The sequence below is a fragment of the Phocoena sinus genome, chromosome 6, assembly GCF_008692025.1.
Source record: "Phocoena sinus isolate mPhoSin1 chromosome 6, mPhoSin1.pri, whole genome shotgun sequence".
NCBI lineage: Eukaryota > Metazoa > Chordata > Mammalia > Artiodactyla > Phocoenidae > Phocoena > Phocoena sinus.
In genome coordinates, this window is record NC_045768.1 from 82,941,125 (window position 1) to 83,073,454 (window position 132,330).

Here is a 132,330-nt window from a genome sequence, read left to right on the forward strand (position 1 = left end):
GGCACAGGCAGAAGCTTTAGAGCCGTGTCTCTGGGCCTGCCACAAGGTGGGCGCTTGTCAGAGGCTGCCTCTGGCCATCTGAGTCCTGAATGCAGACACCGCAGAACGAACTGCAGCTGGCCTGCCGCCAACATGCTGTGTAAATGAGGAATAACCCTTTATTGTTGTAGGCCACTGAGGTTTTTGTGGTAATTTGTTAATGCAACATAATTAACCTCTCCTGACTGATATAACATGGGATGCTGTGGACAATATATAAAATAGAGATTAAAATATATAAACACTGAACAATGGGATATAAGCATATTGGGAAATTAGTAAATGGCATAAAATGGCTAAAACGGAATAACTAAGCCATGGCAATAGAAATGTGCTCTTTAGGGCTTCCCTGGTGGCACAATAGTTGAGAATCTGCCTGCTAATGCAGGGGACACGGGTTCGAGCCCTGGTCTGGGAAGATCCCACATGCCGCGGAGCAACTAGGCCCGTGAGCCACAATTACTGAGCCTGGGCGTCTGGAGCCTGTGCTCCGCAACAAGAGAGACTGCGATAGTGAAGAGGCCCATGCACCGCAATGAAGAGTGGCCCCCATTTGCCACAACTAGAGAAAGCCCTCACACAGAAACAAAGACCCAATACAGCCAAAAATAAATATAAATAAATAAATAAAAGATTATTATTAATTAAAAAAAGAAAAAAGAAATGTGCTCTTTAGAAACGTGGAGTTAAATAGTAGAACAGCAGTTTTCCTTTGAGAAGCAGGCATCAGAGTGACGACCAATGGAGCAGGGCCTTCTGTTTGTTACGAGCTTTGTAATTATTTGACTCAAACCATATATGCTGTCACTTTGAAAAAAATGACAAGAAAAAATTAATGCCAAGTGAGAAGAGGGAAATGTTGTAGTATTATTGTTTTCTTGTTTTTTGTGTGTTTTTTATAAATTTTATTTATTTATTTATTTATTTGGCTGCATTGGGTCTTCGTTTCTGTGTGAGGGCTTTCTCTAGTTGCAGCGAGCGGGGGCCACTCTTCATCGCGGTGCGTGGGCCTCTTACTGTTGCAGCCTCTCCTGTTGCGGAGCACAGGCTCCACACGCGCAGGCTCAGTAGTTGTGGCTCTCGGGCCCCAGTTGCTCCGCAGCATGTGGGATCTTCTCAGACCAGGGCTCAAACCCGTGTCCCCTGCATTGGCAGGCAGATTCTTAACCACTGCGCCACCAGGGAAGCCCAGTATTATTGTTTTTAATTCAGTCAATTTAATAGACTGATCATTAATCATCCCACAGTAATATTAAGATTGTAAGTAAAACTATTCCTGATTAATAATTAATTTTAAAATATCTTTTTCAAGAGAATTGGATGAATCAAATAAGCTAAACTTTTTCATTCTACCTTCACACTGCCCACTACAAAATAGAAATGTCAATATGGCTTTGCTAGTATTTTGACTCAGCTACCTCCTTCCCTTGCCCTTACTATGGTGTTATTTACAGTGTACTATTTATATGAAGTCAAACGTCACTAACTTGGATTTGAAAAATGACCTACATGAATATGGAATTGTTTTATGAAAGGCTATTTTGTACTTTCAAAAATAATTAATTTTTAAAATACCCTCTCACACTAGACCCAAAAAAAAAAAAAAAAAAAAAAAGGATTTTCCTCAGGAGCCTTGGAGTGATTAAAATCGATGTTATGCATAGATATAGACACAGATATCACCTATAAATTATTTGTAAATAATTAGTTCTACTTAATGGGTTTTAAATTCTCTTCTGGTATTTTGTACATCATCTGTACTATGTCTAAAGAGAAAGGATTTCGGGCAGCAAAAGTAAACCAGTCCAATTGCTGTGTAAATTGTACAGAATAAATGCAGCAGGCTTTCCATAGCCTTTCGATTCTTTAGTGTGGTCCTTTTGTGATCTAAGCTACCTTCCTATCCTCAACTGCAGCCATCCCTTACACCCAGCACTAATTCAGTCACTCAGCAGATTGTTATTTGGAGTCCCCAATGTACTAGGACCATTACTAAACTGCTTGCTGTTCCCTGAGTATATGGTGTTGTCTCCCCTTTCTTAGCCTTTGCAATGGGGTTTCCTGATCTAAAATGCTATTCCTCTTATTCTTATACCTTCTAAAACCCAACTTATCCATTAAGACACAAGGGGCACCTTCTTAGGGAAGCCTTCCCTTACCCTTGAACGTTAAAAGCCCTTCCTCCATACTCCCATAGTGCCCTCTATATTTTTACCAGAGCCATTATATTCTCCTTTATATTGTGAGTCCCATTAAAACAGAAACCTGGCCTTTTACTCACTTGTATGTCACTAGAGTGCCAGGCTCCTTGTATGCGTTCAAATGGTCAAAATGTTACTGCCTGTCTTTATTCAACAGACTGTGTGCTTCTTGGTGGATGGGTCTGTGATTTATTAAACTATGTTTTTTTTTTAGCATAACACCTAGCACATAGAAATTGGTTGAATAAATTAGCTTTCTCTGCATCACCATTAATCTTTAAAATATATAGCATTGAGGAATATGCAGAAAGTATCCTCGTGATACAGAGAGACAGGGTGCTGAGGATTGTTCCATTTGTGTTTTACTTAAATAGGAAAAATACATGTGAAAGACCTGAGACTATAGACTACAAAAGCCAAATTACCTAGTGGTGCTCTATGCTCTTACCATCCTTCACCTAGCAACAAGAAAAACAAATAATTTTGAAGGAATAATCTTAAAATAATCAGCTAAAAAGTTATGATCATCATCAACAAAAAAAAGTTGGATTTCTGGGAATTCTTTAGCAGTCCAGTGGTTAGAACTCCGAGCTCCCACTGCAGGGGGGCACAGGTTCAATCTCTGGTTAGGGAACTAAGATCCTGCAAGCCATGCAGCGTGGCCAATTAAAAAAAAAAAAAAAAAAAAGGTGGATTTCTGCTCATTCAGTCAGTTTGTATGGGTAAACATTACCTAAGTTCCTTGATTCATGGTGTGGTGTGTTTCTAACCCAAATTTACTATCCATCACAAATTGTGATCAATATACAAAAATTAGTTGTATTTCTATACACTAGCAATGAACAATCTGAAAATGAAATTAATAGAACAAGTCCATTTACAATAGCATCAAAAGAAAAGAAATATTCAGGAATAAATTTAGCCAAAGAAGCATAAGACTTGTATACTGAAAACTACAAAAGATGGTTAAAAGAAATTAAAGATATAAATAAATAAAAGCCCATGTTTATGGACTGGAAAACTTAATATTATTAAGATGGCAATACTCCCCAAATATAGATACATATTCAATGTAATTCCTATCAAAATTCCAACAGACTTTTTTGCAGAAATGGATAAGCTGTTCCTAACATTCATAATCAAACTCAAGGGACCCCAAATAGCCAAAACAATATTGAAAAAAGATAAAGCTGGTAAACTGACACTTCCCAACTTGAAAATTTACTACATAGCTACAGTAATCAACTGTGGCACTAGCATAAGATATAAGCCAATGGAATAGAATCAAGAGTCCATAAACAAACTCAAACATCTATGGTCAATTAGCTTTCAACAAGGGTGCCAAGACAACTCAGTAAGGAAAAGATAGTTTTTTTCAGTAAATGGTGCTGAGACAACTTGATATACACATGCAAAAGAATGAAGTTGAACCTCTACCTCACACCGCATACAAAAATTAATTCAAAATGGACCCTAGACATAAATGAAAGAACTAAAATAATAAAACTCTTTTTATTTATTTATTTATTTTTGGCTGCTTGGGTCTTTGTTGCTACGTGCAGGCTTTCTCTAGTTGCGGCAAGCAGGGGCTACTCTTCGTTGGGGTGCACGGGCTTCTCATTATGGTGGCTTCTCTTGTTGTGGAGCATGGGCTCTAGGCACATGGGCTGCAGTAGTTGCAGCATGCAGGCCCAGTAGTGTGGCTCACAGGCTCTAGAGTGCAGGCTCAGTAGTTCTAGCGCATGGGCTTAGTTGCTCCGCTGAATGTAGGATCTTCCCGGACCAGGACTCGAACCCATGTTGCCTGCATTGGCAGGTGGATTCTTAACCACTGTGCCACCAGGGAAGTCCCAACAATAAAACTCTTAGAAGGAAAGACAGGTGTAAATCTGTATGATATTGGAGTAGGCAATGGTTTCTTAGATATGACAACTAAAGCAAAAACAACCAAAAGAAAAAGAGATAAACTGGATTTCATCAAAAGCAAAAACTTCTGCAATGCAAAGGACACCATCAAAAAAGTAAAAAGACAACACAGAATGGGAGAAAATATTTGCAAATCATATCTGATAAGGGACTTGTATCTAGCAAATATAAAGAACTCTTACAATTCAACATTGAAAACACAAATAGCTCAATTTTAAAGGGACAAAGGATTTGAACAGACATTTCTCCAGAGAAGATAAACAAATGGCCAATAAACACATGAAAAAAATATTCAGTATCATTAGTCATTAGGAAAATGTAACTCAAATCACAGTGAGATACCACTTCACATCGACTAGGATGGGTATAATAAAAAAGACAGACAATAATAAGTGTTGGCAAGGATGTAAAGTAATTGGACCCCTCATACACTGCTGGTGGGAATGTCAAATGGTGCAGCTGCTATGGAAAACAGTTCAGCAATCTCTCCAAAAGTTAAACGTAGATTTACCATATGAATCAGAAATTCCACTCTTAGGCGTATACCCAAGAGAACTGAAAACATATTCACACAAAAGCTTGTACACAGATGTTTATAGCATTCTATAGCATGGTTATTCATAAGAGCCAAATTATAGAAATAATCCAAATGTCCATCAACTCATGAAAGGATAAACAAAATGTGGTATATCCACATAATGGATTATTATTCAGTCATACAAAGGAATGAAATACTCTTACAGGCTACATGAATGAATCTTGGAAACATTATCCTAAGGAAAAAAGCCATACACTAAAGGATGTATGAAATGTCAAAAAGAGGCAATTCCACAGAGACAGAGAGATTAGTGGTTGCCAGGGGATGGGAGAAAATGAAAATTGGGACTGATTACTAATTAAAACAGAGGTTTTTTTGGCATGATGAAAATGTTCTGGAATTAGTAAGATTGCACAACACAGTGAATATACTAAAAACTACTGAACTGTGCACTTTAAGATGGTAAATTTTTTGTTATGTGAATTATATCTCAAAAAATTTTTAAGTGGAATGTGATCCTAAACTTAAAATAAGTTCTAAGCAACTGTATAGATCAAAACAGTAGATCTAGAGCAGCTTCCAATGGCTCAGCAAAATTAGTCAGTGCTCTTCCCCTCCCATAAAAACTTGCTGGATGGGATTTCTGTGTTCAGATGCAATTTATGATAATTGCCCCTTTTGAGCATGCATGCACTGGGTCAATTGAAAAGCAATTTTTAAGTTGGTGAGCTTACATCTGTTTTTTACAGCTTTGTGTGTTTGTCTAACTCAGAAACCATTTCTAACTAAAAAAAAAGCATCCTTGATTCTCTATTCCCTTACCCTGCTTTATTTTCTCCATAGTACTCATCACTGCAATCAATGTAAGTTCCTTGAGTGATAGGGCTTTTAGTTCTCAGCTCTAGCCTCAATGATAAAAGGTTAATAGAAAACATAAAGCAGAAAAATGCCTACAAATTAAAATCTAAAGAAAATTTCCATCAGTTGTCTATAGATGCCATTTTTGTGATTTCTTCAGAATACAGGTAACTTTAATTATCAGCTCACCCTTTGAAAGAGGTACAGATTTTTCCCCGTACAAGAACTAAACTCTGGGGTACTGGACTGGTTCTGAAGGGTGTTTTGGTTTGCTGTAGCCTGGCCAATTAAACTCACATAATCAGGTCCTTACATCTAGTTTCCCTTCTCAGTGATTAGTGAGATAGTGAACTTTGTAATAAACCTTATAAGAGGACCAATGAAAGTAACTCTCCCAGGAAAAGTGTATGTTAGTATTCTTCCTATTTGTTCATAATCCACTAGAATACTTCTGATTATAGGTTCCATTACACTTAAAGTCTTGGCCTTCTCTTTGATTACTTGGCTGCACAGGTCATGGGTGCTTTGATCTAAATAGAGACAAAATATTCCTTAACGTTGGCAGATACTTGTGAACTAAGGGAAATGAGCTTCCCTCAGAATACTTACAAAGGAGACTGCCATGGGAATGTTAGATTTAATTCTAATATACTTCTTGTATATAGTAGCTAAGAGTATGAAAGGCCAAAGACTGACTTTGCTGTTAATTTGATCACATACCTATACATGTACCAAAAAAATTAACTTTTACAGTTTCCCTAAGGGAAAAATTGAGCTTAAAATATTTACCAAATAGAAACTAGACTTTTCAGTTTTAAGGAAAGTTATTTTCTTTCTTTTTTTTTCTTTTTAATTTTTGGCTGCGTTGGGTCTTTGTTGCTGCGCTCAGGCTTTCTCTAGTTGTGGCAAGCGGGGGCCACTCTTCATTGCGGTGCGCAGGCTTCTCATTGCGGTGGCTTCTCGTGTTGCGGAGCACGGGCTCTAGGCGTGCCAGCTTCAGTAGTTGCGGTGCGTGGGCTCAGCAGTTGTGCCGCACGAGATCGGTAGTTGTGGCGCACGGGCTCAGTCGCTCTGTGGCATGTGGGATTTTTCCGGACCAGGGCTTGAACCCGTGTCCCCTGCATTGGCAGGCAGATTCTTAACCACTCCATCACCAGGGAAGTCCCAGAAAAGTTATTTTCTAGCCAGAATTCATCAATAACAAAAAAATGTAATTGTTACTAAAGAAATAAGTAATAAATGGCCAAAAACTGGTGGTTAAAAACCCAGTGAAAACATATTTTTTTGTTTGTAAATCAAAGAAATAGTCATGAAGCACTTCTGAGGCCTATAAAAATAGACTCAGCCAAGTCTTTAAAATATTTTCTTGTGAGAATTGAATTCACATGAAACTTCCCAGAGACTAGTTATTTCTACTGTTGCTAACATATATAATTAAAACTCTGAGAATTTGTTTTAAAATGTTTTTTGATATATATAAAATAAGCAACCACATTTGTGCTAAAAAGTTATCACATTTTGACAACCAACTCCATGGAAAACCTACTTGTAATTCTATCATAAACATGTATGATCCTTTAGTTTTCAAAGTGCTTTTATATATTTATTTGATAAAGCAACAAACTATTTACATGTAGTAAAAACAGTAGTTTCACTACCAAATAATTTATTAAATAATTAGAGTTGCATTTGAAAAATAAGGTTTTGATTTTAAATGCAAGGGAGTGATTCATACATTGCTTTCTTTTAAAAGAAATGGCTGTTTGGTGTTTTAGAAAATATAATTATTTAAGGTACTTCATTAATAAGATTATAACCTGGGTCATTCGGATCATGTTCTGGTTGTCTTAGAGCCAGTGACACCTAGGGAAAATGTCCAGTGAAACAGACAGGCTTACTTCCAGGCTTTGAATGGAACAATTTAAATGCTGCCCAACCCCCAGGTGATGGGTATGAATTTCAAAAGACTGGCACCTCAGTATACAAATACCTTGCCCTTTTCCCGATCTAGAAAAAAATAATCACGCTAGAAAGTGACAACAAAACTTTGATAATACTTATAAATTATCAAAATTATAAATTCAGATTCACTCCTTACTCCTTTTCATGGTGGACAATGAAATACCATTGAAGGCCACAAACAAAAATGAATAACATCAGTTCAGCCTCTCAAGGCAGTCTAAGAGCTGCTGGTTTGTAATTATGAATGGAAGTCTTTTAGCCAAAGATCTTTCAGGAGAAAAATTCAGGGATATTTTAGCAGAGAGAAAAATTAAGCAAAATGAAAAAAAAAAATTAAGCAAAATGGTTAAGTATTGTTTTATAAAGATAAATCCTGTCAATTCTGCCTACAGTGTTTGTTTTTGCATATTCTTCATGGTTCTTCAACGGTAAAATCACTTAAGTCCTTCACTTAAATTCTTCAGTTTGTTACAACTGATGAAATTTATCTAAAACTAATGTTTCTTGTAATTCTCTACTGAATGGCTCCACAATTTCCATTCAAATTCTGTCTAGGGTGGCTTTTTTTCATACAATTCTGAATTAATAGTAATCATAGGAAGAGAGATCAGTATTAAAAACTGGGATGTATATTTTCAAATGGCAAATTCAATACTAACTAGGAGTATTCTTTAGGGTATAGAGATAGCCAAAGAGTGAAGTTAAATTTATGTTGCTTCAAGAGAAATAAAATATATTCTCTTAAAACATTTTTGAAAATTCCTTGCTGGCCTATGGAATGCTTTAAAATAAACCACTTTTTCTTCTCTTTTTATCAGAGCTATTTGAATCCTGGAACACTGTGGGGAGTGAGGGGTAAGTAAGCTATAATCTGCCTATAATTTGTTGTTACTTGGGGCAGGGTTCAAGAAGTGGTTCTTTTAAGAGACCCCTCAGATCAAATAAATTCTAACAATATTTACCACTTTGGACTTGAAAAATCATACCTTGCTTTGTATATACTGTAATAAGCTTGAAAACACAATAATACAGTATGCAAATATTGTCTCAAGATGCATTTCTTTTGTTCTACTTTAATTACAGAAGTATTTACTAATAAATGGAGTTTTAAATTTCCAAAAATCCTAAGTATACAAGTTTTTAGATGTTTAGTTTTCTACTCTTCTGTTGTGAATGGTTCTGTTCCCTGGGCATATAAGGATCTTGCTCATTATAACAAAGTCTGTGAGATTGTTCTATTTTTCTCTTTGAGTACTGTAGAGATCACTCAGTGGAGTTTTGTGTAATAATTTACCAATAGAACCTAATACCTAAATCTAAGTCAATATATTTGGGTTCAGTTAAATTACAATAGTGACAATTCTGTTGATTCATTGTGGACATTCCTAGGAAAGAAGATATAAAAAGGGACAAAAAGAACTATGCAAAATATCAAAAGCCAACATTATAACATCAAGTTTTTCTGAGCTTTCTTTTTATAATTTCTCTTGTTCTAACTACCACCACATTGAGGTATTGTTGGTGTCAACATGAAGGCCATCATAAAAATCAAACACCACTCTAGTATTCGCTGCCACATATGCACTGCATTCCAAAAGCAAGGAATGGAAGCAGTCACCCCTGATGCAGGCATTAAGGGGTGCATTGCTTGTAGAGAATTTTAAAACAATGAAACTTATGAAAAGTCAGTCTACTTATTATTATTAGCATCAAGGTAAACAATGACAGTGATAAAATACTCCTCGCCATAAGAAAGATGCTCCTATATCCACCCTTTGAGTATTACTGCCCAGATGAGCTCAAAATACTACATACCCAATGCATGAGATATTTATTGTGGCAAGATCTCACTCTCAACTTTATTTTCAATTTTTGAAAATATAAACATAGAAGATATATGTGTTATCAATCTAATCAAGGCAGCCTGCAGCCTGTTATATCTTTAAATGTAAAATATACATAATGAATATTTTAAAAAATTCCAGTGAAGTTGAGAGAGGAATTGTACACATGAGTGGACACTGAGCTTTCATTATTCATACTCCAGGTGCTTTATAAAATCACAAGTATGTCCCTAAGGAAATAAATGAAAGAGCAAAACATGTCACACTTGCTTTTAATGCATGAGAATTTGTGTTGACTATAGAACCAAACTCCCACTAAGGAATTGACTTCTTAGCAATTCATTCTAAGACTTAGTATGACACTTCATTTTAAAATATAAGACGCCCATTCTTAAATAAGCATTTATCACTTTATTGACCTGGACTATTACAAACAAGCCAATGGCAATAAAGTCCAAATTACTGAAGATCATATGTATATTTTTGCTGACTCCTTGGACACTGAGTTCATGAAGATATGAAGAACTAAGGGGAGGAAAAATATTAGCGAAGGAAAACAAACATTAAAGCACAAAAGCACCTTCACTGATGTCCTTGCCACCCATAGTTCTCAGACTCATAGAATTCTCCAACTCTGTTATCTACAACACTCTGGAGTTAGGGAAAGAACTAGTACTTTATGGAGGCAAATATGTTTCTTTCCAAATGCTCTGTTATAGGTGGAAAAAAAATAATGAACAAAAAACCCCCCACAAACATATTTCATATACATGCAAAAAGACAAAATGTTTAGACTAAGGAGAGCATGTGAAACAGAGGGTAAATTTATTACTAGTTAATGTAAAAAGAATTGTACTTGCCTTGGGGGAGATGACAATTTTTCTTTCCTTTGTGACTGCACTGACTAAACTAGAAAGACAAGAAGTTCACTCCCAGAATATATTATCCAGGACATGATTTATATGTTTGTTTGAGTATTTATATGAAATCTATCATAGCATATAAAGGATGTATGTTTAACCAAAAGGAAGAAAAAAAATTGTACCTTTGTTATTTAGATGTCAGTTCACATTTGCATTATCAAATCTACTCATTGTTGGTTTAATATAAATTTTCTTGCTTTGTTAGTGAGCTGGCTTTTAGAAAATGTGTTTATATTTCCACAGGTAAAGCAAATATGTGTCAATTTCTTGGGCAAGCAGAATTCCAATGTCAAAATACATTCTTATATGAATTATTTCTAAATTATTACTTAATTTTATAAGGAACTTAAAATTAGGGGCTTCATTAATAAATATGTACATATTAATAAATATATGATTGCTGTGCTTTGCTAAGGCACTGGCCTTTTACCATTGTCTGTCTGTCTATCTATCTATCTAAAACACACATTATATACAATATATATATTAAATACATATCATACAAACCAAAGGCAAAAAGAGAAAACTAGCTGAAAACAGGAATCTGACTTCAAATAGTCCCTGTTAAAAAAATAAAATCTCTAAGTTGGTTTGTAAATTTGTTGGTTGAAACAGTTTCTCATTGGGCCGAAGTTATAACTTGTGGTTCCGTTTCCAGGTTAAGTCCACAGAAGTCTATTTAACCCATAATTCAAATGAGTTTTAATACCATACTTAAGAGATCTAGAAACTATTCACCAATTTAGAAGTTTGTTTTGGCTTGGTTTTCTTCTCCTATAGGAACTGTTTTTTACCAGTAAGACCAAGGAACCCTACTTCGTAGGGGCTAGAAACTAGAAAAGGAAAACAGTCTTTGAGCACAGGGCAACAGTCTGGGTCTTAGGTGAGATGGTCAGGGTCAATAGCAACAAAAGAAAGAACAAAAAAAACTTAGTATCATGTAGGAAAAGTTGGAGTCAGTAATAAAGTGGGTTACTCTCATGGAGTAAGCTTCCATAAATCAGGTTGATTTTGCTACTGCCCCCCAAACATTAATTGGTTTAAGAAAAAACTTTATTTTACAAGCAAAAGTTTGGAAAAGTAACAAAAATAACAATATAAGTAACAAAATCATACCTCTGGTCATTATAATGAAATGTTTTCTGTGATTGAAAACTACAATGAAAAATTTGTTGGGCAAAGCCATGTTTAGTTCTTAATTCCAAACTGAGGTTTACATTATATAATAAGATTTAGACCAAAAATATCTTGAAGAAAAAATTTCATTTACATATTTACAACCCCCGTGCAATCTGGGCGGCCTGTGTACAGGCCTGACTAACCAGGCTGTAAAGGAAAAAAATCTCAGATTAAGCCCATCAACTTATTAGCTAAAGATCCTCTGGCTAGATGTCAAGCTTTATAGGTGTACTCCATATGACCAGATACCTTTTCCTTGATATGTTAGAATACTTTAGTTATTCTGTCCTTGTTTCCCTATTCCATGGAACTGTATTCATTTCTCCCAATTTTAGTAGCATAATGAGAGATATGCTGAATAGATAGGGCAAGAGAGAGATGATAAACCTATATTCCAAAATATTAGCAAACCAATAATATAATACTCTAAAAGCAATTCCGGAAAAAAGAGCAGAGACCGTGTTTAAAAAGTCAAGAATGATCACTCAGCCTCTGAGGAGCATAAATTAACCTTAATCCCTAAACCTAGCCAGTTGCCTTAGCCCATAGAGTGCATTCTGGCACAAATTTTCAGCTGTTTCAGCCAAAACATACGCAGCAGGTGACTCTCTCTCTGATATAAGCAATATTTAATTGTTTCTTTTTTTTTTAAATAAGATGTTGGGGGTAGGAGTTTTAGTAATTTATTTATTTATTTTTGCTGTGTTGGGTCTTCATTTCTGTGTGAGGGCTTTCTCTAGTTGTGGCAAGTGGGGGCCACTCTTCATCATGGTGCACGGGCCTCTCACTATAGCAGCCTCTCTTGTTGTGGAGCACAGGCTCCAGACGCGCAGGCCCAGTAGTTGTGGCTCACGGGCCTAGTTGCTCCGCGGCATGTGGGATCCTCCCAGACCAGGGCTCGAACCTGTGTCCCCTGCATTAGCAGACAGATTCCCAACCACTGCTCCACCAGGGAAGTGCCCTAACTGTTTTTTAAAAAAATAACAAAATATACTTGTATTTGAGAATAACAATATAAATTTATATTATAATTATTGTATTATAACATACTTTTATAATATAACAATATACTTAATAATATACTTTTATATTATATAATAATATACATTTAATGGATATTTTAGTTTATTATTCTACTCTAAGTTTTGTTCTTCAAATATGCCCGGAAAAAATTTTAAGCAAATTTAGAAGTGGAAACATTTAAATGTTCCATTACTTGATAAAGCATGTGTTTGGTTATTATGGAAATACAAATTAAAACTCCTCAAATATACTATAGAAGATATACATATCCATGGTATACAAAAGGATTAGGGATTACTTCCTCCCCTTCTTCTTTTATCCTGAGGGAACAGCTAGTGAGCTTAAGCTTTAATTTTTAACAGATTAGAAAAAGGAATCTTACCCACCTACTAAATTAAAATTTTTCTTATTAAATGCCTAAGTTTTTAAGTCACTCATTTTCCTAGCTACTTCAATGGAATCAGCAGTCATAGATCCAACCCCAACTCCAAGATTGGAACTTCGTAACAACAGTTCCAAGGCAGAAATCTGACGTAACTCTCTGCGACACAACTTTACACGTGTGACACTATGCAACTGTGCCACATTTCCTACTGGCTGAATTTGGGGTGTTGGTCGACTGTGAGATTTTGTAAACTGATTGCTATCCCTTTCTGTTTTGGCCTCATTGCTTAACAAATGCCCACTAGTGGGTGCTAAAGAGCTACAAATTGGTGGTAATTCTGTGCCTTCTTCCCAGAGCTTCTGAGGATTTGGTTGTGTTCTTGAACTGCTTGTGGAACTGTCCAATTGTCTTTCCCTTCCACTTAATTTTATACTTTCAGTTCTGGATGCCCATTTTAATTCTTCTGAAACCATGCCTGCTTCTTCTGGGTTCTGTATTCCATTTCCAGCATCATGATCTAAAAATAATCCAAAAAGCAGAAAAAAAAATTAAGAGGTTTCCTCCAAAACAGGTATTTTAATCATGATATCTTAACATAACTACATTATTATCATGCAATATAAATTGTCTTCCAGCTTTTTTTGTTAAGTGACTTCTTTGAGAGGAACAGAAGTGTGAACATTAATTATTCTTATTTCACTTAGAGGCATCTTGCATGTGAATAACTGAGAACTTTCAATTAATAGAACAAAACTGAGTAGTAGTCTTCTAGAGATTTTGGTACCCCTGGAAACACAGAGGTGCTTTACGCCTCTCTGGTGCCCTTCCACACCTGCCTCTGCTGGGCTTGCCACTGGTAAATCACATTTCAAATCCTGGTCATATCTCCAGGGAATGTTCTGGGACTTGGCATTATATGTGTGAAAATCTAGTCTTTTTTTTTAAATTTTTTTTTTTTTGCGGTACATGGGCCTCTCACTGTTGTGGCCTCTCCTGCCGCGGAGCACAGGCTCCGGACGCGCAGGCTAAGCGGCCATGGCTCATGGGCCCAGCCGCTCCACGGCATGTGGGATCCTCCTGGACTGGGAAACGAACCCGTGTCCCCTGCATCGGCAGGCGTACTCTCAACCACTGCGCCACCAGGGAAGCACAAAAATCTAGTCTTGATTGAACTCCAAGCATGAGAGCAGGGTTCTTCCGTCTGAATGTACTCTGGGGTACATGCCACTGCTTTCACCATCAAAATGGGAATGACAGCATACCCCTCAGTGGGGACCACCTTGCTGGAATGAGTGATAGGAGTGAGTGAAATTATCAAAGCTTGAGGCCCTCAAATCATAGAATAATCTAATATCAAAGACAAAACTTACTTAAGGGAAGTCCATATAGGTACTAGACCTAATGCAAAGAAACAATGCCAACTTTAACATATGTTGATGATGCAATTAGGACACTTCTGGTCCTGCGAGAACCAAGTTTAAAAACAGAAGTTGCACACTGGCAGCTCCCAAGCCAAATCTGCCCACAGACATGTTTTACTTAGCCTATAAAATAATATGTGATACAAAATTTTAAAAGTGGAAAGTTTCATATAAAAATATAGATTTCCGGATTTTAAAGAAAATGAGAAAAACTGACAATTTCTGCCTGGCAACAGCAGCTGGAGCAGAGCTGCCCCTGCCAATTTAGACAACTGCTGCAGTCCCACCGCTCACTTTGGCTTCCTGGCTCCTGCAGGCATTTTAGTTTGTGACCCTGGTTTAAAACATAATTCATTTTCTATATAACCTTTAAAAATTGTGAATAACTCTTTTGTACACCTGAAATTTATATAACATCATACATCAACTCTACTCAATAAAAATTAAAAAAAGGATTGATTTTCTAGTTTTTAAAATTCTTCTCACAAACAAAAAACTTGAACTAGCAAATGACATAGACCCTCATGTGGAATTAGCAGGTACAAAGTTGATCATAGTGCTCACAGTGGCTCCCCAACTTTGCTGCACATTAGTGTCACCTGGAAGCTTTTAAAAATCCTTTGGCCTAATAACCTATACTGGAAAAGAACCCGAAAAAGAGCGTGTGTGTATATATATATCTGAATCACTTTGCTGTACACCTGAAACTAACAGAATATTGTAAATCAACTATATTTCAATGAAAAAAAAAATCCTGATGCCCAGGTCACAGTGTCTCGGGGAGGGAGCCAGGCATCTTAATTTTTTTTTTTTTTTTTGCGGTACGCCGGCCTCTCACCGCTGTGGCCTCTCCCGCCGCGGAGCACAGGCTCCGGACGCGCAGGCCCAGCGGCCACGGCTCATGGGCCCAGCTGCTCCGCAGCATGTGGGATCCTCCCAGACCGGGGCACGAACCTGTGTCCCCTGCATCGGCAGGCGGACTCCCAACCACTGCGCCACCAGGGAAGCCCCTTAATTTTTAAAGATCATATGAGAAAGAGCAGAGATGGGCTCATTGGAAAGGCTCACTTCCAAGCCCACTTAGATTCCTCACAATATAAAGTTTCCCTCTTCCAGAATTTCAACACCGAAGGAACAAACTAAAGAAAGATTTATTCACCCATAGTCACACAGCCAGTAAAAGAAATTAGGATCCCAACCAGATCTTCTGACTCTAGTATCCTGATATGTAGAGTTTTATAGTGGTTTAAATTGATACAAGAATAGAGTTTTGGCGGAGACCTTCAAGATGGCGGAGGAGTAAGACATGGAGATCACCTTCCTCAGCACAAATACATCTGAAATACATCTACATGTGGAACAACTCCTACAGAAAACCTACTGAACACTGGCAGAAGACCTCAGACCTCCCAAAAGGCAAGAAACTCCCCACATACCTGGGTAGGGCAAAAGAAAAAAGAAAAAACAGAGACAAAAGAATAGGGACGGGACCTGCACCTCGGGGAGGGAGCTGTGAAAGAGGAAAAGTTTCCACACACTAGGAAGCCCCTTCACTGGCATAGACAGGGGTTGGGCGGGGGGGAAGCTTCAGAGCCACGGAGGAGACTGCAGCAATAGGGGTGCAGAGGGCAAAGCGGAGAGATTCCCGCACAGAGGATCGGTGCCGACCAGCACTCACCAGCCCGGGAGGCTTGTCTGCTCATCCGCTGGGGCGGGCGGGGGCTGGGAGCTGAGGCTCGGGCTTTGAAAGTCGGATCCCAGGGAGAGGACTGGGGTTGGCGGCGTGAACACAGCCTGAAGGGGCTAGTGCGCGAGGAGAGGGGATTCAGAGCACCGCCTAAACGAACTCCTGAGACGGGCAAGAGCCGCGGCTATCAGCACGGACCCCAGAGACAGGCTTGAAACGCTAAGGCTGCTGCTGCAGCCACCAAGAAGCCTGTGTGCAAGCACAGGGCACTGTCCACACCTCCCCTCCAAGGAGCCTGTGCAGCCCACCACTGCCAGGGTCCTGTGATCCAGGGACAACTAGCCCGGGAGAACACACGGCGCGCCTCAGGCTGGTGCAACGTCATGCTGGCCTCTGCCGCTGCAGGCTCACCCCACATCGCCCCACATTCCGTACACCTCCCTCCCGCCCCCGGCCTGCGAGAGCCAGAGCCCCTAATCAGCTGCTACTTTAACCCCGTCCTGTCTGGGCAAAGAACAGACGCCCTCAGGCGACCTACATGCAGAGGCAGGGCCAAATCCAAAGCTGAACCCTGGGAGCTGTGCGAACAAAGAAGAGAAAGGGAAATCTCTCCCAGCAGCCTCAGGCGCAGCAGATTAAATCTCCACAATCAACTTCATGTACCCTGCATCTCTGGAATACCTGAATAGACAACGAATCATCCCAAATTGAGGAGGTGGACTTTGGGAGCAACTGTTGACTTGGGGTTGCTTTCTGCATCTAATTTGTTCCTGGCTTTATGTTTATCTTAGTTTAGTATTTAGAGTTTATTATCATTGGTAGATTTGTTTATTGATTTAGTTGCTCTCTTCCTTTTTTTTTATATATATATATAGATATGTATATATTTTTCCTCTTTCTCTTTCTGTGAGTGTGTATGTGTATGCTTCTTTGTGTGATTTTGTCTGTATAGCTTTGCTTTTACCATTTGTCCTAGGGTTCTGTCAGTCTGGCTTTTTTTTTTTTTTAACTATAGTTTTTAGTACTTGTTATCATTGGTGAATTTGTTTTTTGGTTTGGTTGCTCTCTTTGTTTCTTTCTTTTTTCTATTACTTTAAAATTTTTTTATTTTTAATAATTTTTTTTTAAATAACTTTATTTTTCTTTCTTTCTTTCTTTCTCTTCTTCTCCCTTTTCTTCTGAGCCTTGTGACTAACAGGGTCTTGGTGCTCCGGCCAGGTGTGAGGCCAGTGCCTCTGAGGTGGGAGAGCTGAGTTCAGGATATTAGTCCACCAGAAACCTCCCAGCTCCATGTAATATCAAACAGTGAAAGCTCTCCCAGAGATCTCCATCTCAACGCTAAGACCCAGCTTCATTCAACGACCAGCAAGCTACAGTGCTGGACACCCTATGCCAAACAACTAGCAAGACAGGAACACAACCCCACCCATTAGCAGAGAGGCTGCCTAAAATCATAATAAGGCCACAGACACTCCAAAACACACCACCAGATGCAGTCCTGCCCACCAGAAAGACAAGATCCAGCCTCATCCAGCAGAACACAGGCACTAGTCCCCTCCACCAGGAAGCCTACACAACCCACTGTACCAACCTTAGACACTGGGGGAAGACACCAAAAACAACAAGAACTACAAACCTGCAGCCTGCGAAAAGGAGACCCCAAACACAGTAAGTTAAGCAAAATGAGAAGACAGAGATACACAGCAGGCGAAGGAGCAAGGTAAAAACTCACCAGACCAAAAAAATGAAGAGGAAGTAGGCAGTCTACCTGAAAGAGAATTCAGAGCAATGATAGTAAAGATGATCCAAAATCTTGGAAACAGAATGGAGAAAATACAAGAAACGTTTAACAAGGACCTAGAAGAATTAAAGAGCAAACAAACAATGAAGAACAACACAATAAATGAAATTTAAAATTCTCTAGAAGGAATCAATAGCAGAATAACTGAGGCAGAAGAACGGATAAGTGACCAGGAGGATAAAATAGTGGAAGTAACTACTGCACAACAGAATAAAGAAAAAAGAATGAAAGAATTGAGGACAGTCTTGGAGACCTCTGGGGCAACATCAAATGCACAAACATTTGAATTATAGGGGTCCCAGAAGAAGAAGAGAAAAAGAAAGGGACTGAGAAAATATTTGAAGAGATTATAGTTGAAAACTTCATAATATGGGAAAGGAAATAGTCAATCAAGTCCAGGAAGTGCAGAGAGTCCCATACAGGATAAAACCAAGATGAAACACGCCAAGACACACATTAAGCAAACTATCAAAAATTAAATACAAAGAAAAAACATTAAAAGCAGCAAGGGAAAAACAACAAGTTACATACAAGGGAATCCCCATAAGGTTAACAGCTGATCTTTCAGCAGAAAGTGCAAGCCAGAGGGAGTGGCAGGACATATTGAAAGTGATGAAAGGGAAAAACCTACAACTAAGATTACTCTACCCAGCAAGGATCTTATTCAGATTTGAAAGAGAAATTAAAACCTTTACAGACAAGCAAAGGCTAAGAGAATTCAGCACCACCAAACCAGCTTTAAAACAAATGCTAAAGAACTCCTCTAGGCAGGAAACACAAGACAAGGAAAAGACCTACAAAAACAAACCCAAAATAATTAAGAAAATGGTAATAAGAACATACATATCGATAATTACCTTAAATGTAAGTGGATTAAATACTCTAACCAAAAGACATAGACTGGATGAATGGATACAAAAACAAGACCCATATATATGCTGTCTACAAGAGACCCACTTCAGACCTAGAGACACACACAGACTGAAAGTGAGGGGATGGATAAAGATATTCCATGTAAATGGAGATCAGAAGAAAGCTGGAGTAGCGATTCTCATATCAGAAAAAATAGACTTTAAAATAAAGACTATTACAAGAGACAAAGAAGGACACTACATAATGATCAAGGGATCAATCCAGGAAGAAGATATAACAACTGTAAATATTTATGCACGCCACATAGGAGCACCTCAATACATAAGGCAAACGCTAATAGCCATAAAAGGAGAAATCGACAGTAACACAATCATAGTAGGAGACTTTAACACTCCACTTTCACCAATTGACAGATCGTCCAAAATGAAAATAAGTAAGAAAACACAAGCTTTAAATGATACATTAAACAAGATGGACGTAATTGATATTTATAGGACACTCCATCCAAAAACAACAGAATACACATTTGTCTCAAGTGCTCATGGAACATTCTCCAGGATAGATCATATCTTGGGTCACAAATCAAGCCTTGGTAAATTTAAGAAAATTGAAATTGTATCAAGGCTCTTTTCCAACCACAATGCCATGAGACTAGATATCAATTACAGGAAAAGATCTGTAAAAAATACAAACACATGGAGGCTAAACAATACACTACTTAATAACGAAGTGATCACTGAAGAAATCAAAGAGGAAATCAAAAAATACCTAGAAACAAATGACAATGGAGACACGACGACCCAAAACCTATGGGATGCAGCAAAAGCAGTTCTAAGAGAGTAGTTTATAGCAATACAAGCCCACCTTAAGAAACAGGAAACATCTCAAACAACCTAAGCTTGCACCTAAAGCAAGTAGAGAAAGAAGAACAAAAAACCCCAAAGTTAGCAGAAGGAAAGAAATCATAAAAATCAGATCAGAAATAAATGGAAAAGAAATGAAGGAAACAATAGCAAAGATCAATAAAACTAACACCTGGTTCTTTGAGAAAAGAAACAAAATTGATAAACCATTAGCCACATTCATCAAGAAAAAAAGGGAGAAGGTTCAAATCAATAGAATTAGAAATGGAAAAGAAGTAACAACTGACACTGCAGTAATACATAGGATCATGAGAGATTACTAAAAGCAACTCTATGCCAATAAAATGGACAACCTGGAAGAAATGAGAAATGGACAAATTCTTAGAAAAGCACAAACTTCCGAGACTGAACCAGGAAGAAAAAGAAAAAATATAAACAGACCAATCACAAGCACTGAAATTGAAACTGTGATTAAAACTCTTCCAACAAACAGAAGTCCAGGACCAGATTCTTTCACAGGCGAATTCTATCAAACATTTACAGAAGAGCTAACATCTATCCTTCTCAAACTCTTCCAAAATATAGCAGAGGAAGGAACACTCCCCAACTCATTCTATGAGGCCACCATCACCCTGATACCAAAAGCAGACAAAGATGTCACAAAGAGGGCTTCCCTGGTGGCGCAGTCCTTGAGGGTCCGCCTGCCGATGCAGGGGACACGGGTTCGTGCCCCAGTCTGGGAGGCTCCCACATGCTGTGGAGCGGCTGGGCCCGTGGGCCGTGGCCACTGAGCCTGCGCGTCCGGAGCCTGTGCTCCGCAACGGGAGAGGCCACAGCAGTGAGAGGCCCGTGTACCGAAAAAAAAAAAAAAAAAAAAAGATGTCACAAAGAAAGAAAACTACAGGCCAATACCACTGATGAACATAGATGCAAAAATCCTCAACAAAATACTAGCAAGCAGAATCCAACAGCACATTAAAGGATCATACACCATGACCAACTGTGATGTATCCCAGGACTGCAAGGATTCTACAATATACGTAAATCAATCAATGTGATAAACCATATTAACAAATTGAAGAAGAAAAACCATATGATCATCTCAATAGATGCAGAAAAAGCTTTCGACACAATTCAACATCCATTTATGATAAAAACCCTCCAGAAAGTAAGTATACAGGGCACTTACCTCAACATAATAAACACCATATATGACAAACCCACAGCCAACATCGTTCTCAATGGCGAAAAACTGAAAGCATTTCCGCTAAAATCAGGAACAAGACAAGGATGTCCACTCTCACCACTATTATCCAACATAGTTTTGGAAATTTTAGCCACAGCAATCAGAGAAGAAGAAGAAATAAAAGGAATCCAAATCGGAAAAGAAGAAGTAAAGCTGTCACTGTTTGCAGATGACATGATACTATACACAGAGAATCCTAAAGATGCTACCAGGAAACTACTAGAGCTAATCAATGAATTTGGTAAAGTAGCAGGATACAAAATTTAATGCACGGAAATCTCTTGCATTCCTATACACTAATGATGAAAAATCTGAAAGAGAAATTAAGGAAACACTCCCATTTATCACTGCAACAAAAAGAATAAAATATCTAGGAATAAACCTACTTAAGGAGACAAAAGACCTGTATGCAGAAAACTGTAAGACACTGATGAAAGAAATTAAAGATGATACAAAGAGATGGAGAGATAGACCATGTTCTTGGATTGGAAGAATCAACATTGTGAAAATGACTCTACTACCCAAAGCAATCTACAGATTCAGTGCAATCCCTATCAAACGACCAATGGCATTTTTCACAGAAATAGAACAAAAACTTTCATGATTTGTATGGAAACACAAAAGACCCCGAATAGCCAAAGCAATCTTGAGAAAGAAAAATGGAGCTGGAGGAATCAGGCTCCCGGACTTCAGACTATACTACAAAGCTATAGTCATCAAGACAGTATGGTACTGGCACAAAAACAGAAATATAGATCAATGATACAGGATAGAAAGCCCAGAGATAAACCAACGCCCATATGGTCACCTTATTTTTGACAAAGGAGGCAAGAAGATACAATGGAGAAAAGACAGCCTCTTCAATAAGTGGTGCTGAGAAAACTGGACACCTACATGTAAAAGAATGAAATTAGAATACTCCCTAACACCATACACAAAAATAAACTCAGACTGGATTAAAGACCTAAATGTAAGGCCAGACACTATAAAACTCTTAGAGGAAAACATAGGCAGAACACTCTATGACATAAATCACAGCAAGATCCTTTTTGACCCACCTCCTAGAGAAATGAAAATAAAAACAAAAATAAACAAATGGGACCTAATGAAACTTAAAAGCTTTTGCACAGCAAAGGAAAACATAAACAAGACGAAAAGACAACCCTCAGAATCGGAGAAAATATTTACTAATGGAGCAATTGACAAAGGATCAACCTCCAAAATTTACAAGCAGCTCATGCAACTCAATATGAAGAAAACAAACAACCCAATCCAAAAATGGGCAGAAGACCTAAATAGACATTTCTCCAAAGAAGGTATACAGATTGCCAACAAACACATGAAAGTACCCTCAACATCACTAATCATTAGAGAAAGGCAAATCAAAACTACAATGAGGTATCACCTCACACCAGTCAGAATGGCCATCATCCAAAAATCTACAAACAATAAATGCTGGAGAGGATGTGGAGAAAAGGGAACCCTCTTGCACTGTTGGTTGGAATGTAAATTGATACAGTCACGATGGAGAAGAGTATGGAGGTGCTTTAAAAAACTAAAAATAGAACTACCATACGACCCAGCAATCCCACTACTGGGCATATACCCTGAGAAAACCATAATTCAAAAAGAGTCATGTACCACAATGTTCACTGCAGCTCTGTTTACAATAGCCAGGACATGGAAGCAACCTAAGGTGTCCATTGACAGATGAATGGATAAAGAAGATGTGGCACATATATGCAATGGAATATTACTCAGCCATAAAAAGAAATGAAACTGAGTTATTTGTAGTGAGGTGGATGGACCTAGAGACTGTCATGGAGTGAAGGAAGTCAGAAAGAGAAAAACAAATACCCTATGCTAACACATATATGTGGAATCCAAAAAAAAAAGGTTCTGAAGAACTTAGGGGCAGGACAGGAATAAAGATGCAGATATAGAGAATGGACTTGAGGACACGGGGAGGGGGAAGGGTAAGCTGGGACGAAGTGAGATAGTGGCATGGACATATATACACTACCACATGTAAAACAGATAGTGGGAAGCAGCTGCATGGCATAGGGGGATCAGCTTGATGCTTTGTGACCACCTAGAGGGGTGGGATAGAGAGGGTGGATAGAAGGATCTAGGGACCACCTAGAGGGATAGAGAGGGAGACGCCAGAGGGAGGAGACATTGGGATATATGTATATGTATAGCTGATTCACTTTGTATAAAGCAGAAACGAACACACCATTGTAAAGCAATTACACTCCAATAAAGATGTTAAAATAAAAGGTAAAAAAAAAAAAAGATGAATGGTTTTACTAATGTAATTGACCACATTGTAAATTATATATTTACAAATGTATGGTATAACACACAAATCTAATTAATGCATTTAGTATCATATACATTCATCAAATTTTTATTGTGTCATAAACTTGTACCTCCAGTGTAACGTCTTCAAAATATTATATATTTTATAATTAAGTTCATAACTTTTGCTAAAAAAGAATTTTCTTTCTCAGTGAAATTCAATGTAAGCTCTGAAATGAATGATATGTAAGTATTTTTATATTCAAACAACAATCCTCTCCAAAGAAAAGAAACAATAATTAAATTCTTCTAATTATGGCTAAAGCTGAATTTAAAGAGTTGCTTGGATTTAACGAAATAAGAATTTATGTCTTAAATTGTGTATCTTTCAAGACTTTTATGCTTTGTTTTGGGATAAAATACAATATTATTCAATTTAAAAAAAGTATAGAGTTTTAAATACTTAAACAAGTACACAGACTGCATGTCCATATATACTGATTTTATCCTCACAAAATGTTAGAAAATAGATGCACTGTGACAGAAGCATGACCAAGTGCTTTTAGTCTTTTTGGTCACTTTTTAGAAGTGACCAAGATATTCTAGTCAAAAGATTAATTCTTTTGCTATTTGAAAATGCTAAAAATATTCAAAGCAGATAAAGTCTGGTAGGCAGACAATGAAAAGACTACTAACAAAACCCAATCAACTGAATACCAAGACAGTTATATATTAATTAGGATACTGATTATTAAGCATATAATACAGTTTAGGGAACTCAAAATTTGATATATTTAAACTGCTATATTTTATAAATCAAAGTCTTATTTAATGTCATTTTATTGGAGCTGCATTTTGAGGTAGGATATAGTACAAGCTATATCACCAATATGATTCCAAATGAATTTTTTTAAAGCATAAGGAAAACAGTGAAAAGAATTATGCTGAAATGTTAATAGTTGTGGGTAGGATTATGGGTGGTCTTTTTCTGATTTTTTTCTATATTTTCAAAGTTTTCTATAATGACTATGTATTACTTTTTATAGCCAAAAAATAAACATATTTAAGATGGTTCTAGGGGATATAGCAAATTAGCTGAGATAACATCTTCAACATTATTATTTTTAAGACTAGACTTCCAGGAATTCCCTGGCGGTCCAGTGGTTAGGACTCTGAGCTTCCAATGCTGGGGGCCGGGGTTTGATCCCTGGTCGGGGAACTAGGATCCTGCAAGTCACGTGGTGCAGCCGAAAAAAGAAAGAAAGACTAGACTTCCCAGGTCAGTTGGTAAAACAGGAGTTATCCTCACTTTACACATCTCCAAGATTATTTAGCTTTTTAAAAGCTTTTTATATTTGTTTCATTCAAGAGCATGATTAGGATCCAGGTTTCTTTCTTTCTTTTTTAATATTTATTTATTTACTTATTTTATTTTGGCCACGCCGGGTCTTAGTTGTGGCACACGGGATCTTCGTTGCTGCGTGCGGGATCTTTAGTTGCGGCAGGCTGGATCTAGTTGAACCCTGGCCCTCTGCATTGGGAACGTGGAGTCTTATCCACTGGCCCACCAGGGAAGTCCCAGATCCAGGTTTCTTAAACCTGTTTACCACCATATACCACACTGTCATTTTAAGAGATGTCTAGTAGACTCAGCAGTATAAACATGGGCCATTTAAACAGTAAACATCTAATTTCAGATATCTCAAATTTGAAAGCGAATTTTTTTAAAGCAAAAATGGTTTTGTGCTAATTGCTCTGTGTCCTACTTAATACCTGCTTACATTTTAATTTTTTGCAGATAGCGTTTCAAGTAAAAGGTTCAGCTATATGTTGCAGGCTGTATTTCAAGTAAATATTTTAATTATATGAGTAAATACCTCTGCATTACTACATTGAAAATCAGAAAGGTTAGTCTCTTTGGCAGAATTCGTATGTTTGTATCATATCTCTATCCTAAAATGACTTTTATACTAGAACACAGAACCAGGAACAAGAAGACCAGGGACCTTAGACCATGCTCTAATTACTGGTCGGCTCGTGAGTCACTGGACCGCTCTAAGCTTTAATTTCCTCATCTAAAAATGAGGTTAGCATATACCGGCCTACCCTGAGTTTGAGGGCTAAACTGAACTATTTGGGAAAATGCCTGTAAATGATAAATACAATAAATATAAGGTAGTATTAGAACTACTTTTCTAAAATATTACTAAGTTTGAAGATTTAAAACTATGTTAATTCTGCTTATATTATATATTCAGTATATATCTTTTCATTGTGCATATATATCATTTTCCATTGGTTTCTATATTTTTATGGTTTCATTTTTATAATTATATTTTTAAGTTGAGATATAATTGATATATAATATCATATTAGTTTCAGGTGTACTCTTTATATCTTGTTGTACCCATCTTTAGTTTTCTTTACAGGTACAAAATAGTTGTGTTTCTAAAAAGAGCTATAAAGTCAACTTTCAAAAGCCATTCTTAACTTATTAGAAGAATACTTTCTCTAAAGGAAGGCTAATTCTTTTATAAAATGAGTATACATTATTTTAGAGATACTGATTCCTCTCTATTGGTGGCTTAAAGACAATATGTTTTTTCTTTTTTCTTTTTATTGGAGTATAATTGCTTTACAATGTTGTGTTAGTTTCTGCTGTAGAACAAAGTAAATCAGCTATACGTATACCTGTATCCCCTCCCTCTTGAGCCTCCCTGCGACCCCACTCCCATACCACCCCTCTAGGTTGTCACAGAGCACTGAGCTGAGCTCCCTGTTCTATACAGCAGCTTCCCACTAGCTATCTATTTTACACATGGTAGTAAGACAATATGTTTTAATCATAACAGTATATCACCTTCATGGCACTTCTTGCTTTTGCAAAGTTCTTTGTCATGTTTTATCATTTCATTGAGGAAGATGGTTATTTCTACATATCTACATATAATTATGCAAGAAAACTTCCTTGTCTCAATGATGGGTTTTATTATATGTTTGAATTTCTAGAGGTCATGATATGAAAAAACATGACTGATCTTAGAAATACATAAATATTATTTTACTTTTATTATTCTCTATTTTACTTTTTTATGATAATCAGAAGGCTTAATTTACTATAAAACAGGAAAACAACAGCTATCCTATATTTAGGGTTATTTTAAGAATTAAGTGACAAGAGCCCCTGGTACATGGCAGGCAATCGAATAAATGATCATTTCCTTCACACATATACATTTGTTCATTTATTCTTTTCTCCAGTGATTCTGTGTTACACATAGACTAGACAACTATTTTTGTCTACAGAGACAAAGAGAAGTTAAATATCTAATCCTAAATAATCCAATCAATTGGGAAAGGCTCCACTACAAACCATGCTACGGTGTTGGTGTGACAAGTAACACTAAATCTCTTACTTTCTGATGGTACTAGTTGTCGCTGAATTGCTTCCCCTACCAATTCCTTAAGTTTCTTCTTAAGATCTCTGCTGGTTTTCTTATAGAAATAAAGCTCTCTTTCCAGCTGCTGGATTTTATCTCCATAATTTTTTAAAGTTTCCACAGTGCCTTCCCCGTCTTGCTCTATAAAACAGAAATTTACATTTAAAATCAGTTTAAAGTAAATGATTGAAAATTCTAACAGAACTCCCAGACTGTATTGTAGGGTCAGAAGTATGTTACATGTATCTATTACTTGGCTGGATTTGTTTTCAGCTACAATTTGGAGTCTTCTGCCTGTAAAATTTTTCGAAGTAGGATGAGCCCTTCTCCACCCTAATCCCTACCAGCTACCGCATTTTTCATGATTCATAAGCACTTTCTGAGTAGCTACTAACTAAATTTATCCTCAGAAGAGCAGAAGTAAGGTTCACATTTAGAACTCTGTCCAGCTGCATCAATGTCTTGAAGTTTATTATCAGGAACCACGGATATATGGAAAGTTATAAGCCTAAAGTTTATAGGCCCAAGAAATATAGAACCAAAAAAACCCTCAAAAACTGGAAACCTGTCAAAAGAGGCTAGAAAGATTAAATTACAAAGGAAAACACCACCAAAAAAGGAGAAGGGGGGGGAAAGTATAAGTAAAGTTCTAGTTTATGACATAATATAATTTTAAAGCTTCTAATTAATATTTAGGAATGTCTAAAACTGTCCCCTTTGGGTTAGGTTCTAGAACCAGTAAAACGCAGTTTTACTGACCTTCAGAAATACACACTTTCAGACCTACTCTTTCCTATTGGTAAATCTATAAAATGGTCCTACTGGTTTGTAATTTTCTTTTGTTATAATTGGTTGTTTTGTAAAAATTGATCTAAGTATATCTGTAATTTTATATTAACCCATCATCTTGTTTAAAAAACATTTTAAATTAATAACATTACAAATCAGAATCCCCATGAAGGATATCATAAAAATGAACTTAATTTTATGGCCTATATTCAGTTGAAATTAGAAAATTCATAAGTTGTTAACATTTTCAGTTATAACCTTGCTGTGAAAAACTTGTCCCAGCTATAGAAATGAATGATTTTTTAAATGTTCTCATTTGGCTAAAGCATGAACTTTTGCGGTAAAATGCCAACCACTTGAAAAACATATTAAAAATTCTATTAAAATATCACTTTTAGAGACTTAAGACAGAATTAACATAAGGTAAAGAAAGCATGTTTGAATGAAATAACATGGAATCCAGTCAAGGAAATCCTGTCATCAGGCAACTGGGTGCTAATTAACTTATAGAATTAACTTAGAGGCAAACTGCCTCAACACTCAAATGCATATATTTTCCAATTTTCTGCTTACTCAGGTTGCTTCTTCCAGATCCTTTTTAGCACAGTTCCAGCTATAGATTCATAAGAATCAAGATTAACCAGCCAAGCCACCTGGACTGAAGCATTCCAGGCATTGAAGTTATCGCCAGGCAGTGATTTTGTTGCCATAGGAACTGTGTGTACCAGCCATAAGCCCAGGTATTGAAGACCAATTGCTATGACAACTCCATACCACAGCTGACAGTTGAACTACTGTGCACTTATAACACTATGTGCCCATCAATGGTAGACTAATTTTGACCTAAGCTATAACCTTAACGCATAAAATTTATAATTTACTGAAAACTGTAACAAGAAATATAACCAGAAATCTGACAGAACCTATCAGTTTAATTTTATGAAGGGAAAGTGATTTAAATATCAAGGTTCTATATCCTAGAGATGGGGAACTTTTCAACTGTACACCACCAAGCCAGAAGTCATCCCACATTCCTACATAAAAAGTAGACCACAACAAAGTAACAGGATTGCAGCAGTTCTCTGTGTGGCACTGGGGACAGGCAGAGGAGAAGGCATTTCAAGCATGAATAGCCCTGCATCAAAGTCAACTATCCCAACATGTGGACCAAAACATGTAAAGCACAAAACACATATAAGTAGTAACTATTTATACATGTTGGGCTTTAAGTGATCCAATTCTGTCCTACCTTCCTTTCCCAATCCCCCTCCTACACGTCCCCATTACACAACTGATGTGAAGGGGCAGTTACCTTTGAAATGATGTAGCAGAAGCTGCATTTTTTGCTCGTGTTCCTTTTGCTGAAGGGTCAGTCTCCGGTCACACTGCAATTTCAGATGTTCCAGTGTAGATTCCAACTCACGAACCACATTATCCCGTTCCAGAACTTTCATTTTAATTTCTTCATTCTGTAACTGTAGTTTCCGTTCAGCTTCTCGCAGATTAACCACCTAGCAAAGACATTTTTTTGATCTTTTAAGTGTGTTTTAGACAGCCTAATAGACTAATGTACTTCTCTTAGACTTCATAAAAATGAACTCCCTTAATCCCCATGGTATAACAAGGCAAATGCTTTGTAATATACCCACAAGATAACCTAACAGCCTTGTTAATTTGTTGAGATTCTGAATTGGTAACAACTTCATTTTAAATATAATGTTGCTCTACTCTAACAATCACCTCTCCATCATTTCTTAGACATGATCTTTGGAGTTTACATTTATAATCCTACAACTCCATTTCTCCAGTCTAAAAAGATATCAAGAATCTAAAGACTTCTGTAACATCTAGATAATTCTCATTTTTAACTCCAAAGTGAATGTTATAAATAAGTGACAGAATTTTTAAGCTATAGAGTTCGGTCTCAGATTGTACATTTAGTCCAGTGGGTTCCTCTCTGCACTGATATAAAGTAAAAACACTTCAGACAGTATCTGTGTCACAGAACTTGTTAATAATGTAATGACATTCTCTCCAGAAAAATATTCATTTCTACAAAGAGTTCTTAAGACCAGAAAATCCACTGACCTTCACCTGGGTGCTTTGGGTTAAGAACCCTTCCTCTGAGAACACCACAGAAGAGTTATCTGTATCAAAGCCTCAGACAACATGCACCATATTTCTGCCCTCCACACACCCAGTGATGGGATGCACTTGCATCAATAATAGAAGCTTACTACTGACGGTAATTATCCAAGAGAAGGCCTGTGTATCACATTTCCATTAATTTAGTCATCTTTATTTCAATTGTCTAACAGAATTAGAACTTTATTTTAAAACTTCTGTGTTTCATTTTTCATCAACTGTCTGCTATTCCCTTAAACTGAATATATTTTCCAGAGAAAAGAGTTATCTACTTGCTTAACACTTCATAATATATATCTTAAGAGAAGACATTAGAGAAAAGACAGATATAGTTTTCAATGCTGTAAAACATCTCTATCAGTAAGCTGTCAAATCTGTATAAAATATTTTAATTTATATTAAGCCCATCCAGGTTAATGCTAAAATCTATTACTATCTTTGTCACTGATGTACCATTTCACCTCCATTTCAATTCATAGGGTATAATGAGAAGGTACAGGTTACCCCTACCCTACAGCAATGAAGGAAAGAGAACCCAAACCTGGAGGGCCCTTGATTTTTCATGAATGCTGAGTAGGAACAATCAAATCTAGAAAACATACAACCAAGAAATAGTGACTGAGGAATATAACTTAAATTCTTTGGTTTTTAAAACTATTCCCAAAAGCCCTTCTTTCAAAAGGCCCTTCAACTTTAAGAACCTCACAAAGTTAGGCCTACATACTTGGATAAGTGCAAAGATTTCAGATGACAACATTCAGTGCTGTAAATTCTACATAAATGTGAGCTGTATAAGCATCTCAACCCCTCTTTATAAGAAAATCCTCCGTCCCTGAAAAACAAACCTTATTGAAATATCTGAAAAGAATAGCTCTAATCTCAACAGGACTCAGGCAGATTAGTTTTTCTAAGACATTTTCTTCACTATGACAGAGATTTTGAAGTGAAGCTCTGAGTGAGTTCTGGCGACTCTGGATATGTTCGTTCTTGTATTCAATTGCAGCTTCCAAAGCTTCAATCCCTTCTTCAAGTTGGAAAAGAACATGTTCTTCCTAGATATAATACAAAAGAAATCACTCATTTTAAATGAAACAGTATAACTTGGACTTTGTCATATACTAAGATCTTATTATGCTATTTGAGTCTAATGGACAGTACCATTCTTCTACTAAATTAAAAAAAATGTTTTTTGAGTGTTTGCTATGCTACACAATGCACTGTGTGTACACACACACACACAAACACACACACATATATATAACAAATAATCATTGAATCTTTGTAGTAAACCTTGGGTAGCAAAATGGAAGAGGAAGAAGGTTAGGTGAGTTATGAAACATCCCAAGGTCATAAGCAAATGCTGATCACGAAGGAATACACTTGAACAAAGCCTCAGCCCACAGGTTTGACAGTGTCATCATGTTATCTCCCTCCATGGCTCCTAAAGTGCATATTATGTGTCACTGAGATCTGGAGACCTCGGGGGTCCCTTCAAGGATCTATCAAAACAATATATTGCTAGGAAGGAAAGAGGAAATATATTAAAATAAGTTATTAAGAACTAGTAATCAGAGGAGAGTCTCTAGGGAAAAAACACTGTGTAACATAAGAAAAAGTAGTGAGGATTTAAGGACATGAAACATTTCATAAGATTCCTAGGAGATGTCATTAGAGGGAAAGTGTAGGCACTAAAAATGGTGGCAGCAAAACCTTTTTTTCATATGCCAAAGAAGATTTCCTCTGTAGGAAAAAAAAAATCTGATGAATTGCTGTCAGAAAACCTAGCCGTTCTCTGAATTATCCAAATAACATCTTATTTAGGGGACCTAAATCTCTGGTAAGAAATTATTTTGGACGTGGTAAGACCTGGATATATATTTTTGTATCCCCATACTTGTGGTGGAGCCCACTTCAACTTTAAGTTCCCTGAGGGCAGATGGTCTTGTCCATACTCACATCCTTATTGCCTAGCACAGTACATATTACATAGTTTAAACTCAGTACGTATCTGCTGAACAACTTAATGAAGGGAGAGGAGCAAAAAACATTTTCATATGTCTTGGGTATATGACCCAGGTATTTCTCTCCTCTCCTCCCCATAGCATTTCAAAGAAAAATAATGTTACTATTTCTAATCTCCCCAAAGAACAGTTAGAATGACTTCCGGAACTCCTTTTCTGGAATTCAGGGAAAAGGTAGGTTATAACCTATTCCAATGGAAGGTTGAATAATACTTATTTTTTTTAAAGCCATTTTATAAAATCTCCTGAAAGAGCCATTTTGGAAAAAAAAATGTTCAGCAGCCATTTTATTTCTTTGTGCAATTACTGAATTTGAAGATTTGATAATCACTCCATAAGGAAGAAAATGATATTCACCTTTTTAAGAAAAACAAACTTAAATCCTGAAAGGTACTTAGGTGAATAAGAAGAACCAGAAAATAAAAGTGAATAACCCAAGAAAATATTTGACTTTTGAATGCATACTATGATTATATTCTACCAAAAACAAATGTGGTTAGTTTTCTGCATACAGGTCTTTTGTCTCCCTAGTTAGGTTTATTCCTAGGTATTTTATTCTTTTTGTTGCAATGGTAAATGGGAGTGTTTCCTTAACTTCTCTTTCAGATTTTTCATCATTAGTGTATAGGAATGCAAGAAATTTCTGTGCATTAATTTTGTATCCTGCAACTTTACCAAATTCATTGATTAGCTCTAGTAGTTTTCTCGTGGCATCTTTAGGATTCTCTATGTATAGTATCATGTCATCTGCAAACAGTGACAGTTTTACTTCTTCTTTTCCAATTTGTATTCCTTTTATTTCTTTTTCTTCTCTGATTGCCGTAGCTAGGACTTCCAAAACTATGTTGAATAAGAGTGGTGAGAGGGGACATCCTTGTCTTGTTCCTGATCTTAGAGGAAACGGTTTCAGTTTTTCACCATTGAGAATGATGTTTGCTGTGGGTTTGTCATATATGGCCTTTATTATGTTGAGGTAGGTTCTCTCTATGCCCACTTTCTGGAGAGTTTTTATCATAAATGGGTGTTGAATTTTGTCAAAAGCTTTTTCTGCATCTATTGAGATGATCATAGGGTTTCTATTCTTCAATTTGCTGATATGAAGAAAACTATAAGACACTGATGAAAGAAATTAAAGATGATACAAACAGATGGAGAGATATACCATGTTCTTGGATTGGAAGAATCAACATTGTGAAAATGACTATACTACCCAAAGCAATCTACAGATTCAATGCAATCCCTATCAAATTACCAATGGCATTTTTTACAGAGCCAGAAAAAAAAATCTTAAAATTTGTATGGAGACACAAAAGACCCTGAATAGCCAAAGCAGTCTTGAGGGAAAAAAAACAGAGCTGGAGGAATCAGACTCCCTGACTTCAGACTATACTACAAAGCTACAGTAATCAAGACAGTATGGTACTGGCACAAAAACAGAAATACAGATCAATGGAACAGGACAGAAAGCCCAGAGATAAACCCATGCACCTATGGTCAACTAATCTCTGACAAAGGAGTCAAGGATATACAATGGAGAAAAGACAGTCTCTTCAATAAGTGGCGCTGGGAAAACTGGACACCTACATGTAAAAGAATGAAATTAGAACACTCCCTAACACCATACACAAAAATAAACTCAAAGTGGATTAGACACCTAAATGTAAGACCGGACACTATAAAACTCTTAGAGGAAAACATAGGAAGAACACCCTTTGACATAAATCACAGCAGGATCTTTTTTGATCCACCTCCTAGAGTAATGGAAATAAAAACAAAAATAAACAAATGGGACCTAATGAAACTTAAAAGCTTTTGCAAAGCAAAGGAAACTACAAACAAGACAAAAAGACAACCCTCAGAATGGGAGAAAATATTTACAAATGAATCAACAGACAAAGGATTAATCTCCAAAATATATAAACAGCTCATGCAGTTCAATATTAAAAAAACAAACAACGCAATCTAAAAATGGGCAGAAGACCTAAATAGACATTTCTCCAAAGAAGACATATAGATGGCCAAGAGGCACATGAAAAGCTGCTCAATATCACTAATTATTAGAGAAATGTAAATCAAAACTACAATGAGGTATCACTTCACACCAGTTAGAATGGGCATCATCAGAAAATCTACAAACAACAAATGCTGGAGAGGGTGTGGAGAAAAGGGAACCCTCTTGCACTGTTGGTGGGAATGTAAATTGATACAGCCACTATGGAGAACAGTATGGAGGTTCCTTAAAAAACTAAAAATAGAATTACCATATGACCCAGTAATCCCACTACTGGGCATATACCCAGAGAAAACCATAATTCAAAAAGACATGTGCACCCCAGTGTTCATTGCAGCACTATTTACAGTAGCCAGGTCATGGAAACAACCTAAATGTCCATCGACAGACAAATGGATAAAGAAGATGTGGTACGTATATACAATGGAATATTACTCACCCATTAAAAGGAACAAAATTGGGTTATTTGTAGAGACGTGGATGAATCTAGAGTCTGTTATACAGAGTGAAGTAAGTCAGAAAGAGAAAAGCAAATATCGTACATTAATGCATATATGTGGAACCTAGAAAAATGGTACAGATGAACCAGTTTGCAGGGCAGAATTGAGACACAGATGTAGAGAACAAATGTATGGACACCAATGGGGGGAAGCAGCAGGGGGTGGTGGTGGTGTGATGAATTGGGAGATTGGGATTGATATATATAGACTAATATGTATAAAATGGATAACTAATAAGAACCTGCTGCATAAAAAAATAAATAAAATAAAAATTCAAAATTCAAAAAAAAAGAAAGGATTACCTAGTACACCTGAGCACAGTGAGCCCCATTATTTGTGAAAAAGACATAGTTCTGCTGATAACTCTTTCTCCTGCAAAGTAGTAAGTTCATGTTTTCTGCAAGCACAGGAGCTAATATTTATTGCCATAAAACTGACATTTTATAAGGCCTGTAAGTTAAAACAGTTTAGAAAGGTCACAAAAAAAAAAAAATAAAAAAATAAATGTGGAAACAGTTTGCCTTTATGTAATGGCTGAGAACAATTTGGTACAAATTTAGTTTCTATAGTTTTGGATCTATGTTAGCGAAGCACTGAGATAATGTAAGGCAGCATATCTATAGAACCCTGAGGATAGCCTGCTCTAGTGAGGCTCCAGCATATAAATATTTGTGGTTCCATCTAACCCAGCAAAAAGTTGTAGGTTGAGAAGATGAGGGGCAATGGGAAGCTGTCCCAGGATGAAGAATTTGCCACAACTCAAACCTTAGATTATCAAGAGTTGACTATGCTTTGTCACAGAGCACTGCTTTCCAAACATGCACCAGGGAGCTTGTAAAAATGCAGACTTCTAATTCAGCAGGTCTCGGTGGTACCTGAGGCTCTGCATTTCTAACAGGCTCCCAGGTAGATACTATTGCTGCTGGTACAGAGATCACACTGAGAGTAACAAGGATCTAAAGCAGTGGTCTCCAAATATCTTAGATCACAAATTTCCCATTAGTAAAAAACAAACATGACAAACAAAACCTTTTGAGCAAGCACTGCATGTATTTCTCTATAAACTATATGCATTTTCTAATGATAAAATATGAAATTTAAAAAAAACCGAAAAAACATGAAATTGAAAATGTAAAAGATGAAATAAACATAGATATTCATATGTATTCTTCCTATATTCCACTTATTAGGTAACTGCTCTGCATTATTAGAAAAATAGAGTTCAAATATTTTATTTTTTCTAAATTCTAGTTTCTGGATTTTACCCCCCAAAAAAGGAGGTGATTTGTCTATATTAAATTGTTGGGTAATCCTGTACTAGTATAGTGATCTAAAATCTTTCTATCATTTCCCATGAAGTAATACAATTAGAAAAAATATTCTGATTTATTGTGGAAAGAAAAAATAATTCTGAGCAAGTTTAAAGACATCAAAACAGCAAACCATTCCACCTAGATTTTACTGATGTCTTGTGTCACAGCAGAATCTCATGTTGGTGATCATCTGCTACTGGAGATCTATTTAGTACTACCAATCTTGGCGTGAAAACAGTGGTGAGAGCAGAGCCCATTTCAGAGCTACACTAAGAAGAACCAACCATGTGGAAGCAGGGTGCACAGACGCTCACAGGCCTAAATGGAACCCCACCAATTGTAGGCGGCTCACCCTTCCCTCAAACAAATCCAGGGTGGCTGCCAAACAAGTACCATGCATTGTGCTGCATTTTCACCACAAAACACTACATAATGTTTTTAGTTACAGAATTCCTCATGAAGTAGAAACTTAAACGTTTCTTGAAGATAAGAATTGACCCTCTAGAAATGCAGATGGCCAACAGGCAAATGAGAAGATACTCAACATTGCTAATCATCAGGGAAATGCAAATCAAAACCACAACGTGATACCACCTCACACCTGTCAGAATGGCTATCATCAAAAAGAACACAAATAACAAATGTTGGTGAGGATGTGGAGAAAAGGGAATCCTCATACACTGTTGGTGGGAATGTAAATTGGTGCACAGTGGAAAACAGTATGGAGGTTTCCCAAAAAACTAAAAATAGAACTACTATATGACCCAGCAATTCCACCCCTGGGTACATATCCAGAAAAAAAAAAAGACACCCACTAATTAGAAAAGACACATGCACCCCATTGTTCACAGCAGCATTATTTACAACTGCCAAGACACAGAAGCAACCTAAGTGTCCATCAACAGACGAATGGATAAAGAATTGGTATATATACACAATGGAATACTACTCAGCCATAAAAAAGAACAAAATTTTGCCATTTGCAGCAACATGGATGGACTTGGAGGGCATTATGCTAAGTGAAATAAGTCAGAGAAAGACAAATGCTATATCAGTTATAGGCAGAATCTAAAAATTACAACAAACTAGTGAATATAACAAAAAAGAAGCAGACTCACAGATACAGAGAACAAAATAGTGGTTACCAGTGTGGGGGGAGGGGCATTATAGGGGTGGGAGTATGGGAGGTACAAACTATTGGGAGTAAGACAGGCTACAAGGATGTATTGTACAACACAGGGAATACAGACAATATTTTGTAATATTTCTAAATGGAGTGTAACCTTAACAATTGTACAAAAAAATTAAAATTAAAAAAGAATGGCCACTCTACCCCTCTGCAAACATAATTTGCTCATTCCCATCTCTATGCCTTATTTAACAGTGTTCTATCTAAAATGGCCTTCTTTCTTATATCTATCAATATATACCATGTTTTTCATAATCCAGCTCAAGATTCTGATCTAACAAGGCTGCCTTAATTGAATCTTCCCCCAAATGATCACTGCATTGTTTTGTATAAATAATGTAATAAGTATAGCTTTATTACATTATCTATAACTTGCTTTTTTATGTTCTTCAGGGTTTAGAGTTTTCTCATCTTTCTATCTGTCTCCTCAGATGTAGTATGAATTCCTCAAGGGAAGCATAATGTTTTCTCCTTCTTTTTTTTCCTCCCATAGGGCCCAGTAACTGTCCTGGGCAGGCAAGAATTCCTTAAATCCTATGTTTTGCTGAATCTAAGGCTCTCAGACCTTCACATCTGTAGGCTTGGGGCTCCAATTTAACAGCCTCAGGAGGACAACCTCATTCTGTGATCCTTGGCAAAGCTACCCCAATTAAGTTATAAAATAGGGCAGTAGAAGCTTATAATGTCACATAGCCCCCAGTCAAGGTTGTCTTCAATTTCTTTCATCAACTCAATGAACAATAATGTCATGAAATCCTTTCCCCTGTTCCTTCTTAACCAGCCCCTTTCACTTCTTGTCACACTTGCTCCAATCTAAAACACTACAAGATACATGAATCCCAGCCACTTACTTTCTCTCAGCAGCTTTCCCTTACTTTGGACATCAACTATAAATATTTGCAGAGAAAATCCAGGCTCAAAAGTTCATCTTTGGGGCTTCCCTGGTGGCGCAGTGGTTAAGAATCCACCTGTCAATGCAGGGGACACAGGTTCGAGCCCTGGTCCAGGAAGATCCCACATGCCGCGGAGCAGCTGAGCCCGTGCACCACAACTACTGAGCCCGCGAACCTAGAGCCCGTGCTCCGCAACAAGAGAAGCCACTGCAATGAGAAGCCCAAGCACTGCAATGAAGAGGAGCCCCCGCTTGCTGCAACTAGAGAAAGCCTGCACACAGCAACAAAGACTCAATGCAGCCAAAAATAAATTAAAAAAAAAAAAGTTCATCTTTGTCTGATAAAGTAATAAGGTATGGACACCACTGCCAACTGAAGTAAAATTTTGAAAAGACAAAGTCTGGGACAGTTTGCTAGCCAACAAATGAAACATCTTTTACATAGTTAAAAAAAATAAAGGTGAGAGAAGCCATATCCTCCCCTAAATGAAAAATCCTAAAAGGTGTTTTTTGTTTGTTTTTTGGGTTTTTTTTGAGGTACGCGGGCCTCTCACTGTTGTGGCCTCTCCCGTTGCGGAGCACAGGCTCTGGACGCGCAGGCTCAGCGGCCATGGCTCACGGGCTCAGCCGCTCTGCGGCATGTGGGATTCTCCCGGACCAGGGCACGAACTTATGTCCCCCGGCATTGGCAGGTGGACTCTCAACCACTGCGCCACCAGGGAAGCCCCTAAAAGGTGTTTTTATTGGGGTTTGAGTTTTATGCATCTACTTGGCTAGGACTTAGAGTGGAACATTCTCCCATACTTTCTGAAAGAATTAACCCTTAATGCCCTAGACATCTGTTATATGTGATGAATTACCAAGTATCATTCAAGAAAGATACATAGAGAGAAGACAGGTGCCCTCTTTGGAAGAAATGAAAAAAAGTGTCCCTCAAATCTTTTTCTGTGTTCTGTGATTTCAGATGAGAAACCCCACCTGAGAAAGACCATACTCAAAAGAAACGTTAGTCTCCCAGTCCCTGGCAATGCCTGGAAGGGGCCACATTCATGGACCTCTACGAGAGGACATCACAGTTTCTAGTCAAGCATGCCTCATGGCACCAAACAGGTGACAGGCAGACTCATTACATCTGACAAAAGTCTCAAGGAAACAAAGTTGACCAGATTTGTCACTTTTATGTTTAAGTAACAAAAATGGAGGAAATCATCCAAGTGATCCATCATACAGTACTTCTAGTTCCAAAGCATACTGACTTACTTCAGGTGATAACACACTACCATTTTTAAGTTTCTCATCCACGCTGTTTCTTCTTCTCTGTAGCTGATCCTTTTCTTTCTGGAGGGCTTGAACTTGTTCTGAAATCTTTATTTTCTCCTCAGCTGTGCTGTTCTGGAGCTGCACATTCTTTTCAGACAACTCTTGGTCCAACAAGCTCAGGCGAGTTGATATTTTCAAACTATCTGTGTTTAAAGCCTAAAAAGACAATCAACCAGACACCCCAAGACCAGTTATTAGAAATCCAGGCTGTAAATAAATTAGGAAAAACACAGAGAAAATTACTAAGTGAACATATTTTTAGCTTTTACATTATTGTTTTCTCCCATGGAGTTTTTTGGGGGACTGGGGAGCTTCATTTTCTAAAATCTTAAGTTGAATGCCTTTTTTAAAAAAGTGGAGATTTTTCAAACAATGAATTTATTACTAAGTATTGCTTGGCCAAACCAGACTATACAACACAGGTTTGAGAGGCAGTATTTTTCTTTTGTATTATTTTCCAAATTAAACTTTTCTTTCTTGGCCTGTTACACAGTAGAATTAATTATGCTAACATTTCCTAGAGGTTGACATTTGGTTTGTTGTTATTTAAGCATACAATTTGTTTCTATTCTTATTTCATTCCGGTCAGAATTATGGCCAGTTAGATTTACGGTGATCTTCATTATGACCAATTTAAGATAATCTTAAAAAGAGTTTTTCGTCAAAGTAATTATATGTATATACTGCCATAAGGTTTAATAATGTTTTTAAAAAGCAGTCCCCTACCTGACCCTTTCCCCTGAGTCCTGCTCCCTAGAAACAACCATCTTTAACCTTTTAAGCTATTTCTTTTGGTGTTTACGTCCATGTTCCTAAATAACATTACCAATTTTAGATACTGTCTGCTGATTATCTATTACGGAAGACAAGGATTTAGCACTCCTATGCCTCCTCTTCTGTACTTCCCCTCCCTCTATTCTCCCAACATAAGTTGTATTACAGATTTTAGATAAACCAATGGTCAGTTCACATGATTTTCTGAATACATGAACATTTTGCCTGGAGCCTCCATCCTCCTGCTCCAAACTGGACTAGTTGTTCCTGGACTTCCTTTGGTATTATCCTGAAAATTTCCAGTTAGATCACATTTGCAGGATCCTGAGTCTTCCTTTATCATAGCTTGCATGCTCACTTTTAAGGAGCACATCCTTTAGCAGTTTCCTGAGACAGGCTAGGTAGTAGATAATTTTTTCACTGGAAAATGTCCTTATTCTATCTTCCCATTTGATTGATGGTTAGGCTAAAACGAGAATGCTTGTTTGGAAACCATTTTCCTTATGAGTTTTAAGACTGCTTCAGGTCTTTTAACTTCTAATGAAGAAGGTTGAGAAGTCTAATGCCATTCTGACTCTCAAGATTTTCAAGTGACTAGTCTTCTATCTGGAAGTTTTCAGGATATATTTTTTCCCCTCGTGTACTCAAAACTTCACAATGATATGCTTTTAGTACTCTTTGCTGTGCCTTTGATAAGCTATTTCAACCCAGAGTCTTATATCTTCAGTGCTGACAATTTTTTTTATATTATGTCTTTGATAATTTCCTCTTCTCCTGTTTTCTCTGTTGTATCTTTCTGGAATTCCTGTTACTTGGATGATGGACTTTGTGGGTTTACCTGCCAATTAAATTTTATTCCTCCTAATTTCTATTTATCTTTTTATTTACTTTCTGAGATACTTCCTTAACATTATCGTCCAATCCTTTTAATTTCCAAAAGTTCTTTCATGTTTTTTATAGCCTGCAATTCTTGCTTTATGGATAGAGTATCATCTTTTACCACCTTGAAGATATTAAGGTTTTTTAAGAAGTTTTTTTAGCTCCTTGCTCTATCTCTAATTTGATAGATCTGAGCTTCTTTTTTTATTTTCCTTTTGTTTTGGCCTCTGTCCCTAATGTTAGTAGCATTCCTGAAATATACGTCATACTTAAGAGTCAGGTATTAAAATCCTGATAAACTGTTGTGAGCAAGATGTGTCACAATAGGATATATCTGGGATCTGGCCACTTAGTTGGGGGCTCCCAAATGTAAATTTTTTAAGGTCTTTTTTTCTGGGACTGTTTCAGAAAAATCCACCAATCTCCTGCTGGGAAGTGTAAGTCTGGCTGCCAGCATTTTGGGATCCAAGTAGGGGTTAGGAAATGGATATCTCAGGATTCAGACTTTCATTCATTCCCTGTTTATTTTGACTTACCCTGGCCCTCTGCTGTACCTGGTTCAATCTTCAGAAAATAAATCATTTAGTCCCAGAATCAGAAAAGGATGCTTTCCTGACTATGCCCTGTTTTCATCCTTAGGCCTCACTCCTGCCATCTAAAAATCATGGTCCCTTCATTTCTGAGTCTTTTTCATGTTTATGTGAATTATATCTCATAAAGCTGTTATTTAAAAAAAAAAAAAGCTAAAGTTAAAGGCTTGGCTCTCATTGATGTCCCTCTTCTAGACATTTGGATTTCAGCTTCTTCTGTTCTGCTAAGTCAGTAACCACTTATCTATCTGCTTTCCATCTTACATTTTTTGGTAACTTTTTGTCCTCTGTTGTCTCCCCTACTGTTTTTTCCCTTTATGGGTTTATAGTTTTTTTGAGTAATAGCTTTACTAAAACATAGCTCACGTACCATACAATTCACCTATTTAAAGTGTATAATTAGATGGTTTTTAGTATATTCTCAAAGTTGTGCAACCATCACCAGAATCAATATTAGAACATTTCATCAGCCCCAAAAAAGAAACCCCACACCCACTAGCAGTCATTCCATTTCCTCACCAAGCCCCCACCCAGTCCTAAGTAACCAGTATTCTACTTTCTGTCTCTATGGAACTGCCTACTGTGACTGGCTTCTTTCACTTAACATAACGTTTCCAGGGTTCAACCATGTTGTAGAATGTATCAGTGCTTCATTCCTTTCTATTGCTGAATAATATCCCATTATTTCATTTATATATTGTCCCAAATGAAGGACATTTGGGTTGTTTTCATTTTTTGACTATTATGAATAATGCTGTTATGAACATTCATGTACAAGTTTTTCTGTGCATGTATGTCTTCACTTGTCTTGGATATACACCTAGGAGTGGAATTGCTAGGTCATTTGGTAATTCTATGTTTAACCTTTTGAGGAACTACAAGATAGTTATCCAAAGCAACTGCACCATTTTACAATCCCACCAGCAGTGTGTGAGAGTTCCAATTCCTTCATATCCTCACTAACACTTATTATCTATTTTTCTGATTATAGCCATCCTAGTGGGTGTGAAGCAGTATCTCATTTAAATTTTAGTTTGCATTTACCTGACAGCTAATGATGTTGAGCATCTTTTCATGTGCTTATTGGACATTTGTATATCTTCTTTGAAGAAATTTCTATTATATCCTTTGCCCATTTTTTAATTGGGTTGTCTTTTTATTATTGAGTTGTTAGAGTTTTTTATCTATTCTAGATACAAGTCCTTTATCAGACATATGATTTGCAAATATCTTCTCCCATTCTGTGGGTTATCTTTTCACTTTCTGGATAACGTCCTTTGCATCACAAACATTTTAAATTTTGATGAAGTCCAATTTATCTAATGTTTCTTTTGTTGCTTGTGCTTTAGGTGAAATATCCAAGAAACCATTGCTTAACTCAAGGTCACAAAGAGTTATACCTATGTTTTCTTCTAAGACTTTTATAGTTTTAGCACTTACATCTAGGTCTTTGATTCATTTTGAGTTAAATCTCTATATGTTATGAATATAGGCTTTTTTATATCATGTTTCTTGTCTGAAATGCATATGATCGCATCTTATGGTATTTCTTAAATACTGAAAAAATATGTAATATTCTTATGACTTTTGTTTTAAAAGGAACCCAGAAATATGTCTCAAGTTTCTCTTCTGTTTTATTAAAACAATCTTCAAAGAATCAATTTTGCTATGATTTCCTGTGGGTTTCCTTTATTTGCACTCTCTGCTTACCTCAGTATGTTCTGACTTCCTACATATCACATCTTGTTGAAACTAGAAAACCGCTATTTTCTTTTCTTTTTCCCCCTGTATCATGAAGTAAATGTATTTCAGAAATAAGAGTCTCCTTCTTATTCCTTTTTTATTTTTTTCCTCTTTTTTCTTTTGTGATACAGAACATACCATAAAGGTCCCAGGTATTTTCTTCTATTTATTCACTTGATACCTTAATTTGTTAACCTCCTTTGCTGTCATTTACATGGGTCTTTTTCGGGGGTCACAGCTTTTAAAACTTGACCCTGACAGCCAATGTAAACAAGCTACCTGGATGTAGCACCAGCAACTAGGCTGGTTGGAGGGGCTGCCCCTACCCCAATGTCCAACAGCCTGCTGCTAAAAGCTATTTCAACATGTTTGGGGAACAGAGGACACAGCAGAGGTTAAGTGCAGGTCCCCATGCCTGTCCGCCTGCTATACTGAGGTGGAGAAGTTAAGAACATGTCACCATCACCTCAGATCCCAGTGGTCTAGATGCTGGATGACAGGCAGGTTTAATAAAGGGCAGGTCACTGATCTCTCTGTTCCATGACTCAATATTATAGACTGACCCCAGACTCAAGGCCAGCTGGAGGCAAAGGTTTGCGTAGACAGTCTTTGTCAAGTCTGGGGAAAGCTAGCTTCATTTTTAGATGCTATTGTTGCTACTGCTATTATTGAAAGTATGTATATATCTAATATATATATACATATATCCAAAAAAGCTTCTCCTGGGTCCTTCTACTTCCTCCACAATCATTCCTTTTTCAAAACCTGAAATTGGGCTTCCCTGGTGGCACAGAGGTTGAGAGTCCGCCTGCCGATGCAGGGGACACGGGTTCGTGCCCCGGTCCAGGAGGATCCCACATGCCACGGAGCAGCTCGGCCCGTGAGCCATGGCCGCTGAGCCTGCGCGTCCGGAGCCTGTGCTCCGCAATGGGAGAGGCCACAACAGTGAGAGGCCCGCGTACCAAAAAAAATAAAAAAACAAACAAACAAAAAAAACCCTGAAATTGAGGTGAAGTCTTTCATAAAACCACTTCTTTGACTGGCTCAGAGAACCCAAGTCCTACAACAAAATTTTTTATAAAGATACCCTTGTCTTTTTTTTTTTTTTTAACTTTATTTATTTATTTATTAAAAAAATATTTTTTGGCTGCATTGGGTCTTCATTGTTGTGCATGGGCTTTCTTTAGTTGCAGTGGGTGGAGGCTACTCTTCGTTGCAGTGTGCGGGCTTCTCATTGCGGTGGCTTCTCTTGTTGTGGAGCACGGGCTCTAGATGCACGGGCTTCAGTAGTTGTGGCATGTGGGCTCAGTAGTTGTGGCTCGCGGGCTCTAGAGCACAGGCTCAGTAGTTGCGGTGCATGGGCTTAGCTGCTCGAGGCATGTGGGATCTTCCCAGACCAGGGATTGAACCCATGTCCCCTGCATTGGCAGGTGGATTCTTAACCACTGTGCCACCAGGGAAGTCTCCCTTGTCTTTACAATTAGAAAAATAAACAAATCTTCATTATACAAAATCTTCTTTCTTTTATAGGAAACCTGCAAACCCCTAACTGTGAGTAGTAAGTGATAGATCGTCTTCAAGTCTATTCTTCCAAATTATCAATGTTCACTCTACAGCATCAAATGGTACAATTTATTTTTAAAATATCCACTAAGGGGGCTTCCCTGGTGGCACAGTGGTTGGGAGTCCTCCTGCCAATGCAGGGGACATGGGTTCATGCCCCAGTCCGGGAAGATCCCACATGCCGCGGAGCAGCTAGGCCCGTGAGCCATGGCCGCTGAGCCTGCGCGTCAGGAGCCTGTGCTCCACAACAGTGAGAGGCCCGTGTACCGCAAAATAAATAAATAAATAAATAAAATATCTACTAAGGTTAATAATAGAGGCTGCCAGGGGAAATGGTGAATTATTGCTTAATGGTTAGAGTTTCTGTTTGAGGCAATAAAAAGTTTGGAAATAGACAACAGTGATGGTTGTGCCACACTGTAAATGTAATTAATGCTGTTGAATTGTACACTTTAATTTAAAATGGTCACAATGGTAAATTTTATGTTATGTATAATATACTACAATTTTTAAAATACTCCCCAAAAGTTAATAATAAGTAAATCATACTTGGTAGAACATTGAACATTTTACTTCAAAATAGATTTTAGTGATAGTCATTAAATAAGCACTAATAAGCGAAATACATTGAAAACCAGAAAAGTTTTCTGTTGGTTTCTAACTTTACGGTGGTATGATTTACTTCATAGAGGAAAATAAATCCTAGTTTATAAGGCTTACAACCAGAATCAAAGAGCATATTAAATAGAATACCTGACTAGATCGTAACTTCTTATTTTCCAGATGGCTCTTCTCCTGTAACAGGGCCTCCTTCTTACAAACTATGGCCTCCCGTTTCTTTAAGTCTTCTTCCAGCTCCTCTAATTCTTGGCGTTGGTTCAGAACTTTCTCTACTTCTTCATCTAACCATTTCTTTTGCTCATCCAATTTCTACATTAAAATTCCAAAGAAATGTTATAATTTGTTTTTCTTTACCATTAAATTTATATGGTAATAATATAGCTTCAGATTGACTAAAACACCTTAAATGAACATTTGAAAACTATCTGGAATACCTTAAATGAACAGTGAGAATAGTAAAACAGTGTCTGTCCAAAACTGTCAAGAAATAAGTGGTTCTAAGCTAACATCTTTCTGTGTTGTTTTATAAGGAATTAAAATTTATTCCACAAATATGTTTTGAGTCTGAGATTTTTCAGGCTGACAGTTTCCTTTATATTGAGAGTTAGTTCTGAGAACATGCTGGAAATCTTCTCTGTTACAGAGGTGCACACCTCTCTCACAGCACTAATACTACTGATTGTTCTATAGCCTTTCTCCCCTACTTGAGCTCCTTGACTGATTGCAGTGATAGTGCTTTTTGCCTCTCTAGCCCCAGTGCCTGCTCTACTGCCTGGCCCATGATTGGCTTTCAATAAAATGTTAAATGAATTCTTGATTCAATCAATCAACTAATGAGGTGAATAAATGAATACGCATTGTGGAAGACACAGATGATGGAGCATGGAAATCCACTCTGCATTGCAGCCTGTCAACATCAAATAATTACAAAATAAAATAAATTGAGCTGTAAAGATTTCCAAAACAAACATCTCAGTATTCTCTTCAGTTAAGGATACCCAGAAATAAGTACAAACAAAAATGTGAATGGGGCTTCCCTGGTGGCGCAGTGGTTGAGAGTCCGCCTGCCAATGCAGGGGACATGGGTTCATGCCCCGGTCTGGGAAGATCCCACATGCCGCGGAGCGGCTGAGCCTGTGAGCCATGGCCGCTGAGCCTGCACGTCTGGAGCCTGTGCTCCACAACGGGAGAGGCCACAAGAGTGAGAGGCCCACGTATCGCAAAAAAAAAAAAAAAAAAAAAAAAAAAAAAAAAAAAAAAAAAAAAAAAATGTGAATGGAATGACTGTCCAAGATGAACTCTACCAAGTGCCCATCTGCACTGGGACATAGTAATGAAGCAATGCCACCTAAATAACAAATAGTAAGAAAACAAATCAATATAGAACTATTTTCCAGTTCTTCTCAAACTTGATAAAAACTGTCCCTAGAAATCTATATTAAGACAGTGAATATGCATGAGAAAAAGAGAGCAAAGTGGCCAAGGCAAAGCAGGTCCAGAGCTATATAGTTTTCCATCCAGACCTAGATAGTATGGTCCTAAAAGCAACAGCACATCTAAATAATATTGAGGCCTAAAATAGCAGCTCTACAATTATTAGGAACAGGAAGCATATCCCAGAGCAACTACAGAAATACTTTAGTTTTGTTATATCCAGCTATACCTTAGAAACTCCATATATGAGACCCTATGAAGACTAGCAATTAACTTAAAACATATTCTACAAACATTTCTTGACTGTGAGTGGGGTTTGAAAAATGAATAACAGATATTCTGTAAGCTCCATTCCAACAGGAAAGAAACCAAAAAATTATGACGGTTGATAATAAATGTTGTATACAGCAAACTCCTAGGTACTATGTATGCAAAAATGGAAGGAGGGATCGGTTCTGTCTGAGAAATGGAAGAAATGTCAGTGCCAGCCTCACAGAGTAGGCAATATTTTAGCTGTGCTTTGAAGAATGGGTAGGAGTCTGCTAACATAATACAGGTTTTTTTAGGGAAATAATAATAAATGAATGGATTTTTCTGTACTTGATATAATAAAGGGTATGATTTGTGTAATTCACTGTATCTTAGTAACTTTTCTGAAAATTTCTTATTTTGTCTTTTCTTATAATAAATATTCCTACCACACAGTTCCAATTTTAAATACTCTCTTCTTATAAGAGAGCTTCATATCAAATCAAAGTCCTATTAAAAGGTCTTTGGATAGTCATATTGATTAATATATAATCTTGTTCTTGTTTAGAGTCAAATTCTGGAAAATGTTGTTTTACAACATTAAAAAGCATGAAGGTTTTTGTTTGTTTGTTTTATTATTATTTTTAACCCGACATAATCAGTGCAAGCTGTGGGAATCTATTATTGTATTCATTTAAAATTTAGATCCTTAACATTTTGAAAAGCAGGTCTAACTATTCTATGCATTCCTACCTCACCTACTCCCCCACATACCCTTCCACCCAGAAATATTACCAAGCACGTCAGAGAGCTCTTCAACTAATTTCTCAAATACACTAGTAAAATAACTGAGAATACATTCATGTCCTAAATTTTACTATTAAAATATATAAGGTTTAAGAAGAGAGAGCAAATAAATTTTTCAGAATTAAGGTGATGTATTTGCATTTGAGGGTAATTACAGTTTTAAGCACAGTAATCTTTAAGACTTTTAGAACTGCCATTTCTAATTTACATAAAATTAAAATTTTGTTTCTTTGAACTTTGATATTAATCTATGGATTTCATTTTTTAAATGTGGCACTAAAACAATAGCTTTTTTAATATATTATATATGGTGCATATACAATTTGGTTGTGCTTGAGTAGAGATCTCTTGTCTTTAGAAATATGTTTCCAGGTGACTAAACCAGTCTTGACATGGGAATAAATACAATCTAGTTTTCATGTTTACATGCCACAACATTCAGATAAACCCATTTCTACTGAAATAAGAATACAGCACATTTCCGGATGGGAAATTAATTTTTTAATAACACAAAAAATTCAGAAGAAATATTAGAAATTTTGTACTTGAGTGGCAAAGTCTAGTTAGTGTTTTAAGATTTTATTCAGAGTCCACCACTTTTTACCCCTACTTAGACAATCATCAAATTGAAGAGAAACCAGGAAACACTAAATAGAATCGACAAACCTGGAGTTGGTCTATACTTCCAAACGAACCTTTTCTCCTTTTCATCTTAAATGCATCAAGGTCCTCAGCTTTCAGTTTTAGACCTTCTCCCTGTTCTGTTTTTAACTGTAGTTCCTATAGATAACAGGAATTGAAAACACCTTATTGCTTTTACTACATGGTCATCATTAAATATTTATGCAGATAATCATTTTAACATTTACTTTCTTTTTTTTTTTTTTTTTTGCGGTACGCGGGCCTCTCACCGTTGTGGCCTCTCCCGTCGCGGAGCACAGGCTCCGGACGCGCAGGCTCAGCGGCCATGGCTCATGGGCCCAGCCGCTCCGCAGCACGTGGGATCCTCCCGGACCGGGGCACGAACCCGTGTCCCCTGCATCGGCAGGCGGACTCCCAACCCCTGCGCCACCAGGGAAGCCCAACATTTACTTTCTTAGTTGCAAAAAGAAAGAAAACGAGTAGATGAAGGTTGGGACCATTTAAGAAGAATATAATGTTAGCCCCTCATTCAAGCAATAAAATCTCACAGTAAAAATCAGGATTTACTAGAAAAACTAGGTATTTTTTTTCATTCTTTGCCAGTGTTACAAATTTGCATAACAGGGATGAGTATGAAAATTATAAATCTGCTCTTTTCTTCTGCCTTTCTGAGTTCATTACCTTCTGTTAGTCCACCCAAGGCACGCATCTGCAATGGGGATATTAGAATTTATCACAGGAGAAATGTAAAAAGAAAAGTTATATTCAGTTTCCAGCATTCAAAAATCAGATTTTGCAGCATGAAAATAGTCTTTCAAGATTGATCATGGTCCTCTGAAGAGTATTTTCCAAATTCCTTTAGTTTCCATTCACATCTTAAGAGTCAAGTCAAGAGGGCCCTTGTGTTCTACTGGGGTTTAGAGACGATGTTGCCATCCACCACCAAAGCTTAGCAGGAATCAGGAAGGAGGCCATGAACTCAAAGTGAACTGGTCCACACTGCTATTTCTTACTGGTCCATGATGGATAAGTACAGAAATTAAAAGTAAGTGTTTAGAACCTTTTACAAAAATTTAACAGAATAATTTTATGTCTGTTGAATCTAATAATTAAAAGACTTGTATATTTTAGTTTTTATTTCATTTTTCTACTAGTTCTTGTTTTACAAAGGTATTGGGCTGTGACAAATTAATAATAAAATGAAACTTGTATCTTTTCCACAGGTAATTTCAGAAGTACTGATAAAAAGGAAGTAAAAGGGAAGTCTACCATTTTCCAGCCCTGGAAATGGCAGGAAGGAGAAAAGAGACAGTAAAAAAGATGTGTGTCCCAATTTTCTTCTCTCTGAGTTTTGGCCCAGAAAGGGGATGATAAATAAAGGTATCACTGAGAGCAGACGGAGAAAATGAGGACTGCAGCGCAGAGGCCTCACACACACATGGATCTGCCCAGTCTTGCTGAAAGAACAGAGAAGTACAATCAGGAAACAGAGACTAATTGGACTCCGTGGCCTCAGATGATGAGGATCCTGAGTTGAGAACAAATAGGGGTCAGTTATTGTGGGGAATTGACCCCAAAACTGAAGGTGAGGACAGGCCACTGGGCTAGCAAGCTAGATGGAAGATCTAATAGTCTCAACAGGGATTTATAATGCCATTAGGAGATGAGATGAAGCCAAAGCACCTCCAGGCTCTAAGCTGAAAGTGAGACCAATCTATGAATTATACTGGCTTTACATCAAGTGCCAGCAGGGAAAGGTGAACAAGAGAGAGCAGATTCCAGCCAGTCACATCCAAGGACCAAATGAAACTCAGAAAGTCCCTTCCCCCTCAACACCATGTGATGCAATAAAGCTACACACCAGAACACCACATAAACCAGACTCTATCTTTGAGAATCATGGGGAGGAAGAGGCCAAGAGACTGAATATTCTTATTCAAGAGAACTGAGAATTATTTGAAGGAAATGTTTAAACTATCAGAATAAGGTTTGGACAGACTGGTTATTTGTTTAGTTCCCATGATATTTCCAGAAATTCTCGTGACATGGTTTGGGCAGGGCAGGGTGGGAGGGGTGTCATAAGGAACACAGGTCTGTTATAGACTAGATAAAGAAATTTTCTATGCCCACTTGAGTTGAATTATGAGTGCATTTGGACCCTGTTATATTTACTAGCAATTAATTTTTCATGCTTCCCTAGCTCTAGTTCACAGTTATAATTTAGCCCCTGTCACAGTCACAGCAACTTCAGGATGCTGAAATAAAGGCACCTTATACTGGAGCTGACTGCCTACTATTCCTATTCTTCTACAAATGCTTTGAAAGTGTACTGCAGGTGGTCTAATCCCCTCTTTTGCATGTTGCTCTAGACATTATTACCTTTACCTTATATTGTAATCTCTATTATAATAGTAAAATAACTGTCTACCAGGTACTGTGCTACGCTTTTTACATCTATTTAATTATCCCATTTAATCCTCACAATAACCCTATGGAACAGATACCATTATAAATCCCATTTTATAGATGAGGAAATTGGTGCTTAGAGAAGTAAAAAGCCCAGGTCACATTTCAGGGGTTCCCATACCTTTCCTTTATAGCTCATCCATAGTCTTCAGTTAAGAACTGAAGAACCTATGCAGAAGAACATGCAGAAGAACATGGAGAACCTATGCAGAAGTCATAGTATTCTCTGGAAATGGTTTAGTCAAGTGAAAAATGGAATGTTAGACAGTTAGCTCCAAACAGAAGACAAGATATCCCTTAGGACTCTGAGCAGGTTTTGTTTTTGCATGAAGTAGTAGAAACTTCAATATATCTTTGGGGCAGACTGTTCCTTTTTCTGGAATACTCATTCTCCCCTTAAATGGGTCATATTTCCCTAGAATGAGAGAAGGAACAAAATTACCCTAGATAAGAATGTAAAAAGTTTAAGTTACAGGCAGAGTTGCATTTCAGCAGACTATGCGTTCTGCTCAAAAGTATTTTTCTTTTCCCTAAACATAGATTTAGAGAGTGCTATGTCTTGTTGCTTTAAGCCAGGGTTCATGAGAGATGAGAAGCTGAGACCCAAAGACCATAGGACTGACAGGCAGGCCTGATCCTCACACTGGAGGAAGGACAGAAACGAACAGACTAGGCTGTTGTCAGTGAAATGAGAATTGAACAGATTCAAGATATTTAGAAGACTCAATTTATAGGGCTTTGTGATCCATTGGATATGCGTAATGAGGAAGAGGACAGAGTCAAGGATGACTGCTAAATTTCTAGCTTACCCAACTGAATGCATTGAAATGTCATGTAAAGTACACTGGAAAACTATATTTTCTCTCCCATGAAGGGAGCACGGAGGAGGAATCGTGGTGAGGTAAGTAAGGGAATTCATCTATAAGACAACCTAATAAAGATGTCAATGGTTGGATATATGAATCCAGAGCTCAAATGGCAAATCTGGTATTAAGGATTAAATCTGGGAGTTGTCAGAGTTAAACTGCAGTCATGGAAAAAGACAAGGTGAGAGGTCACCCAGGACAGAGTATGGAAGATACGAGGGCATAGGCTAGAGCCCTGAGTAATTTCCATAGGTAGGAAACGATAGTGTAGGATAAGCTAGCAAAGACAAAGAACAAGCAATCAGAGAAGAAAAAACAAGGTGAGTATAATTTCACAAAGGCAAAGGGGGAAATATTTCAAGATGGAGGGAGTGGTGAACTATGGTGGATGCAGCTGAGGTGTGACAGAGAGAGCACTAGTGAACTTCTCAAGAGCTTTGAAGTGAACGGTACAGCCAAGACGCAGAAACCAGACTGGAGAGGAGAAGAGAACAAATGAAAGGAAAGGAAACAGAATCAAATATAGTAAACTTTTCCAAGAAGTTTGGTTAAAAAGGGGAGAAGTGAGAGAGAAGTATAAAGTTGAAGGAGAATAATTTTAGGATGAGAAAAGTCTAAGATGTTTAAAGAAAGAATCTAGGAGAAAAGGAAAAGATGAAAATACAGGAAGAGAAAAAGACAACTGAGATAAAGCACATAAGTGCTTAGCACAGTACTGACTGAAGACAAATAACAAATATTATTTACTGCTATAATAATGATTATTACCATTATTATTTAGAATGAGTAACTCAAGGAAATTAAGAAAGCAATTCCATTTATAATAACATCTAAAATAATAAAATATCTGGGAATAAATTTAACCAAGGAGGTAAAAGACTAGTACACTAAAAATTATAAAACATTCTGAAAGAAATTAAAGAAGATTTAAATAAATGAAAAGATGCCCCATCCTCATGGACAGGAAAACTTAATATTGTCATGATGCCAATACTACACTAAGAGATCTACATAGTCAACACAATCCATATCAAAATTCCAATGGCCGCGGGCTTCCCTGGTGGCGCAGTGGTTGAGAGTCCGCCTGCCAATGCGGGGGACACGGGTTCGTGCCCCAGTCTGGGCGGATCCCACATGCCATGGAGCGGCTGGGCCTGTGAGCCATGGCCACTGAGCCTGCGCGTCCGGAGCCTGTGCTCCGCAACGGGAGAGGCCACAACAGTGAAAGGCCTGTGTACCGCAAAAAAAAAAAAAAAAAAATCCAATGGCTGGGACTTCCCTGGTGGTCCAGTGGTAAAGAATCCGCTTTCCAATGCAGGGGACTTGTATTCAATCCCTGGTCAGGGAACTAAGATCCCACATGCCGCAGGGCAACTAAGCCCACGCACCACAACTACTGAGCTTGCGCGCCTCAATGAGAGAGCCTGTGTGCTGCATACTACAGAGTCCACGCACCCTGGAGCCCACGCACCACAACTAGAGAGAAAACCTGCATGCCACAACTAGAGAGAAGCCCACATACCACAACTAGAGAGAAGCCACTGTGCCACAACAAAGAGCCTGCACCACAACGAAAGATCCTGCATGCCTCAACTAAGACCAGATGCAGCCAAAAAAATAAAGAAAATAAATAAATTTTTAAAAAGTGGATCTACAGAGAGAAACCCAAGAACAGATTGTCGTAAAAGGAATAATTTGAAAATAAAAATTTGCTGAGTGCTGCTGTAAAAAAAAAAGAACCATGCATTAAACACAATTAAAGCATTAAAAAAAAAATTCCAATGGCCTTTTTTGCAGAAATGGAAAAGCTGACCCTTAAATTCATGTGGAATTTCAAGAGTCCTCAAATAGCCAAAACAATCCTGAAAAAGTACAAAGTTGGAGGACTTACTTCCCAAAATCTACTGCAAAGCTACTGTAATCAAAACAGTGTGTACTTGCACAAGGATAGACATATAGACAAATGGAATAGAACTGAAAGTTTAGAAATAAATCCATAAATCTACAGCCAACTGATTTTTGACAAGGGTACCAAGTCCATTAAACAGGGAAAGAATAGTCTTTTCAATAGCTGGTGCTGGAACAACTGGATTTCCACATGCAAAAGAATGAAGATGGACCCCTACCTCACACCATATACAAAAATTAACTCAAAACGGACCAGGAACCTAAATATAAGAGCTAAAACCATAAAATTCCAGAAGAAAACATAGGGGTAAATCCTTATGACCTTAGATTTGGCAACGGATTCTTAGATATGATACTAAAAGCACAAGCAACAAAAGGAAAATTAGATAAACTGGAACTTCATAAAAAATGTAAAACTTTGGTGCATCAAAGAATATTATCAAGAAAATGTAAAGGGCTTCTCTGGTTGAGAATCTGCCTGCCAATGCAGGGGACACGGGTTCGAGCCCTGGTCTGGGAAGATCCCACATGCCGCGGAGCAACTGGGCCCGTGAGCCACAACTACTGAGCCTGCGCAACTGGAGCCTGTGCTCCGCAACAGGAGAGGCCATGAGAGTGAGAGGCCCGTGCACCACGATGAAGAGTGGCCCCCGCTCACCACAACTAGAGAAAGCCCTCGCACAGAAACGAAGACCTAACACAGCCAAAAATAAATAAATTAAAAAAAATTTTTTTTTAAAAAGAAAATGTAAAGATAATCTACAGAATGGAAAAAAATATTTGGAAGTCATGTATCTGATGAAGTTTAATGTCCAGAATACATAATGAATTCCCACAACTCAACAACAAAGAGACAACCCAATTAAAAAGTAGACAAAGAACTTGAAAAGACATTTCTCCAAAGAAGATATACAAATGGGCAATAAGCACATGAAAAGGTGTTCAATACCATTAGTCATTATGGAAATGAAAATCAAAACCACGAGATTCCACTTCGCATGTACTTGGATGACTATAATAAAAAAGAAACAGAAAATGACAAGTGTTGATGAACATGCAGAGAAATCAGACCCCTCATACATTGCTGGTGGGAATGTAAAATGGTGCTGCCACTATCAGAAACAGTTGGTGGTTCCTCAAAAAACTAAGCATAGAAATAGCATATGACCCAGCAATTCCACACCTAGGTATTTCAATTCCAAATTGAAAGCAGGCACTTGAACAGTTACTTCTATGCCAATGTTTATCACATCATTATTCAATAGCCAAAACGTGGAAACAACCCAAGTGCCTATCAGATAAATGCAGAAACAAAATGTTGTGTATGCATGCAATGGAATATTACCCAGCCATAAGAAGGAATGAAGTTCTGATATATACTACAACATGGCTGAACCTTGAAAACATGATGCTAAAGGAAAAAAGCCAGATACAGGACAAATATTGTATGATTTCACTTTTATGAAATATCTAGAATAGGCAAATTCATAAAGAGAGAAATAGATTAGGGTTACCAGGGGCTTGGGGGGAAGAGGGGAAAGGGAATTATTGCTTAATGGTTACCAAGTGTCTATTAAGGGTGATGAAAAAGTTTTGGAAAAAGACAGTGGTGATGGTTGCACAACACCGAATGTAATTAATGGCACTGAGCTATACGCTTAAACAAAGTTAAAATGGTCAATTTCATGTTACATTATTTTATAAAAATCAGTAATGTAATATACCAAAACTCACTGTACGCTTTACATGGGTGAACTGTATGATATGTGAAGTATATCTCAATAAAGCTGATTAAAAAAAAAAAAGAATCAGTAATTCGGCTTAAATGCTCTTTTAAGTTCCCTTCCATCACTAAATTCTGTCATTTTTTTTTTGAAGGTCTGAGAATATATTATTTTCCAAAGTTTAAAATCTAGGAAATCTCCAATTATGTTCCAAACCTTGGGTCTGGCTTAACATTTGAACAGAACAGAGCCTGGTACACAGTGCTAGATAAGTGTTTGTCGTTGTTATTATGATCATTATCATCATTCTCTTCTTCAAAAGAGGCCTACTGAGGCAAGTATGATAAGGCCATCTTAGATAAGAATAAACAGACACAGAGAGGGTAAGTGATTTTCTCAGTAAATGATCTTATCTAGCCAGGAACTGAGAGAGTTGGGATTGAATACATGCAAGCCTGGCTCCAGAGCCCAGGCTGACACCACTAGTTCCTCCCCAGCCCAATCCATTCTATAGAACGGCTGGGCATACAGGTCTGATCACTTTTCTGCACACTATGAATGAAATGGTACCATTTTACCTTGTACTTTTTTCTATGCTGCCACATGGACAATGCATGTCAAAGCACTTTGAAAATGGCAAATCCTATTCGAATGTTAGATATTTTTTTAGAAAGTCAGCTTTATAAATTTGTGTTTTGACAGCCTCAACTGAAGTTAAGATCCTAGTTACAGAAATCATCACGGCACTTTCTTTTGGGAAGTCAAAGCCTTCAAGACAGTACTCAGAATTCAATAAATAGCTTTTACTATGTAGATCAACAAAGTTTTAAAGTGAATGAGGACAGCAGCCAAGGACAGGCCAAGGTAAGATACCTCACAAGCCAACTGAATCAAGACCTTGGTTACATTAGCTCTGAGCCATTGAACATTTCATATTATGCTTAGCAGGAAAGTATGACAATATTACTTTGATTTTTTGTTGACCCCGCTTAATTTCTGCATCCAGTTGCTTCCTTTTCTCATTTTCTTCTTGAAGTCTTTTTTGCAGCTGTACCTTTTGATGCTTCATGTGATCTACATTCTGCTCTAGTTCATTAGCACGTTTCTCATTTTGGATCGACAGTGATGCCAATTTCTTACTATTTTGTTGCTTCTTCTGTAAGACCTGGGATCATATGAATATTTCAAAATGAAAAACTGCACCTCTCATATCCCTCCGCTAAACTTAAACTTTTCATTTAATGACGCAGGTAGGCATTTTTGCCTAGATTTTAATTTATTCTTGATAGTTTCACAACTGTTTTCTACATTTCTACTTTTACAGTCAAGCAAATATCATAATTTTCACCAGATATAAAGAATAATGAGACTTCCTGGTGCTGACAGTCAAACAGAACAAAATTGACATCGTTGCTTTTTTTATTGTTTTAATTTTAAAATATTTTATGTACATAATAAAAATTAAAACAATACAAAACTAAACTTATATTTAAAATGACTCTTCTCTCAGATGCCTAATCTACCTGTCCTGTTTCCTGAAACAAAATTACCAATTTCTTAAATATTCCTTGAGAAATAATTTATATGCACATAAGTAACTTTATGTTCTAGGTAGACTATTCTCCACCTCCCCTTTTTTTCTGTTTAATGTATCTTAGAGGTGTTTTCTCATAGATTTGTTCTTTCTATATGACTGCATAGTATTCCACTGTGCTCATCTTTAATACCCAGCTGCAGCCTAAATCATTAATCCCTGAGTTAAAATGATCAGAAATGATACCATTTTCCCTGAGAGTGACCAACCATTGTAATTACTATTTTAACTACCTTTAATAAGGCTTTTTCTCTCTAGGTAAAGTTATCCATAGACAGCATTAAAATTTTTTGAAGAGTTTACTAATATAAAATACCAGAGTATTTCAATTTAATCCTGATCAAACAAGCAAACATATATTAGATTTGTATGCTGTACTTTAGTGTTACATTAAGTAAGTACCTCTTATGTGACATAAAAAAGTTAAGGTGAGGTCATATGTAAGTTATGCAGACTATGATTAATTATTTCCTTTATCTTGGCGATAAATTGTTGACATAAACCCATTTTGTTTTAATTAAACTAAGTATTCACAGAGGCATTGTAGCTTAGAGCAGCGCTACTCAAAATGTGGTCTGTGGACCAGTACCACTCACAGACTGTTGTCAGCCTGCACCATGAAGCACATTATTAGATTCAGCTGATGATGTTTTCATGCAAGACTTTGTTGATGAGAGAAGCTGTGCTCCCATTTACCTTTATCTCACTGCAGACCAATAATGAACAATCTGCAGATGGACTACTTTGAGTACTACTAGCTTGGAGGCCACAGGACTCTGCAGTTTCCCATGCCTGGATTTGGACCCTGGCTTTGTCACTTTTTTTTTGCAGTATGCGGGCCTCTCACTGTTGTGGCCTCTCCCCTTGCGGAGCACAGGCTCTGGACACGCAGGCTCAGCGGCCATGGCTCATGGGCCCAGCCGCTCCGCGGCATGTGGGATCTTCCCGGACCGGGGCACGAACCCGCGTCCCCTGCATCGGCAGGTGGACTCTCAACCACTGTGCCACCAGGGAAGCCCCTGTCACTTATATTTGACAGTATTGCAATACTGGAGCAAAAAATGTTAACACTAGAATTTTAGTGTCTTTTCCACATGATACTGAAGATATCAGTATAAGTACTGATAATCTTATTTAAAAGTGAGATAGGTTTGTCATTTGCACTTATTCCACAGATGCTCAAACGTGCACCTCTGTTAGCATTAAACAGAACATGTAATGCAGCATATAATGCTATATATACCTAAAGACCAAGAATACAGATTTTAGATATTTTTTAATTAAAACCAATTTTTTAAGTTTTAAAAACTAAAATAACTTCATTATACCAATAAAACCATTAGTATTTCAATGTTAAAATGGTATGAAATGTTAAGAGTACTGAAAACTATTATTATCATCACAATTATGTGACTGAGTGAGTTATTTTACCTTTGTAAACCTTAGCTTCCTCATTTGTAAGAGTGTAAAAATACCCACTTCAGGGCTTCCCTGGTGGCACAGAGGCCGGCATACCGCAAAAAATAAATAAATAAATAAATAAAAATACCCACTTCAAAGGATTAAATAATGATTAAGTAATACATATAATACATATTAAAACATCTAGTATGTATATAGCACTTGGTAGATACTTAACTATCACACTTCTCATCCCCACCATCATCCTTATCATCTTTAGCATCCCAATCCCCATCAGTTGTGCATGCATATGGCAAAGGCACAGAAATCTCTAAAACTATGTGGGACATTTCTTTCAGTCCTCCTTCTATGAGATGTTTCTTTTGAATTTAATTAAGTTCTTTCCTTTCCTCATCAGTACCCTCAGCAGAAAAAGATACACAACAAGAAACATGGAAAACAAAAAGAACATGATAATTCAAACCCTATTAACAATCTTTCATTTAATCTTTTAATCACAACCATAAAAATAATCTTTGCTAAATCCACACACAAGGCTTAAGCTATAGATTTATATGGTTAATATAATAACCTCCTTAGAAAAATAATAATTTTGGCTATTTCAAGTAAACTGGAAAAAACACAAACACATGAAGACTAAACCATGTGCTACTAAACAGCCAATGGGTCAACAAAGAAATCAAAGGAGAATCAAAAAATACCTTGAGACAAATGAAAATGGAACCACAACTGTCCAAAATCTATGGGACACAAAAAAAAGCAGTTTTAAGAGGGAAGTGTACAGTGATACAGGCCTTCCTCAAGAAACAAGAAAAATCTCAAACAATCTAACATTACACCTAAAGGAACTAGAAAAAGAAGAACAAGCAAAGCCCAAAGTTAGTAGAAGAAAGGAAATAATAAAGGTCAGAGAAGAAATAAATGAAATAGAGACTAAAAACACAATAGAAAAAGATCAGTGATACTAAGAGCTGGTTTTCTGAAAAGGTAAATAAAATTGACAATTTAGCCAGACTCAGAAAGAAAAAAAGAGAGGGCTCAAATGAATAAAATCAAAAATGAAAGAGAAGTCACTACCGATACCACAGAAATACAAAGGATCCTAAAAGAGTATGATCAGGGGCTTCCCTGGTGGCACAGTGGTTAAGAATCCGCCTGCCAATGCAGGGGACATGGATTCGAGCCCCGGTGTGGGAAGATTCCACATGCCGTGGAGCAACTAAACCCATGTGCCACAACTACTGAGCCTGAGCTCTAGAGCCTGCGAGCTACAACTACTGAGCCCACGTACCACACCTACTGAAGCCCGCGTGCTTAGAGCCCATGCTCTGCAACAAAAGAAGCCACCACAATGAGAAACCTGTGCACCACAACGAAAAGTAGCCCCCACTCACCGCAACTAGAGAAAGCCCGTGCGCAGCAATGAAGACCCAACACAGCCAAAAAAAAAGACAAAAAAGAGTATGATCAACAATTATATACCAAAAAATTGGATAACCTAGAAGAAATGGACAAATCCCTAGATACACAGTCTTCCAAGACTGAATCATGAAGAAATAGAAAATCTGAATAGACAGATGACCAGTACAAGATTGGTTCTTACTCATTAATAGAGTATAAGAATTACAATCAGAACTGAAGGTAGGATAACCTTTCTGCCTGTGGATGCCGCCAAGTAAGCATCATTGAAGCCTCCCCCCTCTACTGCCGTCGTGTCGAAGTCAGTCTCCCAAAGAGCCCGAACAGCTGCAGAAGCTCCTCATCAGACGTCTGAGCTTTGAAACAATTGATGCGAGTCTGAGGAGCCACCTGAGCAGCGGGCAGCGCTCACAGACTGTGTGGTAACGAGGGGTCCAAACACCAGGTGCTCCAGAGGCTTCAGGTTTGTCACGTATGCCATTGCAGAGGAGGTGGATGCGGCCATGGATGCAAGGCCACACGAGGTGGATGGAAGAGTTGGGGAACCAAAGAGGGCCGTCTCAAGAGAAGATTCTCAAAGACCTGGCGCCCACTTAACCATGAAAAAAATTTTTGTTGGCATTAAAGAAGACACTGAAGAACATCACCTAAGAGATTATTTTGAACAGTGTGGGAAAACTGAAGTGATTGAAATCATGACTGACTGAGGCAGTGGCAAAAACAGAGGCTTTGCTTTTTTAACCTTTGATGACCATGACGCCGCAGACAAGACTGTCATTCAGAAATATCACACAGTGAATGGCCACAACTGTGAAGCAAAGAAAGCCCTATCTAAGCAAGAGAAGGCTAGCTCTTCATCCAGCCAGAGGTCGAAGTGGTTCTGGAAACTTTGGTGGTGGTTGTGGAGGGGGTTTTGGTGGGAATGACAACTCTGGTTGTGGAAGGAACGTCAGTGGTCGAGATGCCTTTGGTGGCAGCCGTGGTGGGGGGGGATATGGTGGCAGTGGGGATGGCAGTAATGGATTTGGTAATGACGGAAGCCATTTTGTAGGTGGCGGAAGCTACAATGATTTTGCCAATTACAACAATCAATCTTCAAATTTTGGACCCATGAAAGGAGGAAACTTTGGAGGCAGAAGTTCTGGCCCCTATGGTGGTGGAGGCCAATACTTCGCCAAACCACGAAACCAAGGTGGCTATGGTAGTTCCAGCAGCAGCAGTAGCTATGGCAGTGGCAGAAGGTTTTTATTTAATTTTTTTTTTTTTTTTTTTTTTTGGCGGTATGCGGGCCTCTCACTGTTGTGGCCTCTCCCCTTGCGGAGCACAGGCTCCGGACGTGCAGGCTCAGCGGCCATGGCTCACGGGCCCAGCCACTCCACGGCATGTGGGATCCTCCTGGACCGGGGCACAAACCCGCGTCCCCTGCATCAGGAGGCGGACTCTCAACCACTGCGCCACCAGGGAAGCCCAGAAGGTTTTAATTACTGCCAGGAAACAAAGCTTAGCAGGAGAGGAAGCCAGGGAAGTGACAGGGAAGCTACAGGTTACAAGAGATTTGTGAACTTGGCCAAGCACAGCGGTGGCAGGGTCTAGCTGCTACAAAGAAGACATGTTTTAGACAATACTCATGTGTATGGGCAAAAAAACTCAAGGGCTGTATTTGTGCCTAGTTGTATAACAGGTTATTTTAAATTTATTTATTTATTTATTTATTTTTGGCTGTGTTGGGTCCTCATTGCTGCGCGTGGGCTTTCTCTAGTTGTGGCAAGCGGAGGCTTCTCTTGTTGTGGAGCACGGGCTCCAGGCACGCGGGCTTCAGCAGTTGTGGCACACGGGCTCAGCGGTTGTGGCCCATGGGCTCTAGAGTGCAGGCTCGGTAGTTGTGGTGCACCGGCCTAGTTGCTCCGCGGCATGTGGGATCCTCCCAGACCAGGGCATGAACCTGTGTCCCCTGCATTGGCAGGCAGATTCCCAACCACTGCGCCACCAGGGAAGTCCCAACAGGTTATTTTAGTTTCTGTTCTGTGGAAAGTGTAAAGCATTCCAACAAAGGGTTTTATTTAATGTAGGTTTTTTTTTTTTGCACTCGTGCTGTTGATTGCTAACTGTAATAGTCTGATAATGACGCTGAATAAATGTGTCTTTAAAAAACAAAAAAGAACTGAAGGTAGGATATAAACCTATGAAATTATAAATAAATTTCATAATAATCATAAAGGAAAGCTCTTAATTGTTTTGTTCTACTAATGTTTTGTTAAAACGAGTACTTTGTTAGACGTCGCAGCCTTAATTTAACGGTCAAGAAATTTAAAAAAATTGATCACAAGACTCTCGGAGGTGAATTGCTAAGGGAAAAAATGTATTCTGAAGGAAAGTGCAAAATGTCACGTCACGTTATTTTAACTTGGTGTTGACTTGAGAGGCTACTTAAGTAAAAAAAAAATTTTAATGGCGATGTGCAGATGTTTGAGATGGCATTAAAAACCCTAGAAGAAGGGACTTTTTTGCTCTGTTCACTCCTGCATCCCCATCTAGAACAGGACCTGGCACACAGGAGGTGTGCGGTGAACACTTATCTTGTTGAAAGAAAATAACTGTGGTACAGTTTCAAAAATAGATAACTAATGCTCTAACTAGGTTAACTACAATTCCATTCTATGTACAGTGGAAACAATATGAAAGCAATAGATTATGAATCAGGGACTTCCCTGGTGGTCCAGTGGTTGAGAATCCATATTGCAATGCAGGGGACGCTGGTTCGATCCCTGGTCAGGAAACTAAGAACCCACATGCCATAGGGCAACTAACCCTGCATGCCACAACTACAGAACCCATGCACTCTGGAGCCCTCACACCACAACTACTGAGCCTGCCCACACGCTACTAGAGAGCCTGCACACCGCAACTAATGAGCCCATGCGCTAGAGAGAAGCCTGCACACCACGGTGAAGAGTCCACATGCCACAACGAAAGATCCCACGTGCCGCAACTAAGACCCAACACAGAGAAAAAATAAATAAATAAAATATTTTTTAAAAAAAGATTATGAGTCAAAAGAACTGGAAAAGGCACTTTAGTAAATTCATTATAAGCAAACTAACAAAGCACTCTGACTATACCAAAAGCATCTGGGAACGGCTTCATACACAAAATCTCTCTATAATGGAATATTTCTCAAAGAATAGAATTTTTAAACTATAGCTATATTTGAGGATATAGCAAAGTCCAGTATTAGGAAATTAAGAATAAGATGTGGTACTCAAAGTTATTAACCTTTCTTAAACCAATCAGTTATGATTTCAGAAAACTGTCTGAAACAGTTATCATATTTGTTGAGTGTCAAGAAAGTGCTATATACATACCAGATGTTATATATGCATTATTTAATCATTAGTTAATCTTTTATCCTTCAGAAAAGGATACTATTTTCTGTGGTTATCTTTATTGCTCACCGTGTGGATTTTGATAAAAAGATTAAAATAATACACTTCCTGAATGAAGAAATATACTACCCAGACTAAAATTATGTAAACCCACCCACCAGCATACTGGAAAAGAAAACTTGCCATCCAGTTCCTCCCGCTAGTAAAAACTGAATCCTACTTCTTTCCTAACTAGGTACAAGAATCCTCAAAATCAGGAAGCCTTAAATAAGTTTTCTCAATTATATTTTTTAAATTACCTGGACTCTTAGCTTCGCAGCATCCATCTTTTTACGAAATTCCTTCTGTAATTTTACCTTCAAAGCAACATCAGAAAGATCTTTGTTTTTCAGTTCCTCTAGCTGCTTTTGCGTTTCAGTTAATTCCACTTTCGCCTGTTCTGCTTCCTGTTCAAGTTTTGTTACTTTCAGAGAATACTGTTTGCTTACGGACTTGACATCATTACCTTCATAATAATAATAATAGTAATAACAATTATAAATTATGTTTAAAAACTAAGTAAAACACCAAAAACATAAAATTTCCCTACTCTTAAAAAGCTGGGCAGTAACTATTTAAGGCATAGCATTAAAAATCCAGCTGTCGGGCTTCCCTGGTGGCGCAGTGGTTGAGGGTCCGCTTGCCGATGCAGGGGACGCGGGTTCGTGCCCCGGTCCGGGAAGATCCCGCATACCGCGGAGCGGCTGGGCCCCTGAGCCATGGCCACTGAGCCTGCACGTCCGGAGCCTGTGCTCCGCAATGGGAGAGGCCACAGCAGTGAGAGGCCCGCGTACCGCAACAACAAAAAAAAAATAAAATAAAATAAAAAAAAATAAAATAAAAAATCCAGCTGTCCCTCCCATCCCCATCAAACACAACTTGCCACCTGTCCTTTTAATAAATTAGTTCCTTAATGACTGTCCCCATCTGGTGCCATTCTATCTTCTCCCTGGTTCATCTTTTGTTCTTAATTTGCAGTTTACCTTTGCTGGCATCAAACTTCAGTTAAAAGGTATTTGGGGTGACTCACTGGCCTATTGCTTACTACACTTTGTCTTCCTACCACCCATAATCTGTCTCTGAATTCTTTTATTTTACTATTATGAAAATTTTTCAACATATCAAAAGTAGAGAAATAATATAATGAAAGTCCATCACCCAGATTCAACAGTTATCAAGATGTTGCCACAGCTACTTCATCTATACTTTTTTTTCTTCAATTTACTTAAAAACTTTAAAGCAATCCCAGATATAATGTCATCACCTATGTATACTTCAATAAGCATCTAAACAGAATATGGAAATAACCAAAAAGTCATTATCACACCTAACAATACTAATACCCACCAGTTCCTATTCAGACTTCCCCAACTGTCTCAAAATGTCTTTTACAATTAGTCTATTTTAATCACAATCCAAACAAGGTCACAGTACATCTTATTGTTATGTTTCTTAAGAATCCTTTAATATAGAGCTAGCCCCCTCTCCTTTTTCATTTCATTTTAACTTGTTAAAGATAATTTTTTTAAAATGCTTTTCTTATGAATATTTAGAACATAGAGAAAAATAGAATATAGGTATTTCTATATCTTTTTTCATTCTAAGCCCAGCTACTGACCCTAAAAATTTAGTTCTGATTTATTCTGAATAGTCAACTGTCCTGAACCAGACTGGCAAACTAGCAGCAGTGGGAAGTAAGAGTCTAGAGGTCATGGGGTGAATAATCACCAGGACAGGTTGTTATACTGGTATACTGTAAAGCTCTTAATTTTTTAATAAAGGGAGTTATTGAACTAAATGCACTGTAAGTTGTCTTCTGGCTCTACAATTCTATGCTTTCAACTAACTTCAAAATACATATGACAACAATGTTTTAATGAATCTGTGATCCCATAAATTGTTTAACACGCTAATATTTTATGAACCACTAAGAAAAAAAATATACAGTACCAATTACACCATGACAAAATGCTAAAATGCCACTGATTTTTAAGATGCATCCTGATTTCAGAGATATTAAAATGTGAAAAAAGTGTGTATTAAAATTGATGAAATACAGTATAATTGTCATTGTTATTAATTTTGGCTGAAGTATCTACTGTTTGGGGAAGTCTTCAGTGAGAGGACTTGGAAAAGTAAGTACACATTGACCTTTTTGCTAATCACCATTTCTAAGGGACTTTAGGAAAGCTCCAAACTGCCCTTCGTTCTATGAACAAGAAGAGGACCTTCTCTGTTTAAGTTCAGGTATCCTCTATTTTAAGGCAACCAGGATGGGTACACCAGGTTACAAAAGGGTGCTTGTTTAGTTAGATATCCCATGGTGGGATAACCTATATGAAAGAAAATCGTTTATTTCAGAGTGGTAAATATCCTCAATTTCTACACTCACTACCCTAAAATCATGGGGATAGAGAAGCTATTTAAACCCCTAAACCATTTCCTAGATACTCCTAAGAGAGGTTTACTGGCATTGATCCTGCCTATGAGGAAGGAGAATGGTCAAAATCAAACATCTGGGATAACTGGAGCTGGGACAATGCATAGCCCATACACCACTAGGAATGAGAAAGGAAAACGCATTGGACAGCAGCTAGAGGAGAGGAAGATGAGAAAGGAGGACCGACGGTCAGAAAGCAAACTTGCAGGAAAGAGGAGGGAGAGGCCAGGCAGGTTTCTCCTTGCTGGCAGAGGATTTGGAAACCACAATTCGTGTAGTTTGAGTGTGATTATAGTCTTGGGCTTGAAGAAGAGGAGGATAGTATTTCCTTCAGTTTCCCCAAATGTGACCAGAGTTGTTTTGCATTGAAATTGGGGGAAAGAAATGCTAGTGTGTCTTATTCCTTCAATTCTTTACTGAATTTCAGAGTAGTCAAGGCTTACACTTGGAGTGTATTAGTGAGGGGAACCCCAAAAGCTTGAGATGTGCATTTTAAGGCAAGCCTAATGGAGTTGCAGGGTGAGGAGAGGATGTGGTACATATGCCCAACCTGGTAGATTAAGGGGAGGAGATGAAAGCCTGGCTCACTCAAGAGGACAGCTCTCAAGGACAAATCCTTATATCTTCAGAAAAACAAAAATTAGCTACATTTAAAATATAAAGTTTATAATTAAGGTTAAATATGAACTATCCAAGAAAATAAAGACTAATAATTTAAAATAAGTATTTACTAAAAATGAACTCGGAAAACATCTCAGACTTATCCCAGATGCCTAGTATAATGTTTCTAAAGAGTGGCAAAAAACATTAAGTGCCATAGAGTTTCAGCACAACACAGAGTTCACACTGGTTAGAAAAATTCATAGATGAAATCAAATATAACAAAGTTCTTTTGATAATTAACCTCCACATACTGGCTCTAGAGCACACCTTGTTAGAACGAATTCCAAGCTAACGTGGATAGTCCTGAGCATCAAAAATTAAAGCAAATGTTACAACATCAGAAGCAACTTCAGAAGATTTTTTTTTTTTTTTTTTTGCGGTACGCGGGCCTCTCCCTGTCGTGGCCTCTCCCGTTGCGGAGCACAGGCTCCGGACGCGCAGGCTCAGCAGCCATGGCTCACAGGCCCAGCCACTCCGCAGCACGTGGGATCTTCCCGGACCAGGGCACAAACCCGTGTCCCCTGCATCGGCAGGCGGACTCTCAACCACTGCGCCACCAGGGAAGCCCTAGAAGCTTTTCTTTCTCATATAAGCTGGTTCACAGGATACTATTACCTGTTTTAATTAATTCTTTAATCAGATCTTCCTTCACCTTGATGTTGATAGTAAGTTCCCTCATTTTTTGTTTAGCTTCAGTAAGTATGAGCTCTGAATTCCTTAATTTTTGCAAATTCAACCCTTGACTCTCCTGGAGACATTCAATCTTTAAATCTTTAAAATAAAAGAAACAAAACTGAGAAATAAAAACTATCTGCTCAGAAATATTTGACAGAAGTAGAGTTAAAAAAAAAAAAAAGGCAGACACACAAGCAGTCTACAGGTAACAGAGGAAGGGACAGAAAGAAAAAAAAAAGGAAAAAATACATAGCAATTGGGACTTTAGTTTCCCAGCTCACAGTGAGTTTTCCTTTCCTTAAAACATATGTATATGGCTCTAGTCATATCATGTAGGTTCTGATACAGTTTTTCATTACCCTTAGATATTCTGCAATTTGACTTTTTCTTTAACCCGAGTTATTTAAGAAAGATATAAAATATCCAGATAGGTAGAGGTTTTAATTTTTTTCCTATTAACTCATAGTTTTACGGTAATCAGAGAATGTAGTCTCCCTCTACCCCAGGCTAATAAGAGTGTGGCCTCACACTGTTTGTTTCTGTCTTGTACTAGAACATAAATCAATTACCTCACTCTTTTAGCTCAGCTGACATTTTTTTCACAGTGAGACTTCCTCAGTGAAGGAGCTGGTGCACTGATTTACATCCTGAAATTAAGTTTCTTACCTGGTTGTAGACCAGTAACAAACAGTTCAAGGATGGCTACTTGGGTAGCACTTATCTACACTATTTATACATTTTAAAAATTTATCTCAATTTCATTTGTTAATATTACATGCATAAGCTCAAATTTATTTTTAACTATTTATCTTTGGTTGCATTGGGTCTTCGCTGCTGCACACAGGCTTTCTCTAGTTGCGGCAAGCAGGGGCTACCCTTCATTGAGGTGAGCAGGCTTCTCATTGCGGTGGCTTCTATTGTGGACAACGGGCTCTAGGCGTGCGGCCTTCAGTAGTTGTGGCTCACGGGCTCTAGGGCGCAGGCTCAGTAGTTGTGGTGCGTGGGCTTAGTTGCTCTGCAGCATGTGGGATCTTCCCGGACCAGGGCTCGAACCCACGTCCCCTGCATTGGCAGGCAGATTCTTAACCACTGCGCCACCAGGGAAGTCCCCCATAGGCTCTTAAAAAGATGCTATTTTCACAGTGTAGGACTTATCACGTTATTTATATTCTCTGTACTCTTACTCTTGGTGTTGTGACCACACATAGGCTAAGAGAAATGAGCTAAAATCTCCGCGTATACTTTTTGCAACATAAATGTCTTTTATGCTGTTTTTTGATGCATAAATTCTCATCAGTTGTGAACATTATAAGTACCCACTAGACTAAGTTGGCTCTAATGCCAAATATATCACTAATGGTAGGCATGGGTGCCAGTGAAGCAGTAGAGAGCTAGTAAATTACTTAAGATGCATTTTAAATAAGTCAAGAGTACAATGTATATCAACTCACGTTTGAATATAAAATCCCCATTCTGAGAGATTTAGCCTATAACTCTAGCTTGAACTGATTGGTGGAAAAACTGTTTTCATTAAGGAGTAAAAACGAACAAAAATTCAGAGGTAGAGCAGAGAACACAAAGGAAAAGCCAGGAAAGCACTCCTAATCAAGTTCCCGTCTTGGAGAATTCCCAGATGCTTCTTAAATTATTGCCTGAAGAAAAAGAGAGGTGTCATAAATATTAGATCTAAAGTACTTGAGAAAGTCTGTGTACCTTCATTCTCCAATCTTGACTTTTGTGTTTGATCCTGAATATCATTCAATTCAACAAAAGAACAAACAGAACCTGGCTTTTGAATCCACGAGCAACCTTTATGTCTAAAAAAAAAAAAATATCAGGATCAAAGGTAACTTGTCTGTTAGTGGTTTCTAATATGCCCTCAAATTAGTTTCCCCCCAAATTATTCTTTAAATTGATTAATTATTCTTTAAATGATTAATACAAAATAAATGGAACTTACTAATATTCCACAAAATAAAAAGATATCCCCCACCATGTTGGACCCAGTGGAAAATTCATCATGTTTGTTGCCACTGTGGCAGCAGAATTAGGAAATCCAAAATCATTCTCTCTGAAAATTAAAATTCAACCACCATAAATGCTTTAAAGCAAAATTATTTTACAGTTGTTAGACTGATGACTTGTGTTCAAACACTGGTTTCATAACACATTAGTTGACAGTACATGTAGCAAAAACCACTTAACTCTCCTACTAAATGGAAAAAGATATACTTTAATGAAAAAAACCTACATCTGTATATATTAATTGTATCACGTAATTATGTTTATTAAATCAGTCTATACTAACATACCTAATTTCAGATTTCTCTTGGCCTTCTGACTCTTCATCATCACTGTTATCAGAAAACTGGCAGTGGAGGACTTCATCCTGCTCTTCTAAGTGACCCAGCAGCATCTGACTTCTTGTTCGAAATCCGGCAACTAGTCGATCCAGAGAGTATACAGAAGGACTTGTGTAGACCTTACAAGTGATTCCCCCACCCAACAACAAAAAACGTGATTTTTTGTGTCTGTTTTTATCCTATCACTCAAAATGTTTTTTAAAGAGGTTAGACAGGTACTCTTAAAATAGCCAATCACTGAAAATATACATCCCCCCCGCCCACAAAAAAAGTCAAAATTCATTTCATAATACTAATTGTGCCTCATGGACACACACTTCTTTCAGAATCTATACACAGCTCTTCCTCTTCTAGAAAGCTCGTATAACTTCAAGGAAAATAGCACTCAAAAATGAAACCAAAAAGAGGCATGAGTGAAAACATCACAGCTCTTTTTTTTTTAAATATATTTTTAAAAAGATTTCTTTATTATTTATTTATTTATTTTTGGCAGCGTTGGGTCTTAGTCGCGGTATGCGGGATCTTCGTTGAGGCACGCGGGATCTTTCATCGCGGCATGTGTACTTCTCTCTAGTTGCAGCCTGCGGGTTTTCTCTTCTCTAGCTGTGGCGCGCAGGCTCCAGGGCGCGTGGGCTCTGTAGCTGTGGTGCGCCAGCTCTAGTTGAGACATGTGAGCTCAACAGTTGTGGCACACAGGCTTAGTTGCCCCTCGGCATGTGGGATCTTAGTTCCCTGACCAGGCCCTGCACTGTAAGGCGGATTCTTTACCACTGGACCACCAGGGAAGTCCCAACATCACAGCTCTTAAACATAGCTCAGGCACTCCCCAACAAATGTGAAGCCCATACACAGTGTAATAGGAGACAACTGTTACCCACCCCACCGCAATCTTCCCATTTCTGAACACTTGGAGAATTGCAGTGCTGCTAAGGATCTGCAATTCCCCTCTAATCCAAATCCCACCACATGAAGAAATCCAGAGCCACTACCACTCCTTCTGCCAGGGCAAAATATTCCTGATTTGAAAATTTGAATGTATTTATTCAGACTTTACATGTAGTAGTCAGGGAGAGCTGAATTAGTGCTCTAAGTGACACTTAATATGTATCATGGGATAAATAGATTTTCATGGACTAGCCTGGAAACTTTCTATATTATTATTCTATTGGCCTTAAGTTCTCAAAAATTTACCTTGGAAAACAATGAATTAGATATTGCCTTTATACTTTTATTCTAGTTTCTGTTACCAAATATTTCCTTTTTAACCACTTCTCTATAACCAAACCTGAGGGTAATTTCTCAAAAAAGGTAAATAATAAGATCTTAGAGGAGACATTCAATTTATTAATATAAATCATTATAAGCTATTAAAATTACTACATACAGTAGAATGTGTATATCACATGGTGTGAAGATTCAATTGACGTAGGTCCTTTACACACCACCTCCCAGGAAAGCCAACCTGATACTGGATATTTCTTGACACTTGATTTTTGTACCTCCACTGTTGGTCACCTAATTAGACCATCCATCACATCAGCACCATGATGGATGGGGGGTAAAGTTTTCTAGGTGGCCTTCCAATTCTGGGGTATGGAAATTATTTACAGAAGAACCAACTCAAGAAGTATTTATCTAACAAGTACATTGTACCTAGCATGGCCACCTGCACCATAACCAACAGGATTCAAGGTTGCTCTTTGATGGGGGTGGGGGTGGGGGCTGGGAGGAGGGCTTTATTTCAGGAGCAAATAAAACTTTTTGTTCAGAATCAAACTTTGTTTTCTGGGATTGTAACTTGCTTTAAAATTTTCTTTTTACAAAGAAAAGCAAATGACCCAGCTTAATAATGAACACCAAATGGGTTCTGCCACAATGAGTAACATTCAGTAAATTAATTCCTTAACAGTCATTCCACCCAAAAGAATGGTTCTTAGCCCCTTCTGGCTCACCAAGCCTTCTATAATCTGGCCCCTTCCTACCTAAGTGTTGGGTCCTGCTTCTTTCAGTTGCTTCTGCACTCCCTGGTCCCAACAAAGAATATTTTTGCATTTTCAACCATACCCCAAGCAATACTGATCAAAATGTAAGTACTCAATAAGCTGAGTAATAATTCAGATAACTGAAGTGTATCCAACTAGAAGGCAATTTTTTTATTCTAACCATTTTTTCCGAGAATTACATAGCAACAGGACTGGACAGAACTTTAAAGATTAGAGTTCAACTCATCACATGTTTGACTCTCCTCTGTAATACTGCAAATTATCATTTAACCTCTGCTTAAACAAATTCACTGTGGGGACCCACACAAGCCCTGAGACCTCTCATATTACTTTGACACTTCTCATTAATAAATCCCTCTTTATATTGCCTCTTACATTGCCTTATTGCTTCTCATTGGTCCTAGTTCTAGAGACAAAGTCTAACAGTAATGATAAGCCTTCAAATACTTGAAAGTAGTTATCATGTCTCCTCTGAATCAGACTAAATCTAGAGTTATTTCAGATTTTCTCCAAGGTCCTTCAGCAACTTGGTTGTTCTCCAAAAATAATCTAATTTGACTTAGGTGTTGTACCCAGATCTGAGCATAATATTCTCAATCATCATACAATAAGATAATCTCTTCTCACTAGTGATGCGTTTGATTTTGTTTCATGAGATGTGTTGCAATTCATTTACCACAGATTGTGGCTTTCACATATTTAATTTTGTAGTTGAATTTGAGAGTTCCACAAAGGTTCATAAGATGTAATTTGTCGTTTTGCTACTGTGAACTTGGTATGTTTTGCAGGAATGAGTGCTGGGCTGGCAAGGGAACCTGGTCAAAGCTCAGCAGACACATCTCACACAGCTCTGCTTCACCATGAGCAACAATCTATGCAAAGACGTGATTAAAAAGCAAAACTAATTAATTATTTTGTGAGAAAAAAATGGCCTTTGTGTGAAAGATAAAATCTTAATGAAAACTGAAAAGGCTGTTGACTTCAGTGTATGGGATTTAATGCATAAGAATTTTGTGACTCAATAAAAATGTAATTCATTCAGGAAAAACAGAAAAGATTTTACAGATATTTCCACTTTTGTGAGTTTGGAGATTCCAGAGGTTTAAAAAAATATATCCCTTGGGACTTCCCCGGTGATCCAGTAGCAAAGAATCCACTTGCCAATGCAGGGGACGCGGGTTCAATCCCCGGTCAGGGAACTAAGATCCCACATGCCACGGGGCAACTAAGCCCGCATGCCACAACTACTGAGCTCTCGCACCTCAAAGAGAGCCCGCATGCCACAAACTACAGAGCCCACGCACCCTGGAGCCCACGCACAACTAGAGAGAGAAAAACCCTCATGCCACAACTAGAGAGAAGCCTGTGTGCTGCAACGAGGAGCCCACGCACCGCAATGAAAAAGAAAGATCCCGTGTGCCGCAACTAAGACTCGAGGCAGCCAAAATAAAAAGAAAGAAAGAAAGAAAAAAAAATCCCTTAAGAACGTTTTTGTTGGTTTTCTTACTATACAATTATGTCAAGTACTGAAAGTGATATTATTTACCTATTGCTTTTATTTCCTTTTCATAATACAATATTTTATCAAATCTAAAATGTCATCAACTGTAAGACACACCATTATTTTTATACCAGCAAGAAAGAAAAAAGCTATCATCTATGACATACCATCAATTGTAAAACATATCCTACCACCAAAGATGATAAAGTGAAAAAAAAAATGTGAGTCTTATAATCCATGAAAAATGGTAGCATCATCAGCATATATGGTATTATTTTAAACCTAAGTAAAGACTGGTATCACTTTGTAATTTTTTTCCTTCCAAAGTGCCTTTTTGGTATGTACTGATATAACACTGGTGTTTGGCTTTAATTATATCATATTTACCACATTAAGAAAATAGAAACCTCTGTTATATTTTTTTCCTTAAATTTAAATCTAGATTCAATTTTACATGAGTTTACATCAGATGAGTTTCTGGTGTCTGTTGAGACAAATGAGTTTCTTTCTTGTTTTTCCTAATAATTTGGTAAATTATACTATTTAGTTGTGAAGGGCAATTTCTTTAGGATTTCTACATAAGTAGATAAATCCTAAAATTCCATTTTGGAATTAAACTTTTTAGATTAAGAGATGGTTGCAAACAACTTAAATGTGCAACAATAGGAAAAAGCACACAATGGTATGTCCTTAGGATAAAATATTATTACCTGTCAAAATCATGATATAGAATATTTAATGACTGTCAAGCATTTGTGATACATTAAGTGAGAAAAGCTAGCTACAAAAGTATGTAAGTTATATATATATATAATACACTTTTAAAATAAATAAGATCTTTTCACTCTTTCCCTCAAATATGTATAAACAAACATATAAGAAATGAAATCAAACTCTTTATGCAATCAATTTAAAAACTAATTAAGCCATTGTTCCCCTTTTCCTTTGAAAGTATTTTTTTTTTTTTTTTTTTTGCGGTACGCGGGCCTCTCACCGTTGTGGCCTCTCCCGTTGCAGAGCACAGGCTCCGGGCGGGCAGGCTCAGCAGCCATGGCTCACGGGCCCAGCCACTCCACGGCATGTAGGATCTTCCCGGACTGGGGCACGAACCCATGTCCCCTGCATCGGCAGGCGGACTCTCAACCACTGTGCCACCAGGGAAGCCCTCTTTGAAAGTATTTTAAGTCAAGGAAATATTTCCCTTGTCAGACTATTTTTACTTCAAGAAAATATTTGAGCTAAATTCTAAAAGAAAATATAAGAGCTGGAAAATATTAGCTCAACTTCTGCCAAGGAGACAGAAATCCAGGAAAAAATGAAATGAGATTTCAGACGTCTTCTTTAGCCTAATTTAACTAGTTTTGGTATTTAATATGAAACGTTCTGCTCACTCTAGAACAATGGAACAGGAAACAGGACTTGAACAAGTTTTGGCAGGCTTTGCGTCTTTCCATGCAAGTATTCATGTCTGCTGCAGTAACCAGTCCAAGCAAGAGTGGGGGCCAGGATTCCTGGACACACAATAGGAGCAAGAGAACTCTCAAAACTGCTGATCATTGCATTTTCTCCCTTTTCCCCTTCTTTTAGTGGCTAGAAGGGTTCTTTTGGGGTAGAAGGAAAATTTTAAAAACAAAACTAAGAATTTGCTAATTTGAATATATGTCCATCCATGGTGAAGGAAACAGCACTGGGAGTAAGTGTTGCCATTCCTCAACATAATGCAGAGTCTCTCTGGCCGGGTCTTTTCCTTCCATGTCACAGTAATCTTTTGGCAAACTCACTGGTTCTTTCTTTCTGTTACATCTTAATCCCACTTGGTCATAAGGGAACTTTGAGATTACCTGTAACCACAGAGGAGCTACAAGTCTTATAGTGCATCTGCCCTCTCCTAAGCTATGGTAACCACACAATATGTTTTCCAAACCAAAACCCTTGAAAGTGAAAGGGGGCAATGAAACTAATTAAAATTTTAAAAATAATAATTTGCTAATTTGAAACAATAACTGTGGAAGTCTTTATTCCAGTCATGGCTGTTTCAGGTCTAATCAAACAACTAGAGATAAGAACAGAGGGGCCTAGGGACCTCCCTAGTGGCACAGTGGTTAAGAATCCACCTGCCAGTGCAGGGGACATAGGTTCGAGCCCTGGTCCGGGAAGATCTCACATGCCACGGAGCAACTAAACCTGTGTGCCACAACTGCTGAGCCTGCGCTCTAGAGCCCAGGAGCCACAACTACTGAGCCCATGTGCCACAGCTACAAAAGCCTGCACGCCTAGAGCCTGTGTTCCGCAACAAGAGAGGCCACCGCAATGAGAAGCCTGTGCACTGCAACGAACAGTAGCCCCTGCTCACTGCAACTAGAGAAAGCCCGTGCACAGCAACGAAGACCCAACACAGCCATAAATAAATTTATTAATTTTTTTAATCTTAAAAAAAAAAGGAACAGAGGGGCCTAACCCCTTCTCAAGAGTCCACGGAGCTCTGTCTCCTCAAAGAATGTGTGCATGTTTATGTGTGTGCGCGTGCAGGCGTGTGTGTGAACATCTAGTAAAAAGAGAAAGAAACAGAGAGAGACAATAAATGTCTAACTTTTATAATCAGAAAAAAATGTTGTTATTATTATAAAATAAAAGAATGAACAGAGGGACTTCCCTGGTGGCGCAATAGTTAAGAATCTGCCTGCCAATGCAGGGAACACAGGTTTGAGCCCTAGTCAGGGAAGATCCCACATGCCGCGGAGCAACTAAGCCCGTGCGCCACAACTACAGAGCCTGCACTCTAGAGCTCGCAAGCCACAACTACTGAGCCCACGTGCCACAACTACTGAAGCCCGTGTGCCTGGAGCCCATGCTCCGCAACAAGAGAAGCCACTGCAATGAGAAGCCCGCACACTGCAACGAAGAGTAGCCCCCGCTCACCACAACTAGAGAAAGCCCACATGTAGCAATGAAGACCCAACACAGCCAAAAAAAATTTAAAAAGAAAAACAAAGAATGAACAGAAACAGGAAATTCTTTCACATTACTAGCCAATAGTAAAAAAAATTCTTTTTAATATAGAAGACTTGATATATAATTAAGTTGAATTAATAGATATCCAATATGAATCCTACGAAGACCTTATCTTTCTTCTCAAATGTTCTATGCAAATTCACCATGTATTCAACCAAGAAGAAAATGTCAATAACTCTAAAAAGTTTAACTCAAATTAATAGTAACGATGGTTTAAATTTTAAATCCAACCACTCAAAATTGAAAACTATAGAGGTAACAGTAGCATCTGTCCCACTCATTCTGAGGCATGGAGCCTGGGACATAGTAGAAGCACCCCATGAACATGTGTTAGGATGCAGTGTGCCAGGCACTTTTGGAGTCAACATCTCATGTAAATCCTCCATACACCCCCGCAGGTCCCCCATTCCGACAGATAAGGAGCCTGGGGTTCATACGGTTTTAGTCATCCATCCAGGCCTACACCATAGAGATGGTATACACACCCAAGCCAGCCTGACTGCAAAGTCTATGACATCTCTCATATTTCTTATCCCTTTGACTGTAACCAATGTATAGATCTCAAACAAATCATTTCCAGTCCTAAAATTAATAAATGGAAACCAAAATTCATGAATCTGCTAATTAGTCTTTTCCATGGTGGAGATTCCTTGATTTTTCAAGAGAAATCAGTGTGTGCACATATTTACCACCCACACACATATTTTTTATAAATAAATAAAAATTAAGATGAAACTTCATACTCATTTTTATATAGTCTTGATTATGTCAAACTTGGCAAGACTGAATAACACATAAATGTCATTTTGAAAATAATCAGACAGGCAAAGTAAGTCAAAATAAATACCTCCAACCTTATCAACTTGGGTTGGGTAAATAAAGATAGAAAAAATTCATGAAGATATCAGACTTAGTCATGTCTGAAAATACAATAGCAAAGGGTAGCTTTTTTCTCCTTGATAAATGTAAGCATTATCTTCAACTATTCCTTCCAAATATATCTATACATTCTCCTACCTATTAATTTTTTATTAAAAAGAAGCATGATTTAAAAAAGAGTATACATAACAAACAAAAAAGAAGAGTATAAACAAGAGTGTATGAAACCAAATGGAAAAAAAACCTGCTAAGACTATACAAATACACTGTGATATTATATTATATACAATACTTTTTAAATCTCATAATAAGAAAGAAATTAATGCTTAGACTTTACCTTCCTAGAATCTGATCTTGCTGGAATATAAATATAATGCTCCAAACGGGTATCAAATGGTACAGTATATGGTCTCTTTTCAGGTATCCTGGCATCTGGCCCATCTCCACAAGTTTCCTTAACTGACGAAGTCATTGACAGGTTAAGTTTTGTTAGTTCTTCACTCAGTTGATCCACAAGAAGTTGTTGTTCTATTATTTTTTCATTCTTTGTAGAAGAGAGATAAGAATTTTAAAAACAGAGAACCTCAGTATGTGTATAATGATTAAAAATAACTGTACATCGACCAAAATTACAACTACCTTAACAAAACAGTAAAACCTCATTTATCCAAAGACTAGCCTTCTGGGATTTCCCTGGCGGTCCAGTGGTTAAGACTCCACACTTCCACAGCAGTGGGCGCAGGTTCCATCCCTGGTCACGGAACTAAGATCCTGAAGGGTGCGTGGCGCAGCCAAAAAAAAAAAAACCCAAAAAACAAAGACTAGCTTTCTGGTGTTCACAAGAATTTAGGATTGTCCTGAGTGGTAAAAACTTTTGAATAGTAAGCACCAATAAATACAGCCTAAAGAGTGTGCAAGACAGTGCCCCACACACTGTGATTGGTTAGCTTGCCAACCTGCAGCACTGTGATTAGCTGATCTTTATAAAAGTTTGAAACTTCAGAGTGAAATCCAAGAAGTAACAAGAGACCAGAATGTTAAAAAGTGTAGAAAATTGCAAAGAGCTGAGGTGACAGCAAAGGGGACAGAAAGTGGTAACAGGTGCAGTGAAGTGAAAGCCTTTACTCAGTGAAAAAGAAAGCCAGAAACACAAAGAGATAGAAGATAGGCAATTGAGAGTCGTGGGAGAAAGAACTTGGAAATCAAAGGCAGAACAAATTATATGGGGGGGTGGGGGGGAAGACACCGTGTGTGGTTTAGCTTCTTACATATCCTCTAAAGAAAAATTTTGAAGTATATCCAATCTAGAAAGCTCTAACATCAATCTTTGTTTTATAAGCACAAAATTATGTAAATAAGAAATGTCATTCATCTTAATATTTCACATGTATTATAATGTTTAAATAGGAGAAAAAAAAAACCCTAAACTTTCACTGTGTTAATGCTGAGCTATAAAATATAACTTTATTTTTAAAGTCATGTATTCAGATAATTAAAATATAAAACATCAATAGCATATAAGTTGACGGGGGATATTAAATGGAGTCCTTATACTCTCTAGGAAAAGGGTAAAAATACCAATTAATATTAGACTGTATTAAGTCAAGGGTGCATGGTATACTCTCCAGAATAACCACTAAAAAAAGTGAAAGTACAACTTCTAAGGTAATGAAGTAAATTTTAAAATACACAATTAATCCAAAAGAAGGTAAGAAGGAGAGAAGAAGGAACATAGAGCAGATAGGATAAGTAAAAATCACAATGGTGGGATTATAACCAGAATGTAATAGTAATTATGTTAAATTCAGAAATGAACTAAGTAATCCAATTAAAGGATAAGGACTGTCAGAAAGAACTGTAAAATTATCTAACCTGCTAATTACAAGAAACACAATTAAAATAGACACAGAAGGATTAAAAAGATGGAAAAAGAGATACCATGTAAATATTAATCAAAAGAAAGCTGGTACAGCTATATTAATATAAAATAGACTTTAAGGCAAAAACCATTAGAAGAGATAAAATGAGGTAAAAAGTGATTTAAAAAAAAGGTCAATTTACCAGGATGATGTAACAATTCTACATTTCTATGTACTTAATAACCGAGCTTAAATATATATAATGCAAAAATGGTCACTATTCTCAAGACAAATCCAAAATTATAGTGGGAGATTTTAACATCACTCTAAATCACTGATATGACAAAAAGACCCCCAAAAAGTGAGTAAAAATATAGATTTGAATAACAGGATAAACAGGATTAAGAGTACCCAATGATTGCAGAATACACATTCTTTTCAAACACTTCTGTAGTATCTACAAAAACTGGCCTTATGCTAAGCCGTAAAGCAATTTTCAACCCAAAGAACTGAAATCATACAATTAAGCTAAAAATTAATAAATGCAACTAAGCTAAAAGTTAATAAAAAGAAATTCTCCATGTGTTGTAAATAAAGTAACTATACAACCCATAGGTCAAAGAAAAAAGTCACAATAAAAATTAGGAAATATTTTGAGGCAAATGTGAAATGCAGGTAAAAATAAGCTTAGGAGGAAACATATAAATTTAAATGCACATATTATAGAAGGCTAAAAATATATAGGAAGGCTAAAAATCAATGAACTAAGCATCCATCTAAAGAATTTAGGAAGATAGCATAGGATCCTATCCCCCAAAAAAGCAGAAAAAATTAAATAATAAAGATAAGGGTAGAAATTAATTAAATAATAAATAAACATATACTAGAGAAGATCAACAAAGTCAAGAATTTCTTCTCTGAAGAGACTAATAAAATTGATAAACCCCTGGTGAAGTTGATCAAGAAAAAAAAAAAAGAGAGAAGGCACAAATAACCAGGAATGAAAAGGGGGATATCATCACACGTCTAAAAACATTAAAGAGATAAGAGACTATTACAAACTTATGCCAATAAATATGAAAACTTAGACACAGTTGTTAGATTCTTAGACAAATAAACCTTATCAAAAGGGGGGCAAAAAGAAAATATGATTGAATTCATAATAAAACATTCCACAAAGAAATGTTCCAGTCCCAAATGTTTTTCAGGTGAATTCAACCAAACATTTAAGAAAGAAATAACACTAATTTTTCACATATTCTTCCAAAGTATAGAAAGAGAAGGAATGCTACCTAACCTATATTATTAGGACAACCTAATCTGTTACAATATCTAACAAGAATATTTTGAAAAAGGAAAAATATAGGCTAATCTCACACATGAATAGAGATGCTAAAATCCTAAACAAAATAATCACAAACCAAATCAAGGACACTTGTAGAAAACAGTTAACACAGCAGACCTGACTGCTATCCTTTGAAAGACCTGCTTAAGAGGTTGTCGATTGGCTGGTGTCTGGGAACTTGGATCCTAAGAGGGTTCCCAACACCCTAACTGGTAAGAGTGGCTCACTGTGCTCAAAGTGTTTGTACAGACAAGGTGGTTTATGTTGAACACCTGCTTTCCTTCTGGTAGTCTGGAATTTTGGTACATGCTGGGCAGAGAATGCCTTCATTACCAGCCCTCAATAAAACCTGAGTCTCTACTGAGTTTCCTTGGTAGACAACATTTCACGTGAGTTGTCACAGGCTTTGCTGGGGGAATTAAGCACATGCGGGTGACTCCACCGGGAGACAACTCTTGGAAGCTTGTGCCTGGTTTCTCCTGGACTTCACTCTATGTCCCCGTTCCCTTTGCTCTCCTTTCATAGTAATAAATCTTAGCCATGAGCACAACTATATGCTGAGTCCTCCTGGTGCATCATCCAACCTGAGGGTGGTCTTGGGGACCCCCAACACAATACATCATGACCCAAAGAAAGGTTTATTCCAGGAATATAAGATTGGTTTAAAAATTAGAAAAATCAATATAATTCACCACATTAACAGGATAAAGGGAGGAAATCATGATAAAGAAAAATCATTTGATAAAATTTAATATCCATTCATAATAAAAATTCTCAGCAAAGAAATTTTCCTTGGTTTGATAAAGGATAAATTAAAAATATATATATATCGGGACTTCCCTGGTGGTCCAGCAGTTAAGACTCCACACTTCCACTGCAGGGGGCACAGGTTGATCCTGGTCGGGGAAGTTCCGCATACTGCACAATGCAGCCAAAAAGTATAAAAAAAAAAAAAAAAAAATCTACAGCAAACATGATACTTAATAGTGAAACAGTGAAAGCTTTTCTTCAGCAGTTGGAAACAAGACAAGGATGCTTGGCATCAATACTTGTATTCAACACTGTATTAAAGATGTCAGTCAATGAAGTAAGGTTAAAAAAAAAAAACAGAAGGTATAAGGATCATAAAGGAAGAAATAAAAATGTCTTCATTTGCAGATGACATAACTATAAATGAAAATCCTAAAGAATTTACATAAAATATCAGAATTAAAAAATGAATTTAATCAGGTTGCTGGGTATAAGCTATCAACATACACAAATCAATACAGTTACACATACCAACAAAAAATGAAAATCTGAAAAGATTCCATTTATAGTCACATAAAAAAATAAAGTACCTGGGAATGAATCTAACAAAAAATGTGCAATACTTCTACATACACACAAAAAAGTCATTATTGAGAAAAACCAAAGAAAACATGAGTAAATGGAGGAATATACCATGTTCATGGGTTAGTGAAAAGACTCATGATCAAAAGATGTTAACTCTTTCCAAATGTATCTTATAGATTTAATGCAATCCCAACCAAAATCACAAAAAAGTTTTGTTTTTTGGGGGTTTTTTTGTGGTCCTTGAAAAGCTGATTCTAAAATTTATATGGAGCAACCAAGACATTCTTGGGGAGGAGGGAAACAGAGCAGAGGCCTTGCTCTATAGAATATCTAGACTTATTAGGAACCTGCAATAAATAAGAAATGTGACATTGGTCCAAAGACAGAAAAACCAATGAGATACAACAGAAGTCCCAGAAATATACAACAGATACATGCATGAATGAACCTTGATTTATGACAAAGACAGTGGTGAAAAGATGGTCTTTTCAAAAAGTGACGCTGGAACAAATGGATATCTATATGGAAAAAAATTGAAATTTGACCTTTACTTTACCCCATATACAAAAATCAATTTCAGGAGAACTGTACAGCAAAATGTAAAAGGCAAAACAATAAAGCTCCTAGAAGATAATATAGAAAGACTCAGTCCAATAGGAAAGCAAGCAAGAAACTTGAATGAGCATTTCACAAAAGAAGGTATCCAAATAGCAAAAAAACATGAAGAAGTGCTCAACTTCACTAGTCATCGGGGAAGTACAAATTAAAACCACAGTAAAATAATATTATATACCGACCAGACTGCCTAAGATTTAAAACTTTACAATAACAAATGCTGGCAAGCAAGTGGAGCAGCAGAAATGCTCATACAGTGCTGTTGCAAGTTTAAACTGGAAAACAAGTTTGGTATCATTTACTAAAGTTCAAGATTCGCCTACCCTATGACCTAGCAATTCAACTCCTAGGCACAAATCCAAAACAAATGTGTGTGCGTGTGCACCAGGAGACATGTTTAAGAAAATTCATAGAAAAAAATGTCTATCAACAGTAGAACAGAAAAATAAATTGTGGTATATTCATACAATGAAATCCTGTACAGCTATAAACTAATCAAGCTACAGCTACACACAACGTGGATGAATCAGAACAGATAAAATGTTCAATAAAAGCAACCAGATACTAAAGAATATATATTGAATGATTAAATTTATAAAAATTCCAAAAACTAAACTGTAGTGTTCAAGGATACATAGTAAAACCACAAAGCAAAGCAAGGAAATTATCATTATGAAAATTAGGAGAGCAGCTCTCTCCGAGGAGAGACTAAGGGCTTCCGAGGGGCTGGCAGTGTGCTATTTCTTGAACTGCTGGTGGCTACCCAGCTGTTCTCTTTGTGATAAATCACTGAACAACACATATTATTTTATATATGTTTTATGTTTTTAAATTATTACAGAATTAGAAGGGTTAAAAAAGAAAACAAAAATAATGTCAAAATCAAAGTCTAATTTGTCCTGAATCAGATTATTACTCAGAGCAGTAGTTACTCCTTGATAGGAAGCTAAAGTCTTTAAATGAAATGAACTGTTTGGGGGGGTGGTAGGGTTCATAGCCAGGGAGTATAATATTTAGGGACATACCATGTTACTCTGCAGGCACATCCATGTTAATACAGAAAAGCTAAGAGAGAGAAATTGAAAGATTTAGCCAAAATTAAAGAGCAAATCACTGATGGAGTATAAAACGATAATCTAACAAATCAAAAAGTTTAAATTATGTGTTTACCTTCCAACACTTGACAATATCATATTGCCTATTACTTTGGCAAACAACGGAAGGGAAAGTATAAAGAAAGGATAACCATAATATGATTTGCAAATTAAGTTCCTGGGTATAAGGTTTTGTGTTTTTTTTGTTTGTTTGTTTGTTTTGTGGTACGCGGGCCTCTCACTGCCGTGGCCTCCCCCGCTGCAGAGCACAGGCTCCGGATGCGCAGGCCCAGCCGCCATGGCCCACGGGCCCAGCCGCTCCGCGGCACGTGGGATCTTCCCGGACCGGGGCACGAACCCGCGTCCCCTGCATCGGCACTTGGACCCCCAACCACTGCGCCACCAGGGAAGCCCCAGGTTTTGTATTTTTGAAATATAAATCAAGCTAACAATAAAAATGTTTTCCCTTCACACCAATTTAGGAGGAAAACTGTAATAACTCTTTCAGGTGCTTGTGTTCAGAACTCCATCTGAAACCTATTTTTGCAAACATTCCCACTTATCATTTACAATGCTATTTTATTTAGTCATGTACTATTCCAATGAAATATACAGAGCAAGGTACATTAAAAAACTCTACCTGCAACCTATTCACTTTCTGCGCTTCTTTCAAAGATATAACATGTCCTTTGCTTTCCTGCATCATCATTTGCATTTGATTCTTTAGTTCCTTCACTTCCAGGTCCTTCTGATTAAATACTACTTCAGCAGCAGCAAGAGCACACTGCGGGGAGGGAAAGAAAGCACAAGAGAGATTCAATGTGGAAAGTACTGGAGAGACCACATAATACCACAAAAACTGTGGTTTAATGACACCTTGAAGATGTCTCTTAAAATTTTCTTATCCTTTGTTTCTTGTTTCTTTATAAGAAAGGCAGAAACAGCTGAGAGGACCTATTACTGCTATAATGTAAGAATTAGTCACCACAAAGACAGGAAGATTTTCCTTACTTTTATTTCCTGCATTTTAAGATTGAAGCCAGTTATTCAAGTTCTAGAGTACATTCAATGAGATTTTTATAAGTTTTCTAGAATTGCCATGAGATTTTAATGTGGGTTTTTAAAAATCAAAGAGGTCACATTTCCCAAACTGACCTATAGAGTATGGTTAAATGCATTTGGATGTTTAAATAAAGAACATTTGCTAATTTTGCACCCTTTCACTAAAAAGAGATATATTTTGAAGATGTCTGGAAATATGGTTAAACGTATCGTTTTCTTAGTTTGCCTGTCTCCAAATAAACTCGGGACATGCAAATAATACTTTTAAAACAAATTTTGAACTAAATAAACAGAAAATTAACATTGGTCAAGGGTCTGCTTTATGCTAGATTGTAACTTGGCATTTTAAAAATATCTCACTGAATAGACATGATTCCTTTTTCATGAAGAAACTAAAGCTCAGTGAGTTAACACCTCTTCCCAGGACAACACAATGGATAAACCAAATTCCTGACAGTCAACTCCAGGGCCTTTCTAGATCTGAAGCCTATGCTCTTTCCGCTAAACCACAGGAAAAGAGAAGAAAGAGTAGCTATTTACAAAATGGTGCTCTCTTTACAAACAAGATTTAATTCACAAAACCAGAGCATGTGCGTTACCTCTCAGGTGGTGGCGTGGAGGTGGATGGGCCTCTGCCCTGGGAACCCACGGACTGAGGCCAGCCTTGAATTTGCTACAGGCTTCCCTTGGGACTTTGGGCAAGTCCCTTCTTTTCTCTGCTTGGCATCTTTGAATGACCAAATAAGGAGGGAACGCATGACCCTGATGGTCCTTATAACCCTATATATTTATATGACCTTTATGACTTTTCTGTTTTTAAAATAAAATATAACTATAATTCTCATTAGTTAATACCCTCTGCTATGGGCAATTAATTGCCCATCCGAGAAGCTTAAAATGTAACTGCTCTCCCAGTGCTGCATATTTAAATATTTTTACATATACTTTATAAACTACAGTTTTATTGTTTATTATTTATTTAGAAGTGTTTATCTGTTGAGTATATTCATGTTCACATACTGTCCTTGTGTTCAAATTATGGAGTAAAAAAGTAACAAAGAGACTTAAGAGGTATTTATGAGGGGATGAGCTGCCTTCACAGAACCCCTGGTACGTGGCCCTACCTACAACTACTGAGTCCAATCCCTTAGCTGCCACATATGTATAACCTAGGCCCAGGTAGAAGAGAAATAAATGAGAGGAGATCATAATAGGCTAACGTGTATTAAGCCTTACTATAGCTCAGGCATCTTTCTCATCACTTTATGGGAACTAATAATGCTCTAATAGCTTTCAAAGCAACCCTAAACGGAGCTTATTATTAGTGTTTCCATTTTACAGGTAGGGAAACTGAAGCACAGAGAGATTAAGTATTTGTCCAAGGTCAGAGAGCTAGTAAACAAAGGAGCTGGGATTCAAACCTTGGAAGTCTGTTACCCATGTTCTTAACTACTATATTCTCTCACAGAAAAAAAGAACAGAAATGAAGTTTAAAAAACAATTTTTTAAGAGACATATGGGGTAAGGAATGACACCAATCATTTGTCTATTTGCTGTTCAGTGGTATCCATAGATTACTAGGCCTAGAAGATTGCAGACCAAAAAAGGGAATCCATTTTTTTTAAATTGGGAAACACTGAATGCTATATCTCTCACCTGGAGACTCACAATATACATCAGTACTTTTCAAAGTTCTGGGAAGTCTTTGGATTAAGAAACCTGTTTGTTTTTTGCAACCTAGCATTTCCCAAAACAATCTGATCATGGTACCATTTTTCATCAAGACTGTTAATATCTTTGGGATATCATAATCTAGAGTACATAATCTAGAGCAAGTTTAAATTTAGAGTTTCCAACAGACGGAGAGAGGAGGTTACTACCCATCTCACCCCCAAGCAGATGGGTTTTGTGGGCTTCCAAAATCAGTCATCTTAGAAGCATGCTTTCTACCACCAACTCCTATAGTGTACCACAAAGTTCAAGCTTCCTATTACCTGTACTTAATGTTCTGCCAGTTTCTTATACCAAAGAGGAAGGGCCAGGCCTGCTCTATTTAAGAAAAAGGCAGAGCAGAGTTACTGCCTTTAAAAAAAAAAAAAATCCATGATTTTAAAAGCAGTACTTTATATGCTTATATTTAAAGATCAAAGCTTTGTAAAAGAGCAGCAGTTCTCATAGTGTATTCAGTAGTGAATCTTTTAGCATGAACCTTAGATCCTTTCAGGGTATCCATGAGGTTAAAACCATTTTCCTAGTTATACTAAAATGATATTTGCCTTTTTCACCATGTTGTCATTTGTACTGATGGTGCAAAAACAATGATATGTAAAACTGCTGGCTCCTAGTATGAATAAAGAAAGTGTCACCAAACTGTAGTGGTAGCCACTGTATTCTTCACTGCTGTGCACTAACAATACAAACAAACCAACAAATGCCAGTTTCACTTAAGAATATCTTGATGAAGGATTTCATTAAATCTCAACACATGAGCACTTTTTTAGTATTCTATGTGTCAAATGGGAGGTATGCATAAAGTAGTTATCTGGTGATAGTTATCTGGGGCAAAAAATCTTGTGCAACTGTTTGAGTTGCAAGCTGAACTAGCCACATTTTTAATAGGGTGCTATTTTTACTCTAAAGAACAACAGACAAACTATTCACACTTGTATGTGTGACAGAACCATCATTTCAAGGAAAACAACTAATAGTATTTGTTGCAAATGATAAAATTCAAGTTTCATGCAAAAATTAGAATTTTGGGGCTTCCCTGGTGGCGCAGTGGTTGAGAGTCCGCCTGCCGATGCAGGGGACACGAGTTCGTGCCCCGGTCTGGGAAGATCCCGCATGCCGCGGAGCGGCTGGGCCCGTGAGCCTTGGCCGCTGAGCCTGCGCGTCTGGAGCCTGTGCTCCGCAACGGGAGAGGCCACAACAGAGACAGGCCCGCATACCGCAAAAAAAAAAAAAAAAAAAAAAAAAATTAGAATTTTGGAAAACACTTCTGCTACTGTAAACTTGACAGCTTCCAGTAATTAACAACTTTGCAGGTGAGATCAGTGGTGATATTAAGGAATGTGATTTTTTTGATACTGTATAGTGAAATGTGTCAGCATTGAAAGATCTTCATAATTTAGTAAACAAATATTTTTCAAGTGTCCAATGCATGTTGATTCAAAATCGTGTGTGGATAAAAGATCCATTCAAAGTACAAGATAAAAATCAGTGAATGTTAATGTAACAAAATGGTTTCAAATCCCACATTGCAGGTAACCTTTAGGAAATTTCCGCTTGTTGAGTTCTGATATAATGTCAAAGAATATGCAGAATTATCTGAAAAAGTCATTAAAATATTCCTCTCTTCCAACTACAAATCTAGATGAGGCTGGATTTTCTTCATATACTTCAACTAAAACAACATATTGCAACAAATTGCATGCTGACTGATATGAAAATCCACCTGTCTTCTATTAAATCAGACATGAAAAGAGATTTGAAAAAATATAAAGTAATTCCACTGTTATTAAATTTTTTTGTTTTGGAAAATAGTTATTTTTAATGAAAAAATGTTCTTTATATTAACATGTAATTGGGTTATTATTGTTAGTTCTGAGTGAATTAATAGTTTAAATTTGTTGTTTTAATTCTAATATGGTAAATATCAATAGATAACAACCCACACAAACAAAAGCTCTTTAGGGAACCTCAATTTGAAGAAAGTAAAGAAAACTTGTGAGCAAAAAGTTTGAGAATTGCTGTAATAGAGGTTTCTTTCTAATACATACAAATAGATATTGAGGAAAGATTTCTAACTAGAAAGCCGTCTTATTACCTATATCTTCTCCTATTTAAAAGAAAACGGTGGACTATCCATTTGTCCACCAGATTGCAAACTCCACATAAGCAGAACTAGGTATGTCTATTCTCCATTATTTCCCCAGTGACACATAATCTTTAAATAACAAATGTTTTTCAAATGAAAAGTGGGAAAATGTAATTTTAACTCAATATACATATATACAATATGTATACATGTACATAGCTACATTCCTTAAATATTATAAAATATGATGATTTATTTGTTTGTCTAAAAAATCAAAACACCAAACTCAAGGAGTCAGGTAGCATTTTTTTTCTTTCAAGAAGCACTGACCTAAAGAGGGATTAAAAACTCAATAAAATTTAACCTAATTTTGTTCTGAAACTGTGTTTCTTCTCATCCTCTAAATTAATGACCAGTCCCACAAGAGCCTACTTAATAAATACAACAAATTAAAATACACTTGAAGAAGAAAGGAGGAGGAACCAAGAAAGAGATGAATTATGAGGAGAAAGCAATAGGAAAAGGGAGAAAGAAACAGAGTAAAGGCAAATGAGATTTTATATATAATCCTTTCCAAAAAAACTTCTGAAATTCCAAAACGACTCTTACTTGCCCAGATAAATGTAGTCTTTAAACAAGTTACTTACAAAGGTAGTGTCTAAGTACCTGGCATTTCTTAAGCTCTCGCTTCAGCTGGAGAACTGTAATATGCTGTGGTCCTTCTTCCAGGTTTCCAATGCCTTGGTGTCCTCTGAATGAGGTGACCTCCTGGGTCACGTTAAACCACTCCTGCAGTTTGTGTTGCTGATTTTGGTTTAGTCTGACAGAATCTTTTAAGTCCACCAGGAAGGTAAAGGCTTCCTCTAAACAATTTTGGTAACCCAAACATTCTCCTTGTAGCTGAGCAACTTGCTCCTCAAGAGAATGGATCCTATTTTTATCAGGAGTCCCCTCCCGATGGATCTGGCTAGTTTGGTTGCTACTAGCCTGCTGGCTTTGCAAAGCTTCTCGAAGCAACTTAATCTCAAATTCCATTTCGCCCATACGGTCTGACTCAGGGCTGAAGTTTAAGGTGGGTTTGTTTCTAATGTTGCGTGCTCTGTTGGCATATTTGAGAGAATTTAAGGACTCGTCAAAATCCAAGGAGGATGGGCTGACACAGGTGATCATGACGGTCTTGGCACTGCCTCCCAGGGAATCTTTCAGAAGCCGGGTAATTTTAGCATCCCTGTATGGAATATGTGAACTCTTCCTGCGTGGGTCCCCAAGAGCGCTTATTACGTTTCCTAAAGCCAGCAAGCCACTGTTGATTTGAATGGATTCTTTGAACCGTTCACCAGTATTCCCTGTTTTGGTTACTCTTTCTGATCCAGCCAAATCCACAAAGTGGAACTTTGAGACAATATGCTGATGGGAATACCACAATCCATCTTCAGCTGCCTCTTTATTTTTCGCCACTTGACAAAGGCTGATTGTGAAAATCACATGTGACCTACTGGAGTGCTCGTTCATTTGGGTGGTATCCGTATGCCTGGCTGCATTCCCCATCTCCAGAAGACTCATCACTTCATCTGCAGTCTCCACCTGGCATTCCTTGGCCCCAACAATCACTTAAAATAGCAACAGCAAGTTTTAATCAAAATCCAGTAGAGTTAAATTAACCATACAACAATTATCATTTGCTTATACCGCCCAGTTAAGACAGTCCCTTTAAAAAACTTCATAGCATTTCAAAATAAAAGTAACATCAGCAACATCATTAAATAATTTTAGATAATCTGCTAACAGGACTATTTTAATAGATGGCATTCATTTTGATGTTTAAATTCTAAAAGATGTCATATATATGTATGTTTTAAACAATCTGTGGGTTTTTTTGGAATCACACTCAATTCTTTAAAACACATGACAAAAGAAAAATTCTTTATTCCAGTATTTTGATTTGTAGAGTCTAATATACTGATTGAAAGACAATAGATTAATTATATATATAACTCAAAAGAATTAATCAGTAGTAGATTAAAATTAAATTAAATTAGTTTCTTTTGAGTTTCGTTAATATTCAAGCCATCCTAAGGTTTAAAGTTTTTGGTAAATAACCAATGATAAATGAAAATTTCAATATAAATAAAGTTGTTTATTCTTTTTTTTTTTTTTTTTTTTGCTGTACTAGGGCCTCTCAGTGTTGTGGCCTCTCCCGTTGCGGAGCACAGGCTCTGGATGCGTAGGCTCAGCGACCGTGGCTCACGGGCCCAGCCGCTCCGAGGCATGTGGGATCTTCCCGGCCCAGGGCACGAGCCTGTGTCCCCTACGTTAGCAGGCGGACTCTCAACCACTGCACCACCAGGGAAGCCCTGTTTATTCATTTTAAAAACAGTTTCCCCCTACATAATATAAGAGTGCAAGGCAATTCAAAAAAGGCAAAAAAGTTTCTATTTTAACAACAGAATAGAACCCAAAATAACCTAAGCTTACTACATGTGTTATTTGTTTATATCCAAAAATATTTTGAAAAGGAGTAGGTGGATTTGGGATTTGAATCACAGCAGTAAACCTCCCAAGTCTGTGCTTGAATTACAGCACCAAGCTTCCTCTTTAATCAGATCTTGTCATGTCACTGTTTCTTTAAAAAATATTCACTTTTCTTGCATTGTTTCCATCATGACACCTTTTTTAACAGCCCAGTTCATTTAAAGTTCTAATGTACCTGTACTACAACAGGGAGTGCTAAACTATCAGTTTATAAAATATAACAATTTAATCATAAATCATAGTATAACTTTTCTAAAAGTTTAGCATTATCTATGGTCCTCAAACCCAGCTGAAAATCACCGGGGAGCTTTATAAAAGGGAAAGTGCCAACACCCACGCCCCATCTTTAACTAATTCATCAGAACCTGTGAAAAGTGGGGCCCAGAAATCAGTATTTCTTAAAAAGCTTCCAAGGTGATGTTAATTGTGCAGCATCCAGGTTGGATACCAACTACCACTTGATACAGAGAAACTCAATAAATATGTCAAACAAATGCATTTTGGTTGTGATTGGGACATTTTATAAGATACATGGTAATTTGTCTTAAGACTGTTACATCCTACCAAAATTTTTGCAGGATTGCTATCAGGTGTGGAGTATTTCCATCATTAAATTTATGAGGAGTGATAGTGTATACTTCCCTACTGTCTATTTTACAATAAACATGTATTTTTTGGGTAACTTTTAATAAAAGATAAACACATTCAATAATTACATTTTACAGAAGCTCAAAGCATCCGTCTGGATTTCGTCCAGAAAAGATAAACTATACAAAATTATCTAATAAGGTCACAAAGTACTATGTATGCTTTCTTTCTAAAAAACAAAACAAGGGGCTTCCCTGGTGGCGCAGTGGTTGAGAGTCCACCTGCCGATGCAGGGGACACGAGTTCATGCCCTGGTCCGGGAGGATCCCACATGTTGCGGAGCAGCTGGGCCCATGAGCCATGGCCGCTGGGCCTGCGCGTCCGAAGCCTGTGCTCCGCAACGGGAGAGGCCATGGCAGTGAGAGGCCCACGTACCGCAAAAAAAAAAAAGATGCCATACAATATTTGGGGTTGTGAGTGTATTTTTTTTTAATCAGATGTGTGTAGAAAAAGAAATCTGGAAGGAAACACACCAAAATTGGAAGTTGCTATTTCTGAGTTCTGAGATTAAAGATGATCTTTAACTTTCTTCCTTATACTTTACTATATTTTCAAAATGTTCTACGTTGAACATATTACCTTTTAAGTCAGAAAATCAGAAAGTGTTATTCTTTAAAATACTTGTATTTTGACCTTCCCATTCTAACGTTCTCCCATTTCCAAACAAATAGATGTTTAATGAGATTAACAGGTTGACAGCACAGAACGTCAGACGTTGAGAAGCACAACAAAGGATGAGTAAATGTCAGTATGAAGGAGCAAACACATAAACTCTAAATTTAAAAAAAAAAAAAAAAAGAGGAAGCAATAGGTGTGCTGGGACAAAAATCAGAAAGGAAGAAAGGAGAGTTCTTGGATCAACTTGGATGAACACCAAAGGGAGAAGCCATCCCCAACCTCAGGGTAACTCTGGGAGAAAAAAAAGTACAAAAATTATTTTAGCCTATGTCACCCTTTCTTAAGATCAGCCCAGGGGCGGGGGAGGTGGCAATTATAGGAAATAAATACAGTTGATCCTTGAACAACACGGGTTTGAACTGTGCAGGTCCACTTACATGTGGATTTTTTTCAATAGTAAATACTACAGTACTACACAATCTGAGGTTAGTTGAATCCGCTGAGGCAGTGGATACAGAAGGATGACTGTAAATTATACTTGGGTTTTTGACTGCGCAGAGGGTCGGCACCCCTAATCGCCACCCTCCCCACCATGTTGTTCAAGGGTCACCTGTATTTGGAATTACACCTTAATAACTTCATCTTACCAACCACTCTGAACTTCTACTTTTCACCTGGGTGCGTTAACTGCTACTGGTAATCAATAAGCTATTCAATTTAAAAGCAAAAACAAATGCATTTTGTTTCTATGTCTGTTTTTAAAGAATCCTTGGAAAATATCCAGAAACTGAATTAAACCATATTCATTTGCTAATGAAGACTACCAATTAAGTAGGCTTCTTTACCTGTGTTTCCCTTTTCATCTTCTCGGATGTGAAGATCCTTCATAGATGTCTCCAATTCTAGAAGATCTCTTAGGTCTTCCTTGTATACTTCTATATAAGATACTTTTATCTTAGAGTCAATGCTAAGATTTTCAGAGATGTTTTGAAATATTTCTTGGATAGCACGAGGAATGATACCTTTTTGACCCTCCACAACTGAAGCTGAAAATTTAGAGAAAGAAAGCACATCTGAAATTTAAGATATAAGAAAAGCTACAATCAATAAATTTATTTTCTCAAATTTCTATTATAAAATTTTAAAATAGAAAAAGAAAACATTTTTTTTCTATAAAGTTCAGAAGTGAAAATTTTCACATGCATGCTCTTACTCAAACTTCATTCGTGCATTCATTAAATATTTATATAGTACCTACTGTGTGCCAGGCAGTATTCTAGGACACTGGGAACCATCAGTGAACAAAACAAGGAAAAAATCCCTGCCCTTAAGGAACTGTACTAGGAGAGACAGACAACAGCTAAAAACAATAAGTGAATTATATAGTATATTAAAAGGCATTAAGTATGCCTGGAGAAAAAAATAGGGCAAGGTAAGGGGGACTGGAAGTGTAAGTGTATTTGATGGGAGGTGCTTGTAACTTTAAATAGGAAAGTCATGATGGGTGGGCATCACGGAGAAGCTGACCTTTGAGCAGAAACTTGAAAGAGGTGGCAGAGGAGCCATGTAGGTATCTGAATGTCCCAGAACAGCAAGCGCAAAGGTGCTAAAATGGTGTGATCCATAAACAAGGAGGCCATTGTAGTTGGAGCAGATGGAGCAAGGGGAGAGGAGCAGGGCATGAGGTCAGAGAGGTGACAGAAACAAGACCATGCAGGTCCTTGTAGACCACGATAGATTTTAGGTCTTATTCTGGGTGAGATGAGAGCCACTGGAGCAGAGCAGTAACTTGGGATTTAAAAGAGACCACTCTGTCTGCTGCGTTTTGCCTCAGTCATAGAAGGGTAGGGGCAGAAGTGGGGAGACCACTTAGGAGACCAGTGCACTAATCCAGGAGTCTAGAGGGTTCGGGGGAGAGGTGGACATGACGGTGACATAAGCTTGGCAGCAGAGAAAGGTGAGAAGTGACCAGGTTCTGGATTTATGTTGAAGGGAGAGCCATTAAGATTCCCTGACAGATTGGATATGGAATGTGACAGAAAGTGATGAGTCAAGGATGACTCCAATATTTTGCCTTGAGCCAGTGGAGTTGCCATCAACTGATATAGGGAAGAGTGTGTGTTGAGTTGGTTTAAGGGGAAAATGTCAGAAGTTCATTTTTTGACCTATTAAGTTTGAGGTATCTATTAGGGATACAGTTGGGAAGGTTGAATAGACAGTTGGATATATGAGACTAGAGTACAAGACAGTCATCTGGACTGGAGGTAAAAAACTGGAAGCTACATATAGATGGTATTTAACATCGTAGGGCTGGATGAGACCAAGGGGAAAAGTTGAGAGTCAGAAGAGAAGAACACCAAAGATTGAGCCCTGGGCACTTCATCATTTGTTGGTTCACTTATCAGGAACCAGCAAGAGAGCATGAGTGACCAGTTAAGTAGGAGGAAACCAAGAACGTGGTGGCCTGGAAACCAAGTGGAGAGCATGCGTCAAGTTTGCTGAAAGGCCGGTTTGATGAGAATTGACCACTAAATTTAGTAAGTGAAGGTCATTTGTGATATCTCGACAATTGCAGTGTCAGTGGTAGTGGAGGTGAAAGTCTGAACGGAGTGAGTGTAAGAAAGACCGAGAGGAGAACTGACACCACAAGTCACAGATAATACCTTCAAGGTTCTGCTGCAAAGAGGAGCAGAGAGAAGTGGGGTGGTTGGATGGCAGCGAGAGTGGGTAAAACAGAGGGGAAGTGAGAAATGTAACTAATTATTTTAAGATACAGTAAAGACTGATTTACCCAGCATTCTCTCAATTATTAACACTAAAATACTATTAAAGATCACATCATTGTAATTGATGAAAAACTGTATTCACAATGTAATTGTGAACATCAATGTAATTAAGGAAAAACTGTGATCACTGTTTATGACTATTCACTGTTTAAAATGTCATGTGAGCAATGATTTTTAAATTTGATAATGCTCCATTTCCTCAAGGTGAGCAAACTGGTCCTCTAGAATACTATGACAATGTTAACCAGCACATCTTTTTTGGAGAAACATTAGTATAAATAGTATCAAAAGTTGAAACGTGATCACCCTTTGACTCAGATATAGTCCTAAAGACATACATATACACATACCCAAAGGTGCTGTATAAGGATCAGTAACAATTTCCTGTAATTGATAAAAAATTCCAAACACTAATAAATCCTTTAGTAGGAGAATGGTTAACAATGGTATACCATGCACCTATTGTTAAACAGATGTCTAAGATCCATAAAGTTAAAAAAAGCAACTGCAGGGCTTCCCTGATGGCGCAGTGGTTGAGAGTCCGCCTGCCGATGCAGGGGACACGGGTTCGTGCCCCGGTCCGGGAGGATCCCACATGCCGCAGAGCAGCTGGGCCCGTGAACCATGGCCGCTGGCCTGTGCGTCCGGAGCCTGTGCTCCGCAACGGGAGAGGCCACAACAGTGAGAGGCCCGCGTACCGCAAAAAAAAAAAAAAAAAAAGCAACTGGAGAGCAAATTCATTTGCATAAAAGAAAACATACATATCTATGCAAAGAATATTTTTGAAAAAATTCACAAAAAATGGTGGTTACCTCTGGGGAGTTAGAACAGGGAGAGAAAAGAAAGGAAAACTTTTACTTTTATCTTATGGCTGTAATATCTGAATTTTTACCTTTAGAAATAAATATATATAGTCTAAAAATAAAAGTTTTAAATATAAATAACTTAAAAATAAACTAAATATACTGTATAGAATTGCAAGCAGCACAAAAACAGCTTACAATCAAATGACATGACAATGAAGAAAACTAAATGATAGTTATATAACAGTTTAAGGCAAAAATAAAAGAGTTAATAAGAAAATATTTATTGAAAACCCCAGGAATGCAATAGGCATAAGTGGCACCAGTGAAGTTCAAAAATAGGTAGAGGTAGTACCTAAAATATCTCTCTTTAGATCATTTATTATGGTCTGGGGAGAATCCCAATCATTGGAATGCAACTCATTTATGTTAGCAAGAACCCTTTAAAAAAATTATTTGTGTCGTATTTCTTCACATTTAGCCAAAAAGCATGTTTTGAGATTTCTGGGATGGAAAGGTACAGGTAGTTTGAGGGTAAACAGGCATAAGAAAGAGACAGGGGAGCAAGCCAGGGTCTAATGGCAACAAAGGACGTGTGCAGAAGAGAGGTACAGAAAGACCAGTTCTGCCCAAGCCAAGACCTCAATCCAGGAATGAGGAAGGGAACATCTCTATGCCTCTTCTCCATTACTGCCTCTTCTCCTCCATCACTTGCACAACGCAGAACACAGATTAACACAATAACATGAATGAACAGAAATGCATACAAGAGACTCAGGTATTTGTACACCAATGTTCAGAGCAGCATTAGTCCCAATAGCCTAAAGGGGAATACAATTCAAGTGTCCATCAACAGATGAACGGATAAACAAAAGATGACTTATACATACAATGGAAAATCATTCAGTCATAAAAAGGAATGAAGTTCCAATACATGCTACAACATGTAGGATATCCTTAGATACAGTCTGCTAAGTACAGAAGCCAGACATAGGAGGACAAATACTGTATGATTCCACTTCTATGAAATATCTAGAAGAGGCAAACTTACAGTCAAAGAAAGTAAATTCGAGGTTACCAGGGGATGGCGGGGGGGGACAGTTATTGCTTAATGGGTACAAAGTTTCTATTTGGGGAGATGAAAAGTTTTGGAAAGAGCAGTGATGGTTACAAAACACTGTGAATATACTTAATGTCACAGAACTGTACTCTTAAAAATGGTTAAAATGGTAAATTTTGTTTTATATTTATTTATTTAACCACAATTTTTAAAATAGTAAAAATAATATACAAGGTAAAATTTAGAATAAGTAAAAGAATAAATTGGACTTAAAGTTAAATAAGTTTCTGTAGGCTGATTTAGAAACCTGCCCACCATTTTTAGCATTGTTCCATGGAAAATATATTCCAAGCTACAAAAAGGTGGCTTACAAATGAACCTTAAAAACAACTTGCTTCCAAGTTGAAGATTACCAATGTTCAGATTTTTGGCAACAAACATCCTGAAAACCTGAACCTTACTAACTTGGACCGCCTTTGATTGCCATCATGTAGCAAATACGGGAAGCTGCAGGTTTTTCCAGTACAAGAGAAAGTGAAAATTCCTTTTGGAGAGCTTCCAGGAACTAGCCAATAGTACTATCTATAAACTCCAGCATATATTGAATATATGCATTCTAGATTAGCCAGAATATGAGGCTGATCAGAATAGCTCATTCATTTCCCACTTCAACAGATAACAAAGCAGAGTAACTCAAAAGACTTAAAAAAAAAAAAAAAAAAAAGCTGAATTACAAATAATATTTACAAATAAACCTTCAAAATGTATTCTGGTAACCTAAAGATCCCATTTTCACTGTCACTCTTATATTCCTGAAAGACTATTTCAGAGAGAAAAACTGTAAAGTTTTATACTTTAATAGCCATCATTTAGCTCTTATACACTATTTAAAGAGTATGCAGAGCTTTCCTGGTGGCGCAGTGGTTGAGAGTCCGCCTGCTGATGCAGGGGACACGGATTCGTGCCCCGGTCCGGGAAGATCCCACATGCCGCGGAGCGGCTGGGCCCATGAGCCATGGCCGCTGAGCCTGCGCGTCCCGAGCCTGTGCTCCGCAACGGGAGAGGCCACAACAGTGAAAGGCCCGCATACCGCAAAAAAAAAAAAAAAAAAAGAGTATGCAAATGAAAGTTTTTAGAGAAGATTACACCTGGTAAAAGTTGGTAAATCCAAGGTTCTGAAAAGCAGGGAAATGAACAGTAATTTAAATAAGCATCATATTGAAAAATAAGAGATTTCATCTACCACAGTGCCTAGCATGGTACTCTAGCCACTGCAAAAGCTCAATAAATTATTTATTGGATAAAAAAACTACATTATTTGCATGGTCAATAATCAAACAGCAGATGACTGACCCAGAATTGGTGTCTTACAGATAGCCTGGGAAATCAAAAATGCTATTTTCACAAATACACCAAGAAATGTAACTTCAAACAACAAAGTGCAATTTTTCACTTATCAGATAGTGAAAAAAAATTTTTGGATTTCTGATTTCCAGTAACTGGCAAGGATATGAGCAAATAAATGGCTTTCACATATTGGTGGCAGGATATAAACTGGTACACCCTTTTGGATAATTTGTCAGTATCTATCCACATTTTAAATGTGCATACCCATTACTCAACAAATCTACTTCTAGGAATCTATTCTACAGAAATACTAACAAATGGATGCAAAGTTAAATGTATAAAGATATATACACTGTAACTTTTTATAACAGTAAAAATCAAAACCAACCATTAATCCTGTCCATTAATACCGGAATGGGTGAATTATGATCCATTCAAACTATGGAACATTATATGTACAGCCAAAAAAAATGAGGTGAAATTCTATGACCCAAATGGAAAGAAATGAAATGATATTTTATATCGTTAAATGCAAAAAGAAAGTTACAGAATCACAGGTATGAAATACCTCATCAAACTAACAACAAAAAAACCCAAAAAACTACATGTGTGAATACTTGTAATATACCTAGAAAAATGTCTAGAGGACTCTGAATGTATACATCAAACTGTTATTTCCTGGGAATGAGAGGAGCTTTCATTAGTTTAATTAGATTTCTTAAGCATCACTTGCAATTCTTTTTACAATGAACATTACTTTTTTTTAAACTAGCAGAAAAAAACATCAAAAACTCTTCCTAATGGCGATCTGTTTCTTTTGGTATGAAGTATTTTAGCTAAAATATTTTAGGACAATAGATAACTTTAATAACCTTTTCCCTTAAGGAATTAAAATTGTATTCATGGTCTCTTAAAAAAAAACAATATAGCTGTAAGTATGTGACCAAGCTGTGAAAATTGTTAAGGGAGTAGAACTTAAAAGTTCTCATCACAAGAAGAAAAATGTAACTGAGGTGACTGATGTTAACTGAACTTACTGTGGTAATTATTTTGCAATATATAGATATATCAAACTATTATGCTGTATACTTTGGACTAATACAATGTTGCATGTCAATTATATCTCAAAACTGGGGAAAAACAGCAAAGGGCTGAATACTGAACATTGTCTTAAATGTCTTTCCTCAAGCAAATATAATCATAAATAGTTTAATGAAACTTCAATATTTAAAGCAAATCTTTCAAAGATGATGATCTTATGAACACATCTGTTATTCTATTGATTATTTCATTCAGTTAATATGCTGAGCATCTACTATGTGTCAGGCACTGTGGTATTTCAGCTTCTTTCTACTGTCTGAAATAAAAGTAAAAGCGTATGAGAATCTTACCAACATGGCCTCCTCCAATGGTGTATGTCTTCCCAGATCCAGTCTGTCCATAGGCAAAAACAGTTGCGTTATAGCCCTCAATGAGTGACAACACTAGTGGCTTTATACAGGTATTATAAACTTCATCTTGAGTGGAATTTTTGCCAAAAACAAAATCAAAAGTAAAGACTCTATCTCTCCCAATGATAACTTGTTGGGTGTTTGGAATAACTCTCACACAAGCTTGATAATTATGAAGAACTTCTTTGCACAGCAGAGGTCTAATTCTTACAGCAACTTTCACTGGTATTTCTTCCATGGCAGCTTAGATTTTACTAAACAGATTTTCTACTTAATATTCAGTATCTAGCGTGAGAAACATCCATTTTACGTAAGATCTGGACTCCTGTGTATCAAAATAAAAACAAAATTTAGTTATTGACTTCTCTATCCTAATAAACTAAGCAACTTCTAAAGCAAAGTCAATTAAAGCAGGTTTTGTTCTAATATAAGATAGCTACAAAGAGTAAATCTGTCTTGAAAAAGTATACCTATAATTTATAGATGAAGTGATATGATGTCTGGATTTGCTGCAAAATAGTCTAGGGGATGGGAGCCTTGAGTTGGTAAATGATGAAGCAAAGTGATAAGTGCATGGGATTCCATTATGCCATTCTTTCTATAGTGGTAATATGTTTCCCAGCTCATTAATCTAACTACTGAATAATTGGGGAATTAGAAACATAAGGCAAGGACTTCCCTGGTGGTGCAGTGGTTAAGAATACGCCTGCCAATGCAGGGGACACGGGTTTGATCTCTGGTCTGGGAAGATCCCATATGCTGTGGAGCAACTAAGCCCATGCACCACAACTACTGAGCCTGCAAGCCGCAACTACAGAGCCCATGCACCACAACTACCGAAGCCCACATGCTCTAGGGCCCACATGCCGCAACTACTGAGCCTGCGTGCTGCAACTACTGAAGCCTACTCGCCTAGAGCCCATGCTCCACAACAAGAGAAGCCACCACAATGAGAAGCCTTCTCACTGCGACAAAAAGTAGGCCCCGCTTGCCGCAACTAGAGAAAGGCCATGCACAGCAACGAAGACCCAACGCAGCCAAAAAATAAATAAAACTTAAAAAAAAAAAAAAAGATACTCAAAAATGTTTAAAGAAACAAAACAAAAATAAATGGTTCTGGGCTTCCCTGGTGGCGCAGTGGTTGAGAGTCCGCCTGCCAGTGCAGGGGACACGGGTTCGCGCCCCGGTCTGGGAAGATCCCACATGCCACGGAGCGGCTGGGCCCGCGAGCCATGGCCTCTGAGCCTGCGCGTCCGGAGCCTGTGCTCCGCAACGGGAGAGGCCACAACAGTGAGAGGCCCGCGTACCGCTAAAATAAATAAATAAATTAATTAATTAAAAAAAGAATTTACATGTCTTTTAAAAAATCCATAGCACTTATACTTCTTCAGATTCTGATCAATTACAGCCATCAGAAGCGTACGTATTAATCTCACCAATCAATGTAAAGAAAGGTGAAATCTGATTGGCTGGCATACTCAATGGAGTTTTGAAATCTGAGCAAAGGAAGGAGAAATATTTGATCACTGATGCCATGCCGTTGATCAGAAAAGTGTCTCCAAATACCGTTGCCATCCTGTGCCCTTGGCTTTTCAGAAGTAGTGACTGTCTAAATATTGTAGTTTGTAAGTAATATTTTCTTAAGAAACTTTCTGGCAAGTGGATAGTGAATCTCATAAGGATCTCAGAAAAGGCCCCAAATGCATAAAGAACAGATGGAGAAGACAGGAAGCAAACAGGGGAAACAACAAAGATTTTTAAAGTTGGAGTGGGCGAAGTTTTATTTTAAAAGTGTTTCAAAGAAAGAATCTGGGCACCCTTTCTTTCTCAATTATCACCTGCTCTAAGGGAGGGGTCTTTCAGACTTCCGCAGAACTTATAATGCACCGAAGTTTCAACATCCGCAATGGAAAAAGGAGGCCTGTGACAAAACGAAACCCCCAAGGAAGGTGGGCCTTTCCATCCCTTTTCAGATACCGCAGCTGGAAGCACGAAAACAAGAAATACACAGGATCCGATTCAGTGAGGCTCGGTCCGGGGTTCCCGGGGTTCCCGCGCGTCCCTCTTCTCCAAGCCCTTCTACCTCAAGGGGCACCCAACTTCCCCGGCCGCTCGCCTGGGAGTCCCAGCATAGGCCCAGGCCCCTCGGACGCACTGCTCCGCCTTGTGGGCGCCCCGACCGCCCTCCCCGCCAGCCGAGCCGCGGAGGCTCCCAATCCCCCGGCCGGCCCCCTCTCCTCCCAACGGCCGGCCGGGGACACCGGCTCAGAGAGCTGGCCGGCGCCGCACCAGGGGCGACCCCGCCAGCCCGGCCCGACCCGCCTGCCACTCACTGACCGGTTCGAGAAACCCCAGTCTCCCGCGGCTAACGCAGCGCAGGACTCTTCGCCTTCACTTCGCACCGCCGCGCCGCAACTACCGCCTCAGCCCGCGCCTTTTGTTGTCACGGGTTCTCCCGGCAACCAGCAAAGCCCGCGCAGACGCGCCCCCGCCCCTCAGGGCGGCCGGAAGCTCCCCAGACCCCACCCCAGCCCGCCAAGCCCCGCCCATGCCCCCGCCCCGTCAGGGAGGAGCCTAGAGCCGGCCACCTGGAGGCCCCGCCTCCCAGATTAGCTCCAAAGTAAATACTACCCAGGGACCCCTCTCATAGTGCTGAGCCAGAGAACTCTCCAGGAGTTTGTAAGATGAATATGAGAAAGATTCACATTGCTTTCAATATTTTAGCTACCAATTCCGTTTATTTTTATTGAAGTTAAGTCCGCATAACATAACATGAACCGTTTTAAAATGTACAATTCAATGGCGTTTTAGACATTCACAATGTTGTGCAACCATCACCTATTTCCAAAACATTTTCATCACCCCAAAAGGAAAGCCTCATACCAGTTAGCAGTCACTCCCATTCCTCTCTTCCCCAGCCACTGGCGATCACTAATCTGCTTTCTGTTTCTATGGATTTACCTGTTCTGGGCATTTCATAGTCATAGAATCATACAATTTGTAGCCTTGTGTCTGGCTTCTTTTGCTAAACATTTCCCAGTTTCACCCATGTTGTAGCATGTATTAGAACTTTAATTCCCTTTTATGGATGAATAATATTACGTTATGTGGACATACCACATTTTATTTATCCATTCATCAGCCGAGGGATATGTGGGTTTTTTCCACTTTGGGAATAATATGAATAATGCTGCTATTAACATCATGTACAAGTATCTGTTTAATGTTTTGTTTTGTTTTGTTCAGTTTTTCTGGGTATAGACCTAGGAATGAAATTGCTGGGTCATATGGTAATTCTATGTTTTAACTTTTCCAATTTACTTTTAAATGCCTCAATGCCTCCCATTTTTAATAGCACCATCTAAGTATCTTCAAAAAGCAGTCCTTCTCTCATAAAACTTAAAAGTGAAAGCAGAAAAAAAAGCTGCTTAAATTATTAAATTGAATTATTTTGAATTTTTAAAATCCAAAGAGGTGAATTTGTTAATTATGTTGCACTTTTAGAATTTTTTTTTAAAAGTTGCCCATCATGACTGGTCTGCTGACAAAACTGCAATGAATAAAAGTAACAATTTAGGTCTGGGAATTCCCGGGAAGACTAGGCAGCAGGTTTCAGGAGGCCACATGTCTGCAGACGAGGTCAGCAAATGCCTAACAGGATTGGAATGGGACATTTCCTGTTGCCCCCAAATTGGTGTCTTGAGTCCAAAGTTGAAGAGAAGGGGTCACTTAAGTTCCCCACATTGTAGACACCAGTCATTATCACCCCCTTCACTCCCAGGACTTACAGCAGAACAAAACTAATTCCATTCCAACTCCAATCCTATCTCCTTTTATAGCTCTTATAAAGAGGGACTTGGGGTGATGAAGGAGAGTCATGGGGTCTTGGTCCTTGTGGAGTGGGGAATAGAGGGTTCACAAGTAAGAGGCATCTCTCTTAAGTCAAAGGAGGCTCTAAGAGTGACCTGGAGAGCCTGGGGGAGTGGCACCAAGGGGAAACTGGCCTTCTGGTTGGACAGGGCTAGGGGAAGAGGCTGCATGTGCCTCTCTATACTGAAGCAAAGCAATTGGATAGCAGTGCAGGGAGGGCGCTGGAGTGCAGCAGCCTGCACTCCCACCATTTGGCAGGGCAAGAACCTGTGATTTTCCTGTGTTTCCCATCTTGCCCTCACAAATCCTTCCTGCACACCTGCTATAGTGATCTATGCAGGACACAAACTTGACCACAAATCTGACCTTTGCCTATACCATTTCTGTGACGTCATGGAGAATATTACTACTCAGCAGCTGGAATGAGAAATCCATGTAGAGAGAGAGACTTCTTTTGCCGAGAAGATGCTTTGCCAGCCTACACCCAGGTGGAAGTTAAGTTTGCAGAGAAGATGCTTTGCCAGCCTACACCCAGGTGGAAGTTAAGTCTCCTGGGTTTGACCTTTGGTAGGTACCCAGGCTTCAGAGAAGAAGATGGTGTTGTGCATATGAACCAGGAGAATTATTTGACTGCTCTTGAGAAGGAATGAGAAAGATGGAGGAAGCCCAAGATGCTGGGAAGAAGCTGAATCAGAGAGAGGGAAAGGATAGCTGATAAAGGAATTCCAGGGAGAACAGAAATGGCTAATGGAGATCTTTAGGTTGCGTGCTGTGAGGAAGGTGAACCTCTTCCTCTCTCTCCCGTGCAAAATCTTCAGTAAAGTCTACATTGCTAACCGAGGTATTTGTGACAGAGGATTGTTTGTAGCAACTTAAAGATCTGCCAGCCCCTAAGTCAAGTCTGGTGCTGGACAAAACCACGTGAACCTAGAAGGCAGAGGATTAGAAGAAAGCTGAAGTCTGGCTTACATGTCAGTGATGTTTTACTTCACTAATAAACCAAAACAATGTAAATTAAAATGATAGGGACTTCCCTGGTGGTCCAGCGGTAAACAATCCGCCTTCCAATGCAGGGGACACACGTTCAATCCCTGGTTGGGGAACTAAGATCCCACATGCTGCGGGGCAACTAAGCCCACTTGCCACAATTACTGAGCTCGTGCGCCTCAACTAGAGAACCCACAGGCTGCAAATTACAAGAGCCCACGTACTCTGGAACCCATGCACCACAACTACAGAGCCCATGTGTCCTGGAGCCTGCGTGCCACAACTAGAGAGAGAAAACCTGCATGCCACAACTAGAGAGAAACCCACGAGCTACAACTAGAGAGAAGGTCGTACACTACAACTAGAGAGAAACCTGCATGCCGCAATGAAGAGCCTGCGTGCCACAACTTGAGAGAGAAAACCTGCATGCCACAACTAGAGAGAAGGTCGTACACCACAACTAGAAAGAAACCTGCATGCCGCAGTGAAGAGCCTGCACCACAACGAAAGATCCCACATGCCTCAACAAAGACTGGAACTCAACAAAGACTGCCTCAACAAAGACTGGAAAATAACGCTGCTAATCACAAAGGTGCCTCAACATACTGCAACTAAGACCTGACGTAGCCCCAAAAAATTAATTAAATAAATAAATGTTTTTGTTTTTGTTTTTGTTTTGCGGTACGCGGGCCTCCCACTGCCTCAGCCTTTCCCGTTCCGGAGCACAGGCTCCAGACGCACAGGCTCAGCGGCCATGGCTCACGGGCCCAGCTGCTCTGCGGCATGCGGGATCCTCCTGGACTGGGGTACAAACCCGTGTCTCCTGCATCGGCAGGCGGACTCTCAACCACTGCGTCACCAGGGAAGCCCATAAATAAATATTTTTAAAAATTAAAATGATAAACCATTTTCGCCTATAAAGTTGGCAACATCTCTTCATAATGTAATACGGGCAAGCATTCAGTGAGGCAGACTGTATATTTGCACATTTTGCTATATATTTTGCTGATAGGGCAAGCCCTTCCTCATTATTGTAACTTTCTTGACTATTCTTAGCATTTCTCTTCCAGAAGAACTTTTGAATCAGTTTGACATTTTCCAGAAGAAAGTTCCATTGAGATTTTTTTTATTGAATTGCAGTTAAATTTTTTAAATTTATAACACATTTTTATAAACATAGAGGACAAATTTTAAAATGTATAAACTGCATGGCTCTTTTATGAAAAAGATAAAACGGCTCTCATGATAAAGTCCAGTCTTCTTGACATGGTATACAAAGGCCTTCCTTAATCTACTTTTTGCCTACCTTTCTAGACTCATCCCTGCTATTTGTTGCCTCACATTTTATTCTCCAGCATCAGCAGAGACCATATATTATTTATTTTTATGCCCCCATAGTTGAGCAGCGTTTAATACATAGTAAATACTAAGTTCGTCGCAGAGATGCAACAAATATTTATGGAAATAAAAAACTAAAAGACAGCAAGTAATTTGCTCAAGGCTACATGGTTGGTAAGTGACAGAGGCAAGACTGAAGCCTATATGTGTCAGATGACAAAGTCAACACTGCCTCCTCAAAGATTGAGCTCAGCTATAGCTTTCTACATAATGTACATCTTTCTCTCTCTCTGTTCCCCTCTCCATCTTTCTCTCTCCCTGTATTTACTCAAATCAGGATCCAAACATGGTTCACATGTAGCATTTGGTTGACAGGTCCCTTAATTCTCTTTTAGTAACAGTTACCTCCACCTTTTTAAAAACTGTGGTAAAATACACATAACATAAAATTTACCATCTTGACCATTTTTAGGTATGAGTAGTGTTAAGTCCATTCACACTGCTGTTCAACAAATCTCCAGAACTTTCTGTCTTGCAAAACTGAAACTCTATACCCAGTAAACAACAATTCCCCATTCAGCCCTTTCCCCCCTGGAAACCACCATTCTAATTTCTGTCTCTATGAATTTGACTACCCTAAGTACCTCATATAAGTGGATTCATATGGTATTTGTCCTTTTGTGACAGACTTATTCTCTTAGCAAAATATCCTCAAACTTCATCCATGTTGTAGTGATCTTGGGTGGCCTTGGCCTGCAGCGGCTTGAAGTGAGATTTCGGCTCCCGGCCAGTAACTGAGGTCAGGTCGTGGCAGTGAGAGCACTGAATCCTAGCCACTAGACCAGTGGTCAGTGACAAGGCCCTGGCTCTACGTCTTTGCAGAAGAAGAATTCCAACAAAGACGGAAAGTAGTGAAACAAGTAAAGTATTTATTAAGAGAAAAAAAAAGTACAGTATGTGTGGACAGACACACAGGCGGGCTCAGAGAGAGTTGTGCCCTCGTGGCAGTTTAAATCACTTATATGGGGCATTTCTTCCATGTTTCCTTTGACCAATCATTTTGATTTGTCTGATTCAGAGTCCATATTTGGTGTATCTCAGGATTTTCCCATGTTTGTGCATGCATCTCTTAGCCAAGATGGATTCTACCAACGAGGCCTATGTGTAGATTTGGTCACTTGGCATGACTCCCCTTTTGACCTCCAAGGAGCCTTTCTGCACATGTGTAGTCGGGAAGGTCTTCTAACTTGGAGAATGAGGTCTCTTATCTTCTATCTGGGCAGGGCTGAGCCTCCTCTCTCAGTTGTCCTGTTATTCCCATCTCAGAGTATCCGTCTATAAGGAACGAACGCAAACCGTCTGCCCTGAGGGCCCATCTGTCTCTTGCCTCAGTAGCATGTGTCAGAATTTCTTTCCTTCTTAAGGCTAATATTCCACTGTATGCATATAACATTTTGTTTATCCGTTCATCTCTTGTTGGACACTTGAGTTGCTTCCAACTTTTGGCTATTGAAAATAACGCTGCTAAGCACAAAGGTGTACAACTATCTCTTCAAGATCCTGCTTTCAGTTCTTTTGGGTATATACCCAGAATGGAATTGCTGGACTGTGTGGTAATTCTATCTTTAATTTTTTGAGGAACTGCCGTACTGCTTTCCATAGCAGCTTCACCATTTTACAATCCCATGAACAGTGCACAAGGGATCCAATTTCTCCACATCCTCACCAATGCTCACCATTTTTTTTTAATCACTTATTTGTTGAAGAAACTGTGCCATTTGTCCTTTAGAACATCTCACATTCTATATTTGGCGATGGCATCTTTGTGTTGCCATTTAACTTGTTCCTCTTTTTTCCTACATTTCCTGTAAACTTGTAGATCTAGATTCTTGATTAGATTCAGGCTCAATTTTTCTGGCAAGAATACAGGGCTGTGTACTTCCCTATTGCAACACACCAGGAGGTACATGATGTCTGAGTATCTCACTTCTGGTGATGTTAAGATTATTAGTGAGTTCAGGTGCTTTCAGCCTAATACATCCCTTTAAAATTTACCCATCAGCATTTTACCTAATGGTTTTAACAACCACTGATATTATTTTACAGAGGTATTATTTCAGTAGGAATTCCAAAATGGTAATGTTCTAATTCTAATATTCTTTTTTGCATTTATTAGCTAGAATTATTCTATAAAGAAGAGCTTTCCCACTATCAGGTTATCCTAAAATACGGTTAGTACAGGAACCATGCTTGATTTTTTCTTTCTCTTTTAAAGATTTAATTTTTAAATTTATTTTTGGCTGCATTGGGCCTTCATTGCTGCATGTGGGCTTTCTCTAGTTGTAGCGAGCGGGGGCTACTCTTTGTTGCAGTGTGCAGGCTTCTCATTGTGGTGGCTTCTCTTGTTGCGGAGCATGGGCTCTAGGCATGCGGGCTTCAGTAGCTGTGGCGCAGGGGCTCAGTAGTTGCGGCACACAGACTCTAGAGTGCAGGCTCAGTAGTTGTGGTGCATGGGCTTAGTTGCTCCACGGCATGTGGGATCTTCCCGGACCAGGGATCGAACCCAGGTCCCCTGAGTTGGCAGGCGGATTCTTAACCACTGCACCACCAGGGAAGCCCTAGTCAGCAAATTTTATACCTGAAAGGAATCTTAAAAATTACTTAGTCCCATTATACATTTATTAATTTCTTATTTTATATTTGATATCCCTGAGTTAGACAAAAATTATTTTGCCATTTTATTTATTCATACCTGTATTAGGGTTCTCCAGAGAAACAGAGCCAACAGAATATATAGAGAGAGATAGATATATAGATCTAACTATAGACATATAATCTATATATGTCTATCTATCCCTCCACCCATCCATTCATCTATCTAGAGAGAAAGAGATATATTTTAAGGAATTGGCTCATGTGATTGTGGGAGCTGTCAAGTCTGAAATCTGTAGGGCAGGCTAGCAAATTGGAAATTCAGATAAGAGCTGATGTTACAGTCTTGAGTCTAAAATCTTCAGGGCAGGGCAGCAAGTGGGAAACTCAGGCAGGGTTTCTACGTTTTAGCCTTGAGGCAGGGTTGTTCCTTCTTCTGAAAAGTTCAGTCTTTGCTCTTAAGGCCTTCAACTGATTGGCTGAAGCCCCCACGTTATGGAGTGTAACTGCTTTACTCGTCTATTAATTGTAAATGTTAATCACACCTGGAGAATATCTTCACAGCAACATCTAGACTAGTGTTTGACCAACTAATTGGGCACCTTGGACTAGTCAAGCTGACACAAAATTAACCACCACGGTATCATCCTACTGCAGCCTGTAAATGAGACATGCATATATTTTACAAAATGATACAAAAAGAAAACTGGAACCAGAACTAGAAAATCAGACTCAGATTATCCTCTTGCATATGTAAATTAAATAGGCATAGAGATTTTAACTGATTTGTTCAAAAGCTGATGACAGAACCAAGGGAGTGAGCATACAGTGATTCCCCTTAGGGCAGCCCAGACCCTTGGATCTTAACTCTGGATACTTTATACTATGGAGAACTCACAATTCTGGACTTCCTTACTTTGAGGATCATTACCTCCCATGGTTTGAGAGCAAATACAAATGTTGCCTAGGCCATGGCAGCTTATCTTTTTCCCAAAAAACGCACAAGCACAAGAAAGGGTTGATGGTGACAACATTGAACTTTACCTGAGCTCTGTACTTTCAGAAAACAGTGACATTAAGAAATCCCTCCAGAGGGGCTTCCCTGGTGATCCAGTGGTTTAGAATCTGCCTGCCAATGCAGAGGACACAGGTTCAGGCCCTGGTCCGGGAAGATCCCACATGCTGCAGAGCAACTAAGCCTGTGTGCCACAACTACTGAGCCTGTGCTCTAGAGCCCGCAAGCCACAACTACTGAAGCCTGTGTGCCTAGAGCCCATGCTCCACAACAAGAGAAGCCACTGCAATGAGAAGCCCGCACACGGCAACAAAGAGTAACCCCCGCTCACCACAACGAGAGAAAGCCCACGGACAGCAACGAAGACCCAATGCAGCCAAAAATAAAATTAATTAATTAATTTTAAAAATTAGAAAAAAAGAAATCCCTCCAGGGACTTCCCTCGTGGTCCAGTGGTTGGGAATCTGCCTTTCAATGGAGAGGACACAGGTTAGATCCCTGGTCAGGGAACTAGGATCACACATGCCGCAAGGCAACTAGGCCTGCACACCGCAGCTACTGAGCCCTCACTCAGGAGCCCGTGTGCTACAACTACTGGGCCCGCATGCTGCAACTACTTAGTCCACATGCCACAACTGCAGAGCCCATGTGCTGCAACTACTGAGCCTGTACACTCTGGAGCCTGCAAGCCACAACTAAAGAGACTGCATGCCACAACGATAGATCCCACGTGCCACAATGAAGATCACGCATGCCGCAACTAAGACCCGACGTGGCCAAATGAGTAACTAAATAAATATTTTTAAAAAGAATAAAAAGAAATCCCTTCAACCTTTTAACTTTTTGTTTTCTGAAATCCCCCACCCTTTTATGTTCTGGGAAACAGTTTACCCAAAAGAACGACCCTTCTCCATGTGACTTAGATAAGACTGTCTGTCGACTCTTTCTCATGTCTCCCTGCTTGACTTGTGACTGTGACAAGACCAAACACGGATCTTTCCCTTTTCACCCAAACCTGTTGAGGAGGCCAGCCACAGACTCCCCAGTTCCTCATTCTTTGTCTCGTGAATGATTAGCTGAGATTAGAACTATCTGTCTGCCTCAAACTAGCTAGACACAAAGATAAAAATTTCCTCTTCAGGGAACTGAGATGCCTCCTGATTGCAAAACAAACCCACCTGTGAATTCCCCCACCTGTAACCTGTCTACTCCTCCCTATAAAAGACTAGGGCAACACCACCCTGCCAAGAAACCCTGATCTTCGCATCTGGGGTGCTCTTCATATTGCAATTAACTGAATGAGGTCAATTTCCTTACTTGTTCAGGTATTCTCTTTGGCAATAACATCCACGAAAGGGCTGAGAATAAAAAAACAAAGTAAAAAAAGAAGAAAAAAGGAAAAAACTGATCTAAGCACACTGAGAGAGAGATGAGTCATAGAGCTACAAGGAAAAGGAAGGTGTAGTTGCCTCAAGTCACGTACTGTGGCTCATTAAACCTGTACCTCCGCAACTGGATTATTAAACCATTATCTATTCAGCTTCAGGGAAGAGGAACAGTGAAGGAGTTCATTAATTGATTTCTGGACTGAATTGAATAAAATCTATTAATTTCTTTAGTGCTAATCAGGGAGAAGTTAAAGGTTGAGAAAGGAACAAAAGCAGCCCCTGACAAAAGCTGCCCTGGCACTCACAGCTATGCCATGGTATTCGCCTGTTGAACATAATCTCAGACAAGGTTACTCAGAGACCTTGATAAAGTGAGACAAAATAAGGCCACTTGATAATTTTGCCTAGGCTACTGTGCCACACACACAGAACCAAACATCCTACTATCTTGGCTGAAATGAGTGACTGATGCTTCTTTACCAATCTCTGTTTTTCCTTGCTTCAGCCTGCCCTCCTTATGGATAAGATTTGAGATAGCCAAAGGCAGAATTGCCTTTGGCTGATGGCATCCAATTTAGAGAGAACCTTGCTTCCTTAGACCCTGTCCCAAGGCATCCTCTTACTGAGACATCCCATGCTGCAACAAGTAATTAACCCAACCTGTTTACTTTGGCTGGAGGACATCGACATGGTACCACGGCTAAACCACCAAATAATCCTAAAGAAATCAATGAAATATGTTTTTAAAAAATGTTTTTTGAGCTTGTTACAAAGCAAAAGCTATTAAAGGAAACAGTCACCAAGGAATCAGAACTAATGTTTGATCTCTGCTAGAGAACTGGTTTAATGACAGTAAACAAAGGACTCCCCTGAATGGAGGGCTGTGATGGGGAGGGCGGGGAAGGGCTCCAGGAACTGTGCACATTTACATTAATTGTCTTTGAGATTAGCATGCACAATAAATCAACATAACCAGAAACCTTTCTAGATCCTATTTCTACATTCTCATCTTCTGGAACTTCAGGAGCTGTGGCTCCAAGTTCATTATGTTCCTCAGTCTATCCTGAAATCCATCAAGAGAGAAGTTCTCTCTGTGCAAGGCTCACACAACCAAGAATATTAGAATTAGAATATTACTATTTTGCAATCCCTAATGAAACAATAGATCTGGAAAGTGAGCATCATTGGCTGTTAAAACCATTAGGTGAATTGTTATTTAAATTCTTAGTCTGTATCAGGTATGAAAACTATAAAATCCATGCATGGTGACGAAAACTTGCTGTTTCTTAATATTCACCCACACTCCTTAGTTTAGCTGGTACCCAATGCCTGGAATAGAGAATAGTTCCCTGGCCTCCCTGGCAGTAAGTTGTGGTTATGTGACTAAGTTCTAGTCAGTGAAATGAAAGCAAAACTGCACGTGGTAACTGCTAGAGCCTTCCTGTCAACCCTTGCACTCTTCAACTTCATAGCTTCTTCAACCCTGCTGCCTAGATTAGAACGCAGACACCTTGGATGGCGAGTCCAGGCTATGCTCAGTGTAAACAAGAGAAAAGACAGCTGCGTCTTGGACATCAAGGAGCACCATACAGCCCTAAACTGCCTTCCCTGTCTTTTACATGATGGAGAAGTAAATGGGGAAAGCAGGAAGCCCAGAGCTGGCTGAGCCTGGAGGGGGAAGGAGAGGGGAGGAGAGGGAGAGGTGGGGAGGAGGGAGAAGAGGGAAAAGACAGGAAGCAGGGGAAAGGGTACAGCGGTGGGCAGGACAGGGAGAGGAGCAAGAAGGGCGACAGGAGGAGGAGCTGGGCCAGCCCTGAGGTCTAAGCAACTGTTCTGCTTGCGCTTCCTGGAGCCTTGTAAGAGCGCGTTAAATTGGAAACTATTAACTATGATACTTTCTACAGAAAACGAATTCAAAATTATGGCAATAATAAGGTGCTGAGCTCATTATCTCAGGAATGAAGGCCATAGCTAGGTTGGACTCAGGCAGGGCAGGTTCAGGAGGGCTCTGGCTCCACATAATCGTTTACAGCTTCAGGTATCACATTTAAGGCAGTACATTGCTCAGAGGAAGAAGAGGGATCTTCTCCCATGGCCCCTTCTTAAAAGTGAAGAAACCTTTTCCCATAAGCCTCCCTGCAGACTTGCCCTCCAGTGTCACTGGCCAGAACTAGATTATATATCTATTATTAGAACAATCACAGGCAGAGAATAGGATCATCATGAATAATACACCATTCATATTAACTCGGGTCTATCTCCAGAAGGGGACAAGATCACCTTCCCCTTAGTCACATAGGGGAGAGACAGATACAGGACCACTACTTCTGGTGGGGCAAGTTGTGCAGTACAGGACTCCAGGGGGCCCCACTCACACTCCCACTCATTGTCATTTGTAAAGCTATTATGACAAGTTTCCAGCAGATGGCAGTGAAGTGCTTGGAGAAAGGCCGGCTTTTTCTGATTCACACCAAGTCACAGTGAGGTGATAAGGTAGGTAACAAAAATCAAGATTACATTAGAAGGGAGGTGGGGATGAAGGTGGGAGACGAGTGCTTGCTTGGTAGGTAATGAGAGTCCTGCAACATAAAGTAAATAGTCAAATTCATTGTAAACCTTTTAAAAGTATGTGTGGTAAATTCTATTTTAAGGAAATAATTCATTCCAGATTTAAGAGAAGTTTTAAAAATCTTTATTCAATAAATTCTAATGTAGTTACTCCGAAGGAAAAAAAGAAAACTGGACAGATATTCTAAATTGAAAATCATTATGTTTATCAATAAGAAGTTTTTAAAAATCTGTCAAGATTGATTTCTACAAGAGCAGCAGCATTCATACAGCAAAGACCCTACTTTCTCTCTCTCTTATATCAAATGATTAAGGTATATAGAAAATTATGACACCTTGGAAAAAGATACCAATTGAATGGATGAAATATTATTACCAAAGATCAATAACATTATAAGGCATGATTAATTTTAAGAAATCTGGGTAGGGAGGGTGGGAGGGAGGGAGACGCAAGAGGGAAGAGATATGGGAACATATGTATATGTATAACTGATTCACTTTGTTATAAAGCAGAAACTAACACACCATTGTAAAGCAATTATACTCCAATAAAGATGTAAAAAAAAAAAAGAAATCTGAGCTTTAAAGAAAGCTTTAAATTTCCTTTACTATTTCTGTCATGTATCCACAGAAAACGAAAATATAGTTAGAACTAAACAAGCAAACAAAGGAAAAAGTTGGCAATACAGAGTGATATGTCAGGAAAAATATTTTAAGAGAGCCTGAGTAATCAATTTTCTTGTTGCTGTAACCTCTACCACCTTCTCTAATAATAAAGCAAAATTATACAAATAATTATGTGATATAAGAATGCAAGTTTTTAGGGCTTCCCTGGTGGCACAGTGGTTGAGAGTCCGCCAATGCTGGGGATACGGGTTCGTGCCCCAGTCCGGGAAGATCTCACATGCCGCAGAGCGGCTGGGCCCGTGAGCCATGGCCACTGAGCCTGCGCATCCAGAGCCTGTGCCCCGCAATGGGAGAGGCCACAACAGTGAGAGGCCCACATACCACAAAGAAAAAAAAAAAAAAATGCAAGTATTTTTAGGATCAGTTTACACTGTGGGTCAATAATATATGCAACGTGTGCGATGAAATGGAATTCCTTTCATATCTTCCCTGTGATCACGGGCATAGTCCCATAAGAAATAATCCAGAAGAATGGAATTGATCTCTCCACTAGTTTTTTCATCCTTTTTTTCAGTAAGCTCCAGAAGACAATCCCGGATCAGCTCAACACACCAAAGTGAACACCCTCTGATTTCCACCTCTTGCCTATTCCCATATGAAAGCACTTCTCCTGAAAGGGAAAAAAGACAGAGCAAGAAGCACTAATAGTCAATGAAATGAAATCTACTCAAAACTTTACTATAGGACAAAACACAGTATTTAAATAGTACTGATTTTAAAATTGTAAATCTCAGATTTATTTTTGGTAATTTAAACCATTTCTAAACTCAGGCATTAATTCAAAATTGCAAGTTAAGTTCCACAATGACAAGGACCATGTCCAGCTTAGTTGTCTCAATATTCCTAGGACCTAACCTAGCACCTTGCATATACTAGCTCCCCAATAAATAAAAAGTATGGAGTAACCATACTTTTTTTTTTTTGGCTATGCTGGGTCTTTGTTGCTGTGTGCAGGCTTTCTCCAGTTGCGGCGAGCGGGGGCTACTTTTTGTTGCGGTGCGTGGGCTTCTCGTTGTGGTGGCTTCTCTTTGTTGCGGAGCACAGGCTCTAGGCACGCAGGCTGCAGTAGTTGTGGCACGCAGGCTCAGTAGTTGTAGGTCGTGGGCTCTAGAGTGCAGGCTCAGTAGTTGTGGCACACAGGCTTAGTTGCTCCGCGGCATGTGGGATCTTCCCGGACCAGGGCTTGAACTCATGTCCCCTGCATTGGCAGGTGGATTCTTAACCACTGCACCACCAGGGAAGTCTCTAACCATACATTTTAAAATATGACAGCAAGATTATTAAATTACTTTTAGAGAGGATTTAAATTTTGGGTTTAATGTCAGGAAAAATAAAAACATTATTGCAAAATGTGGAGGACTCCTAGAGGGCCAAATAAACAGTACCTCCCTTCCCCACTTAACACTGTCTTGGGGACATGCCAGGTACATCAAGGAAAACCTAGGAAATCAAAGTTCTTAGCTTAAGCAAGGAAAACCATCATCATTCTTCGGATTTAGGATCCTTGAGAGCTTGTTTGGAGGTTCTAGCAGGGGAGTGCAGCTACTTGTATACCTTTGACCAAAGAATGGTCCTCCTCTATCAGGGAAGGTCGTCCTCTTCCACCGAGTGTGCAGCTTCAGGAGGGACGCACATGGAGCAGTGAGGGAGGAAGGGGACACCCGCCTAGCCAGCCAGATCAGCCGAATCAACCCTGGCCATCAATGGGGTGACAGATGTCACAGCCAGATTGCCCTTACATCCTGGATTCAGGATCCTTTAGTCAGCTCTGCCTGAATATGGAGCCGCGAGCTCCTATAGGACCTGCAGTATATTCAGCGCCCATCTCCAGGGTATATCTGATCCTGCAGGGTGGGCGCTGGCAGTGCTTTGCCAGGGAGACTAGAGCTGGGCTCATCAACTCAACTGCCTATAAAGATAAGCCAGATAGAGTAAGTGGATGCAGCTGCCAGATGCAAACTGTGGTGAGCTAGAGAGCATGTGCTGCCCCGTGTAAAGGTAAACCCAATGTACCTATATTTCTCTACTCTTACAAGAGAAGCCAGAAAGTTGATTTTCATGTGAAATCTCCTATTTGTCAAGTGCTGATAACTAATTAAAAATCACTTAAAACACTGTTCAAGCCAAACAAAACACATCTGCAAGCTATATTTGGCCTCTGGCCACCAATCTGTACCCTTGTACAGAGCTTCACAGTACCTGAGAGGCCCTGTGATCCACTGAGACCTAGGGAAAATACCCTAGCCCCACTGAGTTCCACTCTGTCACCTAGGATCTTAAGTGTCCCCTCCATCCATCTCTCCCTGATCCCTGGGGCAGGTGGAAGAACAGACACTGGCTGTGTCCCTCCATTTCCTTACTTTGCCCCAGGTGCCAGCATACAAATCCATTCTTCAGTTCTCTTGCTAATCAACTCCTTCAAACTTGACTATCAACTTGCCAGATTTGCCAAATCAACCATGACAGTGAATTTGGAGGTAGATACCACACCCAAGTGGAGCCATTAGATAAGACCACTGCCCCAGCTAACAGCTTGACTGCAACCTTGAGCCAGATGCACTCAGTTAAGCAGCACCCAAATTCCTGATCCACAGAAACTGTGAGATAATGTTTGTTACTTTAAGTCATTAAATATGAGCATAATTTGTTACACAGTAACAAATAACTGTAGAGTTGAACTGTGTTCCCCCCCCCCCACAAAAAAATACATTCGAGTCCTAACTCCTGGTACCTGTGGATGTGGCCTTACTCGTAAAGAGCCTCTACAGATGTAATCAAGTTAAGATGAGGTCATAACTGTGTTAGGATGGGCCTTCAATGCCATGACTGCTGTCCTCATAAAAAAAATGAGAGGATACGAAGAGACAGAGGAGACACAGTGAAGAAAGCCATGGTTGGAGTGATGCAGCTACAAAGCTAAGGAATGCCAAGGACTGCTGGCAGCCACCAGAAGCTAGGAAGAGGCAAAGAAAGATTCTTCCCAACACCCTTCAGAGGGAGCAAGCATGGCCCTGCAAACACCTTGATTTCAGACTTCTAGTCTCCAGAGACATGAGAGAATATATTTCTGCTGTTTTAAGCCATCAAGTTTGTGATAATTTGTTATGTCAGCCATAAGGAAACTAACAAAGTAACTAATACAGCAACTTACAGTATGGAATAGGACATGGACTTTGAAACAGAAAAAGAATGAAACCATTTGAGAGGACTGACATAGATTAGAGTCAGGGAAGGTAACTTGGCCAACATATTAGGCCTAAAAGTCAGCCTTAGAATCACAATGAAGAATCTAATTTAGCCAAACTGCATTGTCAGTCTTTATAGCTAGCTAAAAAATATGCCTTTGGCGAAGAGATGAGCTAAAGATAAAATGAACAGAAATCTAGGTAGGTAAATGAACAGAAATCTAAGTAGGTCTTCCAAGGGCTGCCCTACCCAGAAGAGAAGAGAAGAAAAGAATTATACATGTAGTATATCCTCAAGTTTGGAAAAAGTATCACTGGATATCAGTTAAGGAAGTTTCTACCTCATCTAATCAAGCCACCTGGTTCTAGATTTCACTTAAGATAATCTTTAGGGACTTCCCTGGTGGTCCAGTGGTTAAGACTCCATGCTCCCAATTCAGGGGGCCCAGGTTCAATCCGTGGTCAGGGAACTAGATTCTGCACGCTGCAACTAAGAGCTCGCATGCTGCAACTAAAAGAGCCCACATGCCTCAACTAAGACCCGGCGCAGCCAAATAAATAAATATTAAAAAAAAAATTTTTTTAATCAGTGTCCTAGACTTATGTGTGCTCCTTTATATTTATAGGTTCTATCAATTTTTCTCCTCTAGTTGTTAGTAAAGTACTTTTTGGGGAAAAAAAAATTCCAACTTTGCTTAAATAAACTAAGAGGCAAGGGAATTTGCTCCCCCTATGACAAACTAGCGAAGGATAGTTTGAAGCTGGATGTAATAAGAGGCAGTAACAGCTGCAGCTGGACATTTGGAAAAGAGCCTCTGGAGGTGAAATGGATGGTACAAGAAAATTCAGACAACTCTGTACAACTACGCTGGGTGATCCCTTCTCACCAGAGTTTTTCTCACAGTAGCAGAGACAACTGGGTGCTCTAAAAACTCAGGAGAAGGAGACAGACAAAGCATGGAGAGTTAGGAAAAGCTATGTGGAAGAGGTGACAATTGAACTAAGCCTTTGTGGATGTGTAGGATTTGAATTGAAAAAAAGAAAATCTGGGTGAGGGAAACCAAGCAAGAGTGTGTTTAGAGATAGGAATGAACATTCTATACGTTGGCCAAAAAAAAGATCAGCTGAATATGGCTGTATGTAGAAGCCCTGACTGCTAAATGTTGTCCCTTTTAAAGGTATCCAACAATTAATGACCCCAGACATGAGCATTGTGACATAAAATAGCTTGTTATTTTTCAGATGAGGAAATGGGCAAAACAGATTGCCCAAGGCTGCATAAAAACCTGGTAGAAGCAATCATAGAAATAATGGTACTTTTATATCCTGTGCTATTCTTATTTTGGGTGATTGAAATCTATTTCACAAGAGAAAATTATTCAATCATAAAAACTACTTCTTTTAAAAATAAAGAAAAAAGTAGCTGAAAATACTGTACTTAAAAGAGAAATTAACATGAAAATTGTACAGTATAATTATTTTCCTTATACAAAGAAATGTTTAAAAAACAAAAAGCTACTTTTCATACAAACACAATTATCTATACTCACATATTATAATAAGGCTCCCACTCTTGAGAATCAATAATCAAACCCAATAATGGTAAATAAATAAGCCTAGGAAAGTGAGTGACTTGTGCAAGATAAGCCAGTGACAGACCTTGGAGCCTCCTAATGCAAAATCCAGTAAATATTACCTATCTCTCAGCCCACCTGTTTTTTTTTGTTTTTTTTTTTTCCTGTACGCAGGCCTCTCACTGCTGTGGCCTCTCCCGTTGTGGAGCACAGGCTCCGGACGCACAGGCTCAGCGGCCATGGCTCACGGGCCCAGCCGCTCCGGGGCATGTGGGATCTTCCCGGACTGGGGCACGAACCTGTGTCCCCTGCATCAGCAGGCGGACTCTCAACCATTGCGCCACCAGGGAAGCCCTCAGCCCACCTTTTATTTCACAGTGTAGTGTGCTCTTCAGCTTAGCACTCTTTAAATACAAACCTGAACTGTCTTAGTGTTGCACACCTTCACATGACATAAATTTAAGTTTCATTTTATTATAAGACTCTGAAATGATGATGTCCAAATAGTGTGATTTCCAACAATATCTATATTCCACACTGTAAACAACAAAAAGCAATTTTCTTTGTAATTTAATTGCCCCTGCATTCTTCTTTACATGTGCTTTTAACAGTAATAGTGTTTTGTTTTGTTTTTTAAGGAAGGAAGACCTTTTGTGAAAGAAACTAGACAAAGACCCAACATATAACAAAGAATGGCTTAATTAAGCTGGCAAACCTTTGAGAAGTTTCTCCAGTAGTTCGTCAGAGTATTTCAGGGCTCCCAGGTAAACAAGAACCTGAGGTAATCTATAGTCAGCAAACATGGTGATTCTGGAGATGTCCTTAAAGCAGCCGTCTCCTTTTCCCTCTAATACACTCCACGTATCTGCCACAAGGATTTGGGCCCGTTTGTAAAAAGAAATTCTTTTCCCCTGATGAATGAGGAGAATATAAATGTTACCTGGGTATGTGAAAGCTTTATGTATGCTACTAAAAAAAAGGCACACACAGAAAACATTTTTCAAGGGTAGAATAATCTTACTCTTTGGTAAGAAATTATAGGCCTTCTACAGAAAAAAAGAAGGGGTCTAATAAATACTAAGTTATCTCTATCACTCCAAATTTACTTCCTATATTTTTCAAAGCACATAAAATACAATTTATGTAATCATGGCACTATTTAGTGTTCTTTTTCAATGGCATTACTTCATATACATATTTCTGTGTCACTATAATCCACCTGCTTGCTATTGTTAAGGGCTAGATAGCATTTCTTTAGAAAGTTTAAGTTAAAAAATGTATGTTTTTCTGATTGCAACATAATTCACATTAATTGTATAAAATATGGAAGAGTATAAAGAAGAAAATAATCATTCCTAAATTCACCTCTGAAGAGAATTACAACATCCATTTTTTAGTTTCCTTTCAGATAAAATGATTAACTTATTTCAGAGATAAAGACAAAACTGATCAGCAGCTATAATTTATCAAGTCTACCCTTTTTGGAAATGGTCCAAGTTAATATGTAAGTCTATATAACAAAATTAGTTACCAATTATATTTATACATGGAAGAAACAAATTTAACCAGGCATTATAAGATAATGGGTCATAATTTAACTCAAAAATTCCCTATAGGGACTTCCCTGGTGGTCCAGTGGTTAACACTCCATGCTCCCAATGCAGGGGGCCTGGGTTCAATCCCTGGTCAGGGAACTAGATCCCACATGCCGCAACTAAAGATCCCATGTGCCGCAACTAAGACCCCGGTGCAGCCAAATAAATAAATGAATTTTTTAAAACTCTCTATAAAACTACAAATGCTCATTAGCTTTCACTATGGAAAAACAGATAATTACAGTCTACTCCTAGTCCTAACACCAATGCTAATAACCTCAAATCATCTTCTATAACTGCTAGTCTGCTAAATGTGAATAATCAGTATCACTGGCTCCCAAAATATATTCTGACCACCTTGGAGAATGTTTAAATAAGTAAATGACATAAAGAAGTAAATAAAAAATGAAATTAAATTCTTCAAGGAAAGACTCCATATAAAAATTCTTTAAGATGATAATACAGATTCCTTTATTTACTAAAAAAACCTCCAATGCTACACTGTCCTAATGAGAAATAACCTAATATTCCTTAACCTTAAGGTATACCTCTTACAATCAATCCAGATTTACTTTTACTAAATAAACTAAATTTCATTTCTTTTTTTTTTTAAACTAAATTTTCTAAGGCCACCACTAAAAAAGCAGGTATCTTGTTTTCTAGGGCAAACACATACACTCATTTTTTGACATAGGGTAAAGACTGTAAATTACAATGAGTGCTGGGGGAACAAATCACCACTAAGAAATATCCCTATATCATTTGCTAATAATCTATATTCTCAAACCTATCAAAATATGACAACCTGGCAGCTGTTCCTCTATATACACTGGACTTATATATGGTAACTAGGTTTCTAATTCAAGTCTACTTTATTAAACAGCAAGGCATAAAACTTAATTGGCAAAATAAAACTGTTTCAAACAAAATTATTACATCATAATATTTACTATGATAGAAGCTACTGTCTCCTATTTTTAACAAGATTCATAGAGCAAACTGGAAAAATCTAGGAACCAGACTTATATAACAAAATCAGTGCTGGCATCTAACAAAACACAAATTGTCACATCATGAGCACTGCTTCCATGGTAGCCAACTAGTATCACAAGGATTAGATTATAATACCCTAAAATGAAAACAAAAACAAAAACAAATTCAAGCAAAGAATCTAAAAATAAACTCAAATCACCTATAAAACATTTTCTTAACAAGCTGATATGGTTTTTAGTAATGAAATAATTTTAGTAATAAAATTCTACATCTGTAAAATATTAACTGATATCACTGAAAATACCAGTAAATCCCCAAATAACAATTACCCTATATTTCCATAATATTGCTTTGTGAATAAAATATTTTCAAAATAGTACCTTTATAAAGTAATTACCAGTGTAAAACTCTATAACCATGAGTTGATTTTCTGCAACAAACTTATTATGAACAAATTAGAAAGGTCAAAAATTACAAATGCTTAAGAGTAACATAAAATGTTATCAATTAAAATATCAGAAAAGCTCATGCTTTTCATGTATATTTATCAGTACATCAGCGTAAAGGAAGCCAATCTATTAATTAGGACTTTTATATAGCTACTGAATAGTCTAAATCAGAGTCACTTGAAGAGCTTAAAAAAAATAGTTCTTTTACCCATAGATCAGAATCTTTGAGGATGGTGCTTTGGAAATGTATCTGAATTTTGAAGCTTCCTAACTGATTCTGGGGCACAGCCAGGTTGGGAAATCACTGATCTAAAACTGTCTCATTTAGACAAATTTTCTAATTTCATTAATTTGTTCATAATATCTAAAAGTGAATGATAAATCGCAGTAACTAAATAAACATTAAAAACAATTGTAACTATTTTTATGTAACTTGCTGAAGATTAAAAAATACAGCAACCAATACCATGACTATATTACGAAGGAGCAGGGAAAAGGGCATTCCAATACGCTGTGGCTGATCATCTTTCTGGAGAAGAGTTACCATTTTTATGTATCACAAGCCTGAAAATCCTGGCCATGCTCTGACTCAGTAATCCTATTACTAGGAATCCATCCTAAGAAAATATTACGGGTGTAAACTGTTGTCAGTATTGCTTATTATTATATAAAACGGAAAACAATAAGATACAAAATTTAATTTAAAAACTAAAACTGTGTATCACAATTATTCTGGTAAAATAGTTCAGGCAAATAATTATGGTAATGTACATCCATATGGTGGAATACTGTGAAGTCATTAAAAATAGTAGTATGGAAAAAAAAGTGTGCTGTGAAAGAATTTTTATTGACATAGATGCTCATAATATGTTAAATTTTAAAAGTTTGTATAGCATAACTCTCCCCCACTCATATGTATACACATTCACACACACAGAGAAAAAGACCAAATTGTGAATAGTGGTTACCTCTTGGCAGAATAAAGACTGCTCCTCTGTACCTTCCAAATTCTGTATTAATTTGTTTTACTTTTGCAATTAGAAAATTTTAAAATATGGATTAAAAGACATTTGATTTTAGCACTTTCTGAATTCAGAAGCAGCACCCAAACTTAATTTGAATTCCTTTAGACTTGGAATTAATTGAGCAAAGTGCTCTAACTATTTATATATCTTTTAAATGAATATGCAAAAGTAACTGTAAATTAACTAATCAAAGGGTTAAGTGAGCACCCACTACATGCTCAGCGTTATGTTAGGAATCATACGGCTTTCAGAAATATAGTGCTTTTGTGTAACAATAATGATAATCTTATGAAAAAATACATGAAAAAATATAATACTCCTTTAGGAAAGTGTTAAAAGGTTTAGGTTTGATTTTTGTTACATTTTGGGGATATTTCTGTAAGAATGTATTTTAGAAATAAATACTGATGGGAAATGGTTCAGGTACTAATTTTCATTTAAAATGTATCAGCCTTAAAATTAATCTATATCCTGGTACAGTTTTTAACTGAACTTTTCAGCATACATAACAAATCAAAAGAAAGCACTATGCTGTAAATAAAAGAGAAATTCAACAAATGCTTACTAAATCAACACCATAATCTACCAAAAAATCACTCCTTTCTTTCACAAAGACAAAAATTCAGGACAACTTGAAAGTAAATAAACTACATGGTGTCCTGAGTTCATTGCATCCTGAAGTCATGTTAGATTTAATCTCAGCCCTTCTTGTACAACAACCATGTCAGTTCTGGAATACACAGAGTCTCAGCCACATTAATGGCAGTTTGATTTATTTTATACACTGTTTAATATATTTATAAATGGTTGGAATGATGGACCAAGGAACTTGTTCCAAATTTCCTGAAAAACAAGGTTGAAATGACATACTTTGAAGACAAAGATAAATCTCAAAGTACCCTCTGCATTAGTAAAATTGTTCCTCAGAAGAGAATAAAGTTCAACAGTGGCCTAGGGCCTCTTTTCTAAGAACTGCCTCTGTCCGGCCCATTCAGTCCTCGCCCAGGAGTTTTAGAACCCAGAGGAAGTTTCTCCCTCTCTCCCTGATGGCTGAAGTGATAAAATGCAAAATTCATGGACCTTTTCTACTTCATGGAGAAAGCTGGTCTGCAGTAAAGGAAAAATGGAGTCAAGAGAAACAAAGAAGAGAGACTGAATCCTGATGGCATTGAGTCCCTGATCCTGGATGTTTATCCCCAGTACCTATCCCCAAATTCTTTTTGCTTAAGTTTTTTCTTGTTTTGTGTCTGTCAGTTGCAATTAAAAGAATCTTAACATACATAATCAGGCATCTCTCACTTTACAGCAGAATTGAAAAGCTAGCTATTTCTTGACTAAATGACCTAAGATACACTAGTTAACCTTTCTTTTTTTCAGACTTTGGTTCTTGGTCTGCAAACAGGACTGTAATGTTCCTTGTCCCTAGGCCCCACAGAGTTGTTCTGCGGATCAAATGAGAGCGTCTGTGCAAACACCTTGTAAATCATAAAGAACGATTTGAACAATATTACTGGTAATTTTAGTTGCAGAATTGTGATCACAAAAGGGTAGCTTCAAAATTTTAAGTTGACACAAGTATTCATTAACTTAGTCAATAGATTTACATTATATGATCCCCCTGAAGTTGCTTTCAATTCTACGTCACAGTTAAAATAAACAGTGATAACAAATTCTAAACGAATTATACAAAAACAAAATCCAGGTGTACACTGGGAGAGTACACAAAATGTTCACCCTTTTAAAAGAATGCCTATTTAAACTCTTTTGTACCATAAAGCAAATAATACTGTTAAAGTACCCTGTGTATGAAAAAGAAAACACACAGTATATATACATTAGAACTCTGCAAGAAATATTTTTTATTAGAGAGAATTTAGTATACATCCTGATTTTCATCCAATGAAGTAAATTTTTTGAAGTACTAAAAGGACCTCACTATCCCTAAGTGACAACATCATGTTGAAGGTCTAGTGTTAATTCAGGTTTGAAACATTTTTAAAGGACAGAATAAAGAGAATACACTGATTAGAAAACATTAAGAAAAGTAATATCTTTGAAACACTACTTAATAATTTTGTTATTGTTCCTTTGTTCCACATGGAAAAAAATTCCAAAATTTAAATTTTTATTCTCAAAAGGAATTCTGGAAGTAAAAGAGTTAACTATGAGAAGATAATTAAAGAACTCTAAAATGGCCAACAGGGGCTTCCTAGTGGCACAGTGATTAAGAATCTGCCTGCCAATGCAGGGGACACGGGTTTGAGCCCTGGTCCGGGAAGATCCCACATGCCGCGGAGCAACTAAGCCTGTGCGCCACAACTACTGAGCCTGCGCTATAGAGCCCGTGAGCCACAGCTACTGAGACTGTGTGCCACAACTACTGAAGCCCGCGCGCCTAGAGCCCGTGCTCCGCAACAAGAGAAGCCACTGCAATGAGAAGCCTGCGCACTGCAACGAAGACCCAATGCTGCCAAAAAATAAGTATATTTTAAAAAATAAAAATAAAAAAAATTAAATGGCCAACAGAAGCAACTCACCTCAAACTGAGTCACATCTCTATAAGAAGGAAAGCTTTCAACTACCAGGTGCAATAACTTCTGAGCACTTTTATCACTTTTTCGGACACAATTAAGAAAAGAGCCTTCAAATTTCTCAAGCAGAATTTTCCCAGTTTCATTGAGAATCCGATGCCTCTCTTCTATCAAAGGCATGGGGACGTCTGTGTCAGAACGGAGTATATGCCGAACCTCATCCAGGGTAACTGTGGCATAGTACGAAGCACTAGTTATTGGTATCCCTTGGGGAGAAAAGAAAAGGCATTGGAACAACGTCATACATTTATATTCATTAGGCCCTTGCTATTGCAACACAATTAAAATGAAACCACATAATTGTTAAAGGAATGCATAATTGTTATAGGAATGCAGTAAAAGTGGATGAGTAATTAAAAATCAGAAGCAGATCCCTCATTCTCTATTTGCTTGTCTGTATTTGTTCATCCACTTCTAACAATTGTAATATTACATCAGATGTATTTTGACTGTGTAAAATGTGTTATAATTTCTGCCCTTTGTTCCTCAGATGCCATCAAAGTGGCATTCTTTAGAAAACTGACTTTGACTTAGCTGTGACAATGATAAATATTAGAATCATTTCCCACTGAATAAAGATTTTATGCCAGCCTCTTCTCATACTTTTAAGCAGAGGTACCGGCAGTGAAGAACTTCAATTTCGCCTTATCAACACATTATTCCATCTCCCAACCCGCTCTGTGGGACCCTCCCACTAAACTGAAACCTCAAAGCTGCTGGGTCTGACCGGGAGAAGGGGCACCAACCTTCGTCCAGGGCTCTGTTGACCGCGGCGCACAGGGACCAGTACCCACTGTACGTTTTCCCCCCGTACCCCACCAGACATCTGTGCTCGTCACTCTCCGACCAGAAGGAGAAGTTGAGCGTGTCTGTCACGAACACCCAGTTAACGGCGGCCTCGTCGGCCGCCTTGGGGTTCAGCTCATGAAGGGCCTTCCAGGCTCCCACGCGCAGCTCGGGCCCCGCGGCCTTGGCCAGCAGAAGCTCGGCCACCCTCCGCACGCCTCCGCAGTCAATGAACACATCTCGACTGTTCTCCGCAATGAATTCTGCGGACTCCCTGGGAGTCAGAAGCCCGTCCATCCGCCCCTCTCCTGTGGAAAGGGAACCGACGCTTTCGCCCGCAGGCCAGCCAAACTCTCTTCCCTCTCTAGCTGGGGCAAGGGCCAGGGTCCCCTACGACTCCTCCTCCCTTTCCACCGCGGGATCGCTGCCCTAAAAGGCTCCCGCCCTCTCAGAGAGGCTAGCAAAACCGACTGGGCCCGGCCCCGACAGCCGAAGCCGTACCAGACTGGGGAACTGGGCATACCGCTGCGCTGCGCAGCGCGCCAGCCCGAGGCCGCAGGCACTTCCGGGAGGGCGGCCCCGCCCACTCGCGCCGGGGCGCACTCCCAGGACCCGCCTCCGCTTCTGAAGGTCTGGAAACCGCCTCGAAGCGTCCGGCGCGCCGTTGCTGGGAGTTGCCCACTCCGAGACGTGGGGCTTGGCCGTTTTGCCCGTGCTCCCCCCTCCCTCGGGCAGGTGGGCCTGCGTCCGCCGCTGTGGCCCGAGTCGCGATGATTCCAACCGGTGTACTGCGTTGCCCTCACTCGGCTCCCGCCCCTCCCCTCTCCACGGAGGGCGAAGTCTAGGCAAGATATCCGTGGCGACGCCCTGCATCCGGGTTCCTGGAACGCGAGGAGCTTTCTGGCCGCGGGTCTCGGTATGGGGGGCCGAGCCACCCCTAGACTACGACACGGGTTGGCGGTCCCGCCACCCCCACCCCCATGTCCCAGGCAGGCCACTTCTTCATTTTGCTGAATCCTGGCCCATTTGGAGGTTTAGGATTAGTTGGAATGTTTGGAGAAATGGATGAGGAAACAAGTGTCTTAAATCGTTAAATTAATATTATGTGCCTGGATTTGTGCTTAGATACCGAATCCCATGTAGTCTACGGCCGTGTCAAAAGCAGCAATCGTAATCCCTATTTGTGCAAGAGAAGCTGAGTGATTCAGTGCTTACTTCCTGGTCATAGCAGTGGTCTGGGCTGAGATTCCATCTCCAAGTCAAGGGCACTTTCCACGAACCAAGCTCACCAGTGCCAACCATCCTGGTCAAGTAAGGGACTATGTCAGTGGCTCTAATCAACTGAAGAGACATTATTATAAAATATAAGTATCACCTTACAGCCCCAAACTTAAAAAAGCAAAACAAAACAAACGCACACAAACCTTCTAGTAGTATAAGGAGAGAGGTTTAGGAGTCAGTTTAGTGATGATCCAAGTTTGCCTCGTGATGAAATTTTGGTATAGAGGCATGTATTTTTTTCTCCTTCAGAGACTTAAATCTCCATGGATCATATAAAACGTTCACATCTTTGAAAATCACCCATTAAAAATAATCATCAGTAGTCATCTCTAGTTATTGAATTGGGGGAGTATTTGGAACTTTAAGTCTGACAACTGTGCCTTTAGAGAAGCAGAACACCTTCATCCCTGCAGTTTCTTCATTTGGATAAGAAAAAGGAATTTTAAGAGCTTCACTACGATTTACTCTTCCAGAAAAAGTCACTAGTACAGTAATACGGTTGTTGAATAAATGTCAACCTGTTGACTACCCTAGCAGTTGTAAGTCTTGGGAGTCAAAGAAGTTGATTAGTAGGGAGTTCCCTGGCGGTCCAGTGGTTAGGACTTGGTGCTTTCACTGCCACGGCCCCAGGTTCAATCCCTGGTCCGGAACTAACATACCGCAAGCCATGTGGCCAAAGGAAAAAAAAGTTGATTGATTAACAAGAAAATTTAGCAATCTATGAAAGAATCCAAGAGGTTAAATAATTTAGGCCATTTTCTTATACTGAGGCTTGTTGACAAAAAAAAAAAAAAGTCAAAATTCTATGTTCAGGCTATTGAGTGAGACATAAGAGTAGTATAAACAAAAGTAAAACATGCTTCCTTCTCTCAAGGAACTTGTTAAGATAAAGCATAAACGTTTCGTGTATAAGAGGAGTTTTTTTTTTTTTTAAGTGTGTTTGCAAGATGCTAGGAATAGAAAAAGTGAGTTCTTTACCTACTCAACATCCTTTCCCTCTTTCTTCCTTCCCAGCAGAATTCTTTTTTTTTTTAACATCTTTATTGGAGTATAATTGCTTTACAATGGTGTGTTAATTTCTACTTTATAACGAAGTGAATCAGCTATACATATACATATGTCCCCATATCTCCTCCCTCTTGCGTCTCCCTCCCACCCTCCCTATCCTACCCCTCTAGGTGGTCACAAAGCACAGAGATGATCTCCCTGTCCAGAAGAATTCTGACGTTGTTCAGGAATCTCTCTCTTAACTCATAGTTGGTGTAGCACAGCATCCTCAGCTCCAGAGGTGGTCTGGACTGGTCTAAGGGTAATATTACCCTCTTGCCAGGGATTGGATTAGGATCATGCATGTTCCCCAGTTCACCTCAATGAGTTGCAAGGATAGGTTTGCAGGATGCTTCCAGAAAAGCTATTCCAGGAGAACTTCCAGAAGTGATTCATGCTCCTTCTGGACATGGTTGTTCTTGGATATGAGGCTTGAAATTGCTACAGTCTTTTTTCTTTTTTTTTTTTTCGGTATGCGGGCCTCTCACTGCTGTGGCCTCTCCCGTTGTGGAGCACAGGCTCCGGACGCGCAGGCTCAGCGGCCATGGCTCACGGCCCAGCCGCTCCACGGCATGTGGGATCTTCCCGGACCAGGGCACGAACCCGTGCCCCCTGCATCAGCAGGCGGACTCTCAACCACTGCGCCACCAGGGAAGCCCACGTCAACTCTTAAGTTTGTCTTACTTTTGGATTCCAGTTATCTGAGTTAATAAACTTCCTTATAGTTAAAGCAGTTTTGAGTTGGGTTTTCTATTATTTGCTATGAAAGCTTCCTATCTTAGGCAGCAAATACAGACATGCTATCTGACATCTTATGATCTAGTGGGGAAGGCAGACAATCAAATGTCTGGGTAGAATTATGCTTCAAGCAACAGAAAACCAGATTCTAGTGACTAAACAAAAAGGGGATTGTTATTCTCATATAATAAGAAGTCCAGAGGTAGGCACTCCAGGGCTGGTGCAACACTTTGAGAATGCCAGCAAGGAGCCAGGCTCCTCGCTTCCTGTCTCACTATCACTAGTATGTGGCTTTATGGTTGTAAGATGGCTCTACCCTTACAAAGCATTGTGTCCACAAAAAGAAGTAAAGGGGGCAAAGGGCCAAGGAAACATGCCAACTGAGTATGTTTCTTTTGAAAACCTTTGCCAGAAGCTCTACCACATAGGCATAGGCTTTTGAAGAGATCAAGGGAGGGAGGCATGGTCAATGATGTTGTGTCCCTATCATTTTCCACCCCCCAAACAGTAATCAAGTTAGATTATTCCAGTTATCAAGAGAGCCATCATTCTGAATAGCTAAATTAAATGTCAAGCATTGGCAACAATCATTGCTACATCTGCTATTTTCTGTCATGATCTGCTATGGCAGATACTTAAAAAAGTGGGTTAAAATGTATTCTTGGGCAAAAGTTGGCTAGAGCAATGGATGGACATTGCTAGAGAGCAGTAGTTTCTGATATATGCAGAAGGAGGAAATTAAAGAAGTAAAATGGATTTTGTGAAGGTAGGATATCTGTTATTTTCATTTCTCCTGACTCTCCCGAAGTGACCAATATACTAAAGCCCCAAGAAGGCTTAACAGAAAAGAGATATGGTTCACTACTATGTAATTTTTCTGTTCATTTTCTCCTTGATTTATCCATGTATAGCATTTAAAATTGATCACTTCCTTAAATTCACTCTTGGCTTCTAGGGCATTATATTATCCTAGTTTTCTTAGTACCATTGAAGGCTCCTTCTCTTCCTCCTCTCTTCTTATTGTATGTAGAACGTCCCATCTACAGGCTTTGCTTAGGGACAGAATGGACTCTTTTTAGTGAAAACTCTGACTCTTAAATACTTCAACTTCTATTTAAAAATATGCAGCTATAATGGAATAAATATATCATTTCCATTATATATCATTAACATTCTCACTACAGTTCAAAACCAATTAGAATTTTTTTGAACCATAGTTTGCTTTTAACTAGTGAAATATTAATATTAACATTTCCTACTTTGGAGGAAGAACTAAGTATTATTGAAAAAACAGTACAGAGCTTCCAGATTGGTGAGATTCGGGGAGAGTAACATGCTGGGAGAGCATGGAAGCTCCATGCCCCTTCCCACATACCTTGCCCTATGTGTCTCTTTCATCTGGCTGTTCCTGAGTTTTATCCTCTTACAGTAAACTGATAATCTATTTATTTTCCTTGCTGTCTAAAAAACACAACAAAGTTCTGGAACAAGCCAGACAGTCCTTGAGAGGTTTGCTGAGTTCCAGGGATGTTCCTTTAGCAGATTACAAACAAGACTTAAATGTCATTGAAGAAATGATTTCAATGATATTAGAGATCATCAGTTCCTGCCTGCCAAATTCTCTTCACCACCATCCAAACTTGGTGTATGCACTGCTTTGAACATGAGATCTCTTTGAACAATTTTGAACTCACCCTTCATTTCAGGATGTAGCACAAAATATTGATCTGGTAATCACCTTCTTTAGCTCAAGGATGCTACAAGCTGGAGCTGAGCTGTCAGTGGAATGGGTTCTGGAAATCATCAAGCAAGGGGTTGTTGCACTGCCCAAAGACAAGCTAAAGAAATTTCCATAACTGATATTTAAATATGTGGAAGCAGGGCAGGGGAAGGGGGAATTGGATGAAGGCAGTCAAAAGATACAAACTTCCGGGCCTTCCCTGGTGGCGCAGTGATTGAGAATCTGCCTGCTAATGCAGGGGACACGGGTTCGAGCCCTGGTCTGGGAGGATCCCACATGCCGCGGAGCAACTAGGCCCGTGAGCCACAACTACTGAGCCTGTGCATCTGGAGCCTGTGCTCCGCAACAGGAGAGGCCGTGACAGTGAGAGGCCCACGCACCGCGATGAAGAGTGGCCCCCGCTTGCCACAACTAGAGAAAGCCCTCGCACGGAAACGAAGACCCAACACAGCAAAAATTAATTAATTAATTAATAAACTCCTACCCGCAACATCCAAAAAAAAAAAAAAAAAGTCTAAAAAAAAAAAGATACAAACTTCCAGTTATAAGAGAAATAAGTACTAGGGATGTAATGTACCACATGATAAATATAATTAACACTGCTGGATGTTATATATGCAAGTTGTTAAGAGAGTAAATCCTAACAGTTCTCATCACAAGAGAAATAAATTTTTTTCCTATTTCTTTAATCTTGTACCTATATGAGATTATGGATGTTCACTGAACTTATGATAATCACTGCATAATAAAATTGATGTATGTAAATCAAATCATTATGCTGGGGACTTCCCTGGTGGTGCAGTGGTTAAGAATCCACCTGTCAATGCAGGGGACATGGGTTCCATCCCTGGTCCAGGAAGATCCCACATGCTGTGGAGCAACTAAGCCTGTGCACCACAACTACTGAGCCTGCGTGCCACAACTACTGAAGCCCGTGCACCTAGAGCCCATGCTCCACAACAAGAGAAGCCACCACAATGAGAAGTCCGTGCACTGCAACGAAGAGCCCCCGCTTGCCACAACTAGAGAAAACCTGTGCACAGCAATGAAGACCAAAAAACAAACAAAAAAATGTAGCCAAAAAAAAAAATCATTATGCTGTACATCTTAAACTTATACAGTGCTGTATGTCAATTATATCTCAATAAAACTGGAAGAAAACAACACACGAACCAAAAAAACGCAAATGTGGAGAAGTTCTGGGGAACAGAAGTAGACAGATTGCCTGGTGTACCTTCTAGTAAAGAGGATCACATGATCATGTTTGCAATGCACACTTTGATTTGCCGAATTGGTGCCAGTTGGCAGCAGATCACTTAGTAGTGAAAAAAAAAGGTGTGGGTGGAGTGGGGATTCACAGTAACATATGCAAAAAACCTACTTTTATAAAGTGCAAAAATAAACAGATACAAAGGAATATTTATCATGACAGAAACTGAGGCAGGGATTAAGTGCTGGTGTTTTATCTATGAGGTGCAATCTGAGGGCATTGACAGTGAGGGAGAGGAAAGGAGGAAGTTCGGTTGGCAAGTAACACAGGGGGACATAGTATGTGTGCTGGCTACTGCTTCACGATGAGCCTGGAAGAGACACAGCTAATCACTGTGTAGAAGCATTGGCACAGCCTGCACTACCCTGGACAAACTATGTGAAGAAACTGCCTCAGAGCAGTCTGTGGAAGAAGAAAAGAAAGGAAATCCTCTTCTCTCTCTCTGTCTCTCTCTTTTTCTAGCTGTTTTAGGATTTTAATGTTCTTCACCTATTCAACATAAAATACTGACAATATATAAACAATAAGGGAAAAGACTCTTCAGCAAAGACCTTCCAGAACTCACAGTTTCCCTCTGGTCAAACACTATAAAAGAACATTCAAGTGAACAAAGGATAAGGGAGTTTAACAGAGAATTTTAGTTCAACGGCATAACCAAAAAAGAGCCAATCAACCAACCTTCTCTTCTACTCTTTGAAAGGAAAGCAAAAGTGAACCTGAGAACTTCTAAATCTTTTTTGTAAAGCAGCTTTAAAAGGGAGGGAGGGTGGAAGTGGGGAGCGCAACTGTGGCTAATGTAATACTACAATGCAGGAAGTGAAGGATTCTA

The 132,330-nt window shown here is 38.5% G+C and overlaps 2 protein-coding genes across 11 annotated transcripts; both read right to left on the reverse strand.

The window, feature by feature from the left end:
• Positions 1–12,513: 12,513 nt before the first annotated feature.
• KIF27 (kinesin family member 27) lies at positions 12,514–101,245 on the reverse strand. 9 transcript variants are annotated; one of them, XM_032635013.1, is made up of 19 exons: positions 101,059–101,223; positions 100,560–100,703; positions 98,662–99,046; positions 92,120–92,320; positions 88,143–89,086; positions 83,238–83,381; positions 76,687–76,893; positions 68,904–69,073; positions 68,305–68,408; positions 66,532–66,687; positions 63,074–63,279; positions 55,924–56,121; positions 48,017–48,130; positions 44,993–45,169; positions 38,631–38,846; positions 30,290–30,496; positions 28,612–28,810; positions 26,487–26,651; positions 12,515–13,395 (listed from the first exon to the last, which is right to left on the reverse strand). In XM_032635013.1, the coding sequence occupies exons 3-19, from the start codon at positions 98,957–98,959 to the stop codon at positions 12,911–12,913; spliced, it is 4,191 nt and encodes a 1,396-aa protein (XP_032490904.1). In that variant the 5' UTR covers positions 98,960–99,046; positions 100,560–100,703; positions 101,059–101,223; the 3' UTR covers positions 12,515–12,910. The 9 variants fall into 9 exon arrangements, with proteins under 9 accessions (XP_032490907.1, XP_032490908.1, XP_032490904.1 ...); XM_032635011.1 differs by having other exon boundaries at positions 92,120–92,347; positions 101,059–101,203; XM_032635016.1 differs by lacking the exon at positions 66,532–66,687 and having other exon boundaries at positions 12,514–13,395; positions 92,120–92,347; positions 101,059–101,203.
• An 11,402-nt stretch (positions 101,246–112,647) lies between these two features.
• On the reverse strand, positions 112,648–126,224 carry C6H9orf64 (chromosome 6 C9orf64 homolog). Of its 2 annotated transcripts, none has more exons than XM_032635023.1 (4): positions 125,926–126,224; positions 124,585–124,844; positions 118,701–118,896; positions 112,648–113,836 (listed from the first exon to the last, which is right to left on the reverse strand). In XM_032635023.1, exons 2-4 carry the CDS (start codon positions 124,756–124,758, stop codon positions 113,604–113,606), a joined length of 603 nt encoding a protein of 200 aa, XP_032490914.1. In that variant the 5' UTR covers positions 124,759–124,844; positions 125,926–126,224; the 3' UTR covers positions 112,648–113,603. The 2 variants fall into 2 exon arrangements, with proteins under 2 accessions (XP_032490914.1, XP_032490913.1); XM_032635022.1 differs by having other exon boundaries at positions 125,385–125,968.
• Positions 126,225–132,330: the final 6,106 nt, after the last annotated feature.

Excerpts from the sequence above, each read along its gene's own strand:
- KIF27 (XM_032635011.1), bottom strand. The coding sequence starts at position 98,959 with ATGGAAGAAATACCAGTGAAAGTTGCTGTAAGAATTAGACCTCTGCTG. Across the intron at positions 83,382-88,142 it reads GAGAGCTTAAGAAATGCCAG|TGTGCTCTTGCTGCTGCTGA; the intron begins GTACTTAGACAC and ends CCCTCCCCGCAG. Across the intron at positions 28,811-30,289 it reads TTTTCAGATATTTCAATAAG|GTGGTTAATCTGCGAGAAGC; the intron begins GTTTGTTTTTCA and ends TGTCTTTGCTAG.
- C6H9orf64 (XM_032635022.1), bottom strand. The coding sequence starts at position 125,721 with ATGGACGGGCTTCTGACTCCCAGGGAGTCCGCAGAATTCATTGCGGAG. Across the intron at positions 118,897-124,584 it reads GAGATGTGACTCAGTTTGAG|GGGAAAAGAATTTCTTTTTA; the intron begins GTGAGTTGCTTC and ends CTCATTCATCAG. Across the intron at positions 113,837-118,700 it reads ACTGGAGAAACTTCTCAAAG|GAGAAGTGCTTTCATATGGG; the intron begins GTTTGCCAGCTT and ends TTTCCCTTTCAG.